The sequence below is a fragment of the Camelus bactrianus genome, chromosome 21, assembly GCF_048773025.1.
Source record: "Camelus bactrianus isolate YW-2024 breed Bactrian camel chromosome 21, ASM4877302v1, whole genome shotgun sequence".
NCBI classification, from domain to species: domain Eukaryota; kingdom Metazoa; phylum Chordata; class Mammalia; order Artiodactyla; family Camelidae; genus Camelus; species Camelus bactrianus.
The window spans coordinates 11,715,591-11,837,485 of NC_133559.1; the positions used below are offsets into that span (position 1 = coordinate 11,715,591).

General features: G+C 46.4%; 9 protein-coding genes across 33 annotated transcripts; 2 read left to right on the forward strand and 7 right to left on the reverse strand.

The window, feature by feature from the left end:
- Positions 1-15,387: 15,387 nt before the first annotated feature.
- Positions 15,388-33,664, reverse strand: F11R (F11 receptor). The gene is made up of 10 exons (XM_010955663.3): positions 33,460-33,664; positions 19,680-19,748; positions 19,406-19,513; positions 19,045-19,191; positions 18,644-18,846; positions 18,369-18,471; positions 18,141-18,248; positions 17,906-17,918; positions 17,565-17,613; positions 15,388-17,430 (listed from the first exon to the last, which is right to left on the reverse strand). Exons 1-10 carry the CDS (start codon positions 33,518-33,520, stop codon positions 17,395-17,397), a joined length of 897 nt encoding a protein of 298 aa, XP_010953965.1. The 5' UTR covers positions 33,521-33,664; the 3' UTR covers positions 15,388-17,394.
- A 10,625-nt stretch (positions 33,665-44,289) lies between these two features.
- Positions 44,290-45,942, reverse strand: TSTD1 (thiosulfate sulfurtransferase like domain containing 1). 4 transcript variants are annotated; one of them, XM_010955665.3, is made up of 4 exons: positions 45,598-45,753; positions 45,250-45,372; positions 44,578-44,740; positions 44,290-44,488 (listed from the first exon to the last, which is right to left on the reverse strand). In XM_010955665.3, exons 1-4 carry the CDS (start codon positions 45,671-45,673, stop codon positions 44,437-44,439), a joined length of 414 nt encoding a protein of 137 aa, XP_010953967.3. In that variant the 5' UTR covers positions 45,674-45,753; the 3' UTR covers positions 44,290-44,436. The 4 variants fall into 4 exon arrangements, with proteins under 4 accessions (XP_010953967.3, XP_010953966.2, XP_045373101.2 ...); XM_010955664.3 differs by having other exon boundaries at positions 44,567-44,740; XM_045517145.2 differs by lacking the exon at positions 45,250-45,372 and having other exon boundaries at positions 44,567-44,740; positions 45,598-45,942.
- Positions 45,943-46,003: 61 nt separating this feature from the next.
- USF1 (upstream transcription factor 1) lies at positions 46,004-51,752 on the reverse strand. Of its 5 annotated transcripts, XM_045517146.2 has the most exons (12): positions 51,602-51,718; positions 50,830-51,019; positions 49,631-49,723; positions 49,222-49,271; positions 48,949-49,064; positions 48,518-48,619; positions 48,126-48,321; positions 47,788-47,875; positions 47,593-47,651; positions 47,350-47,444; positions 46,975-47,103; positions 46,004-46,782 (listed from the first exon to the last, which is right to left on the reverse strand). In XM_045517146.2, the coding sequence occupies exons 3-12, from the start codon at positions 49,636-49,638 to the stop codon at positions 46,693-46,695; spliced, it is 933 nt and encodes a 310-aa protein (XP_045373102.2). In that variant the 5' UTR covers positions 49,639-49,723; positions 50,830-51,019; positions 51,602-51,718; the 3' UTR covers positions 46,004-46,692. The 5 variants fall into 5 exon arrangements, with proteins under 5 accessions (XP_045373102.2, XP_074205796.1, XP_074205792.1 ...); XM_074349695.1 differs by lacking the exon at positions 50,830-51,019 and having other exon boundaries at positions 48,309-48,321; positions 51,602-51,752; XM_074349691.1 differs by lacking the exon at positions 50,830-51,019 and having other exon boundaries at positions 51,602-51,752.
- A 947-nt stretch (positions 51,753-52,699) lies between these two features.
- On the reverse strand, positions 52,700-67,713 carry ARHGAP30 (Rho GTPase activating protein 30). Of its 6 annotated transcripts, none has more exons than XM_045517147.2 (12): positions 66,704-67,713; positions 62,071-62,173; positions 59,981-60,125; positions 59,024-59,106; positions 58,762-58,869; positions 58,053-58,180; positions 57,387-57,558; positions 57,204-57,307; positions 57,048-57,125; positions 56,405-56,779; positions 55,361-55,455; positions 52,700-55,097 (listed from the first exon to the last, which is right to left on the reverse strand). In XM_045517147.2, the coding sequence occupies exons 1-12, from the start codon at positions 66,798-66,800 to the stop codon at positions 53,472-53,474; spliced, it is 3,114 nt and encodes a 1,037-aa protein (XP_045373103.1). In that variant the 5' UTR covers positions 66,801-67,713; the 3' UTR covers positions 52,700-53,471. The 6 variants fall into 6 exon arrangements, with proteins under 6 accessions (XP_045373103.1, XP_010953970.1, XP_045373106.1 ...); XM_010955668.3 differs by having other exon boundaries at positions 55,190-55,455; XM_045517150.2 differs by lacking the exon at positions 56,405-56,779.
- Positions 67,714-67,856: 143 nt separating this feature from the next.
- NECTIN4 (nectin cell adhesion molecule 4) lies at positions 67,857-84,218 on the reverse strand. 4 transcript variants are annotated; one of them, XM_045517151.2, is made up of 9 exons: positions 83,816-84,218; positions 75,003-75,362; positions 73,384-73,674; positions 72,296-72,416; positions 71,245-71,393; positions 70,841-71,000; positions 70,359-70,434; positions 69,914-69,988; positions 67,857-69,623 (listed from the first exon to the last, which is right to left on the reverse strand). In XM_045517151.2, exons 1-9 carry the CDS (start codon positions 83,889-83,891, stop codon positions 69,399-69,401), a joined length of 1,533 nt encoding a protein of 510 aa, XP_045373107.1. In that variant the 5' UTR covers positions 83,892-84,218; the 3' UTR covers positions 67,857-69,398. The 4 variants fall into 4 exon arrangements, with proteins under 4 accessions (XP_045373107.1, XP_010953973.1, XP_045373108.1 ...); XM_010955671.3 differs by having other exon boundaries at positions 70,841-70,997; positions 83,816-84,215; XM_045517152.2 differs by lacking the exon at positions 69,914-69,988 and having other exon boundaries at positions 83,816-84,217.
- Positions 84,219-93,310: 9,092 nt separating this feature from the next.
- KLHDC9 (kelch domain containing 9) lies at positions 93,311-95,457 on the forward strand. Of its 2 annotated transcripts, XM_074349705.1 has the most exons (5): positions 93,311-93,600; positions 93,817-94,213; positions 94,464-94,623; positions 94,712-94,910; positions 95,179-95,457. In XM_074349705.1, the coding sequence occupies exons 1-5, from the start codon at positions 93,429-93,431 to the stop codon at positions 95,343-95,345; spliced, it is 1,095 nt and encodes a 364-aa protein (XP_074205806.1). In that variant the 5' UTR covers positions 93,311-93,428; the 3' UTR covers positions 95,346-95,457. The 2 variants fall into 2 exon arrangements, with proteins under 2 accessions (XP_074205806.1, XP_010953974.2); XM_010955672.2 differs by lacking the exon at positions 93,311-93,600 and having other exon boundaries at positions 93,609-94,213.
- A 201-nt stretch (positions 95,458-95,658) lies between these two features.
- Positions 95,659-107,047, reverse strand: PFDN2 (prefoldin subunit 2). The gene is made up of 4 exons (XM_010955673.3): positions 106,893-107,047; positions 96,792-96,880; positions 96,554-96,677; positions 95,659-95,962 (listed from the first exon to the last, which is right to left on the reverse strand). The coding sequence occupies exons 1-4, from the start codon at positions 106,965-106,967 to the stop codon at positions 95,786-95,788; spliced, it is 465 nt and encodes a 154-aa protein (XP_010953975.1). The 5' UTR covers positions 106,968-107,047; the 3' UTR covers positions 95,659-95,785.
- On the forward strand, positions 106,906-110,008 carry NIT1 (nitrilase 1). 6 transcript variants are annotated; one of them, XM_010955676.3, is made up of 7 exons: positions 106,906-107,119; positions 107,714-107,812; positions 108,073-108,327; positions 108,439-108,542; positions 108,766-108,899; positions 109,067-109,192; positions 109,465-110,008. In XM_010955676.3, coding segments are annotated over exons 1-7 (987 nt in total). In that variant the 5' UTR covers positions 106,906-107,117; the 3' UTR covers positions 109,732-110,008. The 6 variants fall into 6 exon arrangements, with proteins under 6 accessions (XP_010953978.1, XP_045373112.1, XP_010953979.1 ...); XM_045517156.2 differs by having other exon boundaries at positions 106,906-107,071; XM_010955677.3 differs by having other exon boundaries at positions 106,989-107,119; positions 107,732-107,812.
- DEDD (death effector domain containing) lies at positions 109,912-119,825 on the reverse strand. 4 transcript variants are annotated; one of them, XM_045517157.2, is made up of 6 exons: positions 119,476-119,497; positions 117,840-117,872; positions 112,796-113,187; positions 112,485-112,592; positions 112,027-112,173; positions 109,912-111,482 (listed from the first exon to the last, which is right to left on the reverse strand). In XM_045517157.2, the coding sequence occupies exons 3-6, from the start codon at positions 113,121-113,123 to the stop codon at positions 111,106-111,108; spliced, it is 960 nt and encodes a 319-aa protein (XP_045373113.1). In that variant the 5' UTR covers positions 113,124-113,187; positions 117,840-117,872; positions 119,476-119,497; the 3' UTR covers positions 109,912-111,105. The 4 variants fall into 4 exon arrangements, with proteins under 4 accessions (XP_045373113.1, XP_074205807.1, XP_045373114.1 ...); XM_074349706.1 differs by lacking the exons at positions 117,840-117,872; positions 119,476-119,497 and adding an exon at positions 119,636-119,825; XM_045517158.2 differs by lacking the exon at positions 117,840-117,872 and having other exon boundaries at positions 119,476-119,574.
- Positions 119,826-121,895: the final 2,070 nt, after the last annotated feature.

Sequence of the window (121,895 nt, forward strand, 5' to 3'; positions counted from 1 at the left end):
TCATTTTACAATGTTGTGTCAATCATTCTTATTATCTACCAATTTTTACCTGTATGCTATTTTTCACATAGATGCAATTATAATGGATGCTATTTTGCATTCTCAATAGGTATATTTGAAAAAAATCATAAAAATTTTTCATGTTTCTACATGTTTTTCATAATTATCATTTTTAATATCTGCATAATATTTCATTGGCCTTTGTGTTCTAACATAACAATTTGCTTATTGTTATGAATTTGGTTTCTTTCCAATTTTTCACTCTTACAAATCATGCTACAATGAACGTCTTTCACATATATGTGTATATATATATGACCTTTGTTTATGTGTAATTATTTCCTTAGGGCAGATTCCCATGAGAGGGATTATGAACTTCAGGGTGTGAACAATTTTATGACCATTGAAATATGCTGCTGTAATGCATCCAAAGAAGGTTGTAACCATTTATACCACCACCAACAGTCCATTAATGTACCAGCTTCCCAAAAGTTCCCTGCCTTGGTAAAAGAGTGTAGTTTTCTTTGCTTTTTTCATTTTTTCTATAAATTAATACATGTATTAATAAACAAGTCCTCAACTTAAATCCTGCTTATAATTTCCTGTTTTCTTTCTGTTGTGGCCCACCCCTGCTCCAAAAAAATGGGCGTTCTAGGAGCACCTAACGTGAGAGTGATTCTTAAAGTGGACCTACCACGTAGCCCTCAACTGCATGGGGCCAACCTCTTGGAAATGTGAACTGCAGAAGATTTTGATAGGATACAAAGCTTTATAGTTGCAGAGAAATGAACAAGCCTGTAGGAGTGGAAAAGTTTTCTTTTTCTTCCTTTCTAGGTTCTTTGGCTGGCCTAACAATTAAATTGATATAAGACAGATTAACAAGAGAAAAAAATCAAAAGTTTAATAACATTGATACATAGGAGAAACCAGGAAAACTAAATAATTCCCTGAAATGGTGCAAGCCATCACCTTAAAGACCATCTCTAGCTACAGAAGATGGTAGATGTTAGGGAGAGCCAGTTATGGGAGATTTTCAGACAAAGAACAGTAAACCAGGGTAAGCCTATTATGCAAACTTAAGTCCATGCCTTCTCCATTGGCAAGAGATTTCTAGAAATTTGGTTATCCTCCTCTTCTTGATACAGGGAGGGAGACACATTTACAAATGGAGATTTCCCTTATACATGTAAATTTCTTTTATAAAAGGGTAATTTCTACTTGGTTTTCAGAGCTTCTTCAGTGTCCCCAGTTTCTTAAAAATAATCAGCCTAAAATAATCCTTGTGTCAAAGAGACATTTTGGGGTGGCAAATTTTGCTCCCCTACAAGCTCCAGCAGGGCCTGACTCCAAAACACAGGCTTGCAGTGAGAAACAAAAGGCACCAGAGTCTGTGGGAAAAGTCAGATTGAGTTATGAGTAAAACTGTCAAGGATGAATGGAAACATGGAATAATGCCTACAGTGTATTTCCTGTAGAAGTTAAGATTGTGCTCAGTAGGCATCATCCTTAAATACTATCATTACTATCTAGTATTAGTATTAAATACTATTATTAATACTAATAATACTATCATTATTATCTAGTATTAGTATTAAATACTATTAATATTATCTAGTATTAGTTTGCTAGGGCTGCCATAACAAAACACCACAGACCGGGTGATTTAAACAACAGAAATACATTTCCTCACAGTTCTGGAGGCTAGAAGTCCAAGATCACAAGGTCTTGGTAGGTTTGATTTCTACTGAGGCCTCTTTCCTTGTCCCCCTTTTAGCTGTGTCCTCACTTTGATAATCCCTCGGTCTGTATTTGTCCTAATCTCCTCTTCTTATAAGGATACCAGTCACACTGGATTAGGGTCTACCCTAATGACTTCATTTAACCATAATCACCACTTTAAAGGTCTTATCTCCAAATACAACCATAGCCTAAGGGTCTCAGGGGTTAGAACTTCAATATATGAGTTGGATGTTGGGGGTGGGGGAAGAAAATTCACAATACAGTAGGATTAACAGTATTTGTTATAATTTACAGAAATGAAAGTTTGAAATTTGGTAAGGTTAAAGCCCCTAGAGGAATGGTATTTAAAAAATCACAATTCAAATAGGCACTGTAGGGGGAGAATTTTTTTTCCAGTCTTCCTTTCTATGTTCTTTTGACAGTTCTTAAACTGATAAAAGACAAGTTAGCAGGGAGAAAACAAACAAAATTACACACCTACAGGAGCCACATAAAGATATGAAGACTCAAAGGCAGCCAGGTTACCAAAGCTAAGAAAAGGGGTAGGGGTCTGGAAATACAAAGGTGTGAACAAAGGAGAACAAAAGAGTGTTGCTTTCGGCCTGGTTCTACAAGGGTTAAATCATAACCTGCTGTGGTTGCCCACCGACTGTGCACCCTGTGGGGAATTCAGGATAAAAAACAGGATGAGGCACTGTGTGCTCTGGTTAAACAGCCCCTTAGACAATTAGATATCAGGATGAATTTCAATAACTCCAGATTCCTTCCCATTCATAGAAAAGCACTGAAATCATTAGCTCGCAGTGTCTGTTCTTTGTGATTAGCAGTCATCTTTTACCAAAATATACGCTTGACTGCATTATTCCCCAGCCAAAAAAAATCATATATACATTGAATTTATATATAAATATAAAGGGAGAGCTCATAGCTACTGAGAGACTATCTCCAGGGCTATAATCTTCAGTAAGTCCCTTAAACTCACAACTCTCTCATTGTGCCTTTTTCTTAGCAGACAAAGGGGAAGAAAGCCACTCACAGAAAGGCAGAGATATTTGGAAAACAAAGGTTGTCCTGTTATGCAGATAAGTTTCTTATTAGGTAAAAAGGTAACAAATAGCTGGTAACAAATAGCTCTCGTCCTGGTTCAGGCCCCCCTTTCCAATGTAAATTTAGGCAGTTGAGGGGGAAGTAAAGCAGCTTTTCCTGAATCTTTGGGGTTTTACCTTTAGCTCGAAATACTCCTCATGCCAAAGTGGCATATTTTGGGGTGACAAATTCTGCTCCCCTTCAGTACAAAATAATTAGGAGAAAAAATCCTTCGTTACATTATCCTCCAAAGATCATTGAAAGGAGAGAAATCTTTAGTCTCAGTAACTCTTTCATAATTCCCTTCCCCCCATCCCACCCTCTCAACCCACAGAAAACTGCCTTTGCACTCAGGTTCCCAGGACTACTTCCTGGCACCTGACTCTTTGTAATGCAGATTTGGTAAACTTCCCTGTAAGGGCCCTACCCTTGCCTCTGGAACCCTTTCCAGTTCAGCTCTTTCACTAACTCTGCATCACAAAAGTTCAGAACCGGTCTGGCCAGGATTTACTCTCCACCGAGGTGGGAGGTAGGACTGAGGGCCAGGTCAGGTGTCAGAAACGCTGGAAGAAATGGGGCTGGGCCGCGAAGACTGTGTTCCCCTGCCAGGCTAGGAGGAGTGAATAATAGGCGCTGGCACTCACCCCACCCCCACCTCCATGATCTCTTCTGGGCCCTCCAAAGAGATGCTGAATATCCCAGTGCCTCTCAGCGGTCCCTTTCTACACCAAGCACACAATTCCTGCCCTCACTTGAATGCTCCCCGGTCAGAGTCCCTATTCAGCACAAAGCCGGGAATGCTCACCTTCTTAGGATCCACAGGCCCTGTTCATTAATTCCCTCCAAGATTATGGTCATCAGCATCACCCCCAGCTCCAAGAAAAATAAAGCAAGGAGACAGGCAGCCACTAGATGGCCCCTTTTGTCTCATCCACAGCAACACAGGACTGGGCTAGTCCCCAAAGTTTCAGTATTCATCCAACTGGTGCTGAAGCGACAGGCTTCACAGCCACAGCCCAAAATGTCCAGGGGTGGGAAAGAGGAAAGGGGTGGGGGCTGCCAAGGCTGCCAGAAATTGTTACCCCAAAAACAGCCTCTGTACCCCATAGCTGAATTGAGAGGCAGAGGCACAGTTTTGGGAAAATAGAAAAGAACAGCTTTATAGCTTTGCCAGGCAAAGGGACCCACAGCAGGCTGATGCCTTAAAGACTGTGAGCCTGCCTTGGGGTAAGGGTCCTGGGGTTTTATAGAAAAATGGGAACAGGAGGGTGATAGCAATCAGGGTGTGAGCAGGGGCTACATTCCTTTCGTCTTTGTAAGAACTCGCTGCTGTTATGGAGGAATTTAGGAGGGTCTGCCCGTTTTCTTGAGGTTCAGTCCATGACCTTCTTTCAAGACCTCTAGGGTAAATGGATAAGTTATTCTAAGAAAAGAGCGCACAGGGAGGGGAGCATGTTAGTCATAAGATCAGTTTAGTTGGAAGTACAGGCCTGAACAATTCAGTAGCCATCTTGTTAGTTTTCTACTCTTTCAGTTCCCCTGCGGCCCACTTGGCCCCGAGGAAGCAAATTAAGGGACATGATCTCCAGCCCGAGCACTCAGCTAGCCCCAGGAGAAGTGGAGTCTGGAGAACTCCCTTGACTACAGCTTCAGGGGCCTCACCTGTGGATACTTCATCTTTAAGGGCATCCAATCAGGCCTATGTCTTTCACAGGCCCCCAAAGACACAACCCCGCCCTGAGGTGGGGACAAGGATGGTCCCAAGCTGATATAGAAAAGACTTTGTATTGTCTATATCTCTCTAGGTTGTCAGATTCTGGCCTTCTGTATACTGAGGTATTTTAAGTTGGAGGTAATTGGTAGGCATGTAAGTTCTGTGACTTATGTAAGTTCTATGACTTCCTGCCCTCCCAAAAGATCAATTTATACCTATATATAACTATATGTCCAAATTAGTTTATAGATTCTTCCTCACTATTTTTTTTACAGCTGTGTAAAGAAAAAAAAATGTTGCCTGCCATTCCAGTCCTACAAGGATCAAGCCATTAGCCACTGCAGTCTCCCACTGAAAGTTCTCCCAGATATACAGGATGGAGAAAAACAGGAAATAGTCTGTTCTTTGGGTATACTGGCCCCCAGTTAAGATGCATATCTAAGGAAAAATTTCAAATGATTCCAGATTCTTGCATCTTCCCATAAATGAAAAGCACTAAAATCATTAGCTTAAGGGGTCTATTCTTTGTGATTAGCAGTAATATTTTGACGCTTGACTGCGTATTCTTCCTAGCTAAAAAAAAAAAAAAAAAGCTCATCTATATCCTAGCTTCTCCCTTACCTCTTCAGGGCAATTTCTCAGAGCTATCTGAGAGGCTGTCTCCTAGGCTATGGTCCTCAGTAAGGTCCCTGAATAAAACTTCACTCACAATTTTTATGTTCTGTGTTTTTTAGTTGACAGTTTCTAGTATTTCATTGTGTGAAAATACCAAAGTTTATTGAAACAATTTTTTTATTTTGGAGCATTTGAGGGTAATTTCTAATACATTGCAATTACAAATAATACTGCAATCAAATAATTTTGTATACATGTATTTTCATGTTGTTAGAGATATATCTCCCTAGACATGAGATTGAAACACAGTTGCCCTAAAACTGAATTCCCCTGCTGAGTTTATGATTGACCTCTCTATCCAAAACTTTATTCCCTTTTTTTCCACCTCTGTTTTCCTCAGGATTGAAGACTACCAAAAAAAGGTGGGGCAGGAGAGGGGGGAGGTAAAAATGAGCAGGAACCTCTAGGGACTTCCCAGATACAAAAGCCCCTCCATGTACCCCATTTCTTGCCTATAGAAAAAAGGTTTTAGTCTCCTAGGCCTTTCTTGAGTTCTAAAGAGCAGACTCAAGCAGCTACTAATTAGGGAAGTGAGGGAATGCAGAAACAAGGAAAAGTAGTCAAGCAAGAAAAGTAATGATAGCTTAAACAATATTTCAGCCATAAAATGGAGTCCTAGTTCCTCCTCAAGGGATATACATAAAAATCTGACGCATATCTTTGAGTTGTTCTGCAGAAACTGAGACCCTCGATTCCAAAGATGGTGACTACGTGCTGACCACAATCATGTAGACCCTGGACTGGCTGGAACCAGATGGTTGATGATTATGATTCCCAAAACACCACCCTCTTACCTCAACACGAACCAATAAGAAGAAAATCCATGAGCTACAAAACTCACCCCAAATGTTTCTTTTAGAAACCCTTCCTTGCAAGGCATCAGGGAGTTCAAGTCTTCTGAGCACAGGCTGCCCGTTATTCTTGCTTGGTGCCCTGTAGTAAATGCTGTACTTTCCTTCACCATAGCCTGGTGTCAGTAGATTGGTTTTGCTGCATGGCAGGTGAGTGGATCCAAGTTTGGTTTGGTAGCAGGATTGCCAGTTCAAATTTTAAATGTATACATAGTGTCGACTGAAATAAATGCACAGCCTAAATGTTAAGAGTTATGTTTTATTTGGTGGGAGGACTCTAGCCAGGATGACAGCCTCTCTGAGGAACTGCTCCAAAGAGGTAGCGGAGGAGCTAGGATATATAGGAGCTTTACAACAGAGACCAGGTAGTTGGAACAATAAGATTACTTGCTATCTAAAGAAAAACAGGCATCTCAAGTTAAAGAATTTAGTGCTTTTCTAGGTATGAGAGGAAGCAAACATTTGGGCTCATTGAATTCATTCCTTTGACAAGCATCTAGCTATCTCGGGCCATTATTTTGTCCTTTATTATTCTGAGTCCACTCAGAGTGCACCATTGTGAGTGGCTGCAGAGGCTGGGCTGCAGGCCTATCCTCAGTTGGGGGTGGCGGCAGCCGCTGAGGACTTGGTTTCAGCATTCTTTGTTTACTGATATGGTTGCAGTATTTTCGTTCACAATAGTATTGTTATCACATTGGTAAATTGCCCTTCATCAGTTATACTTTTTTGTATTCACACCAACAACATATGAGTGATTCCCCCACAGCCTTGCCAAGAGTATTATCAAGTGAAGGGGAGTAGAATATGCCACCCCAAAATATGCCTTTTTGGTACTGGGGAGGAAGAAATTTCCCTCTACTTTTGTAGGTTCTTCTGATTGGTCTAACAATTAAATTGACATGAACCAGATAAACAGGAGAAAATCAAACAAAATTTAATTAATGACATGTATACAAGGAAGAGACCCAGGAAAACTGAGCAACTCACCAAAATGGCCACAACCCTCATCTTAAATACCATCCTCAGCTAAAGACAAAAGAGGATGTTGAGGCTGGGGATAGATATGAAAAGTTGCTAAGAAAAGTCACAGCAAACAAGGGTGATTGGGATGCAGATTTAGGTCTTTATTTTCTCCATTGATTAGAGTTTCTAGTGATTTGGTCATCTTCCTCTTCCCCGTACAGAGAAGGAGGTAAACCCTTAAAAATGGAGATTTCCCTTACAAATGTAAATGTTTCTTACAAAAGGGCAACTCCTACTTGGTTTTCAGAGCCCTTTCCGGGTCTGCTGTTTCTCATGAAAAAACCAACTTAAAACAGTTAATATACAAATGAGACATATTTTAGGGTGGCAAATTCTGCTTCCCTACATTGACATAGGATTATCTTAAGCTGATTACTTTAAAAAAACAAACAAACAGCAGACACAGGAAAAGCTCTAAAAACAAAGAAGTTACTCTTTGTAAGAGAAATTTACATGTATAAGGGAAATCTCCATCTGCAAGGGTATCTCCCTCCCTGTACTAGGAAGAGAAGGATGATCAAATCTCTAGAACTTCTTACCAGTGGGAAAAGCCTGAACTTAAATCTGCTTAACAACCTTACCCTGGTTTACTGTGCTTTGCCTGAAATTGGAAGCTCTCTCTCATTCCCACCCTCCAAAATTTTATGTCTTTAGCTAAAGATGGTATTTAAGGTGAGACCTTCAGCCATTTGGGCCAGTTATTCAGTTTTCCTGGATATCTCCCATGTGTACTGGAGGTATACCTTCTATTAAACTTCCGGGGTTTTTTTTCTTGTTAATCTTTTTAACATTGGGGGCAGGTGGTGCGTGGGGTTTGGGGGTCTTCAACCAAGAACTTGGAAGAGTAGAAGTAAAATTATTTTTCCTTCCCTACACGAGCTTTTTAAATTTTGCCAATATAGTAGGAGTTAACTATTTTTAATTCTTCATACTTAAACTCCATCTCCAGGAAATCATGTTTGTAACATAGTATCATCTTCAGAAGCATCATCATGCCGGAGGGTCTAGCTCCACCTGGTGGTGGTATATCTAGTTGCAGGAAAAGTATCTTTTCTTTAGGACTATTGTACATTTGCCCTTTTCCTTACCTCTTAAATTTCCTGCTCCTTCTTCCCTAGTGAAAAAAAACCTGTATTTTAATCCTTTTCCTATTGACTATAGCACGTGCCATGCTCCTAACTTCCTGAGTTAAATGAGTACTAAAATAGTCCACACCCACACAGTTTACTGTTTACATTAACCTGATTTTACTATGTGAAGGTCTGCATATTAACAAGACCTTACTAACCCAGGAAACTCTTGCCCAGGAACTTGACATCCCAACTAACTGTCATTAGAGTAAAATGGCTCATCAACCAAGAGTAGCTAGGAAACCCTTTCCTAGCAAGTTTCCCAGCAATCCTAAATTATTTTGCCACAGAGTATGCCTAATCTCTATCGGCACCCCCTGCCTCTCCCCACATTGAAAGACTTCCCCCCTTAAACCAGACTCTAGAATTTTCATCAAAACTCTCTCTTTGCCCTCTCTTTTCTGAGGCTCTACTAAGACTTTATCAACGTCGTTCTCTCTTACTACAATAAGCAAGAAACTCAGTTTTGACTCACCAGCAGGTTATTTTAGTGGTATTTTTGGAGAGCCAATATTCAATTTAAGAGAACAGTTAACAAAGGCAAGTTTGTGTGCCCAACACACCATGAGACCAAACAAACTGAAACACTGGAGTTTGGAGCAGAGAAAGTCTTACTGTGGGTCTGAGCAAGGAGGATGGGGTGGCTCACGCACAAGAAAACCCCAAACTTTCCAAAGGGTTTCAGCGAAGCATATTTAAAAGCCAGGTAAGGGGGTGAGGGACATCACAGGGTACATGATCAGCTTGTGCACAGTTCTCTGATTGGCTGATGCTGAGGTGACAGGGCGGTCAACACTATCAACCCCTAGGTGCCAGAAGGTCTGAGGGCTACTTGCTCTTGATCATCAAGTAATTGACTTATTCCCTTTGGTGGTGGTTTTTAGCAACTGAAAAACTCAGGAAATATACATGAGATACTATTGTCAGAGAGGACCTATAACAGAGGTTATAGGGGAGGGGTCTGTCCCAGGAAGGCTCCCCAGGTTCCTGCTGGGTTATTCCCTTGTCACTAAGTTCCACACAGGAGAAAGGTAAGGAACTGGCCCTTGTCACAGCAGACATTGGGCTTCACCCTCTTACCAACCTCATTTCACAAGTACACCTGCTGTTTAGTCTTTTTGCCCACTGAGATTCTTTAAAATATTAAGCGGTACCTCAGTCCCTTTAGGCTGCTATAACAAATTTCTATAGACTGGGTAGCTTATGAACAACAAGAGATTTATTTTTTAGAGTTGTAGAGGCTGGAAGTCTGCGGTCAGGGTACCAGCATGGTTGAGCAAGGGCTTTTTTCCAGATCACAGACCTTTCCTTGGTGGAAGGGGCCAGGGAGCTCTGTGGAGCCTCTTTCGTAAGAGCACTAATCCCACCTTGAGGGCTCCACCCTCATGACCTAAGCATCTGCTAAAGGCCCCACCTCCTAATACTAACACCTGTGGTGGGTTAGGCCTTCAGCCTGTGAACTTGGGTGGAACACATTCAGATTATAGCAGAGGGCAACCCATAGACCCCCTGGAACTTAGACTCTGTTCTAAGTTCTAAGCACCTGCTTCCCCCACCAGCCAGCTTCTTTCTTCTCATCATATTTTCCTTTTATTTCTTCTTTTCTTGTTTTCCTCCTCTCTTTAAATGCACAAGACCTGAAAGTGACATCATATGGCCCTATCGCAGGATTAAAATTGTTTTCAGTGAATAGGGAAATTTCCCCTGCATCCATAAGAAATGCTTTCTTGAGACAAATCTCAGATGTTTCCAGAAAGGATTTCTTGCCCAGGATTCTGCAGGCACCATGGGGAGCCCCAGGCAAGAGCCCCAGGTTGCATCCTCCTGGCAACTCACATTGAATTTCATGAGCGTGGTACCCTGGGCCTCAGGCCAATTTGTGCTCTGGTCTGCAATGCCTTTCAGCATGGCTCTGTTATTTGTGACTATCCTAAAGCCTCTGGAGTTGTGTACAGAGTTACAGTATTGGGTCAGTTTAGGGGAGCTTTCCAATAGCTCATTTCTATATAGATAATTATGCTTCTGTACCCTTGGTAGAGGCAGAACAGGGAGTCTTTAGAACCCAGGCTTTGGAGCTGGTCCGTCTGGGTTGGCATTCTGGCTAGTCACTCCTATGTGACCTTGGGCAAGGCACTTAACTGCTTCCTGCCTCAATTCCTCGTTTGAAATGGGGATAATAACAGTAGTTTCCTTTTAGGTGTGAGGATTAAATGAGTTAGTGCTTTTAAAGTGTTTGGAACAATGCCTGGCACTAATGAGAACTCCAGGTTGACTATTTTTATATAAAGCACTGTGCAAATACAGCGTCCACTCCTGCCCTCCAACCAGATTACTGCTTCCTTGGAAACAATCCCAGATACATGGGTTCTTCCGTAGTTCCTAAATGTGTAACTCCGTGAAGGAAAATATAAGGCTGTTTTTTACCTAAATCTGCTTATCTCAAGCTCTAACATCTTTTTCACACCTTTTTTCTTTTTCTTTTTTTTAACCCAAAAATGACATTCTTTTTTGGTCTGAATATCTTTAAGGATTTCATCCTGTGTCTCGTGGATTACTCCCCTCCAAAAAAAAAAAAAAAAAGACACTGAAAGGTAGCAGGATATGCCACCCCAAAATATGCCACCTTGACTTGTTGATTATTTAGAGCTGAAGGCAGTGAGAAGTGAATACAAGAAAAGCTCTCTGTCATTCCCCTATTTGCTTAAAAGCAGAACATAAACTTGTCAAGGTGTCTCCCCGACCTACCCACCCACCTTCTCTACCAGGAAAGACAGAAATTAATCACCAGAGACAACCCTAGACCTTTAGCCAAGAGGTGGCCCCAGAGGAAATCTACATAACAAACCTAAGTAACCTTATCTTCCATTAGTTTTCCCCATATAACTTTCCTACATTTTGCCACCCTAGAAACTCAAAGTCATTTTTGCTTGTCTCATCACTCCTCTAAAAATGTATTATTCCTCTGTTATGATGCTATATATGCCAGGTTCTAGCCACTCCTGTGAGTTACTCATCGTAGCACTCCCCTGGGTCTGCATGACACATGTTAATAAAGTGTTTCTTCATCTCTTGTTGATCTGTCTTTCATCAGTCTAAGGTACAAGGCCCCACAGAAGCACCCAGGGGGGTAGTGGGGAAAAGATGTGGTTTTCTTTCCCTACAAGGTAGACTTCAGGTGTTCTGTGTGCAAACAGAATTAGAGGTCACAAGCCTCTTATGAGTATTGTCAAAACATTGGTGGAAAAGAGTGCAAGAGAGAGAGGCCTGGGGCCTTAAAGTGGTCCTTGCATCCCTTGGGCATCCTTGCCAGGCTCCTTCCAGGGCAGGATAAAGGCACCTCATTCTCAGCCTTCTCTGTACAGGTTGATGTCTTCCTGAGGAAGGTTTCAATGTGCTCTTTATTGGCCACCTCAACACGTGAAACCTTGAGCTGGACTCAGAGTTGAGAAGAGCGCTGAACCCAGGAGCCTAGACCCTGAGAAGGACTCGGCACACCAGAGACAAGCAAATGAGGCCAATGCATTCTCTTCTCCACCCTGTACCCTGCTCCACTGTCTCCACTGTCTCCACTGCCCACACATCAAGAACAAAATGCTTGTGGTGCCAGCGTTTAAAAATGCAGGGCCTGGGGTTGTCTGTCCCCCAACTCCCTTCTGCTTATTTCCGTTTATCTTGCACACCAAAAAACAAGCTGGTGACAGCCAACAGAGCAGCTCCACAGTTATCTTGACTTATCTCATTCAGATCTGGTTACATGATACTTACTCATTCACCATTTATTGATCAGCACAACATGTCAGACGCTGGGCACGTACATTGACAAGCTCCCCACCCTCAAGGAAGTTGGTGACATCAGTCAAGGAGCTATAAATATAATTTATTACTGAAATGACTGTCTCATTATTTCCACATAGTTTAAGAATCAACTAGAAACAGAAACTGGATTTAGGGGGGAGGGTATAGCTCAGTGGTAAAACACATGCTTAGCAGGCATGAGGTCTTGGATTCAATCCCCAGTGCCTCCGTTAAAAAATAAAAAATAAATCCATACATTTAAGAAATTTGTTTTAAACTTTAGAAACTAGATTTAAGTGTTGTTCTCAAATAGTAGGGGTGAGCCTCCCCACCAGTTACACCCTCCTCCCCCATGACTTCTCATTGACATTCTGGTTTTCCATTCACTCCTTTCTCTCCTGCAGGCTCCATGATTTAGCCCTTATTCTTGTCCAGCTGTTCCCACTGTCTTGAGGTTCTTTCTCTCCAGGGATGTTTACAGACCTGGACTAAAGGAATCTTTTTGAAGTCTGCATTCAAAGCCGAATGAGGTTAGCTGCTTTCTTTTAACTTCAGTTAAGAATAAAATACCAATTGCCCTATCAGTATATGAAAGGAGGACCTCAAATTTATGTGGAAGGGAAAGGAGACTATGGTGAATACATGGATAAAAATAATGTGAGGTGATAAGCAAGAACAATGATGATACATTTCTGAGTAACCAGACAAAAGAGAATGCATAGAGTGGATAATTCTTCTTTGGCCATTGTTTGGTTCAGTCTCATTTCCAAATCATGCATAGGCTTTCTAAGGACAAGAATTTAAATATTCTTTTGTATTAAATATATATGTATATATACCAGTTGCCAGCCCATCATCTGTTTTTGTGCAGCTTAAGATCCAAGAATGGATTTTACATTTTGAAACGATTGAAAAAGATCAAAAGTTACTTGTCTCATGACATGTGAAAATTATTAAACTTACATTTCACTGTCCATAAATAAAGTTTTCCTGGAACACAGCCATGCTCATTCATTCTATGGATGCATCCTTGCTACAATTGCAAAGTTGTGTGGAGATTGCATGGCCCGCAAAGTCTAAAAATAATTTATTCTCTGGAGGCAACTTTGAGCTTGCTGAGTCGACACCATGAGCCAAGCTCACCCACCCGACTTGAAAAAATTTATGCAAAATAAGTTATCATTGAAGTTAAAAGGGGGCAGACATGTCCAAGGAATATTGCAGAGATTTGGCCCCTTTGTGAATCTCAGGATAGATGAATGTGTGGAGACGGCAACTAGTGGGTAACAGAACAGTATCTGAGTGGAGGTAACATGAAGGAATAGCACCGTCATGTTAGGCGGCTTCCAACGTTTATAAACAACGGCTGCGTTTGCCAGAGGAATCAATCGCTTTTACACATCCCCTCTTCAAAGCATCTGGGTGTAATCTGGATTTACTCTGATATAAAAATTGGGTCATGTACATTTCTTACCAAACTTTCTTGTTAAAAATATCTTTGTCACAAAAATTACTCTCTGGCCATTTACAGGAAGTTTGCCAACTCCTGGCCTAGAATATCCAGTCTGAGTGACGGGGTGGGGAGGAGGGACGGACAGCTCACATAATGTGAGGTACTGAAACTGCTTTACAGATCTTGTCTCATTTACTTCTAAAAATTTCGTAGGGTAGGTATTATCACCACTTTTGAGACGACAAAACTGAGACCAAGAGAGAAAACTTTGCCAACATCACAGGAGAGGCTGAAGTCAAAGTCTGCCTGACTCCAAAACTAGTGTCCCTTCCACCATACACCATCCCCTCCTCAAATCCCTGAAGGGCACGTTCAATTGTAACCTGTCTTCTTTGGCTATCATCCACTGGGTCTAATTTTCTCCCTTGAGGTCATCCATACGGTAATCTTCAAATATCTAAAGACCATAATTTTGTCTTGCCTAAGTCTCTGATTCTCTGGGCTTGACATTGATTCTTTTAGAAGTTTCTATATGAAATAGTTTTAAGTCCCTTCACCACCGAAATCACTTTCTATGAACATATCCTAATTCATCTGTAATCATCTTAAAGTTTGACACCTAAAACAGAACTTGGTACAGGGGTATCATGCCATCAGCAAAGAGTCCCTCTCTAGTTCTATTCTACATCTTTTCAATTTTATACAAGAAGAGCTGGCTTTTTGGACCCAAAGGCAGAATCTTACTCCTGAATTTCACTTTGTTAGATGGAGTTCGTCATTCTTGCCTATTGAGACCTTTCTGAATTTTCATTTTGCTAACTGATGCAGTTGCTGTTCTAACTCCTTGCCATCCACAAATATATGCATCCTGTTTTTCATCTGGGTTACTGGTAAAAATGCAGTGAAGTTTATCCTTCATTCCAGAAGGTGGCACTCATAGGCCCTCCGCTTTATTAAGAGCTTCATATTTGATTGTCTCACTCTGGCCTGTAGATGCTGTTGGGATAGTCACTGTTCAGAGAAAACCCCAGGTGGACATCATTACTTTCAATGTCCTCTCTCCTAATTCCCACATAGTCACATCTACAGAAAAAGTTCACTTCTGTCTCTAGTCCCTCCTCCTCCCGCATGCTTTCTCATTCAGGGTCACTGTGGGGTCAAAGGCTAACCTTCTTTCCCCAGCTGTCTTGAATCCAGATCTACCACTTGCCTGGTGCTGGTTGTGTGAACATGGGCAAGTTCTACTTAGCATTTCTGTAACTTTGTCCCCCATCTGTAAATTGAGAATAGTAATACCCAGTAAATAAGTTAGTGGATGATAGTAATTATTCAACAAGTTACCCACCTCTCCCACCAAAAAACAAAAGTTCCATTTCATGCAAGATTTTTAGAACTAGTACCAAAGAAGGGACAATCTATTGGAGGAGCTACAAAATTAGTTGTTTTTTTTTTTCCTGTAGTGCCAGTTGTAGTTTTTCTTTGTTTATCTCCTTTATTAAGCTCTCTCCACACCCCACAGAACATACTGTCTTTTCACTCAGAAATGGACTAACCCCACTTCCCACTTCTCCCCACTCCTGGCCTTGACCTGTAGATCCTGTAAAGACATGGACAACAAACATATCCTTAATGCTCAATCATTTTATCCTTGATTGGGCTGGGTTCATGTCTAAAACACTAATCTCTGTGGAACTGCCCCCTTCCCCAAGCTCCAATCTCCCTTTAATGTAGGAAATGTCAATTTGAATCATTCCCATTTAAGTACAGGCCAATGGTAAGTTAAGTTGAAATGTAACTACCAGACTCTGTAGACAGATATCCTTACCCTGTTAATAAGACTACAAGGGAAGATTTCTGGATGTCCAAGTCACCCTGGGAATCCAAATTCTTTTAATATAGAACTTCTGAATTTAAACAAACTCAATGTGAAAAATAAACATTTATTACAAAAATTTGGTTTGACATTCTAAAATGAAAGCAGACAAGGTGTTTTCCAACTCAAAGGGGTTGTTGTAAGCTGGAGCCATAAATTCCAAGGCAGTAATAACTGACTCACACTCCTCACCAGTGACGAAGGGAGGGAGGAACCACTTGCTTCAGACTGAGGAGCCCCTGACTTATGACTCACCTCTGCTTCCCTGCAGCCTTTTCTCCACATCCCTCCCACCGTGTCTCCCCATCATGTTACAAAACTGAAACCTACTTCAAAAATCTCATTCTTACTGAACTGTTTCACAATCTCTATTTTTTATGGCCTAATTAGATTTCACTTCCATCTGGAAAGTTAATTTTTTACTGGTGCGTGACAGTTTGATTTAGTTTTTGTTTTTCCTTCTGGATCCTTGTTGAAAAGAAAACTCAGTTCTGTGAGGGGTTCCCAGCTCAGGGAACAGAACATGGCCAAGTGGTGCTCAGGATTCTCTGCAGAAATGATCATCCATAGAAGACCCCTATCTGTCCTCTTGTTAGTTAATAAATAGACTGGGGGGAGGGAGGCCTGGAGCAGAGGGGGAAACAGACTCAAGGGCAAAGAAGGGTCTGGGTGGGAAGAGGAAAGCAGTGCAAGGCAGGTCTACCCTGCTCATCCCTGCTGTCACTCACACCTACCCCACGAAACATAGTACTTCCTACTTTAAACTACTACTAAAGTGATTCTCGAAAAGATTTGAGAAATCCTGCCTCAGGCTCCAGAGCAACTTTCCCTGTAGCCTCCGGAAAGTCTATCAGTGCATCTGGGTGGAAGAGGCTGGAGGGGTGGGTGGATCAGACCAAGTAGAACCGAGAGCACAGCGCAGGCTTCCCCTGGGATGCCCTCCCCCAGCACAGGAAGGGCTCTAGAATGAAGGTCCAGTGTTCAGAACCTCCGCCTTAAGGCAGGAACCAGGAAGGGGTGGGACAGGGATCCGGGGACCAGCCCAGGTTGCTGGGAAGCAGGGCTTTGGAGATTTTCCTATTTGTACTAAGGAGCCCAGGAATCTCATTTCTCCCATCCCCACATAAAAACACAGTCTCATCAAAGAGCCACGAAGCCCTCCAGCACACACTCGATTTCAGCATAGAGCTAAGATCACACACACAAACACATACACACACACACACACACACAAAGCTCAGCAGAGCTGATTGTTACACAATTTCCAAAACCCTGCAGACACATCTTAAAAGGGTCAGCCCAGTTGTTCCAGTGTTTCAGCCAAGGGAAGGGTGATGGCTTGAGCTACCAGCTCCAGCTTTCTTTTCTTCATATCAGTGGTCTAAAAACTCTTCTGCTCAGCGTCCCCCAAAAGCCTACTGTACTTTCCACAACAAAGGCTCCCGTTTTCCCCACTGACACAGTTGGTGTCGGTCTGGGTCTGCTTGTGTTCAGGAAGAGGACAGTGCAGGAGGATCCCAGTGGCACTTCCCATGGGAAGGCGGGAGGCTGCAGAGGCGGAGAGGCTTGACGCTGCATTGCAACGACCATTTCAGCTGCCCCAGTCTCCAGTCTCCTCTCTAGAGCAGCAGGTACCGGTCCTCAGTACAGGAGGAAGGAGCCAAGGGACCAGACTCAAGATCCTTAGCTGAGGACCACTACGTGCAGTGGGTAGTGAGGGCCCTGCCATTCTTGCTGGCTACTTGGAAGGGGAGTCAGCAGGCATCACTCAGGACTCCTGCCTGCTCCCTCATAGGGGTGGGAAAAGAAAGCTTTAAACAAGTCCCAGGCCACTCAGTAGTGGTGAGAAAGGAAGGGAGGGAGGAAAGAAGAAGGGGTACATGGCTGACATTATTAAAAAAAAAAAAAAAACACATCCTAAGATAAAAGTAGGGGCCCCTGTAGGGGCTAGAAGACAAATAAGGCATCCTGTGAAACTACAGACATCAGGGGCCAGAGTCTGGTAGCACCTGAGTAAGGCAAGCACAGAGGACAGGAGATGAGCTGGACCTGGGTCACACCAAGAATGACGAGGTCTGTCTGAATTCTCCCTGGGGAAATAAAACATCCAGGTCAAGTCTCCATAGCCTTCTTTAGCTGATAACCCCCCAAACACATATACACAGGCTAGAAACCCCTCATTCCAGCCAGGAGGCCCTCCCCATCCCCAGGCAGGCATACTCACTTCACTGCGAGCAGTGGGCTGGCTGTAAATCACCTTCTTACTTGAGGTCCTGTAGACAAGCCAGAAGAAGACACTCAGTCCCCTGGTCCTCACCTTAACCTCTGCTTGCTAACTTCAGAGGCCAGGACTGAGAACTTCACAGAAGCACAGAGTTCTCGGTAGGGAGGTGTGGGGAAAGAACAAGCCCATGGCCACAGTGGACAGGGGTAGAGATCTGGGTATCTTCCCTACCAGGCTGGTTGCCTATGCCTCCAGCCCCTTCCCCTGGGCCCATCTCAGCTTCAAACCATATACATCCAGGTTTTCAACTTCAGAGAGCCCCAGGACAGCAGCTCACTCACCCTTTCTTTGCTCCTGAAAGAGAAGAAATGGGACCATGAGTGTCAGCAGGAAATAAGACAGCACGGCCAGGAAGATGGGGATCTAGCACTCAGCCCTGAGATAGGGGTGACTGGCACTCCCTGGGAGATAACCAGACACATACAGGCTCAGCATCAGGTCAGGACTCAGGTGGCCAAGAACCAGGCCCTGAAACGGGGACGTTACAAAGGAGAGCCTTTGGGAGTAAATACTTACTGTCAAAGTAGCCTCGGCTATAGGCGAACCAGATGCCAAAAATCAAGGCTCCAAGGAGAATAAGTGTTACAAGGACAGCTGCCACAATGCCCCCTACATTCAGCTCCGCTGTGGGACATAAATGAGAGGTCAGGCACCTGAATGCACACTACGGTACTGAAAACACCAAAGCAGACCCCGGCTCCCGCCCCGGGTCTGAGCTCAAGCCCCGACCACAGTCTCACTCACCAGCTTCCATGTGCACAGTGTCTGACTTCATGGGTGACCCATACCCATTCTGTGCCTCACAAGTGTAATCTCCAGCATCAAAGGCCGACACAGGATCGAAGATCTGGAGGGCAGAAAACATATTGGCTTCTTGCTTGAAGAAGCCAAGTACCTGTCTTTTATGTCTCCTGACCCTAATATCAAGTTCACCTTGTTGCTTGCTCTTCCTTCTCACCATCAGGGGTGCTATAACCATGTGCACACACACACACATTTTACCCTGACCCCATCCGTACCAGCTCCCCTGTCTTGTGATTCAGGCTATAGGAAGAGTTGCTGAAGGCACGGTTGCTCTTGGGCTCCGTAGGCATCTGTACCCCATCCTTGAACCAGAAGTATTCAGATGGTGGGGAACCGTCTTTCTCTGAGCAGGACAGCACTGCACGGTTGCCGATGGTAGCAGAGGAGGGGACGTTGATGGTAGGCTTGGATGGAGGCACTGGGAAGGGAGAGAAGGTACTGATCACAGGGGCAGGAGGGCTGCCTGAAGGCAAAGTAGCTAACTAGGATGACACCCCCCTTCCAACAGCTCTAGCCTCCCTCCCTTACTTCAGTGAGCTCCAAAGCTTAGCAGAGCCTGCTAAGGTTTAGGAAAGCAGTTGACTGCAAGCCCACACAGAAGACCTGTGGCACGTACCAAGCACAATGAGCTGGACGGTGACCTCGCCATAGGTGTTGCCGCCTTCATCAGAGACCATACAAGTATACATCCCGGTGTCTTTCCGGGTCACAGAACTGAAGGTGATGCCACTATCTGAGAAGGTAACTCGGTTCTCATAGGAAGCTGCCAGGAGAGAGGAAGCAGGGGCAGGAGCAGAGTGAGCTGGAGAGCCAAGAGAAGCTGGTGATGGTGGCACCCAAGGCACAAGGGCCCTCTTCCTTGGCAATGGGATGGCAATGGGAGGTCTTGAGCCCCAGGGTGAGTCCCTCCCATGGAATCCAGGTACACTCAACCCTTCTACAACCCAGGCAGTCAGGAAGGAGATGGAGCAACTCACCTGTGATCTTGTTGTTGTAGCAAACGAGGCTGGTGATGTCACCATGGGTAAACTTCCACTCCACTCGGGGAGAAGAAAAGCCCGAGTAGGAGCAGGACAACGTGGCAGCTGCAGACAGGATCAACGTGAGTGGGAGGAAGGAACAGCAGCAAACGGAGAAGATGAGAAATGGGCTCAAACCACAGTCTGGGCTGGAGGTTCCCCAGGGGTCTGCACCTGCTCACCTCCCTTCCCCCTCGACCTCTGCCACCCTCCACAGCCCCTCCCAACTCACGTTTATTCTCAGCAACTCTGACTTCTGGTTCAGAACTGTACACTGCACCCCTGCCCAACGCCAGGGAGCCTGAGAAGAAGAGAGGTGGGTCCATCAGGGGTGGATAGAGAGATGCTATGGAGAGGGAAGAGCAATCCCAGCTGCTGGGGCTTGGAGGGCTGGGACTCTCTGAGCTGAGATCCCAGCATAAAGGGATTCAAGAGATTCAAGCTCCTCTAGGGTCTCATACCCTCTCACCAATACATTAAGTATCTTCTTTACATGCTTTTCGCTACAATTGCAGGCCAATGTTTCTTTTATCAATGGAAATAAAATGTTTCTTTCAAATGCAACTTCTTTTTTTTCCCCCCTCTATGATTCCCAATAATCTAATTAGATTCCTACTAGTCCAAGAGCTGCTTGCCAAATGACATTTCATGGTTCAGAGAAAGCTTCTCAACCAATAATTGCGGTCACTTGTCAAACAATCCTGGCAGGAAGCCAGCAAAGCTGGAGGCAAGGGAGGGAAGGAAAGGGAGGAGCAATAATGGGATAATAATAATACTCAACAATTGTAGGGCATTTTGTGCTTTTTAAAGTGTTTTCACATACATTATATCATTTGATCCTTGAAACAAGCATGACAGGTCAGCAGGACAAATATTATCATCCCAGTTTTACAGGAGAAACTGCAGCAAAGAAACGTGTCTAAGATCACACAGCTGGTTCTGAGATGGAGTCAGGACCAGACGGGGGCTCAGATTATCTCATTAGAATTTCCTCCTGCTCAGTTGAGAAGGGAAAGAAAAGGTAGTGTGGGGAAGAGGCGGAGAGAAGAGGTGAGGAGAGACAAGGTTAATTAAATAACATGGGGGAGGGAGGCAACAGGGTTCACAGGAGGGGCCCACGCATTCCAAAATAAGCACCAGTGACAGGGTCTGGGATGGCGTGATACAGATACCAAGCCGCACTTACACAATTACTCTCATTCATGCTTTCAAAGCTCAGCCTCATGAAGGATATTTTATTTATAGCTTTAAGCAAATTCCTGTCTTCTTTAGATAAATGTAAGTACATCTGTTCAAAGTAAGTACATTTTTCCTTTATTAAATTACTCACATCACTGAATATGGTCTCTTGACCTTTGAGGCTCCCTCTTCTCATCTGAAACATGAAGGGTTTGAACTAGATGTTCTTTGAAGTCCTTTAAGTTCTTTTTTCTTTTTCTTTTCTTGTTTCTTTCTCTTTTCTTTTCTCTACGCCCCCCCCCTTTTTTTTTTGGCCTAAATATTTAGAGAGTACATTCATATACATTTATTTCAATTTGATACAACAACACTGAATTAGTCAGGATAAGTATTCTCTCTCCCGTTTTACAAATGAGAAAACTGAGTGCCTAAAATGTTGTGTTCAGTAAAAATAAATAAATGAAATGAAATGAAATAATAAACTAGTTTCTTCCTAAATAAATAAATAAGCAAACAAATGAACAAATAAAAGGTTAAGTGGCTGGTCCAAGTTTTCATAGCTAGGAAGTGTCAAAGCTGAGATTAGCATATGGGTTACTGCTATACCTCCCTTTTTCCCTTATTATGCCATACTTTTACACACAACGCAGTTGCTCAGAAAAGTGCTGGTTTAACAGAGTTAAAGTATATAATAAAATGTCACTCTCTTAAAAGGTTCATTGTATCTATAATTATTTCTAAATAATATTACCTTGTATCTGTATATTTGGCAGTACATTTCAATGTCAAATCTATAATCAAATGTAATAACAGGTACAGAAATTAAACCAAATAGCCTTTACTAAAATGAAAACTGAGGACGCCGAAGTCACTGACTCCGCTCTCATCAAGAACGCAGATAATGAAATGCTTTGATTTTTTTTTTTTTTTTTTGGCCAAGTCAGCTTTCTCTATCAGCTGTCTTTGAGGAGACCCAGAACACTGTCTTGCTCAGGGCTATGCCTCCCACCAGGCAGGGGCTGGGCAGTGGCATACAATGCCTGATCAATGAGAGGAGGGGGCACATGCCCCTGCTCTATGGCCAACTCCCCAGCTTGGGACAACACTGAAGGGCTATTCCTGCTTCAAGCTCCCTGAGGAGTAGGCTGAGGGTTTGTTGGGACTACAGTGCAACTCAGCTTCTCCCTCTGCCCAATCCTGCTTCCTTTCCGTAGGTGTGGATCCCAAGAGCACTCCCTAATGAATGTCTTGGTACAATAATTGACATCTCAGAGTCAGCATCCCAGGAACCCAACCTATGACAACACCCAAATAAAGAAGAGCTTCTAATTAAACTAAAAACTAGCCTTTGGAATAAAGGGCTACCCAAAAGAAAATAAATAAATCACAGCATATGAATTTGGTGATCATTTCTGCATCACTTCTGACTTTAGCTAAAGTTCTTTTTTGAATCCTCTCAGGTTATCCCATCTAAAACACGTTCAGGAATGATATCACATATATACACAAACATACTGAGCAACAAGCATGTTCCCCCTCTCATTAATTCTGACTGCTGTTACCTAATCCAGGCTCCTCTTGTTTAAAATACAGGGCCCTTCACCTCACTGCCTTCCCACCTTCCTCTGACCATGCAGGACTGCCCACGTGTGCCTGCGGCCTGACTGCAATACTCAAAATGTTCTGTGAATGCCTATCACACCACGAGTCAAGTCCAGCCTCACTACCATGTCCTTCCTTCCTGGGGACCACAGGACACAGCCGCCATCCTCAATTGTACTCCCCTTCACATTCCTGATCAAGCCTCTGGTACCAGACCGCCTGCATTCAAATCCCAGCTCCAGTTACTTAAGAGCTGTGTGACCCGGGCAAGCCACTTAGTCATGTTGAACCTCAGTTTGCCCCTTTGTAAAATGGGGATAATAACAGTTTCTACATTAAAGGGCTGTTGTTGAGAGTTAAACAAGCTAATACAAATAAAGTGCTTACAACAGTGTCTGACCAACAGGAAGCACAAATCTTATAATTATCATCATCTGCCCATCCGTCCTTCTGTCCATACTTCTTTTTCTGACCTCAGCGTTTTCTTCAGTTAAGACATATACATATAAATACTGCCTGAAAAATGCTTACATCCCAGCCCACCAAACCATCTCTCCTCTATCACTGTAACTGCCTTGGAAAAGCTAACTCTTTTCTAGAACTTTCATATATAGACCAGCAGAGCTGAGGGCTTTCCATCACTGTATCGCATCTATATCAGAACACTCAGTTTCCCACCCATTCTCCTCATCTATTTTAGATTTTCCCTTGCCTCATCATGGCCCCTGCTTTCACACTTAAACTTGGACCTACACTTGGCATGCTGTACACACGTACAAATTAGTAGTCAATCGAATACCAAACATAACAATGCCATCTCCCCAATCTCTCTCAAAGTTGGCCCCTCCTATTCATACCCAACTGCCATTTTTTACTGCTGTCATCACCTGAAGAATTGTATTTGGTCTCTCAACTGGTTTCTCTGTCTTGTGTAATCTTGATTCACTCAAATCATCTTCCATCCCACTACTGCAGAAAGAGCTAACATTTCTTGAGCACTTACTATATGCCAGGCACTGTTATAAGCACATTACATGGACTATCATTTAATCTTTACAACAATCTTAGGAGGTGGGTGATACTGTTATGATCACCTTTATTTTCTACATTGGGAAACTGAGGTCCAGAGCAGGTAATTGGTGCAGATTCAAAACAAGGCAGTCCAGTTCCAGAGGCTAGGCTACACTATACAATGATCTAAAACTTGCTTTGAGCTTTCAATGATTTCACATTGCCTATTAGATAAAATTCAAATTCTTCAGCAAGGCAAGAGTTTCATCACTATCTGACCTGGTGACAAGCTTATCATCTTCATCACCCTCTTTACTCTTGCAGTTTACCCTCAAGCAATACAAAACTACTTACAATCCCAGCAAGGACATGCTATCTCACAGTCTCTGCCTTTGCTCCTGCTGTTCCTCCTGTGTAGAACATCCTTTCCCCTCTTTCTCTGTCTGGCCATGAGCCATTCATCCATGTTACTTTCTGGGAAATGACCTACCCCAACCCCAGTCCTCACCATAACCAAGTTAAGTTCTCTTCCCCAGCAAAATACTGTCAAAGCTCTTCTCATATTATAATGACATCATCTCTGCACATGTATGTCTGCCCTCATCAGACAGTCAACCCCCAGGGAGCAGCGACCACGTGTTAATTTATCATTCTGAGCTCTCAGCACTTAGCATGATGCCTGGTACAAGTTGACATGGAACAAAATAGAGCTTTAACAAATTAGGTCACAGCAGACCATTCACTATAACATCTACGTGTTAAGGTTTATCTATAAAAGATAAGCCCATTTTTCAAACTGGCAGATGGGGCACATCCAAATGAAGGAAAAACAAACTTGATTCAATCTTTTAAAAATGTGGATGCTAGCAAAAGTTTGTTTTGTTTTTTAACTGTTTAGTTCTCAGGGGGGTGGGGGATGAGGAGCATTCTAACTTAGCTTCATATTTAAAAAGTAATTGTTTTTAAATTTCCTTCATAGTTATGAAACAGAATTAAAGTTCTCTGCACAGGAGTGATTTCCACCTGTCATTTTGCTAAAGGGAGTGACTTCTATACCCAGACTTCAGTGTGTCTGTAGGTGTCTGCACGCATGATAGTAGAGGCTTGTTTCCTACATGCAGGGGAAGTGTGCAGAGACAAAAGTGGAAGAAGTGCCAGGAGGTTTTCTACCACAAGGTCTAAAATAGCAGCAGAAAGTGGGGGAAAGATGTGAATCCACTTAAAACACCCCCATTTGTTTCATGACCACAAGAGACAACCCAAGACTCCAAGTAGGCCCAAGTCATCTGAGGAGACACCTGGCTAAATCACTGCTCTTTCTGCAGAGGTGACCTTCAAATGGTTTATGGTTGTTACAGACTGAACTGTGTTCCCTCAAAATTCATATGTTAAAGCCCTAACTGCCAGCACTTCAGAATGTGACTGCGTTTGGAGACAGGCCCCTTTAAAGTCAAAATGGACATGCCCTAATCCGATCCGACTGGTGTCATTCTACAAGGAGACACCAAAGCTGCTCGTGCATAGAGGGCATGACCACGTGAAGAGGCAGCAAGTGGGCAGGCCTCATAAGCCAAGGAGAGGATTCAGAGGAAACCATCCCTATCGGCACAGTGATCTTGGACTTCTGGACCCTAGAAATGTGAAAAAATAAATGAGTGCAGTTTAAGCCACCCAATCTTTGGTATTTTGTTATGAAAGTCCATGCAGACCAATACAAAGGCTTAACTTGGGCATCAGCAGTGGGCATTCTGGTTGAATCTCCAGTCACTACAGCCTTGATTCCAGTAAGCATGATGACATTTCTGCACAATGAAAGAATCAACATTCTGTACAGCAAAGAAAACCACCAACCAAATGAAAAAGCAAACTCAGAATGGGAGAAAATATTTTCAACTCATTCATCCGATAAGGGGTTACTATCCAAAATATATAAAGAACTCATACAACTCAATAGCAAAGACAAACAAAAACCAAACAAAGAAACCTAAACAATCTGTTTTTAAAATTGGCAGAGGTTCTGCATAGATATTTTTCCAAAGAAGACATACAAATGGCCAACAGATACATGAAAAGATGTTCAACATCACTAATTATCAAAACCACAATGAGATGTCACCTCACACCTGTTAGAATGGCTATTATCAAAAAGGCAAGAAATAACAAATGTTGATGAGGATGTGGAGAAAAGGGAACCCTCATGCAAACATCATGTTGGTGGGAATGTAAACTGGTAAAACCACCATGGAAAACAATATGAATTTTCCTCAAAAAATTAAAAATAGCGGGGAGGGTATAGTTCAAGGGGTAGAGTGCATGCTTATTAGCACCCATGATGTCTTGGGTTCAATCCCCAGCACCTCCTTTAAGAATAAATAAATAAATAAACTTAATTACCTCCCCCCACCAAAGGAAAAAAATTAAAAATAGAACTATCATATGATCCAGCAATGCCACTTATGTATATTTATCCAAGGAAAATGAAAACACTAACTCAAAAAGGTAAGTGTACCTCCATGTTCATTGTAGTATTTACAGTAGCCAAGAAATGGAAACATCCTGAGTGTCCATCAATGAATGAACGGATAAAGAAGGTGTGGTATATACAAACAATGGAATGTTATTCAGCCATAAAAATGAAATCTTACCATTTGTGACAATATGGATGCTAAGTGAACTGAGTCAGATAGAGAAATTCAAATACCATATGATCTCACTTATATGTGGGATCAAAACAAAAACAAGAACAAACAAACAAAACTAAGGATATAGATATAGAAAACAGATTGGTGGTTGCCAGAGGTGAGGAGTGGAGGAGTGGGCAAAAGGGGTGAAGATAGTCAAAGGTACAAACTTCCAGTTATAAAATAAATAAGACGTGGAGATGTAATGTATAGCATCGCAACTGTAGTTAATACTGTATTGCATATTTAAAAGTTGCTTAGAGAGTAAATCTTAAAAGTTCTAGTCACAAGAAAAAAAATTCTGTAACTATGTATGGTAATGAATACAGACTTACTGTGGTGATCGTTCGTCAATAAATATCAATGATTATGTTGTATACCTAAAACTAAAATAATGTTGTATGCCAATTAGACCTCAACAAAAGTAAATAAATAATTTTTTGAAATCAGCAGAACTCTTGAAGATCTTTGCAAATTTTGTCCTATACTTTTAAATAAGTTTATCTAAATTCTAGACATATGTTACTGAGCATGACCAAATGAATAAAATAATAGCATGAATAAAATAATAGTAGCTAACATTTCTTGAATATTATGTACCAGGTACTCTTCTGAGTCCTTTATAGGTTTAATTCATTTAATCCTTGCAATAATGCTATGAGATAAATATTATTATTGCTCTCATATTACATGTGAGTTAATTGGGACACAGAAATTAAGTAATTTGCTCAAGGTCACAGAGCTGGGCTCCTAACCCAAGTAATCTGGCTCCAGGATATGATACATCACACAACTATGTTTAAAAAAAAAAAAAAAAAGTTGCCGTCCCAAAGGTCAAGATAGATCAATTAGTACTGGCATAGAAATGTATCCAAAGTTTAAAAACAATAGGTAGAATATGATCCTATTCTTACAAATAATAAAAATAATCTGAGTATACACATAAAGGAATTTCTAAGAATAGACTCCAAACACTTGAAAGTACATATTATCTGAGAGATGAGAATACAGGCAGCTTTTCTTTCCTATGTTCTACATTTGTGTAATAGCCCAGTATGTATTAAATGTTTTAATTTAAAGGAAAAAAGAGTGGGAAAGAGTGAATTAAGGAGGAAAAAAAAATCAGACAGATCACAAGAAGGAAAGAAAAATAAAACAAAGGCAGAAAGGACAAGCAAAAACAAAGGCAAAAAGAAAGGAAGGATGATAAAGAATAACAGGAAATATCCAAATAGTGGCACAACAGGAAGCGCAGAATGATTAAATAAAAGTTCAAAGGTGAAATGAAGTAACAGTTGAGTAAGAAATAGGAGGTTATTACACTATCAAGATCCTGGACAGTGTATGTGAATCCGATAAACTTCAAGGATAGAAAGAGGGCAGGAAGAAACAAGAGCACATGCATTGTCTCATTAAATTCTCCCAAAAACACTGTGAGACAAGTACTATTGTTATCAACCCATTATATAGATGAGAACACTGAGGCTTAGCAGTTGCCCAAAATCACACAGCTACAAACAAGATGGGAATCCTAACCCAAGCCTGCCTAATTCTAAGTCTCCAAAACTACTGTGCTACTACACAGCATCTCCATCTGACAAGCAAAGAAATCCCATTCAACCTTCAAGATCCTGTTCCAATGTCTCTTGATCCATCATGCCTTTCCCCAGCCAATATTAATCTCTCCCCAACTTCTAGGAATATAGCCTAAGAAAATAATCAAAGGCAAGCTTTAAGATATGTGTATAAGGATAATTTAATGTTATTTCATACAGCAAAGGTAAAAAAAAAAACAAACCTAAATGCTCAACAAAAGGTGAGCAGTTAAGTAAATTACAGTACAGCCATACAGTAGAATACTAGAGGATGGATTTTTTTTAAAGAATACTTTGCTTAAAATATATATATATATATATATATATATATATATATATGTATATACACATGCGCGCACATACACACACACAGAGAGTCAAGGTTTACCACAACGTGCTACCATACGACAGCACGTAGAATATTTACCCTCTCTGTCATGCAGGTAGTCAACTACCTCACCTAAAACTAATATTCAGTCATTAACTAATAACCTAAATGAGAAGGGACCCATAACACAGTTTTGTTTTTCCCACTGGGATTCCTACCTAATCTGACAAATCAGCCACAGCTCAAAGCAGTATTAGTACACAAGTTTGGTTTAAACATCAATATCTATGGATTTCCATTGAGCTGGTGTGACGTGAGCCCTAATCAATTTCTGCCCACAGAGTCAAGGTTTAAGGAAAGGTCAGTGTTACCAAACAGCCATTTGATTTTTCCTGATATATTTTGCACAGGTCATTTACACCACACATTTATTCAAAGAGGAAAGACTAGAATAAAAAAACCAGCAATCAGTGTTTAGATAACAGGATGACATGTGATTTTATTTTCTCTATATTCCTGTTATTCAACTTTTCCACATTAAGCATGTTATCATTTCTTCATAAAAAACCTATCATTTTAAAAAGTAACTCTTTCCTTCTGCATTCCCCAAACATTTGTACTGTGATGACAGTCCCTGGCACACTCTGCCCTGTATTCTACTTAGTCAATACATGTCCATGTCCGTAGTTACTGGGGAACAGAGAAACCAAATTACGTTTGTATCGTCCCCTGCTCCTAGCACTGTGCTTTGCCCCCTTGAAGCAATGCTGTGATGAGAAGGTCGTCACAGAGGGTGGAGGTGTCCAGACACCTGACAGAACCCACCATCTACCATCCCTGGTACATGTAGGTCAAACCCACAACAGAAAAGATAGTTCCTTCTACTGCTTTAAGAAACCTTTGTTTTCCCTATGCATCCTGTTAATTATTAGAATTCTCCTTAAGTTGCTTTCATGCTATGAGTTTATTTTAATTCGAAGAAGAAGGAGGAGGAGAAGAAGAAGAAGAAAAAGAAGAGGAGGAGGAGAAGGAGGAGAAGGAGAAAGAGAAAAGAGGAAAGCTAGCCAGCCAGCCAGCCTCTCAGGTTCTCTCTAAGGATTCATTCAAACTTGCCCTCTAGGCAGATGAGCCTCATAGGACTCTCCAGCTGTCAGGGAGCTGGAGCCTCAGAAGAGGGAAATGAGCCAAAGCCTCGGAAAGCCCCCAGCTACAGCATGCTCATAGTTTACCTAACTTCCTGGGCTGATTGTTACAATACCTCTGGCTCCCCTCAGAGTTTCTGGATAGTAGATGTTATTCATTTTTTTTTTTTTAATCCCTAATCTCTAGCACAGTGCTCAGAATATAGTAAACACCAATGTTTATTGGATTAACAAATGCATTTGACATTGCAATACAATTAAAACCTGCACCCAGGGCTTCCACCCCCGGTTTGCACTTTCCTTCACAGCATTCACCCTGTAAAGACTGAACTCACTCCTAGAGGTTGGGGTGGGACAGACAAGGAATGCGTGGGCAAGAGGAAGGCTTTGTGAGCCCAACAGCAGGCTGGGCTGGGACTAAACAGCCAGCCTTGGCTGCACTTCCAGCGACGTCGCTCAGCTGGCACAGCCCTCCGATGATGGCAGAAAGTGGTTATGGCAGGGTAGGACAGGAGAGTTTTCACTCCACTGCTCCCTCCTGCCCTCTCTCAGCAGAATTTCCAGTTCTACCTGCTCAGCGCTCCTCCCCCACCCATGTCCCTATCACAAAGGAAGGTTGTGCCTGCCTGCCCAGGGCTCCCTCCAGGGGCCTGGCATCAAACTTCCTGCCAACCAGCTGCTTCCTCCAGTCCTACCCCCACACTGTAAAACAAATGACACCAGGCAGACTTTAGACAGAAACACTGCTTATCAGGGAGTCCCAGGCAGATGAACTCTGAGTTTTCAATGCCTGGAAAACTCCGGTATGCATCCATTCACATTGCTTCTCACAAGCCCCGAACAACAGTAAAACCTCTTCCCCAATTACAACTGACAAGTGGCCATCCAGGTATTTCCTGACCCTCTAAAGAGGAAGCAGATCTGAATTCAGAGATCCCCAGGGTCTCTCCTCAATGCTAACAGATGTGAAAAACAAGCTCCATTATTTCCTAATCTATCACATAAAATGTGCGTAGCTTTTAAATCTATCTTTGAGTGGAACTGTCAGCCATCTCTGTATCCACAGAACAGGGGCCCCTTGACCCAGGTGACCTGGGGAGAAGAGCAGGGGAGGGGGTGGAATATCCTGATGGCCAAGGCCACAACACCAATATGACAAGATCTCCAGTGTATTCTAAGTGAAATAAACAAGATGCAGTAGAACGTATATAGTGTGCCCTTTTTTTGTGCAAGAAAGGGGAAAAGAAAGAGATATATATTTATATACACTGATATCTGTGTAACAAAACACTGGAAAGATACATAGGAAAATAGGGGAGGTACAGAGTAAACAGGAAGAGGGTAGGAGTGATATTTCCACTCCTTTAATATAATTTTGATTCTCAAACCACATTAATGTATTAACATACTCTAAATAAAAAAACTTTTTTTTAATTACAGCAGCTCTACTCCAAACCAAAACTAGGCTGGAGACCCCAGGCAAGCACAGATCGCAAAGAAACCAAAGAGAAATATGAAGAGAAAGTGTTCTGGAGCCAGGTAGGAAAGGTCAAGACACTGGAATTCCACTCACTCTCTTCCTGGTTCCAACTTGTTGCGTCACTAGTTTGTCACTAGTTTCTAGGTTCTGGTTTCGAGGGAACAATTCTTTCCCGGGAGTAAATTCAACCCCCCAGTAGAGGGAGGGGAAAGGAGGAGTGACTCACCAATCAATGGTTTGAGGTAAGTCTAAGCCTGAACAGCAAAGCTAGAAAGGCTTGAGTCAGAAATATCAGTAACAAACACCAGGACTCACCCACTGAACCAGACACAGGGCAGCAGTTCCTCCCTCCCAGAATGTCTCCCAGAATGTCCCAGAATGTCAGGACACAACAACTCATGTAAAGAGGGTGTATGCAAAAACCAGGGTTCTAGCCTAGGCTTCCTCTTCCTTCCCTGTGGTTACACCAAATCATCCTATCCACACTCTACTGTTAAACAGAAATGCCTCTTCCCACCTGGGAGATGGCTGGAAACTTTTCTAAGCACAGGTTCTCGAAGTGGGGGAGGGAGAGGATAGTACTCTCGGTCACCAGTTTTGCTTTTCCCAAGCCCAGTTTTCCCAGCATTTAGTCTCCAATTCCTGTCCCTGCAGGCTCAGGCCCTCCTCTCCACTAGGTTCCCCAGACTGGGTTTGGGTCTTTACTTAATCCTTTGTTCTTCCTCCCTGAAGGCAGAGCTTACAATGAGGAGCAACCCAGAAGGGAGGAGGAAGAACACGTGGGCATCCTATATGTACTTCCAACATCCCAGAGGCAGACTAGATGCCCAAGAGCCCCAACTTTTTCACTCTTGCCATTTGGAATCTAGCAGTGTCTCTCCCTGCTTCCTTTGACCTGCTCCACTAGGGACAGCATTCTTTCATCCTCACAAAATCCAAAGGGGATAATAGCTGCCCAATAATAATCCCTTCATGTATATGTAATATAGCTATTATCCTGGTGGATCCTCAGGACAAGTATTATTGCTCCTGTTTTACAGATGAAAAGACTGAGTTACTAGCCTAAAATCACAAATAAGGCAGAAAACCAAGCTAGAACCCAGGTGGGTTCTATTTCCATTCTCATTGTACTAATCACATTGTTCCCCTCAGGTCTAGCCCTATTTAAATGTGAAACGGTCAGTTCCTCCATCTCTTGGACATGTTACTTCCCAGGATTTACTGTCCCGTCCAGCTATTGCGGCTTCATCTCAAGCTTCCACTAAACCATTGTTTCTCAAGTCCCTGAACAGACTAGCAGACATTCCCAAGCTCAGAAGGGTGGTATCACAACACATTCAACACCAGTATTTGATTATTGTGGGATTATTATAGAAAATGAGGGGTAGAGAAAAGGAAGAAAGAGGAAGGGGGAAAGGATGCAGCTCTAGGAAGCTTATACAGGCAGAAGTAAATGGGGGAGGAAAAGAATGGTACTTGAAGAAAAAAGGGAAATAGAGGAGTAGAATGAAAGGGAGAAGTGAGAGAAGAAAAAAAATCTAGTTGGAAAGAAAAATTGAAAAAGGTAGATAAGATAGGGACACTGTAGCAGTATCCCAAACTGATGTTTGATATGCTGGTTCCTGTGACACAGGGTGACTGAGATGCTGGACCCAGGAGTGGAAAATGAGAATTGAGTCAGGAGACTTTGGTTCCATTCCCAGGTCCTTTTGTCAGTCTGGCAAAGTCATTTCCCCTCTTTGTACCTGTTTCCTTATCTGTACAATAGAGAGAGGATTAGACTTGTCACTCGTCCAGTCCACCCCAAGGCTTAATGTTTTTGTTATTAGGGACAAAGGGGTAGTCAATCCATCTATCTAATGGCACCCCTTCAAATTAAGTGAAGTGAATTACCTTATAACTACCAATATTGATTGTAATCGTTCATTTCTTTTACACTTCCTAAAACCTGGACCTTGAGGGAAAAACAGAGATTCTTGCAGATCACATACTGATACAATCATCCACAGAAGCACACATGCAGACACTCAAGAATCAGAGATAAGCGTACAGGTGCAAACATAGGTAGACTAAGGCACAAACCATACATTCAGCCAGGCACAAACATATCTATAGACAGAGGCATGTCCCAGCGAGTGAGCCTCACTGTTCCACAGGAAAGGGAGTTTACAAAGGAAACAAAAACTCTCAAACATGGCCAGGGGAAGCGGAGAGTTCTGGCTCTGAGAACGATCCAGCCAACCAGAAGACAGGTCCTCCTCCTGGGAATAGCCACTCAGTTAACAAAGTTTATTAAGCTCTCTTGAAGTAGTTATTCTAGAAAGGAACTTTGAATGCTGTGCTCTGAGAAATTTCAGATGTCAATTTTCTTTTCTTTTTTTTTTTTTTTTTTCAGATTTTGCACCCAGACACTTTTTCCAGAGTAACCACAGCAACCCAAAGATCCGAGGAAAGCTAAAGAGACTTCCACCCCACCTCCATTAGATTTTCTGAGGACACTTCAGAGAAACAGAAACAGAGTATCCAGGGGCCGAGGGAGTAAGGGGATGAGAGGCTCACGACTTCTCCCGGGTTGTTCGCGGATGTTGGATGCCTGTCGGAGGGGCAGGATGGCCCTTCCCAGATGCGTGATCCGGGCTGTGTGGGTGTTTGTGGGCAGGCCCACTGGCCCTCATCAGTAAATGAGGATGGAGGAATGGGGAACCCACCCCTCCCCGTTATTTATGGTTAATATGTGGAAGGGGCAGCTCCCAACTGGTGGGTGTTAAAAGGAGGGGTCACTATTCGCCGATGTGGGGGAGGGGAGCCAGCCACACACCAGGGGAAGGGGGAGGGGAAAGAAGAGGGACGAGCCAGCGGTGGCAAAGAGGACTAGGAGGGTGAGGCGGGCTAGTTTCTGAACCCCTCCCCTCTGCCCGGCAAGAGGTGTGGGGAGCGCCTCCCTCTAACCTCTGACTAGACCCACGGGTTTCTCCCGAAACTCCGGGAACTTACACAAGATCACCGACGTGAAGAGAAGCAACTGTTTCCAGCCAGCTTTCGTCATTGTCCCCATCACGAGCAAGATCCCAACAAGACGGCGGCCGCCGGAGCCCTGAGAACAGACACAGCTTCTCCCACAGCAGCGCAGGGACTAAACTCCAGCCGCCAGGTTGAGCCCCCGCCCCGCCCTTCCTTCCACGCCCGATTGGTCAGCACCCGCCTCTGCACATTCCGATTGGTGGAGGGAGCCGCCGCTCCACTGAGCGATTCACCGTCGCCAGGTAAAACTCCGCCCACTACTCCCTACTGGGGCAGATTGGCTCCTTTCCAAGCTCGAGCCGCCTCTGATTGGCCCCGGAGACGGTCGTGTAAGGAGACCCATGCCTCACCTTCTGCAGGTGAGGGCACCCTGATTGGGCGGCGTTCCTGAAGTAGGGACTTTCCGACTGGCTGGATTCTGAGTTGGAGCTGGAAGATTAGAGGACCATCTTAAAGGAGGAGGTAGGGAAAGGGATTGTACAGTGGGACCTGCGAGAGATAGGCCTGGTTTTATTTGGTTGGTTGTTCGAATGTAAATTGCTGGGTGCTGCAGAAACCCTGGTCCCGTCCTTCGGTAACTGAAAACCACATATATTAATATGAGAGGGTGGGGGAGAAGACCAGGAGAGAAGTGAAATGATATCTTGACATTACCCCCAAAACATGTTCCTCTGTCGACTCCATTCGCAGCACTCAGGGGCTTTGAGAGTTGGGCTATAGAAAGAGGAGGAAAGGAAAAAGAAAGGGAAAACGCAGGGGAAGGGAACACTCAGTTCAATAGTAGGAAAAGCAGGATTACATTACCAAACACACCCAATTATACAAACTGACCTACAGATACTCTATAAACACTGTGAGTGACTGTGGATATGTCCTTTACACATGTTTGATCAGTCAGCAGAGCCCCCTGCATTTCAGAGTTATTTATCTTCTCACTGTGACTAATAGTTGAGTCACACTAAGCCCTCTTTGTACTATGTTGATACTCAAGCTTTCTCTTAATATTGATATTGTTAAGTCATTTTTAATTGAAATTCATGTTCAACATAGTTACTATTACTAGTTTCTATTTATAATGATTTAATTTTAACTGATCTTAGTATATCCAGGTTGCCTGTGGGAAAAATTCCTGAACCTTATCTCATTGCAAGTAAAATATCCAGACTTGTATCCAAAACAGTGATATTCTTTGACCTTTCGCTTCTTTCACTTTTGTTCTCATTCCTTTGGGCCAAAGGCCTAGTTTTGGCTCCACCCAACTTAAAGTAATGTTTATCAAGCACCTATTGGGTGCTGTGAGGGAAGACAAAATAAATATAATCCACAATCCCTGACTTCAAATGGTTTACAATCTACTTCCAAGACTAATGCAGGAAACAGAACAGTACGTAACCAAAAGAGAAACTTCGTATTACTAAATTGAAACAAATACTTGGGTGCCTGCCATGTCTAACCTCTGTTCTTTACTCTCAAGGAAATTTAAACCCTTGGAGATAAAGACATACATGTGAAGTTAAGTATGAGAGTAAAAAGGAACAGAGAGAAGAGCTTGGAGAAGGGACCAATCACTCTGGGCTGTGATTGTTAGAGAAAATTTTAAGATGGGGGAACTTGAGGAGGGGTTTAAAGGAACTCTTAGGCTGATTAGTCTTTAGGTAGAAGGGTCATCTTAGAGGTTATTTAGGGCATCCTCTCACCCTTCACAGAAAGGCCCACACAACTACCAAGAGTTTATACATCCTCTGGTTAAACTCTTCTAAAAATTCTCAAGGCAGATCATTCTGCTTTTTTAACAATTTGTAATTGTTAAAATATCCTTTCAACAAAATTGGAATCTGCTTCCTGGTAACTTTCAAGCAACGCTCTCTGGAGTTATACAAAATGTCTCATTGTTCTTTACCCATGACAGACCTTCCTTCAAGTATTTTAAGATACTTATTATGAGCCTCTTTTCTTTCTCTAAGCTAAACATCTTTATAACCTTCAAGTAGTCTTCATATAGGCATTGGAGAAACTATCTCTCCATGGGATGGACAGATCTCAGTTCGAACTCAGTTCCCAACTAGTTATCTGTCCTTGGCCAGCTCACATCTCTCTGAAAGTTTCTCCATCTGGGAGGCAGTTATGATGATGGTAATATGACTTATCTTATAGCAAAATAAAAATTAAATAATATAACTGATGTAATATGCACAGCACAGGGCCTGGTACATTTTCAGTACTGAAATGATAGCTATTTTCATCACTCTTATTTACAGTCTAAGAATGCATTTGCAATCCACACACTTATGGTCAATTAATCTATGACAAAGGAGACAAGAATATACAATGGAGAAAAAAAAAATCTCTTCAATAAGTAGTGCTGGGAAAACTGGACAGCTACATGTAAAAGAATGTGATTGGCACATTTCTTCATACCATATTGAAAAATAAATTCAAAATGGATTTAAGACCCAAATGTAAGACCTGAAGCCATAAAGCTCCTAGAAGATAATGTAGGCAAAACACTCTTTGACAGAAAGTCATAGCTATATATTTATTCATCTGTCCCCTAAGGCAAAAGAAATAAAAGCAAAAATAAACAAATGGGACCTAACTAAACTTAAAAGATTTTGCACAGCAAAGGAAACCATCTACAAAATGAAAAGACAGCCTACTAAATAGGAGAAAATATTTGCAAATGATATGATCAGTAGGAGGTTAATATCCAAAATATACAAAGAGCTCATACAACTCAATATCAAAAAAATAAACAACCCACTTTTAAAAATGGCCTAAATAGATATTTTTCCACAAAAGGCATACAAAGGGCTAACAAGAATATGAAAAGATGCTCAACATTGCTACTAGAGAAATGCAAATCAAAACCACAATGAGATATCACCTTACACCTTACACCTGCCAGAATGGCTATCATCAAAAAGTCTACAAAAAACAAATGTTGGTGAGAATGTGGAGAAAAGAGAACCCTCCTACACTGCTGGTGGGAATATAATTTGGTGCAGTCAGGATGGAAAACAGTATAAAGGTTCCTTAAAAAACAAAAAATAGAACTACCATTTAATCAAGCATTTCCACTCTTGGGCATATATCGAAAGAAAGTGAAAACACTAATTTGAAAACATACATGCACCTAAATGCTCATAGCATCATTATTTACAATAGGCACAATATGGAAGCAACCTAAATGTCCACCAACAGATGAATGGATAAAGAAGATGTGTATACACACACACACACACACACACACACACACACATATACATGCACTGAAATACTATTCAGCCACAAAAAGAACAAAATTCTGCCATTTGCAACAACATGGATGGATGCAAATAGTACAATGCTTAGTGAAATAAATCAGATAGACAAAGACAAACACTGTATTTTATCACTTTTGGAATCTGAAAAATAAAACAAATAAATGTATATAGCAAAACAAACAGATTCACAATACAGGGAACAAACTAGTGTATACAGTGGGGAGAGGGGCAAAATAGGAGTATGGGATTAAGAGATGAAAACTGCTATGTATAAAATAGGCAAGCAGCAAGGATACATTGTACAGCACAGGGAAATAGAGCCATTATTTTGTAATACATTTAAATGGAGTATAATTTTTAAGAATATTGAATCACTATGCTGTACAGCTGAAACTGGTATAATATTGTAAATCAACTATACTTCAATTAAAAAAGAATACATTTGCAAATGTACCAAGGTGGGAAGGGACAAATTAGGAGAATAGGATTAACAGATACAAATTATTATATATAAAATATATAAGCAATAAGGAGTTACTGTACATCACAGGGAATTATTTTCAGTAACTTGTAATAACCTATAATGGAATATAATCAAAAAAAATAACTTAGTCACTGAAATGAATACAATATTGTAAATCTGAAATGAAAACAATATTGTAAATCAACTGAAATGAACCCAGTATTGTAAATCAACTATACTTCAATAAAAAAAATAGTAAAAATAAATTTGGAATGATTAATGTACCTTAAAAATAATGCATTTGCAAATATTTATTAATATTATAGGATTAATAATTAATAACATTAATATTATTGTAACTATTAAGTTACTTATAGTCAATTTGCAGCAAACTGAAACCCATAAGTCTTTATTTTCACTTGGACTACTATTAAATCAGGTCTCTTACATACTATATTTATGCAATTGTTATTAACCAAAGTACATTTTGCATTTATCCCTACACAATTTCTTTTTTGTTTGTTTTTTTGGGGTTTTTTTGTTTTTTGATTTAAGTAAAGTCAATTACAATGTGTCAGTTTCTGGTGTACAGCACAATGTCCCAGTCATGCATATACATACATACATTTGTATCTTTTTTTGTTGTTTTGAAAATGAATTAATATATAGAAAAGCATATTAATATACAGAAAAGTATACATGAAATAATGCTAATGATTATTAGTAAATGAAAAAAGTAAATATAAACAGCATGCATCCTAGTTATTTCTCTATAGCATTTATGTTTATATTTACAAAGAATCAAAGTAATTTTGGAGCATGCAAATAATTTGATAGTCATCAGTTTCCTTGTCCCATAAAGTTGATTAAAGAAATAATAAAATTTTAAATGTCGTTGTCATTGACATTTGTTTTCTGTAGTCTTTTTTTTTTAAGCTGACTTTGTACATTTCAGGCCAGTGAGGTTGTCTGTAAGGTAGAAAATCTTGAAAGGGAATATTAAATATAAATCTTGATTCTGTCATATAGTGTATTAGCAGTAGCATCTGAATCTGTGTTATATGGAAGTTTCATAAACCTGCTGTCTATGACCCAATCCAATAAGTTAATTAAAATGTTGAACAAGGGCAGAGTTGCAAACAGAATCCTTAAGTGACCTCTTTTCAAGCTGGCATGGTGCACTAATAGCTCTCTGGGTATAGATATTTCCAGAGGTTCCTGTTGAGAAATGCTGTGCTTCTCTCATGTATTGGTTGTATGGATACCTTACATTTTATAATCAATCTTGTTAGTCATTTGGCTTTAGTCTCTAGGAAGACCAAACCCAAATTTGCAATCCAAATTTTTGGAGTTCAAAAACTGACATGCATTTCTCATTCCATCTGACCTTATCCTGACTTCATCTGACTATGCTATTCAATTTTTCCCTTAGCCCTGACTTTTTAAAAAATTCTTTTATCCTTTTTGGAATGTAGGGTTTTCTGCACATAAAAACATACTGTAATGGGTGCTGTGATGTGCTACCCAGACTCCCCTTCAGAAATGAAGAACTATTTCCTCAGCTGTTGGCCTCTTTGGGAACTGCCTTCACCAAAAAAGAGGCACCTAGGTCAGAGGCATGCCCCCTTCCTATTATCACGCATTCTAATAACTAATCCGTGTATATTGTTCATGGTTCGATGGAGTAGTGGAGTAGACAATAAAACCTGTATGGAGTAGGCTGAGGAGAGATGTAAACTGAGGAAATATAGACTGTTACTATAGTCAGTTCAGGAGAGATTTTGCTGAGAAGGGCAGTAAAAAGGAGCAGCAGCTGGAAGGCTGTTGGATGAAGGCAGAGTAGGTATTTTGTTTACATGGAGATGAGTGCTTGCTAATGGCAATGATCCCATAGAAAGGAAAAAATTAACGGTGATGAAAAAGAGGGGATAGTTGTAGTACCAAGGTTTTTGTTTGTTTTGTTCTGATTCCCTCTCTCTCACTTTTTTTTTTTTTTTTCGGTTGGGGGGAAATAATTGGTTGTTTTTTTCTTTTTTTTTTTTTAATGAAAGTATTGGGAATTGAACCCAGGACCTTGTGCATGCTAAGCACACACTCTACCACTGAGCTATACTCTCCCCTCTCACAGTACTATGCCATTGAGTAAATGGGATCCAGAGCTCAAACTGAAGGTCAAAGGGGAGCAGGGACAACCATCTATCATAACAGGAGGGAAGCCTATGGTACATTTGTTGGTTGGAAGATGATGAAAATTCAGTCTGGTTTCTTCTGTCTCTGGAGTATGATGTAAAGTCATTAACTAAAAGTACAGAGGAAAAAGGGAAGTTTAGGAGATTGAAGAGTGGGGAGAAGTGGAGACAGAAACTGAACATACTTGGGAAGTGTATTAGGACTGGTGAGCAGTATTAAGTGCCCACTAGATACTTTGGACTTAAATTCAAAAAGAGACCAGTCAAGATGGTATGAATTTACTCCAGCTGTTTTTGACAGCAGGGAGAGTAACGGGTTAATTGTGTTTGACCACAGTTAGGATTTTTCCTAAGCACCTGAATGGAGGAAGCAACAAGGATGCTAAAGAGGTGTTCAGGGAGTGGCTTTTTACTAATTGTCTGTGTCCTTCCAGAGTTTCTTTTTGCTAACATGAGCAATTATAAATATGTATTTATATTATCTTACCTGTTTTTTTATGCAAAGGATAGCATATTACATTTCTTTTTCACCCAACAATGTGTCTTAGAGATCCTTTGCAAGGACACTGAGTTTCCTCATTCTTTTTTTTACAGCTATATAATGTTCTGTTGTATGCTTACACTGTTGTTTATTTAGCCAGTTTTAACTTAGACACCTGGACTGCTTCCAGCATTTTGCTAGTATAAATAAGGTAATAGAAAAACACATACACACATATATAATTTCACATGGATGCAAGTTTATTTGTACAATAAATCTCCAGAAATGTGAATGCTGGGTCAAAGAGTATATGCAGTTATTTTGATTGATACTGACGAATTGACCTCCACAGAGGTTGTACCAATTATGTTTACACAATCTATTAGCATATCTATTTTTCCATAGTCTTGCCAAAAGTGTTTTATAAAACACTTGAATTTTTGCTAATCTATAAATGTAAATTGAAACATCAATTTAGTTTTAATTTGCATATCTCTTATTATGAGTGAGCTGAGCACTCTTGTAGGTTTAAGAGTATTCTGTGAACTGTCTCTTCATTTGTTTTGCTCATTTCTTAATTGGGATAGTTGTCTTTTTCTTATCCATTTATATATTCCAGTAATTAGCCCTTTGCATATACTATGAGTTGAATTTTTCCCCCAGTTTTGACTTTGACTTGACTTTTGAATGTTTGTTTGTTTTTGTTTGTTTGCTTTTGCCATGTAGAAGCTTTCTGTTTTCTGACCACAGTGGTGGTTGAGTGAGTGTGTGAAAAGTCAACAAGCCACACACTTATGATGTGTGACTATTCTATTAAATATATTATCTTTTAAAAATTTCCCACTGCCAGTCATAAGTTCCCTTCCATCAAGTTTCAATGATATCTATGCTATTTTATATATCATCTTGCATTTACTCATATATACATCTTTAAATCCATCCATTTTATTTAGTGGGCCCTTTACATATGTTAACTCAGTAAACTCTCACAACCATCCAAAGAGATGTCTTTTAACCCTCATTTTACAGATAAGGAAAGTGAGAATTAGAACAGTTCAAAAGTAACTTGCACAAGGACCTACTGGTCAGCTCAAGAAACTATATTCAATATCTTGTAATAACCTATAATGGAAAAGAATCTGAAAAAGAATATATATAATATATACAAAACTAAATCACTTTACTGTACACCTGAAACTAACACAACACTGTAAATCAACTCTACGTCAATAAAAAGAAAATGAAAGAAATAAAATTTTTTCTCTTCACAAAATAACATGTTACCATTTGTGAGTATTATTCCCAACTTCTCCCCTTGCATTTTCCCCTCTGGGAATTACTAAATACCTCAATAAAACTTTAACATCTATTGAGTACCTCCTATATGTCCAGTTCTGGTTTAATTGTTGATCATACAAAAATGAACACTCCTACCTCTTAAAGAACTCAGTCCAAAGGGGAAGAACCACGAAAGCTGTAATACAGCGTGATTAAGTGCTACATAGAGGTGTGTGCCTTACCCAGTGTTCTCCCGCTTCTTGTGTCCTTCATGGATTAGTTATATAATTTTATCTGGTTATTTTTCTCCCTTTTCCTTCAGTTTCAAAGCCCTCTGGATAAAGACAGCGAGCACCCTGCCAAAGACATTCTTCTAATTCTTATGAAATTCAGAGTGGTACAAAAGTGGCTGGAAGCTTCCCAAACAGGGAAGATGGTGAGTAAAGGCCAGGGTCAGGAAGGAGTAGGGTCTACTTAGGCCACTGAAAAACCAGCCTGATGGGAGCTGGCACTGAAAGATAAGTTTGAAAAGGCAGGGTGATGCAGATCCAGACTACGGACTGCTTGAAAGGCCTGGCCAAGAAGTGTGCTTGAGCCACTAGGCAACAAGGACCTATTGTAAATTATCAACTCTGACTGATAAGATAAAAATGTGTGTTATTTTAAGATTGCTCAGGCAGCACTGTTTCAGAAAGACTGAAATTAGAAGATTCAGAAAGTGGAGAGGCTAGCGAGGCTCCACAAACACCTACTGAGAACTCCTGTCCGAGGCACTGGAAGCAAGGAAATGAAAGCCAGTTCCTGCCTTTGAGGAGTTCATAATCAATTGAGAGAGAGAAACCACAAACATGTAGCGTAGTAGTTATGATGACACAGTCAACACAAACCTAGGGTAGATAAAGCATAGTGAGAGGGGGGAGTCTGATACAGCCTGGGAAGGCAGAAAGCAAGGCAGGGACGTAGAACTGGTAAATTCTGGCTCAGCCTCACCTGCTGAAACAGTTGGCTATGACGAAAGGGAAAGAGAACTTTAAAGGGCAAGGTAATGAGTTGGAACAGCCTATCAAGATTATGAACCATATAGTTAATGAGGGAAAGAGGAATGTTCTGTGAACAATGATCAAGCCACAGGGCATGGTCATGTCATGGGCTGGTTCAGTTTACTTCCTGGATCTTTTCTAACCCTCATCAGCTAAACTGAAGAAAACAAACAGTATAGGTTGGCAAGCCAAGAAGGAAGCTAGAAAACTAGTTTAGGTAATAGAAGATAGAAAATGGCTGCCTAGAAAGAGATTAAGGATGGAGTTGACCAGAAAGGATCCCCAGAGAAATTTGGCGGATTTCAGTGCTCTATATCTTGCTTAGGATGGTTGTTACAAGTGGGCCTAGAATCCTCAAAACTCAATGAACTGAACATTTCAGAATTGTACATTTTATTGTAGGTAAATTATGCCTCAAAAAAAAAAAAAAAAAAGACAAGAAATGCTATAATCGAATTAAAAGACTTGAGGAGGGAAAAGAAGAAGAGCAGAACAGTTAAAACTCAAAGAGGGAAATTAGACCCCAGGAACAATTTCCCAACCAATCTGAGAACCAAACGAATTTTGGTATAGGGAAAGAGTGACACCTATTATTTGCCAAATCCTAAACTAGACTCTTTCACATATTTCAACTTTATCTCCAGACCCAAAATTGTCCAGCTAAGCACAGACAGTAATGTGATTAGTCCAGGGAGAGTGAAATAGCTCTGTGAAAGAAGGGGGAGAGCCCAGATGAAAGGAGGATTGTGTAGAGTGTGCGATGCAGACTGTGAGATAAAAGATGTAGGAGAGCTGGATATAGACCAGAAGGCAGAATGGAAGAGGAAAAGGTGAGAGAAGGGCAAGGAATGCAGGAAATGTTTGAAGGACTTTCTTCAGAAACTTGAAAAATCAGAAAATTGGGTTCATCTCTGACTCAACCTTCTCTCTCACAAATAAAGAAATAAAATTTTTTGAAGTCAAACTTAAGACATTAAAACTCTGCCATTAAAATATTTAAAAGGTCTGGAAGGATATGCATCAAACTATGCACCATGCTAGAGGGAAGTTACACACCTACCATGTAGTGTTAAACTTTGTTGTGATAAGCATGTACTTTAAAATTTTTTTTTAACCAGTTAAATTTTGTTAAATCCAGCATGGGATCAGAGAAGTGCTGATAAAAACTGAGACCTGTTTTGGTGTCACGAGAGGAGCTCCTCACACCTGTAAGCTGTGTTTGACTCGTGTCCAGGGATTAAGAGTGGCATCCACTCCTTCACTAGACAGCCTGGGACAGCCCTTTCATTTCCTTAACCCAGTGACAAAGTCTTTGGGAAGTGAGTTTGGGGCTGGGGGCCTGAAGCTCTAGAGCAAGGGTAGGCACACATTTTCTATAAAGGACTAGATAGTAAGAATTTGGGGTATATTTTTTAGGTAAATTTTCATGAAATTGTATAGTCTCTGTTGCAACTATTCTGCCATTTTTGCACAAAAACAGCCACAGACAATATGTAAACAAATGGTCATGACAGCAAGACCAAATGGGGCCATAATTTGCTGACCTCTGGTCTAAAGCAGTAGTTCTGGCTCCTGACTGCATTATTAGAATCACTTGAGGGGTTCATAAAATCACTAATGCCCAGATTCCACCCTCAAGATTCCAAGCCTGGGATGAGGCCCAAAGTTTTCGGGGTTTTTTTTTTTTTTTTTTTCCTTTTATTTATTTATTTTTAAACTACCAGATGATTCTGATGTGCATCCTGGACTGAAAACAATTGTTCCAGAAAGAGAGTTATAGGGGAAGGGTTTAGCTCAGTGGTAGAGCACACGCTTAGCACGCACGAGGTCCTAGGTTCAAATCCCAGTCCCTCCACTAAAAAAAAAAAGATATTCAAATAGTGACTATATATCTATATCTATATCTATATCTATATCTATATCTATATCTGTCCCTAGGAGAATTATAGTCTCAGCAAACTGCTGTTTTGTTTTGTTGGTGTGGGGAGAGTTGGAGAGGAGAGAATGCTGGAAGGACCTAAGGCTGAACTGACATCCAGATTAAGATTAGAACTGTTTCCAGTCCAACTGACCAATTAAGCGCTTCCAGTACTTTGATTAAATGCTCTTTATTTGATGCTTTTGAGTGCACAGCACTATAAGGAGTTGCCAGACTCAGTAAGTCAGCCCCTTCATCACTCTTAGTTAAGGTGGCCATGGGCAGAGGGGAGAGAGCATTCAGTAGGCCACCTTCAACCTAACCTTCTTTCTGGAACCATTCTCTATAGGCCCCTGCGTAGTTCCGAGCCCTGTGGAGAAAAAGAGGGGTGAGGGAAGGGCAGGCCCAGAAGGCAGTCCCTGGTCACACCCCAGCTAGCAATCCACACCTTCTCCATACCCTTTGTATCCAAGGCCCCGGGCCAAATGCGTGGCCTGCAATCCCCGCTTGCCCATCTGACAGAAGAAAATAAGATTCTCATCTTCCAGCTTTGGCTTCTCCGCAGAGTACAAAGCCTTGAAAGCTGCTGGCTCCATCTGCAGGGCACTTTCCAACTCTGACACTGGGAGGAGGAGTCGAGAGGATAGAATGGAAAGCCGGCAGTTTGGCAATCTCAGGTTCAGAGGTTGAGCCTGGAAGGTCCGGTCCTGTGGTCGAACAAATCTCCAGAGGGCCCCAAAACAACACATGGTGACCTCCCCCCTCCAAACCTCAAGGACAAGATACAGTCTACTTTCACAGGAAGTCAGCCAAACCCTTGAAGGGGAGCCACTTCCCTAGCTGCGAGGAGGGGGCAGACTCAGGCATCCAGTCTTGGGGCAGTCAAGCATAGAGAAGGCGGCTTGCTCCTTCCTCATCGCCTCTTATTCCCTCAAACTGGAAGGCCCAGTTTCGCTGCCAGGATCCGCCTCCAATCAACCCTTCTTAAGGGAAGTTTAGGAAGGGCTAACGGAATACAGGACCCCCGTAACCAGTGCCTTCCTCACACCATCCTAAGGGCAGTTCCATTGACTAAGACCCTCCAGTATTGTTTCTACTCCACCACCGGGGCGTCCCCTCTCAATCCCATACCCGGGATGTTGAGCGCCCCAGGGATCGTCCCAGCTGCCGCCTCCTCCCGAGATCTCACGTCGATGAGCCGGGCCCGTCCCGCGGCTAGGAGCGAACGGAGTTCAGGGAGCGAGACTGTGGGCTCTGAGGAAGGGGGCACGAGAGCCTTGAACGGAGCGGGACTGCAAGACCCGGCGGCCGCGGCGCCCCCTCACCTGGCAGCGCCCCAACCCCGCAGGAGTTGGGGGAGGACCCCTCCGCCACGCCCTTTCGCGTTTCCCTCCGTGTACACCTCTACTCGGGGGACACCACGCGCTCCGAGGGCCATACGTAGGACAAGATGAGGCCCCAGGTCTCCCCTGCAGGTACCTCCAGCCATGGTGCGGGCAGCAAATGCGAGTTTCAGTAAAGTGGCCCAGGCCCGCCCCCTCGGTGCCAGCAGCATCTCCCCCGGCCTCGCGAAACCGGAGCCCGATCCGATCCTGAGCCGAGACCGGAACCGGAAGCGAAGGCTCCGCCTCCCGCCCCGCCCCCGCCCCGCCCCCGCGGCGCCTATTCGCGGTGCCCCTAACATAAGCCCGCTGAGGAAATGCTCGCGATTGCTGGGCGTGGGCGGCCAACGACTCACTGGTCTGTCCCAGGTAGCAAGGCTCAGAGTATTGAGTAGAGGAGCAGCACCCCACCCTAATCTTGGCCCAACCCTTACTGGTCAAAGTGCAATGTGCACCCTCCCTCCCGCCCTAGCGCCTACAAGAGGAGGAAAAACAAGAGACGATTGTGGCTCTGATCATTTTATCTTAATTAAAAAAAAAATTAAAGAAAGAAAAGGAAGAAAAAAAAAACCGTCCCCACAAGGGGGAAGGCCACAAGGGGGAAGGCCCCAAGTGGGCCCCTGCCTGTTGTTCTCCCTGGCTCCAGACTTCTGCATAGGCCTTAGCTGATTTCTGGAGAATCTCCTCTTCCTGGGGCAGCAGCCACTGCTAAGCATCTATTCCCCACTTCTTGCTAAATCCTGTTCCTCAGAGTCCTCAGGTGCACATCTGAGCTCCAGGGAAAGGAAGAACCAGTGGAAGCGCCAGAGTCCTGGGGCAAGCCAGACCATTGCTTGTCAGCAGACCCTCTGCTGGCACCCTAAGCAAGCACAGGGCAAGCCCCCTAGTTTAGTGTGTCCAGTGTCCAGCATGGAGACAGCACATGCATTGTGCAAGAGGAGCACAAGGGCCCAGGGGCTGCATGGTGGGGTTGGGCAAGGCTGTCAGTGCACGTCCACGTGTATGTTTCACACCACGTGTGTGTTTCACTGTATCACAGGGCCTCAGTTCAAAGACGCCTTCTGAACTCCCCCCAGTCCCATGCCAGAAGTGGGCAGTGAAGGAAAGGGGGACAGGGTTAGCCTGTTGCTCCTGGGCTATCTGCAGTTCTCAGAAAGGGGTTGTAGGGCCCAAAGCCCCTGAACGCCCAGAGTTAGTTGCTGTCATTCTTGATGACGACCTCTACTCCATGGTGCCGCAACTGAGCTCGCAGCAGCAGATTCTTGTTTTTAAGATCTTCCACCTGACGTGGGAAAGAGACAGTAAGGGGAACAGGTAGAAAAGTTGGCACAGCTAAGTACCTGAACTTATTCTGAAACCCACTGATGAGGGGTAAAAGATGAAGCCTTCTCTATGGAAAACAAAGTAGGGAGTCCCAAACTGGGTTAGTGGCTATGAAGGTCAAGGACAGCTACACTGAGGATAGGGATCTGACCTGTTGTCGAAGCACATCATTGTCCAACTGCAGTTGGTCAAGCCCCTGCAGTTCTTCAGACAACCGGTGGTTGCTCTGCCGAAGCTCCTGGATATAATCACAAGCTTTGGATAGAATTCCACCTTTACTCTGTTAGAAAAAGCCAACAAAATGAGGACTAGGATATAAGATACCTGGCTTGCTTTCCAAAAACACGTTCACACTTTGGACCTCATTTTCCCCTAGGGATGGTTCGAATAACCTCTCCCAGGGATTCAAGAACCTTAGAGATAACAAAAGACTACTGCCATGTGTGCCCACTCTCTACCATTTCTGGAAACGATACCAGGAGACAGAATTCAGGCATCCTGCCCACTACCAGGGTCTTTCCATGACCTGGCCAGACTTGGTGCTCTCCATGGAGCAGTCTGGGATGATCTTGGACAGCTGTACAATCCAGTTGTTAATCTTGTCTCGGCGGCGGCGCTCCACTGTGAGGCAAAGTAGAGGACAAGGTGACTTAGGGAGAATCCACTAGAGGCCCCAGAGTAAAATTACCGAACATCTCCCCTAACATCACCGATGTCCCTAGTCCTACCAGACTGCTCCAAGCTTCCTTCACATGCAGATCATACCTACCTTCATTATGCTGAGCCCTGCGTTTCTCATCCCGAGTTGTCCGGGGAGCTTCTGATTTCCTAACAACAGAGCCCAGGGTGGTCAGAGTGAGGGAAGGTCAAAAAATGAGACTGGAGTTTGAGGTAAAGAATTACACTAGATTTGGGAAGAATCAAGACCACTCCTAGTAATTAAAAAGAAACAAGGGTTACTCACGGGGAATAAGGGTGGGTCCTGGGGGCAATAGAGCGCTGGCTTCCTCCCTGCAACACTTCTTGTGGTGACATCATCACAAAGAACTGACCTGCAAAGATGCAGGGCAGCTTCTCTCAGGATGTGGGATGAGGAACCTCACCAAGCTCTAAGACCAAGGTCCTGGGACCCTCCTCTAAAAAGGACATACTTCCTCCTGCTGGAAGGGCAGCCCCAGACTCACTGCCTGTCCAGGTCTTCAGTGATCATTAACGGATCATAAGTAAAGGCCCACTGCCCACCAGCCATGTCCCACAGCCTATCCTAGTCCCTCCAGCCAGCATCCTCACACAATATCTCACCAGTGCCAGGAGGGGTCGCCTGCCCCAGTAGTGCCTCTGAGCCCTGGGTAGTAACAACAGCTGCTGTACTCCCCGATGTGGTACCCCCTGCCCCATCTCCCACTGCAGTGCTGGGGAAGTAAGTATAGTGCGTCTCAGCAGCTGTCCCCTCTGTGTCAACTGCATCATCACTCGTGAACGCACCCTGGATCACGGCCTGGGAAGGGGAGCAAGAGAACAGAGTCTAGTGACAGTCAGATACTTCCCAGTGAACTACTCTGCAGCTTCTATCCCTTGGGAGGATGAAGAAACATCCAGAAAGGGAGAGCCTCACCAGCCCTAGCCACACCCTCATCCTGTTGGTTCCCTACAACCCAGAGCTCTAGTCCCCTCCCTAGCCCATAGCCCTGTACCTGGGTCATGGATTGAGTGGCAGGGTAGCCACTGATGGCACCAGTCCCCTCAGTCTGGCCATCCAGCTGCCCCTCGGACACCTGGATCACCCTGTACATCACCTAGAGGCAGGGAGGAAAGAGGAAGGAAAGGAAGAGAAAATAAGAGAGTAAGTACAAGAGATACCAGGGCGCCTCATAAAGCTTCTCTTGGATAAGGGTCCCAAACAAGAATCCTTCAGAGACATAGATTCAGCCATTCTCCCTCCTTTCCCCATAGAGAGGTTTCAGCATAGTCCCTACCCCACACATAACCAAACCTTCTACTCCAACCCCCACCCTCCAAATAGTCCACATCATCCGCCAAACCAGGTCTCCCCATGACAGGTTCAGTTACCTCCCACAATCCCAACCCCAGGTAACACCTGCAGCCACCTGGCCCCCTCCCTTACCTGGCCCCCATTCTCAGTTCGGAAGACGTACTTGACGTTGGGGTCAGGGAAGGTGGCAGCTGACTGGATGCTGGCAATAGCCACACTGGTTGGGTCTTCCCCAGTTGCCACTGCACCTGAATTAAAAAGAAAAGTCTGTTACTGCCTTTCTCCCTCTGTTCCACCTGCATGTTATTTAAAAAAAGAAGGGTACGCAGGAGATGGACCCACAGGGGAGAGGAAGAGGCCACAATGGGCTCTTGGTCTCAGCTCAGTTCTGTTTCTCCCACTCACCTTCCTGAATCTGTACCGTCCCCTCTTCCGTTTCAGCTGTTTTCTGCTGTCTGTGAAGGAACGAAAGGAAGAAGAAGGGAAGAAGTGAATGAAAATGTCTCCCAAACTCACTGGCATTCCCAACAGAAGGCTAGGTTAGGTTAGGTTAGAGTAACAGGAGCTAGTATTTACTTAGCGCTGAGCTAAACACTTACCAAGTACTCTCTTATTTAATTATAAGAACAGCTCTAATGAGGTAGGTAGCACTACTTGCATTTTACAAACAGGAAACCAAATCACACAGCTAGTAGGTGATGGAGCTGGGACCTAAATCTAGGTCTGCCTGACTCCAGAGCCAGTGCTCTTAGCCATTCTGCATTCTCCCAGGCCTCCCATCTCCCATCCCAGACCCGATCTCTTCTTCACTCACCCCTTCATCTCTCTGTGAGGGGGTGCATCCGAGGAAATGGTCCTTCTTTGGAAGTCTTTGTATCTCCTGCCTCACAGGCCTGAGTGCTATGTCCTGGTAGAAATCAGGGAGTCTGCAGTGAGTCTAGGAAACTGAAAGCGCTCTGTTTCTAGAAGCTAGGCTCCATGAAGACACAACCAGGAACATAACCCAGTCATCTTTAGGGGACTATCAGCTTTTTCCATTCTGATGCTGAGGACTGGGCTCCAATGACTGAAAAAGCAACTCTACCAACAGTGTTCTTCACCCCTCCAGTTATCATTCCAACTCCTGGTTGGAGGGGATAACTATACTGAAACACCGAGAAGCAACATATTTCTGGATGGATGATTATTAAAGCTATTATGATCTGCCATGACATAGGGAACGGCCATGTTTAGACCACAGCTGTCAAAAAACACAGGGCCATGGATGCTAACGCTTTTTCCAGCTTCTCAGCCACACATTGCACACCAAGAAATTCCTGTTCTCAAATCTAGGAAAGGGAAACCTGAAACCCACTGGAAAACCTCCGGAACCACAAAGACCAGACTTGGCCCTTAGGCCCCATTCTACTGACAGGGCTCCTGTTTTGGGGAGTCCAGATTTATGTCATTCGTTAAAGACCCTAAAATCCAAGTGTATCATCTTCAAGCCTCTTGTATTTTATTGACCAAGCCTTCCTGTAGAATAACAGTTGCTAAAATGTTGCCATGACAACTCCAAACCAACTGAGCCTCAGCAAGAAGGGAAAAAACTCCAGGTTCAGGGTTCAGAAGAAGAGACAATGGGAGATGAATCCATCTATGAGGTGCCTGCCTTAAGACCTTGACACCCTGCGGGGGTTGGGGGGGGCGGGGGCAGGATAAACAAAGGGCTGAGCAGACAGATGCCTACAGAAATAAACAGCTACACAGTACAAAGCAATAAAATAATCCAGATAGGAAAGAGGTAAAATTTTTGTAAATTCTCTACCCATAAGATCCCCCAAACCTTTCCTATCCAAGTAAGGTCTTCAGTGGAGGAGCCTTGGAAAGTCCGTATCCTAAGTGTTAACCAATTAAAAAAAAAAAAAAAAAAAAAAAAAAGGAACTGAAAATGAAACTGTCTGGAGGAAGAAGCGCTGCAAGAAGATCCCAGTCCCTAAGGGGAAGTAGGACCAGTGTTTCGAGACCACCTACCTCTCCATCCTCAAACCTGCAGAGGAAGTGCCCCTCCGAGACTTGCTGCGCTGACAGCAACAAGGAAGCAACACAGCGCAAGAGGCGTCTCTATGACCCACAGCTGTCAGCCAGGGGCAGCCTCTGAGGACACCCAGCAACGATGTCAGGCTACTTATTCAAATCTTAGTTGGACATCCGGAAGCATTTCCTGAGCATCAGGAATAGGAGACACGGAAAGCAGGATAGGAATGTTGTGGCGTGCATGCTCAGGGAACGAGGGCCCTGCAAGAGCCCCGGCAAAGTCCGGACACAAAGGGAAAAATAACCAGGTCCCACAAGAAGTCAGGCGCCTAGAGCTTGCCTGAGAATGCGACGTCTCTCTGCAGGCCCTCCAACCAGTAGGCGCTTAGAAGGTGAGCGCCGGCCAGGCGCGAGCCCTGGAGCCCGCACCGTGACCCAGCCAGATCCGCTGGGCTCAGCCCGCGCCGCCGGTACTCCGCAAAGGCAGGAAAGGATGCCGGGGGTTCAGCGGACCCCGCGGTTCCCGACCCCGCGGCCCGCGGCTGGCAGCGCAGGAGGGCGGGGACGTGCGCACCCGGGGGCGGGGAGTGAGTTCGGGCCACAAAAGGGGGTAGGAGATAAAGAACCAAGCACGGCCCCCTCCCTCAAAACAAAGGCTTCCGCCCCAGGAGTTCCTTAACCTAAAAAACGGAAACAAAATCGAGGCTACCCTGCCTCTCAGGCCCACCTAGTCTCCAGTCTCCAGATTCCCGCCCGGTCCCGCACTCACCGGCCAAGGGCGCCGCAGCCGCAGATTTCCCCCGACTGTGCTCTCCCTCTCCAGACTTGGGTAGCTCCATGGACAGCTGCTCATGCGCACTCCCCACCCGCGGCCATGGTGCTGCGGGGCGGAATTGTCTCACTCGACCCGCCCAGCCTACTCAGCCTCTGAGCCGCCCCACTTCCGTCTGCTCCATCTTGATGAGGGCTGAGGGATTCGCGTGTGATGGGGATGTCGCTAGAGGCGAGAAAAAGTAACGTCTGGGGACCCCGGGAGAATGACGCTGAAGACCTAGTCGCTTTAGGCAAGAACGGGAGAAAGACGACTAACTTGTTGCTGCCAACTTTCTGCGGACACGGCTTTTTAAGTTCCAGGCAAAGGGAGTGAGAGAGGCCAGTTTAGAGCAAGCAAGGGACGTCGTGTGGAGGCTCCATCTTTAAGAGGGGCTTTTTTTGGAAGCCATCTTGGATCAGGACTCCTTTTTAAAGTTTACTACTGGAGATTAAGATGTATCTGGGCATACATAGAGCTGGATATACTTGTATTAATGTCAGCGGTCACCCGAATACCCCGAAGGCTTCCAGTTTTTGTGAGGCTCAGAGTTTCTGTGAGAGGTCTGATTCCCATTCTTTTCAGCCCTGACCTACCCTTAATGGGTCTGTAGTAATGTGATGTAGTGAGACTAGTTTAGACTCTGGAGCTAGACAAACTTGGGTTTAAGACCTACCTCTGCCACATCTTAGCTGTAAGAACCTTGGCAAACATCTTGACTTAATTAGGCTTAGTTTCCTCATCTGTAAAATGAAGATACCAGTACCAACCTTATTGAATTGTTAAGTGAACTAAATAAAATCAAGAGCATAGATTCTGTGCGCACATAAAATACCTAGCCTTTCCTGGCAGATAATGAGCATTATGTAAATATGTTTCTCTTCCTCATTTCCTGACCACTATGAACCCAGCTCTAGTTTCAAGTCACAGGTCTCCATGACAACAACTGGGGAAGAGCACCCAAACAATTAAAGCAAAAGAAAGACAACCTTTGGCTAAACATGAAAGTATGATACCTATCACCCAAGACTTTAACAAGAATAATGAGACTCCACATTATTTATGTGTAAAAATACAATTTTTATTCTGAGACATCACCCCCTGGGACCTGTGGCCCCAGCCTGTCCAGAGAAGCAGTCCCAGGGCTTGAATATTGCCAGTCCCCTTCCCTGAAATAGGAAGTTATTCCAAAGGAGAAAGGAGAGGCCAAAGAGATCTATACAAGACCTTTTTCTTTAAGATACAGGGAAGCAGAGGGTGGGGTAGCTGGGAAGGGAGCCAGCCCCTCTAACAAGTACTGAGGCCTTGAAAGAGCTTGTTGGACATGTTCCTCCTAATCAAGTTAAGAGGATCAAGAGGTGTCCAAGGGCTCAAGAGTAGAGCAAGGATGGGTAACTCTACAAGTGTTTGTGTGTAATAGGCTCTGAACTGGCCCTGTCCCCCTACCTCTACCCTGGACTTCCATGATGAAGAGTTCATTGCCTCAGAGGAGGGCAGGAACTTGGCTGGAGTTCCTCTTCATTCTTCATTTTGAGAAAACTTATTTTCCACCTATTCTTTGTTCCATTTGTCCAATGACCCCATTCTGTGGGAACAGGATCTTGGAGACTTTCTTTGGAATCTCCTAAGGATTAAGTGCTTTGTGTCTGAGACAAGCTCAGGTAAACCAACAGAGACAGTGCCTCCCACAGTCAAAAAGAGAAGCTGGAGGGCCAAAACCTATAGAGTTGGGCGCTATAGCTGCTCAGGCTGCAGAAGAGACAGCTAGTCCAAGACCCCAGAGATTCAAGACAACTAGTGTCCCTTTTGCCAAGTGCTCAGATCCTAATCACAGTCCCTCACCTTTACCAGGGTTAGCCTGTGTTTCAAATGCATATGAACGGCGCTGGGGAGGCACAAGGGGGTCAGGGGGCTGGGGTTCTCTGGGGGGTAGACTAAGCCGACTCCGGGGTCCAGACCCTTCTGTGCTTTCATCTGGTAGCTCCAGGCAGCTGAGAGGCCGAGGACAATGGGCGGGGATCATGCTATAGGGGGAGGTTTGGGGGATGAGGCTGTAGTCTCCTCCCCCAGTGCAGGTCTGGGTCCGCCGAACTCCCTGAACTTGAGTCCTCTGGCGGTCCCGGGCCAGGGCCACAGCAGCATCAAAAGAAAGACTACCCCCATTCCTCCAAGCAGAGCGGGAGGCTCGGGACCCTGTTCCCCAGGCCCTTTCCCCAGGAGTCCCATCAAGCCGACCAGGCTTCGGGCATGGGTTTGCTGGTGCCACATGGATCTTGCCACACATTGCACTGGGCATCTTGGCAAACTGTGGTTTGGGGGGCACCACAGGCACAGAGCGTACCTGTTGGACCTGAACCAAGGTGGAAGCCAGTCGCATGCCCACACCAGCAGCTGAGCCAAGGGGACTGGGCTGCCCCTCAGGCTCCATCTCCTCTGGCCGGGGTGGCTGTGGGGCTGCCTGTTCTGTCGCAGAGGACTGGGCATTCCCCTCTTTGGCACTGTCAACCTCCAGGGACTCTACATGTGACCCTTCAGGGAGGGAATCCTCTTCTAAATTGTCACCTCCAGCCCTCTGGTCTCCCTCAGCTTCTCCATCTCCACTTTCCCGTTCCTTGCTGACCTCCCCTGCTCCTCCTTCAGCTGCTGCTTCTGGGATTCTGCTATCTTCACCATCTCCTCGGTCTTCTCTTTCTTCTTGGTCTTCAATCCCCCTCTGTCCTTTTACCTCATCTTCTCTGCCTCCTTCAGCCTCTTGTTTGTGTACAACTTCCCAGCCCTCCTCAGCAGTTTGATTTTCCTGGGCCCCATGCTCTGGGTCCCTTCCAGCTTCTACCTGGGTTTCATCTCCTTCTTCAGCCTCTTCCTCTCTCTCAGTCTTTCTTTCCTTTTCCTTGTCTTTACCCTGCATTCCTCTTGTTTCCTCCACACCTGTAGCTTCCTCCAAACTCTCGTCCTCCTGTTGAACTTTGGACTCCTCTCCCTTGGCCTCTGTCTCCTCTGTCTCTTCCCCGCTTCCTTCTCTCAAACCAACAACCACCTTTTGGCTTCCCTCAGCCTCCCCTCCTTCCTCACTGGCCTCTCCACCCTCCACTTTGCTCTCTGGACTCCCCTCAGCCTCCTCTCTGAGATCGCATCTGCTTCCAGGCTCAGCCTCCTTGTCCTCCCCAACTTCCCAGAATGCCTGCTCTCCCTCAGACTGTCCTGGAGCCTCCTGTCTTCTGCATTCTGCTGCCTTTTCCTCTAGGTTGCCTGGACCCTCCCAGGGTGGGGGTTTGGGCCCCAGCAGGGGACTTAGGTCATCGTAGGCACTCAGGAAGACCTCCTCCCCACTTTCCTCATCTGCTTCAGGCGTGGGGCCAGGGGAGTCCTGAGAACAGCAGCTGGGAGCCAGGACAAACTGCGCCTCATCCAGAGACAGGTCATCCAGGGGTGGCTCCACAGAGAACTCCTCCACCTGTAAGCACAGCATTGTGGCTCAGGACCAGGTGGCCCTGTCCACCCTCCAGAGTCTTTACCACCCCCAAACCCAGCACAGTGCCTCCTTACCTGAGGCCCAACTCCCAGGAGCTCCTCCAGGTAGCCCATCCCAGGGTCGTCCTCCCCAGGGGAGAAAGCTGCTCCTGCTGGTCCTGCCTTGGCCACCTCCCCATCCTCCACCCCCACCCACTCAGGCTCTGAGCCGCTTGAGTCCTCTAGGAAGGAGAAGGAATCCTGCACCTCCTGGGACAGGCAGTCCTCCAGGGCAGGGGCCATGTCCACTGGGCCTGAGTCAGCCAGGGGACCTGGGGCTGGACTTTCCTCCGGCTTCTCATCTGTTGGGAGAGAGATAGTCCCAGGATACAAAGGTCAGGACCAGCCCTGACCTTTGCAATGTGTCTTCCTAGCATTGCTAGTATAGGCCCAGTATTGCCAGCATAGATACTCCATGTAGCTGATTGTCTCAGACCAATATCCCTAACTACTGGCCTATAGTCACCTTTATTGAGCTCCTCCCAGGTGCCAAGCACTGTGCTATACATTTTATAATGCATTATTTTCTTTCCTCCACAAAACAACCCTAAAATATAGGTTATTTATCCTCATTTTACACATGAGGAAGCTGAGACTTAGATTTGTCCGAGGTCACACAAATAAGTGGCACAGCCAAAATTTGAATCCAAGTCTACTTAACTCTATAGCTGTACCCACTGTCTTATGCTGCCTCAACACTCCTCATCAGTGGCGCTTCAGGAACTGGAGTCAGAGCAGAGATCAGATTCCAGCTCTGCCATCTCCTACCAGGTTGCTTAACCTAAGTCTCAGGTTGCACTACTGTAACATAAGGATAACAAAAAACCTATGATAAGATTATGAGAAAATGAAATGAGCTAATGCCTGCAAAGTCCTTAACAAAGCACACAGTAAGCTCTCTACAAATGTTAGCTATTAGTATTAATGTTAGTGTGACTATTACTACTATCTATTATATATTCCCACCTTGTACTTAGTAATCCCTGCTGTGTATATATCTGACACAGGTCCTCATTCTTGGATATATCAGTGATCTGAAGGCTGCCAGAGATCCTCTCTCCATGAATTTCACACAACCTGATAATATTATTGGATTCCCTCAAGCTAAAATCCCGGGAGGCAGCTGAAGGTAACCACCCAAAGCCCAAGGGCTGAGGCTTGTGCCCTTCCCAGGGCAGATCCTCAGCATCAGAGCCTCAGCCTAGAGCTCTAGTCCCCTCTCCCAGTCCTGGGAAATCCCTGGGTCCTCACCTGGGGGGCCAGGGCCAGAGGCAGGGCTTGGCCGGGGCTGTAGGGCAGGATACTCAAGGCTGCGGGTGAAGCCAGCCAAGGAGATGTGAGAGATGTTTGGGGGTATTTTGAGAATACATCTGATGTGTGATGGGAGGTTGACAGCATACGGCTCTGAGATGTGGACGCCAGCACGACGCTGTGCATGGCTGCTGCCCCCAGCACGGACTGCTGACCGCCCAGCTCGTGGTGTGCCTGGCTCAGAGCTGGTGCCACCCCGTGCCTCTGCCTCAAGCTCCTGTTCACCCTCTACTCCTTCCACAGAATCATTCTCCAAGTTCTCCGGCAGCAGTGGGCTTGGCCGAGGGCTGCTGGGTCCCACCAGCCCCTCTGGTTCTGTGGAGGAGAGAGAGGTAGGAATAGCCTAAGCTGCAAGAGGCCTGGACACCTCGGAAAGGCTCTAGAGAGTGTTTTCTGTTTTCTCTAGCTTGGAAGGCACCAGGCCCAGCTTCCCTTAGCCACTACTGCAAATCCATCACAGTCAGCAGGTCAAAGGTCACTCCATCAAAAGATACTTAGGAACCCCCCTTCCTCCCTGCAGATACAGTCACCGGCCATCACTACCCCAGTGCACACACACACAGAGGTACACACCTATACTCACCATCACTGACCTCGGCCACAGCACTCAGTGAGTCCATGCTCTTGGCTGGCCGCAGAGTCCCCTTATCAGATTTGTCCTCTGCAAGACAGGGATGTGTGTAGAGCCAGGGCCTGGCACACCCTCAGCAGAGCTCCCCCTACATCTCCCCAGACTTACCCCTATCCTCAGTCCCCCGTGGGAGTTTACGCTTGGTCTCATGGCCAGAGCGACCCAGATTGAAGATAGATCTCCACTTCCTGACCTTCAGAGACCCTTTCCTCCTGGACAGAATGGAGAAATCTTTGGGGTTGGAGCCTGATGATCATTGCAAGGGAGGAGGACCCAGGAAGGAGGCCTTACTTGTGCTCTGCAATCTCTATGATAGTGTGATAGGGCCGAATCTGTGGGGGTCCATCGCCAGCCTGTAGGATGCTAGGCAGGTGGTAGGGCAGAGACCTGGGCATAAGGTCCTCGGGGCTGCCCAACACCCGGGTTCCAGGAAGTGATCGACATCCACTCTCCACTTCACCACCTAGAAAAAGAAGAGGAGTTGGACAGCCAGGAACAGAGATGGGGGAGGGATCTGGGTACCCACCTTCTCACTGCACCCTCCCACTCACCAACTACCAGGCTAGGGATATACTCAGAGGCCTCTGGAGACAGATCGTCTGTGTCTAGCTCCTCAAGAAGAAGTCCTCGGGGACAAAGAGGTCCAGGAGATCCCAGGACTTTGGCCCAAAAGGCTGAGAGTGGGAATGATCAGTCACTAGCCTTGAGAACCAGGATAGTGATTAAGATGTCAGGCTATGGCCTGGACTGAGAGCAACAGAGGCCTGCTCGAGTCCTGACTGCAGCATTATCTCTCCAAGGTTGTCTCCATGTGATCATGAGAAACATCTTTATGAGACTCAGTTCAATCATGTGTAAAGCAGAAAGACTGAACTAGCTGATCTTGGAGGCCCTCTATAACTCTGACATGACTCCCCAGACAAAGAGTGTGATATGGTGGATGGGAAGGACACTGACCAGAGAGAGCAGCACCCCCAAAGAGCTGGTCCACGTGTGTGAGGATGAACTCGACGACGATGGACTGCACGCGCACCTCCATGAAGGCGGCTGTCCCATTGAAGCCTGAGGCCTCTATGTCCTTAGACCTATGGAGATGTGGAGTTATTCCCCTCCCAGCCCCATTTCTCCCTAAGAATACCATAAACCCTTTCCCCTGCATGCCATTAACCTCATCCCCACCTCTTAATCTACAGTCATGATTTAAGTCTCAAATACCACTTCCTCCAAGAACCCTTCTTGGACACCCTCTTCAGGATTAATCTCTACCTCCTCTGCACACCAGGGAGCCTTGTGTATAATGAATTGCAGGACTTCTTATAGCCTGGCCTGTACCAAAAGGAGTGATATGGAGGCACTTCTCCAACAGAATGCAAGACACTTGCTCAACAAACATTTGACAAGGACCTGCCCTGCTCCAGTCCCTGAGCTCAGTGATATGGTGTAAGAAAACACAAAGGCCTTGCCCTTAGGGACTTCAGTCAAGTTCAGAGACGGGGCTCACATGGGTGAGCTCCAGCCCACTCAATGTAATCATGAGCCTTCCCATTCTCACTGGGTTCCATGAGACCCCTCTCCAGTGCACCCACATAGCCACACCCCACCCTCAGCAGCCTCCCAGGGGTGAGGCTCTGCCAGGATCCCCACACCCTGCTCACACACCACCCACCTCAGCAGGTTAGGGGCCCACACGATGGCCAGGTTGCGGGCGTGCATGTTGGTTTGGGCACTGAATGAGGCCATGTGCACCAAGTGCCGCATGAGAAACTCCAGCGTCCTGCAGAAAGGGGGCATCGTGGGGCAGAGCTCACACAGGGAACCCTCAGGGCAGGGGTAGGTTTGAGGCTGGGGAGCAGGAAGAGCAGTGACAAGTCAAAGCCTGGGCTGAGTGGAGGGAGTCAGGACCCTGGGTGGGGAGGAGCTCCACACACCTGTAGTTTGGGACAGGGAGTTCTCGAAGCACCTCTAGGATCTTGACCAAGCGCTCAGGTTCCAATTGCACTGCCACAGCCTCCTGATTGGGAGGAAGGGTTCAAGAAGCAGCGGTCAATGACCAGCACTGCCCCTGCTTACTCCCCAGTGCTCTGAGCCAAACTCTCAGAAACAATCTGTGCGGGTCCCAGTGCCATCTCCCACTCTGGATGCACACTGACACAGCAGACAGAATTTGGGGCCCACAAGACCTGCAGCTGAATCTTGGCTATGCCACTTAATAGCTTTGTGACGTTAGGCAACTCATTGCCTTAGCATCCTCATCAGTAGTGCTCTGGTACTGGAATACATCAGTGGTTCATCCTGTGAGTGCCCCAGAGGCCATGGAATTATTCCAAGATATCCAGGAAGGCCTCTGCCCACCCGGCCTGGCCTGTGGGGGCTGAATGGTGTCTGCTCCTGTTCAGGATCTCTAAATGACGTTGTGCTCAATAAAATGCAACATAATTTAAAAGTGTTCCTCAATTCAAGATGGCATTTTTGGCCATGAGTTTTCTTATTCAAAAGATGTTCAACACACAATCATAGTTCATGGAGGGCCATGCTTAAGAAAATTTTTGACTTTCTAAAAGAGTTCTCATTCTCTTAAATGTAGGGAAGTTCTGGTCTAGGTGATTTCCAAGGGCTTTCCAGCTTCTATTCTCTGTCTGGCCGCTACTCTCCCCAAGTCTCACCCCCGCCATGTGTGGTCTGCAGGGACAATGAAGAGAAGAGGGACAGGGGAGGGCAGAGGTAGCAGGGCTAGGAGGTCTGTAGGGGAGAAATCTTTTCACGTCCACGTGGTCTCTGTCATTCAGGATTCGTAGTACTCTATCTGGCACTGGACACACCTGGAATGTCAAAACCAGAGCAACCACCCTCAGCCTTCTCTTCCACCCCTCTGCTTCTCAACTCACAGCAAATTTGTCATAGAGCCGGTAAGTGAGCAGGGGGTCAGGCAGTTCTCTGAAATAGGCCTTGCACAAGGAGGAGACGCAGTGAATGTCCTGAAGGTAAACATCTCGCCGCAGGTCTGGCTTCCGCTCAGCCTCAAACTCCTGCCTGGGGAGGTGCAGAGTGGTCAGGAGTGGTGGGGTATCTGGGAGAATGTAGGGATGGGGGCACTATAGGGTTGAGGGTCAGCTTGTATGAAACTTAGAAGGAAGAGGTTGGGGCATATATATACACGAGGCACCAATTATAAGACATTGTATCTGTCAACATGCAGAGTGGATGAGAAATGGGTAAGTGGGTAGGTAAGTGGATCTATGCATGAACAGGGGTATATGTCAAGGCAGTAGCTGTAGGCATGAGTAAAAATGTAGGGCTGTGTAGGAGTCAGGGAGTCAGGGGATGAGCCTAAATGTGTGTTTCTGGATATGTGTAAAAACCAATAAGTGTAGGTCTTAGAAGCAAACGTTAAGTGTAAATCTTCATCACCTCAGATTAGGCAACAGTTTCTTGGGTATGACACCAAAAGCATAAGCAACCAAACTAAAAATAGATAAATTTAATATCAAACCTACAAACTATTGTGTATCAAAGGACACTATCAAGAAAATGAAGACAAACCACAGAATGGGAGACCATATTTACAAATCACAGATTTGATAAGTGTCTAATACCCAGAATATATAAAGAATTCTTACCACTCAAAGGAAACAAACAGGCTAATTTTAAAATGAGCAAAGATTTGGGGAAGGGAGTAGGTATAGCTCAGTAATAGAGCACGTGCTTAGCACTCATGAGGTCCTGGGTTCAATCCCTAGTACCTCCATTTTAATGGTAAAATAAAATGAGCAAAGGTTTTGAATAGATATTTCTCTAAAGAAGATGTTCGACATCGTTAGCTATCAAGGAAATGCAAATACGGATGCAATATCACTTCACACCCATTAGGGTGGCTATAATCAAAAAGACACAATGTAACAAGTGTTAGCAGGGATGTGGAGAAATTGGAACCCTCATACACTGCTGGTGGGAATATAAAATGATGCAACTGCTATGAAAAAGAGTTTGGCAGTTTTTTAAAAAGTTCATCATAGAGTTACCATATGACCCAGTAATTCCACTCCTAGGTATATACTCAAGAGAATTGAAACCATTTGTCCATACAAATATTTGTACATGAATGTTTATAGCAGCATTATTAATAACAGCCAGAAGATAGAAACAACCCAAATAGCCATCAACTGGTGAATGGAGAAACAAAATGTGGTAATAAGGACACACAATGGAATATTATTCAGCCATAAAAATAAATGAATACCAGTACTCACAACATGAGTGAACCTTGAAAACATGCTAAGTGAATAAAGCCAGGCATAGAAGATTATAATTATATGATTCCATTTATTTGAAATGTCCAGAATAGACAAATCCATGGAGACAGAAAGTAGACTAGTAGCTGCCAGGGGCTGGGGAAGAGAAATGTGGAGTGACTGGTAATGGGTACAGGGTTTCTTTGGGGGTTGATGAAATGTTCTGAAATTAGATAGTGGTGGTAGTTGCGCAACCTTGCAAATATACTAAAAACGACTAAATGGTACATTTGGGGGGTAATATTTATTTCCTTTATTTATGTATTATCATTATTATTTTTTATTTAATGGAGGTACTGAGGATTGAACCCATGACCTCGTGCACGCTAAGCAAGCACTCTACCACTGAACTATACCCTCTTCCCCCTTAAATGGTACATTTTTAAATGATAAATTTTATGGCAAGTGAATTATATCTGATTTTTTTTCAAAGCTGGGTGGGTGCCTATGGGAGTGGAGATGTGTGTTTGTGTGTGTGTGTGTGTATTTGTGTGTGTGCACGCACACACACATGCATGCATGCATGCTAGCCTGTGGGGAGTGCAGAGCATGGTCTCAACATTTCCTAAGGAGACAAGACCTCCTCCCTTGGACAGTATCTAGCATGTATGTTTCCTTCTCCTCACATCGTCTCCCCCTCTGGCTCCCTGGGGGCAACCAAGTCCTCCCCTCACTGCCTGACTCACCGGAGCTTCTGGATGTTGGAAGAGACCCCTGAGAGGCGGTAGATCCCATCCACCACTCCATACTCCTCCACAAACTCGGCACAGCTCCTTAGCACCTGGGGCACTGGGGATACAGATCGGGCAGAGAAAGAGAAATCAGAAGGTCTGGGAGATCAGAGACTCTAGGGCGTCTGAGAAGTGGACGCACCAGGGATGAGGGTTTGGGGAGATTGAAGACAAAGCTCATGGAACAAAAACTTGTCAGAAAGAGTCTTACAGGACATCAGCTCCCATCTGCCAACCTGGTACATTCTCTCTGCCCTTTGGGTCTAGAGTCTCAGCATAAATCCCCACAGTGTGGGGGAGCTCACTGCCTCTCCAGACTGCCCTTTCCCATTAGAAAGTTCTGCCTGTGTTGGCCTGAAGTTTGTCTCTCTGGAATTACTAGTTGCTACTACAGAAATTTTTAAAGGGGCAGCAATCTGCTTGGAAGAGGACTCAGGGTAAAGGACTGGTCTTAAAGGTGTGTTTATGTAACACTGTACATAAGGTAAAGGAATATTCACTGTTCCGACCAACCATAATGGAACAGAGCTGATGGGCATTACAGTTAAGCACCTCCCCCACTGGTAAGTGAGTGCACAGATGTTAGATCTATCATAGGAAGGTACTCAGAATTGTGACAGACCTTCAAACAGGTCAGTTCAGGAGAGAAGTGCCTTTGTGCCAAGCACTGCGCATGAGACAAAAAAACTGAGGATCAAAGATAATGAGTGTTCAGTACCACTCAGCTAGAAACAGGATTCAAATCAAAGATGCAAAAAGCAGTATTATCTCTCCCTACCTCAGACCCCTCTCCAGTTACTAGACTGTAAGCTCCTTAAGGACAAGACCTAAGTGTGACCCATCTTGCTTTTCCTCATATTATCTGTTATGGTGTCTCAGTCATGGGAAATCCTCAGAAACCATGTATTGAATCTCATCTCCACAAGGTCACATAGTTATCTTTCTAAAGCACTTCCATGCCTTAAATCCTTTGCTACATATGCACTCTGCTCCACCCCTATCTTCAATGCTTACCTTACGGATACAGAATAAAATAGGAACTCCTCAACATGGTATACTGTATAAGACCTTCACAAACCAGGTCCAGCTGCCATTCCAGCCTTAGCTCCAGCCAGTTCCCTGATAAACCTTATGAGCAACCCATGGTACCATCACTCATGTTATTCCCTTGCCTAGGAATGCGCTCCTCTCTGTCTCTGCCTGGTGAGCTCAAACATACCTCAAACATCATCTCCAATTCTGAACTCTTTTCTTGTCTCTGTATTATAGTTCCCACAGTCCTTTGTTTATATCTGTACTATCATACTCATTGCACTTTGTTATGATTAGTATATTTTGTATCTATACCTTCTGACAAATAGTAACATACTCCCCAGCATTTAGCACAGTGTTGAAACAGAGCAGGTGCTCAACAGATGTTTATTAAGTTACTCAGTGAATTAGTCAATGAACTGGAGATTTAATAGAGAATATTGCCTAAGACAAAACATTGAGTCCAATTACCTGAGACTCACCAAAGAAATCCCTGTCTTGTGTTACTGTCAGAAAAAGCTGTGTTTCTCCTAAGCCACCTATTTTTTTTCTTATGGGCTTTATGAATTTTATACCTGATTGTTTACCTCTCTAACTACCAGGGAGCTCAGAGCCCATATCTGAGAACCAACAGAACCACCTGAGATGCATTTCTGGGTACTGATCTTACCCTTCTTGTTTTCCCTTCAACTTAATTCCTTCAGTCATTTATTCTTTTTGTAGTTTAGGGTTTTGGAGGTCATCCATCCTAAGCTCTTTGTGGAATTAAATAAGAAGAAATACAGACTGAAAGAAATCAATAAACCCATCAACCACTATTTTAAACTCTCCTTATATGACCTGGTATCCACACCCTTTGCCCTCCTGCACCCCAGAGCCAGGGCTTGGGTGAGACAAGGAAGGAAGGTATGGAGGGTACAAAATTTAAGGAAACACTCACTCTTAGGGTTGTGTAAGAGCCACTGTGCACATGCACGATCTTGAGACTGAATGCCTCCTTAAGAAGGAGGCACCTAGGGCACTTGCCCCGCCCTTAGAGTGAAAGAATCCTTAAATTTTGTACTCAAGTCACCTCCCTTGCCTCACCTTGGTCCTGGCCCTGCAGTCCACCATCCATCCCTTCAGGATCTACGCCCATTTGCCAGGGTCTCCCTGATCTCAGGTTCCCAGCACTGAATGCAGAGATGGGACAGTCCCTCCTGGTTCAAGCTGATGCTCTACTCTTGGGAGACTAATGCTACCCCAACTCTTTTGGCCATCACATTACTCTTGTTGACTCATAAATAGTTTGCTGTCACCTAAACCCCAGGTTCTTTTCACTTGAACTCCAACCAAGCCAGATCTTCCTCATCCCATCCTTCTCTGTTGATTTTGAACCTCCACAGAAGGCTCTTAAAGAAGGCATTCAAGAGCCTAAGGAGTCAGAGCCATAGATGAAATGAGTCAAGGAGATGGGGGAAGAGATGACAGAGTAAGAGAGATGGCAGAGTCAAGGATATAGAAAGAAGAGAAATGAGGTCCAGAGATAAAAGTTAGAGACAGAGTTGGGGTGGTAGAGTCAAAGGAATAGAGACATCAAGGAAATGGGGGTGAGTCAGGGAGGAGGACCTGAAGCTTGGGGGAGCCTGGAGAATCAGAAACCTAGACGAGGTATCAAACAGATAAAGATTAGGAAAAGGAAGAACTCAATACATATAAGGGCTTGGGAAGGAAGAGATCCACCAAGGGCAAAGAGCTGGGGGAGGGTGCTGATATCAAGCAAGGATGCGGAAAACCGGCATAATCAGGGAGGATAAATTAACCAGAAACACAGCTCTCTGCTAGCCTGGGTTTTCATTTTCACTGGGTCTTGGCTTAAAGAGAGGCGCCGTCACTGGCCTCTCTCTGTCTTTCCACTATCCACCTGTCTGTGCCAGGAAGAGCTGGGGGAGGGGAAGAAGGCTGCCACTGCTGCTCTGGTACCCAAGATACTGGCCCACCCTTGGGCTCAGCGAGGTGCTGGTGAAGGGCAGGAGGTATCTCTCTCTCTCTCTGAGATTCACCAGGATCAGGACACAACAACCAGATGTCTATTCCTTGCAGAGAACATGCTCCTCACCTGGGGATGCAGACAGAGGCCAGGAAGAGTTACAGGAGTGGGATCTGGGCTGGCTGTGAGTTCTGTGTTTCCACAAGAGGTTGGCCGGGGCAGGGTGAGGGGGGTGCACAGGAAAGGACAGTGCCAGGATGACGAAGCTAAACTGAGGGTTTGCAGAGAACTGGAAGAACATCAGCCCAAATTAAATCATGTGGCCCTTGGCCAAGAGTCATCATTCTCAAGAAGAATCCCTTGTAAAGGAGTCAGCTTTGCACTGGCAGCTGGGCTCTGCTCCATGAGAAGAGAAAGGCACAGAAAAGCCACTTCAGCTATTTAATACTATTTCTTGGGACCCTGGGCTTTCCCTTAACCGAGCCCAGTGGGGATGGGGGCCTCTGGGGGAGGAGAAAAAGGGAAGGAGGTGTCTGGGGACACATGGGCGGGGCTAAGAGCAGGAAATGAGTTGGGAACCACTATCACCCTTCCTCCACTGCAGGCACCACAGCCCAGAGCAGAGGACAAAGAGGAAATGACAGATTGGGGTGGGGTGGGGGTTGGGGGAAAGAATCGTGCATTTCTTTGGGAGGAGCTCAAAGTACCAAAAACAAGCTGGGCTGGGCAGCCGGGATACCTGTGTTCAATTCCAAATAAAATCAATAAATGTTTTTGTGTGTCTACTCCACACTACGCACAGTCAGGAGCCCGACCTTGTCCCTGGTCCTGCTGGTGTCCAAGACCCCTCCAAGGTAACTCAGCGAGGATGCTAGGCAAGCTACACACACACCCACCCTCTGCTGCCCCCTCTACCCATCTTCACACCAGATCTCAGGCCATCTCTCTTACTCCGCTGGTGTTCCCCATTTTAGCAGCTTCTCTTCTCGCCCACCATTTTGAACCTGTTTCTCCTTTGCTCAGGAAGAACAGGAGACTCACAGAGACTGTGGGAGGGAGCTAACCCCACCCTCCATCCTCACCTGTGGCCCAACAAGGCTGCAGAGGGACCAGAGCCTATGTCTCCCCTAGTGCCATCCTCAGACTCTCCAAGAGCCGTTCTCCGGTCTCCTTTCATTCAAACACAAGGAGCATCCACTGCCCCTTCAGCCACTCATCTCCTGACTCTGCCCCTTCAGCCCTACTCCCTGTCCCCAGTTGTCATCTTCTCACTACTGTTTCTTATACCTCTCCTGGGTTTCCAATCTCTCCATCTTCTCCCCTCAGGGCTCTCTCAGTGCTCCCATTTTCATCCCCAGACTCTTTATCCCCAGGTAGTCACACAAGAGAGCTCCCCTGCCCTCTTCACGGAGCCACATTTCCTGCCTGCTTGCTCATCAGCCTCCTGGGTGGTGACCCCAAGCCACTGCCCCTTCTCTGCCCATGAACTCCCAGAAGCTGCTTCTGTACCCTCAGACTCGATCAGGTTGAAGAAGGTCCATGTACCTCCCCATCCACCCAACAGCAGCTCCAGATTGGCCTCCTTACCCTCCTGGCCTGAGTGCTGCAGGTGTTCCTGCAAGTCACACCCAAACACCCGTTCCTTCGAGCTGCCCTTCTTCTTTCCTTTCTGCCGAGACTTCATGGCCGGAGCCCCAGGGCTCTGGCCCAGCCACCTCTGGCCCCCACGACCTTTGCCCTACCAGTCCCCCATGGGATCCCAAGCCAGCCTCTGGGCTTGGCCCGGCCCCAGGGGGCAGGGCTCGGAACTGGGGGTGGAGGGTGGCCTGGGCAACGGGCAGCAGCTCCTGCCGCTGGGGCCCCGGCCGCACGGAAGTTGCTGTGGAAGAGGAAGCTCCCGGGACCCCGGCAAGAAACTGTGTCTCGTGGCCTGGACTGGCACTCGCCCTTCTCGCCCCACTCAGCCCTGGGGGGGGGGGGGCAGGAAGCTGTGCAGCTCCTTAAACCCGCTTCCTGTTAGAGCATCTTTGCAACCACAAGGCTTGGGTGGGGGAGGTAGCTGACATTCACACCCTCACCCATCACTGGGACTTCACTCATTGGTCAAGAGGAGGTGATGTCAGAGCCCTAGGGTAGGGTGTTAGTGCCTGGGGCGTGAACAGGTGACTGACACCCTTGGAGATCAGAATTCTGGGGTCTGGGTGGAGATCCAAGATTTGCCTAGGAGCAAGGAGGCACAGGGCTGTGCAAGGCACGCCGAGGAGGGAGAATGCCCAGGTTCTGGCCCTGACAGGCCTATATACTCAGTAAGTCACATTACTTCGAAGAGTCTCAGTTTCCACACATATAGAAAAGTGAAGGGACTAGACTTAGTGATCTTTAAATCCTTCCAGTTCTAACATCCTGGGGAACTCATTTGAATTTCGGGTTCTTTGTCTGTAAAAAAGTGTACCCTGCTGTCTACTTTCTGGGCCTGTTGTAGTGAGACTCCAGTACAATACAGGATATAAAATATTCCCCACTAAGGCACTGGAAGGGGGCTTAGCTCCACTATCCTACCTGGGGCCTCTCAGAGATGGCCTAAGAGCTTGTGGAGGCCATTTCTTCCCCCCCCCCCCCCCCCAGCTCCAGGCATCCTAACTCCTCCCCTACCTGGAACCACAGGGAGAAGGGTGCAGAGACAGGGACGGCAGAGGTTCAGGACTTACACAGTTTACAGGGCAAGACAGGAACCAGAAAGAACAGGTTTTCTCTGTTTATTTAAAAACAGAATCATTTTATGTACAAATATGCACATATTTACAGAACATGTACACACTAGAATTCCGTATCTTCAGGTTCCACATCCAAAGTCCTGGGCTGGCTGGGGAGCAGGGGATGAGAGTCTCTCTTTTGGTCCAGAAATCTAGCAGATTTCAGGCCAAGCAGGGTTTGGGCACTAAATCTAGGTATTCTGGTTGAATATATTTGGGTGGGCCGGGCAAAAATAGACCTTATCTAACCCCAGCCCCCACTCAAAAAAACTACTGGAAGAGCCCCAAGTTAGTGACCCTAAACCCCTGGGGGAAAGGAGACATTCTCACCCCCAGCAGCTCCTTCACCTCACCTGAACTCCCACCCTCCCTTGGTCTATAACCACTATTCTCTCTCCCCTACACCACAACTGAACCAGGAGCCCTTGTCTCCAAGTCCCAGCAACTCCCCCCACCAAGGGACCACAAACAACTGTGGATACAACTAGGAAAGCATGAGGCCAGGGAAAGAGCTGAGGAGACACTAGGGCCTGTCCTCCGGTAGCCAGTAACTGCTGGGTGCACACCCTTTCTTCAAACTCCATCAGCTCTCAGGCTCCCTCCCAAAAGGCTGCTGGATTAAGGTGCCATAGAGGGAGCACCCTTCAGAACCACAGGAATTAGCCCCTGGGGGGAGGGCCTGAGCAAGGTCTAGCTCTGCTGAATTCCTGTGTAGGCTGATGTCACTTCCAGCAATCCCTGTGATAATAAACATCCAGATCAATCAAATGCTTTTTTAAAAAGTCTTTTCTCTTATAAATGGGTCTGGAGCAGTATTCCTTAAAGCAGCTCCCCTGTGCAGGTTTATTTACAAAAAATATGTACATGCAGCAGGTCCAGAGGCCACCAGAGGGCAGAGGGCTTCTTCTGTAACAGTTTGAGCCTCTAGCCGACCCCTAGGCCCTGTGCTTCACACTTGCCCTGATGGCTCCCAAGTGGTGGGAGCCCGGCTCCCCCACTCAGACGGCCAGATTCCAGCTCCAGCTATGCCCGCACACCTGGATCTGGCCCACAGTCTCCAAATCCCGCCTCCAACCTCTGCATCATTAATACTGCTCTGGGGTCTGAGGAAAACACCTGCATTTTACAGGCAAAGGTCACACAGCCACACAACACACACACCAGTCCCCCATGGCGTTCCCCATGCAGCCACCAAATCCTGTGGCACACACACCATGGTTCACTTGGACTCTGACATGACAGCACAGTGCACACCATGGGCACAGCCACCCCTCCATGCACATGCAGTCAGTGAACACTCACACCAGCACAAAGACATACACGGTGACCTGCACACACTGTGGGAGGGACTCAGCAAGGAGAGCCCTACCATCCTTGAACAAAGGGTTGGAGGAAAAGGTAGAGCAGTCAGTGGGGTGGGGAGCATCTTCCTCAAGAAATAGGGGTTTAGAGAGGCTCCCCCAGGGGTGAGCTGAAATCTTCCATGTCAGCAGAGGAAGCCAGGCTTAGGGGAGGGAGGCAGGCCTGGGTCAGACCAGGTGCCCCCGCCCATTGATGTAGATGCCATTGCCCGTAGGCTTGGCCCGCAGGGTCCCATTCTCCTGAACAAAATGGTTCATGGCCTGTTTGATGCCTTCATCCTGATCTTCCTCCTCCTCTGCCCGCCCAGAGCCTGGAGACAGCAGTTCAGTCTGTGTTTCAATCTCCCTCACTGTGGTCAGCGTGGAGTAACTGCGGCCCTCTGGCTCTTCACTCTGGAGACCAAGAGCAGAGCGCAAGTCAGGCAGCAGGGCAGGGCAGCCAGACATGAGAGGGCCAACTAGGGCATGGTGGGGTCAGTGATCAGGGGCTGGGAGTGAAGGTTAGGCCTGGGGAAGGGGAGACTAGAGAACAAAGGTGAAGCTGGGGTGTGGGGCGGGGCTGGGCAGTGCGAGCCTGAGTGCGAGGGACTGGCAAGGGGGCTGCTGACGCACTACATCTGGGACCAGGAGAGGGGCCTGAGGAAAGTGGTGGGGAAACCGGTGGGGCCGGCCGGGGGCCTCACCATCACAGAGCAGCTACTGTTGTCCTTGAGACTATCAGGGTGGCCCTCGGCTCTCAGCCCTACACTCTCCTCCGGCTGCAGGGCCCGGACATGGAGGAGGAGTCAGAACAGGGCTCAGCCTCCTTTCCGCAGCCTCTTTCCCCCAGCCCCTTGTATCCATTCTCTCCTTGATATAAACATCCTCATTCCCCCACCCCGACCTTAATCCCACCCTGAAACCAGTGCTAAGGGTGGCTGCCCAGAGCAACCCCTAGGCCAGAACTGATGGGGACTTTCTGAAGGAGCCCGGCAGACCCAAAGGCAGCTCTGCACACCCCACCCCACCCCACCCCAGCTCCACCCACTAGCCATAGCTAAGAGTCAGTGGCCAGACCCCAAGGAGGCCTTGCTCCTGGTCTGCGGGGAGGCCCCGGGCCCCATGAATGCATCCAACCTTGGCACACACCTGGTTCCTGGGGTCCGAGTGATGGGAATGCAGCCTCCGGATGGAGTTCTCCCTGGTCAGGGTCAGCTCCTCCTCACTGTGAAGACACCCCTTTGTCAGGAGCTGAGGCTAGCGGTAGCCTCCCAAGGTGAACCTACCCTGGCAGAGCCTATGTGAGACAGGACTGGAGGGTGTGGGTGCTGAGCTGTCCTGCAAACGTTAGTGAGTGGCTGCAGGTGGCAGTGTGGCCACAGTGTGTGTGTGTGCATGGTGCATATGGATCTGAGCCTCACTCAGGCAGTGTGGTTCTCCTCATCCAGCTGTGGCCTAGGCCCCAAGACCCTTTTCACCTCCCCCAGAGACGTGGCCTACCTCTGGTCCACAAGATCCCTAGATGTCAGGCCTCTCAGTCTCCTCTCACTCCTTGGTCCTGGCCCACCTCCTGCCTGTCTCCTCTTTGTTCCCAGCTTAGCTCTCCCAACCCAGGAGCGGCCAGTACTTACTATTTCTGGGTCATCTGCTGGGCCTTGCGCCGATGGTATCGGGACATGAGCACCACCACCACCACCAGAAGGCAGAACAAGAGTGCGGCGATCACACCCACCACCACCACGGAGGCCGACACCAGGTCCACCTGCTTCCCTGGGGTATCCTGAGGGTCTGCTGGAGACAGGCCACTGTCTGAGGCAGATGCTCAGATCCCTGACCAGCCCCCAGACCCCACAGACCCCGAAACACTGTCCTCACAAAACACATCCAAAACCACCCTCCTGGTATGACCTTCTGCAAAATACATGCAGTCCTGTCCCCTCCAGATAAACACTCTCCCAGTCACTCTCTCCATCTTGCTTCCTGTTGCCCCCACCAGGCCCTTAGCCCAGGTCCCAGTCTCTGCCCCAGTGCTTACCAAGAACATCCACAACCACCTGAGAATCCCTCGAGGAGAGCTCATTGCTGACGTGGCAGACGTAGGTGCCACTGTGCTCAGTGGTCAGCGGGGGAAAGCCCAGAGTGTCTCCTTCTACTCGGACCCCACTGGGCAGAGGCCCATCCAGCCTGGAGGACAGGGAAGTTGATGGGTGCCGGCTGGGGCGGGCTGAGGCTGCCACCACCCAACGTGCCCAGGCAGCTCTCTACCTCCCTCCCCCATGACGTCACCCAGAGCCACCGGCTGTTCCCACGGTGCCCCTCCCTCCCCTAGGCAGGTCTAGGCAGAGGTTCTTTCTCCCTGCCGCCCAGTCTGACCCGGGCACCCCCCCACACACTGGGGGAAGATCCACACAGGTGCCATCCCACATGCTCCCATGGGCATCACATCATCCAGCACTGGGTACCAGGCCTGCATGGTATAAAGTCCACACGACAGGACAGGCCATTCCTCTCTATGCTCAGATGTACTTGGGAAATCTGACTATATGTCCCAACACTCATGATGTTGTATGGTAGAGTACATGAACAGAGCCCCAGGCATAAGGCCACATGCATGGCCCATCAGCTCACATGTTAGACCATGACCCATCCCTGATTGTCTGGACATCTCAGACCCTGGAAAAGAGCCAAGGAACTGGCAGAGATGGGTGGGTGCTACTGAGGCGCTGACAGCGTGGCAGTGGTTACAGGAGTGTTGGTTTAACAACAGTCATAGTAAGCTGTATCTTTTTGTCTTATCCACTTTAGGCAGTTATATAAATATAGAAAGTATTAACATTTAAATACTGTATAATATTTCATAATTTTAAGGTTAGGGAAAAAAGCCAAGGACTTACTAGCTTATTCCCTACCAATTACCATGTATCATACACTCCTTATGAAAGCCAATAATAATGTTTGGTGACCATGCAAATTCTTGTGTTGCTTTGAACACATTTATTTGGGGTTCAGAATATAATGTCCCAGCCCATAATGAGTACATGCTGGTCCTGAGAGGGAAGGACCTTGGTCCCAAGCCAGGCCCTTACCGTGTCCAGTTGTAGGAGGGAGGGGGCTGCCCTTCACTCAAGCACTTGAGCATAGCTCCTTCTCTGCCAACCTGCCACAGCTTTCGGTCTTCAAGGCCCCTTACAGAGGCCTCAGCAAGGACTGGAATGGAGGTGGGAGGAGAAAGAATGGAAAGGATCCCTTTGATCTTGCTTATCCTATGTCCTTGAAGGGCACCCGCCCCAGGCCCCACCCTGCTTGGAAGAGCCTCCCCTGGCCCTTCTCTGTCCTACTCATCTGCAGCCAAACCTAGCCCAGCCCCACCTTGCTGATGGCTCCCTCCCCTCTCTAAGCTCAGAGGGTCCACATTTGTTTACCTGTGCAATAAGTCTGTAAGTTCGTCTGCAAAGCAATGTCACACATTTTCTGAATCCCCTGTGATCTCTAGCATAGTGCTAGTCATAGGACAGGTGCTCAGCAAACGCTCCCTGATTCTTCAAAGGCTTAAGCATCCTACTAGTTCATTCATTTCTTTAATAAACATTGTTGAAGACCTACTTTGTGTCAAATGTTGGGTTAGTATGAGTAAAAACAGGCCTATCCCCCAAGAAGCCCAGTCTACCAAGTATCTAGTATCTACTGAGCACCTTCTATGCACCAAGCACTGTGCGAGATGTTTTGCCTTTATGGTTTCTAATTCCCATCAGAACCCTGTAAAGTTGATATAATTATACTCCTTCTGCTGATGAAAAAAATGAATCCTAACAAGACTGAATAACAATAGCTGGCCACCAGCAGAACTAAGGCTCACCCCAAGTCTCCCTTCAAATCCTACACTATTTTACAAAATGCTTTCTATTCCATGTTTATATCTGATTCTCCCAACCCTCTGGGCAGAGCAGTCTCCTTTGTAAGCAAGAGGACACTGAAGGCCAGAGAGGTTTAAGTGACTTGCCAAAGTCATCTGGGATGGGCTCCTGGTCTTCTACCTTTGGACTAGTGCTCTTGGCCACACAAGGTGGCCTCTGGGACCCAGGCTGGCCAGACTGGTGTGGCTCAGGGTCTCTCAGTATCTCACCAAACCTCCTGGGACCCATGGGGGCACTCTACTCAAGATCCAAGTACTCACAGGCCACTTGAAGGATGTGGGTGATCCTTTGGTCCTGGAGCAGGCCAGGGTGGGACACCACACAAGTAAGTGGTTGCCCATTCATGCTGCGGCTGGGCACCAGATGGAACTCTGAAGTGACAGCAGCTGAGCGGGAGTGTGTGAAGGAGCGGCTGGATGAAGTGCCCTTGACCTCTGTGTCCCAGGTCACACTGGGGGCCGGGCTGCCCTCTGCTGTGCAGGAGGCTGCCAGTGTCAGGCCCTGGCCCTCTTCTAGCGCTGGACCAGGATTCAATGAGGGCAGGGGGGGCACTGCAGGTAGGGGGAAGAGGAGTTCATGATCTTTACAACCCTGTCAGGAGGTGCCACACTACCCCAGCTCAGTCTTGCACAGGTGGAAAGTTTCAGGCCCCTTTTTCATCTTATTTCATCCAACAAAGACACCAGATGAGTGGTAGAATTTCAGCTGACTTTGTACCCTTCTCCATTGTTTGAATTTTTTACAATATACATGATCATTTTTTAATAAAAATAATGAATTTAAAAACTAACCAGATAACAACTATATAATACTAATAATAACCACCATTTATTAAGTACTTACTATGGGCCAAGTATTGTGCTAAACCTTTAAAAATTTTATCTCATTTAATCCCGTCAAGAAACACAAACCAGGTATTATTATCCCTATCTTACAGCTGAAGAAACTGAAGCACAGGGGAGGTTAAATGATTTGTTCCACATCATTAGCTATTAAGTGGTAAAGCCAAGATTCACACTCAGGGATTGCTATCAAGCTGGTATTATAAACTTCTGTGTGAATAAAGGGAAACTATAAAGGCCTTTATTTTTATCTTCATGACATTAACAGCCCAAGCACAGGAGGGAAAAGATTTAACTTGACCGTAAATCTAGGGCACCCATTGACCACGAGTGCCCACAGGGCAAAGTGGTGGTTTAAAAGACAATCGTGGTCTGCAGCTGCATTCACTGAAGGTCCACATCAAGGAAGGTCTTAGCCTCACTGGTCATGCACAGCCACACTGTCAGAGCTGGGCCTGTGTCCATGTCTAGGCACCGCATTTTAAAACCATGGAGCCCAGGATGGCAAGGGAGGCTCTGAGTGAGCGTCTTTGGTTAGAATTGTTGCAGAAACTAGTAAATTTAGCTTAGAGAAGAGATTTAAGTGGGGCATGACAAGGGTCCTCAGGTCTTCGAAAAGCTGTTGTGTAGAAGAGAGATTAAGCCTGTGCCATCTTGCTGGAGAGGGTGAAAGTAACCCAGAGGGAGATTTCAGGTCAGCAGAAGGAAGAACTGCTGTATAGATTCTTCCCCAAGGCTGACCAAGCTGGATCAAGCTTTTGAGGTCACCTGGAGAGAATTTCTGGATTAGGTGGGTGGGTGGGCGGGCTGGTGGGCTGGATGAGGCTACCTTTCCCCCATAGGACCCCCACCTCTCCTTCCTGTTCTGCCTCTGCCCCATCCGTCTCTGAAGTCCCCATCTCTCCATTCCCCTGCCTCTGGTTTCTTCCTTCCAGGGGCCTGAGGATCTGGTGCCTCTGTATACACAGCACTCGTCACGTTGGCACCCCACCCCCACCCCCGACTCCACCATCACGCCCACAGCCAGCAGCACTTACCCAGCACGCGGAGCCGAAGCCGTGCCTGGAAGCTGCCGGCAGGGAAGGTACTGACACGACACTCGTATTCGCCCTCGTCGGCCTGCACAGCGTTGCGCAGGAGCACCGCACCGTCCAGAGGGTTCCGTGGGGGCGGCAGCTCTTCCACGCGGCCCTCGTAGGCCGAGCTCACGTGCAGCCCGTACTTGGAGTTCAGCAGCGCCAGCTCCCGGGTGCCCTCGCCCGCATCCACACGAGCCCATGACACCTGCTCCACCTGCTCGCCGGGGTCCCCTCGGTAGAAGCAGGGCAGCTTTGCGTCCTGACCCAGCACCACCGTCACCAGGTCCGAGGTCTCCAGCTCACCTGCCAGGCACTGGCCTGTAGGGGGCAGACAGAAGCAGCCAGGATTGGGGGCGCTGCCAGAGCCAGGGGAACACTTATTTATTCATAATGATAATGACAGCAAAGGCAGCCCAGAACTCCTGGAGCATTTTATGCTTGCAAAGCGCGTTCAGACCATTACCTCATTAGATCCACAAAATGTTCCCAAGAGGTAGGCGTTATTATCACCATTTAACAGATGAGGAAACTGAGACCCAGAGAGAGGAAGTGACTTGCCTAAGGCCATACAGATGGTGCCTGGAAGAGTCACACCCTCTCCCAGCCCAGGACTGTATCCTGAGCTACTGAAGGTGGGAGGCTATAACAGGAGGAGAGGCCCAGCCTCTGCCCTCAGGGAGTTTAGGGAAATGGATTTTATTCAGGGGTTGGGAACAATTGGTGTCTGGGATAGGGCATGTAGGGGAGGAAGGGTCCATCCCGGTAGGCCCTTCAGAGCATTCTTTTCATGGCTTGAAGATGAGAGACCTGGATTCCCAGAAAGAAGAAGGTGTTCTATGTGGGAGGAATGGCACGAATGGAGGCTCAGAAGCAGGAACAAGCAAGTCACTGAAAACAGAAAGGCCCCAGGTCAGAGGCCCAGAGAGATGAGGTCAGGACAGACACACAGCAATGGGGTCAGAACCATGAGCCAGAATCAGAGGACAGGAGTTAGGGACCAGCAACAAAGAGTGAGTGTTTTGTACCTTGACGAGGAACGGTATGAAGCACTCAGGGTATCTATCGTGGAGCTTTATCTGCTAAAAAGGATGCATTTCCTGCACTTACAGAATCTGAGATCTGGAGACAGATATGGAAATATGTGTGATGGCTTCTGATTTAGTGCTTAGTGGCATGTTGCAGGTTAGTTGTAGAATGGGACAGTCACAGTGGTCCTGAGTCATGTGGGAGGGCCTCAAGCATGAGTTGGGTAGAACCAGGAAGGGGTGAGACCGGAAAAGGGGTCCCAGATGGGGGACCAAGGTGGGCAAACCCCAAGGAGGCAGAGAGGCTGGCTGGTTCAGGAAGCAGAGAAGAGGGGACACTACTAAGGCAGAGTGGAACATTTGGTTGGAGTAAAATCACCCAGGACCTTCCACGCCAGGCAAAGGAATTCAGATTTGCCTATGAGGAAGGAGGGAGTCACAAAAGCATGAAGCCAGTGGGCATGTGCCCTCTAACTAGAAAGCAGGGAGACTGGGAACAGGAGACTCACTAAGACGCTGCAGCTACAGCCCTGAGCAGTGCTGCCGGGGTGGAGAGGAGGGGACAGTTCCTGGGGGAAACCCGGCAGGATTTGGTCACTGACCAGAAAGAGAGAGGAAAGACCTGAAGACAACTCCTAGGTTTCTAGGATGAGTACCTTATGAGGAAGGCAGAGCCAAGGAAGCTGGTGGCTAGGAAGAAAGAAATTTGGAGTTGTGGAACAAAGCATGTGAAACACAGGGCTGGGGGCTGAGGGCTGGGTGTGAAGGCTCTCTGGGATGGCAAGGGCTCCTGCCTTGGAATGTTTATACAGCAATTCCCCAAAGTTCAAAGCTCCTGCCTCTGGCCAGCACTTCACACACCCTGCTGTCCCTCACCTCGCTCATGTTATGCTCCTGCCTGGAACGCCCTCATCCCTGTGTCTGGTAGCTCCTACTCATCACTGTCTGGATAACTCCTACTCATCCTTGAAGACTCTGCTTAGACATCACTTCCTCCTGGAGTCTCCCTCCCCCCACCCCCACCTCAGGCAGGGTTAGGTGCCCTTCCTCTGGTCTCCTCCAGCACTCTGCTTTGACCCATCATAATACTTTATACCATGGGTTGTTTTGCTATTTTCTTGTCTTCCACCAGACTGAGAGCCTCAAGAGTAGAAACTGGGTCTCACATCGCATATGGAAACATGGTTTCTGGCCTAGTGCTCAGTGGTCTGCATTCCTGGCACATAATTTGTGCTCAGCTAATGTTTACTGACTGACTGAATGAATGAATGAGTGGGTAAATGAATAAATGAGAGAGACAGGCGGAAGAAGGAAGGGGTAGAACAAGGAGGAGTGAGCAGCCTTTGGTTGGGCTGGACAGGTAGGGGGTTGACTTGTCAACCTTAGGGTGGAGACAGGATAGGCTGCCTAGCCTGGTTCTCTGCCAAAGGGAGCACTTCCAGACTGGACATGGGAAGAAGGGAGGGGATGGAGGGGGATAGGCATGGAGGGAGAAAGTGAAGCCCCACTAGAGTGGACCAGGGGGTTCCAGTGAGGTAGAGCATGGAGCTGAGGAAGGGGATCCCATGGCCCTGCTAGCAGGGGAGGAGGAAGGGAGGATGCTGTTGGCAGCTGGGAGTGCCTGAATGGGATGGGACAGACCTGCAGGGCCAGATACCAGGGCCCTGACCAGCCTAAGCTGATGTTGGTCCCACCCAGCCCAGCCTGGGAGTCCAGCTAACTACCCGCACCCCTCCCAGGCACCTCCTCCTGGCACTGGAGGGAGCAGGGCTGCCAAGGAAGGGTTGGAGGTGGGTTTGAAATAAGGGCTTCTGAGCACATCCTTTGCTTCAAAAACTAGTGTCCATGCAGGCCAGGGAGTCCAAGCCTGCTCTACTGGGACACTCAAACGCTTCCAAAGACTCTTTCCGGGACAATGTCAGGTGACATATTTTCTATCCCCATCCCTACACCTGCCAACCAGGGATTACTGTCCCTTCCCCATCACTAATCATCCACATTTCCCCCCAAAAAAACACCATCTTAGGGTACAACATATATCAGGTCCCTAATATATGTCTGAGTCCAATTCTCCACATCCCTACCTGTGAGTCCAGGATCCCCATTATCCCAAGGGATAAACCCAAGCTTTGCTTTGCAGGATGAGGAACCCAGTAAAACAGGAAAGTCCCTTTGGATCTCACCCACAGCCCCCCATTGTCCTGAATCCACTATTCGTGGGAGCATGTTAGCCTGAGCAACACCTTCCTTCACACACACACACACACACACACACACACATACACACACACACACACACACACACACAGTTACAAGAGAAGGAAAGGAGAACTTGGGTTCTAGAATCCCTGTCCTGGGTTAAATGGACCCAGAAGCCCAGACACCCAGGGTAGGGCAGGCCAGGACTGTCTCCTCCTTTTCTCCCCCACCCAGTGCCCGCCCGGCGTCAGCATGATGATGTCACCAGAGCAAAGGAGACACACCGCCTGCCGGGTGAGGTCACCCTGCGGGCATGTAGTGGCCAGGCCAGGCCAAGCCCATGGACCCTTCTGCTGCAAATTGTTTGCTGAGGCTGGTGGACTCTGCTGGCTGGGCCTCCTCCCTCTGCTTCTCCCCACCCCTCCTTCCCGGAGCACCAGGACGCTGGTCAGGAGCCTTGGTGATTCAGCTGCTGCTGCACAGCAGGCCTAGCCTCAGCCGCCACCAGCCACCACCTTGCGCAAGGGAGAGAACAGGCCCAACTGGCCAGACGGGATCCCTGCCCTCGGCCTCCCCCACCCCTGGCCAGGCCCCCACGGGCCTCTTTGGGGCCCTGCCCTCTATGTACCCCGCCTGCTCCCAGACAGGCCCTCCATTCCTGGCTTGGGCTGGCTGCCTGCTCCCCACCCTGTGCCTGGGTCCCAACCTTCCTATATTTGTGAAGCCTGGACTCTGATCTCAGGAGGGGAAACTGAGGCTGGCAGCTGCAGATAACACCATCTCTGGGGAAGGAGGCTTTTCTTTCTGAGGGCGCTTTCTCCATCAGCATCCCCTGCTCAGATATAGAGGGGTACACGTTGGGATCCTAGAGATGGGCCTGGGGGAGGAGGAAGGGAGTAAGTGTGAGCCTCTTGTGCCTGAATGTACATCTTTGAGTGAGGGCTTGGGGGTCTCAGTGCTGGCTCACATGCATGAGAGGCTGTCTAGGCAGGAATTTGGGTGTGTTTTGCACATACATATATTCGTGTCTCATCTTCAAGAGAATGTGTGTGCTCGTCTGCATCCAGAGAGAGCTATGCAATGGCGTGTGTGTGAATGTGCTCCCATAGTAAATATTTTGATGTTGGTTTCTCTTGGCTTCCGCATGGCTGTCTGTCTCAGCTGCCTTGGTCAGCGGTGTGTGGCTCTGCGATTTGCTCCTGTACCTGTCTGGAGTGTCGCCCAGGCATCCTTCCCCACCTCACCCCAGACTTGAGGGCAGATTCAGCTCAGGTGGAGGTACCCAGAGATGAGGTCACTGTCCCTCCAGGTAATGGGAAATTGCTATCAAGGACTCCCCAACAGAACAAAACAAAGCTCTCTCTACCCTTGCTCCTCAGGTTCCTCCTAGAAGGACCCCCCGCCCTTCTCACCCCACAGCCAAGCCCCCAGGCCCCCCAGCACCTCTGGCCCCCCAAGAAGGCCTCTCCCTGGGAATCTCTGTCAGGCCTCCAGCTGCTTCCACCACCAGAAAAACCAGCTCTAGCTCCAGGCCTGGGGTGAGGGTTGTCTGGTGGAGGTTTGGTGGGAAGTAGAGGAGGGGGGTGGATCCTGCCTGGGGCTGGGGGAGGGGTCCCAGCTCTCTAGGGTCTCATTCTCCTCTGTTAACTCTTGCCTCCCCTCACCCTACGGCAGCAGCCTCCACCAGAGAAAGCTGGACTATGTGGGTGAGTTTGGGGAAAGAAAAGACCTGGAAAGGGACCCCTGAAGCCCACTACTCAGGACAGGTGACATAAACAACTCAGCACTTTTTTTTCCATCCTTCCCCCCATGACCTTGGCCTTGGAGTGCCAAAGAACTTTGAAAACCAGCAGATTCTCCTTCTGCCTTCATCCACCTCACTCACTTACCCCCCATTGTCCTAAGCCCCCCAGCTTAGCAAGAGCTTCCCAACCTGGGCAAAGCGCCCACCACAGATTAGTGTCTGGGGAGGGGGGCCACATCAATCACAAAGGGAGGTGAGAACAATGGAGGAGGACAGGCCTTGAGGCAGCCCCGGCTCTGGCCCAGACACAGCTCCCAGCACAGATAAGTCCCCTAAACCCCCCGGAGCCAGAGTCTGAGCCTGGCTGAGTCACCACAACAGCCACACTGTGGGTGGGAGACCCAGAATTCAGCTTCTCCCAAACTCCTGAGATCCTAACCCCACCTCCCCAATCCTGCCAGCCAACAATCCCCCCACCAGCCCTGCCCCACCCCACCCCAAATCACAGCCTCAATCCAGCTCTCAGGACACACCAGTTTTAAAGGCAAGGTGGGAGGGGGATGGCCTGAAATCTATGGGGAAAACTTCTGAGGGTAGAAGTCCCCTGTCCCAGTGAAAGAGTGATCCCAACCACCTCCTGCATGGCCCTCCTCAGGGAGGGCTGGTGGCTGGCCTTGGGTTCTGAACTTGACCTTTGTATTTTAGATTTGGTCCCCAGATTCAGCCCCTAGGCTCCTCTCCTCCCTTTCCTCCTGAATCAGCTCCTCACCCCACCCCCATCCCTTCTCTCTGCCTTGACTTTGGTCAGCACAGGGCAAGTTTGGGAGGCCAGAAAGCCCAGGCATTCTCTCCTCACTAGGCTTGCTCCCCACAGTGGCTAGCCCCCCCTTCATTTTGCCTGGAGGACCCCAGGATCCCAAGGCTGCAGTCTAGAGCTGGGGTTGTAGACTCCACTATGAGCCCCTCACTGCCATCTCTGTGGCTGGGGTCCCCTGAGCCCAGCTCCCTGAAACACTGGGGTGGGACCAAGGTCACTAGGGCTGCAGGGTTTCCCTGGGATTCTCCTAGTTCTCCCCACCTTGGGCGGGGAAGCCAGCTTCTCTTTCTGGCTTCCCTGGGTTTGGGTAAGTCCTACAGGAAAGGGCCTGCCCCCCTCTGTAAACAGGAGTAGAAAAACAGGGATGGAGCCCCTCCCTTTCTAGGAAACTAACTTCAGACAGAAGGCTGGTCCTAACCCTCAGAGGACAGACCTCAGAATTCAGAGAATCCTGTGCCCTCTGGTCCTGCAGGACCTAGTTGGGCCCAAGTAAATGTCAAGGAACTAGGATCTTATTGGAGGGGTAACTGTAGATTTGGGCCCTCAGCCCCAGGGCAGGAGATGGGGAGGGAGAAGGGAGGGGACCTCACCCGGAAACTCATCCCATTAAAGAGAGACAAAGAGCTGTGGTGTGGAGGTGCCTCCCCAGCCTGGGCTCCTCTCTCTGTTAGGGGTGGGGCAGAGCCCTGGGGCTCAGAGCTCTAATGGCCCAGGACTTGGTGGGGGCACTAATTTGCAGTGCAGGGGCAGGAGGCAGTATCCAGGGTAAAGCTACCCTTGGTCCCACTGAGAGATGGGGTCAGGACCTTTCCTCTTCTGTCACCACAGCGAGACTGACGGCCTCTTCCAGCACCCAGCACCCAGCACCCAGCACCCACCTTCAGTCAGGGGCCAGACATTCACACAGCCACAGGATTTCAGAGCTAGAAGGCTGGTAATGATCATCTGTTCTTACCTCTTGGTCTACTGAAGTCTGCTTTCTTAGTTGCCCAAGGTCACATAGCAAATTAATTGCAGAAACAGGGCCAGAATCCAAGACTCCTGACTTCCCAGTCCAAGGCTTTTTCAGAGACAAGAAACACTTCAGCTTCCTGGAGGCATTGAGGAGATGCCTACACACAGAGGAGCCAGGATGGGGGTGGCAGTAAGGTGGGCCCATCTGATCCTTGGGCTGGGAACCTGGGGTCTGAGTACCAGTCCTCAGAGCACCCTCCAGCTCTGTGAAGGTGGTAGCAGCAGCAGGGTGTGTCTCCTTGGGCATTAACCTCCTGGGGCAATCCTGGAGCCAGGCTGATTCCCTAGCCACAGCACCTGTCCATCAGGCACTGGGCAAGGTTGGGGTGACGCCTTAACTAGAAGGGGTCCCCTCTCCCCTTCCCTGGGCTTCTCTTAGAAAGAACAGCTTTGTGTCATGGAGAAAGAAGACAGGGATCATGTCTCGTTCACCACTGCATCTCCAGCGTCTAGTGCCCTGGCTATACCCAGCCTGCACTCAGAGGTACTATTCTTTAATGAACTAGAAGACCAGGACACCAACCCCCGTTATGATTCTAATGCTGAGAAATCTAGAGATCTCACTTGCCTATCTGTTTCTTTTAGTTTTCCCATCTGTAAAATGAGGGAAATTGGAGCGGTGATCTCTTTGATCCCTTCCAAGTCCTGAGACATCATGGCTCCATTCTTTTGGTGTGGGTAGATCATACAGGAAAGTGACTGCCGAGTTCCCTGGCCCCAGCAACCAGGCCCCGCCCTCTTGGCCTAAACAAGTGAAAAGTGTTGTCTGGAAGATGGGAATTAAGATGTAGGGGGAATGGGGGATGGCAGGGGTTGGAGTTCAATATCCTGCGATTGGAGGCTGGGCCAAAGACCCTTCCATTATGAGATCAGAGTAAAAGCACCCCCCCACCTATCCACACATCTTGAGTCTCACTCTCTCCCTGACAGCTTCAGCTGGGGATGGAGGTTGAGGAAATCACTGCTGGGCCCTGCTGGACAACTGAGGCTTCATCGCTCCTGCTCCTGGGACTGGGAATCAAACTGCCCAAAGTAGATAAGGCCCTGTCTTTCCAAGGAGAAAGATTTCTCGGTTACCCATTACCCTGGGAAGAGCCTATGGAATCCCACCGTGGTCTCATTGTGCACACACACTTTACACACACACTTACGCACACACGTATTCTTTCTCCCACTCTGAAGATTATAAATTCCTGTAATTTGTAGCTGCTAAACATACATTAGAAAGGAGTAATACAAGGCAGCTAGTTGAGAAAATGGGGAGATAAACAAAAGGGAACCACACCCTATCTAGAAGGTGCCCTGCCCCAACCCCCTACTCATCTAAGTAACCACCTTGTTCCCACCCTGGCACCTCACAGTGCACCCAGGGAAAGAGGGGACCAGAATGAGAAAAGCTTCCAGCTCCCCTGTAGTCCCCCAACAGGTGCCCCAGTCCTGGTATCCTAGGACCTGGAGAGAGGAGAAGGTGACAGAAAGACCCTGTCACCTCTCTGGGCATCACCCTGATGACTGTGGAAACCAGCTCAGCCCTGAGTCAGCCCCAGCCCCAGTCAGCAATTCTGGAGCCCAGAGGGGTAGGCGAGGGAACCTCCAGGACACCCTGAGGTGAAAGGGTCCCCACCAGTTTTACCTCCCTGCCCACCTGCACTGATTCACCATACCTCTTCCCCCAGAGGCAGCTCCGGCCCAGGCAAGGCCTGGGCTAAGGTGGTCGGAGACCCCAGACATACTGACCTGGCCTGGGGCTGGAAGGGGACAGGGGACTTGAGGCAGAAGAGCTACAGTGGCTCTTCTGGGGGCTCTTCTGGGGGCACTACTGGCAGCTGGAGGTGGGAGAGAGAAATTGGTTCCTCAGTCCAGAGTCACAGGAAAGAGAATGTGTATGTGTTCGTGCGTGCGTGTGTATGTGCTTGTGTGTGTGTGTCTGTCAGCCTGGGCTTCAAAGCAAGGATCCTGAAGCAAGTCCTACCTGTAAATGATGCCAGGAGCAGCAGCAGCAGCCAGGCCTCAGGCCCCGACATCTCGGCTCCCAGGGACAGAGGCATTGGTCGAAAGGCAGAGCCGCCCAGTGTTTCTGAAGTTCCACCGAGTTCTCCCTGGGAGCCGGCTCTAGAGCTGGGTAGGGCACCAGCCCAAAAGGCAGGAAGTCACGGAGTCCTCAGGCACTGCCGCACCTGCCTATCCCACTGGGGTCTCCGGTAGGGGACCCGGCCCCGTCCGCCCACCCAGCTGAAGCTATCCCCAAGAAGCCGTGATCGGGAGCTCAGAGCTCCCCCAGAGCGGCTTCCCACGCTGTGGCCAACAACGACGGCAGAAACTTGGGAACCTGCTCAGCAGGTCAGAACAGGTGCGTCTCTGGGGGCCGGGCCTGGCACTAGGACTCGGCAGCCACCGCCCCCACGGCTTGGGCTGGCTAATGGGCGCCAGGGAGGGAGGGAAGGAGGGAGAGACCCAGGGGGTGGGATCCCATCGTCAGCTTCAGGCTTTACCTGGCCGTGTGTGGAAGGGGCTGTGACAGGGAGAGGCAAGGGGGAGTGGGGGAGGGGTAGGAGAAGGCCCAGGGTGGCTCAAAGAGGGAGGCACCAGGCCAGGAGGAACAGGGGCAAGGCCCTTGTGGGTGGAAAGGAACCCAAGCATCCCACACCCCAGCCAGCCTTGCTGCCTTCCCGGGGCCTTGCCAAGTTCCCCGATCTCCTGGAGGGGTTCAGCTTTGGAGCCACAGAGTCAGAGAAGACCAGAACTGAGGATAGTACTGGCCCAAACACCTCATCCATCAGATGAGAAAACAGAGGCCCAGAGTGGGGAAGGGGCTTGCTGGAGGACACACAACTTTGATAGTGTCATGGTTTGCTCAGAGAGCTCTATACCTGAGGCACAGGGTTAGTTCAAAGACCCCTGAGAAGGAGTTTGAGTGACCCCCTCCCCAACATGCCTCCTTCTTATAGGAGAAGCAGAGGGATTGACTGAGGAATTAGCCACACAGATTCCTGGCCTCCCTAGCAGGGCCCTCCCTCAGTGTCAACACCTTCTTATTACTGGCCAGGAGTCTCAAAAGTGCACCAGCGCTACTTGAATGGAAAGGGGTTCCTTTCCGTCACCTCCTTGGTCATTTTATCCATTTATCCATGGCCATTGGACAAAGCCACATGTCTGGACTTTGCAAGGAAAATCTTGATTTCTATAGGTGTTTTCATACTCTCAAAACCTCCTGTTTTCATCTTGGATGCATGTACTGTAACCACCAAGTTACACAAAATCTTACTGGCCTATCTGGGATAGCCAGAGGAGAGGGCAGACTCTGGACTCCCTAAAAACTGAAGGAAGGGAAGGGGCAAGGTCACTGACAGACCGGGACTAAAAAAAATATATGGGAAGACACGAGAGAAAAAAAATATATATGGGTTAAAATCTTGCAACAAGATCCTTTGTCTGGAGAGGGGCAGGAAGGAGGAGTCAAGAACAGTAAGGAGGGGAGGGTCATTTCATGTAGAATATTTTCTACACACACTCCTCCTCCCAACTCTACCTGTCAAAATCTTACTCATCTTTCAAAGCTGACCTCAAATGCCACATCTTCCATGAAGCCTTCTCAGCTCCTCCCCCCTAAAATTAATCTTTCTCCCTTCTGTTCTTCCTCGGCCTCTGCTAGTCCCTTTATTATAGCTTGTGTCCTCATAATTTGTGCACATCTTATCTCCTTAACTAAATTGTATGCTTCAATTCAAGAAACATCGATTGAAGCCTGCTGTGTGCCAAGGATTCTGTAAATGTGTTAAAAGGAGGGGCAGGCTGAGAGCTGTGCTCTGTGAACTCCCTGAAAGTCAGGCTTGTTTTTTAATCTTGTCTCCACCATCTGTGCTAGGACAGTCCACAGCACTTAATGAGAACTGAATACATTTCGTCCAAGGCCTAAAGTTATGAACGGAAAAGGTGGTCAGGTGGGATCAGTGAAGCAGAGATCCTGACTCTCCTGAAACTGGTTAGTGACCTGGACTTTAATCCTGCCTCTGGACCTGGACCCCAGTTCTGGCTTCAGATCCTAGATCTCAGCAGTGTACATGGCAGTGACCCCTTCTTCAAGGGCTAGTTCCCATGGGTCATGGGTAGCCTAGGGGCCAGGCTGAATGCCAAAGCTCTGGTTTCTCTCCACCTCCACCTTGGTGAACCCCTTCCCCTCTTCAGGACCCACATCCCCACCTGTGCTGGGGGAGCAGCCCCACCCCGATGCTTCTTTGAGATCCACTGTGGCAGGGGTGGGGTAGAGCCGGGGGGAAAGGGAGGAGGAGCATCCTGTGTTATAATTATAATTATCACACCTTGGATCCTATCGCATGATTTCAGAGGAGCTCCTTTCCTTCCCACGGATTTACCCCTCCTGATCCAGGAAACCACAGGAGAAACTGAGGCACAGTGGTGGGAAAGCAGTTAGCTCATGTGGTGGATACCCAGCCTCTATTTCCCCTTCAGCCTTTCCACTCACAATACACCACCACACCTCCACAGTGCCACCAGTCAGGAAGTCTGTGAGCCTCTGGTTGGGACCCTCAATCATTCACTTCTAATTCCAGCCATAAGGAACACCAGAGGGAGGCTGGGATTTCCAGAGATGTTAAGGCCAGGACGTATCTGATATTTTTTCAGGGGTATGTTCAGGTCTTAGTAAACACCAAAGGTGGCCTTCAAGGAAGGGTTAGGGGCATCACTGTGCCTGAAAGGGAACACTTGGGCCTGGCAGTCACTCCAGACCTCTGCCTGAAGTAGAGATCTTTTACCTCTCATCTAACAAGTTTCTGTCTCCAAGCCCCCTGCCCTCTTGTGCCCTCAACCCTGTATATCCGACAAGGGCCATGCTCTTAGGGAACACACACTCATTCTTAGGCCCTTCCTTTCCTCTTCTGAGATGATGCCCATGGAAGAAGGCAAATTCCAATGCTGGGGCTGAAAGAAAACATTGGTTAGGAAAGACTTTCCAGACCAGCACCTGGTCTCCTGGGTTCTGTTCTTTCTTTCTCATTGAACCCCCATTCCCCTCATGCCTCACTACCTACCTCCTCCCACCCACATTCTGGGACCTAAGAATGGGAACAATTCAAGTAAAGGTGGCATCTTTAGCAGGTATATTGTCTGAGTGGCATCACTGCGTGCACGCCTGCATGCCTGAGTTCATTTGACAGATATTTAGTGAGCACCACTTTGTGCCAGGCTCCAGGGAGAGGACAAAGACATAACACGTGGTCCCTGCCCTCAAGGAGCCCTCAGTTAGGAGAGACAGACACGTAAACAGCTGTAACAGTGTATATCCCTCCATTATGTGTTCCCTCCGTGTCTCTGTGTCCATACTTGGGGCCGTCTCTGTGTGCATAACTGCTGATGTTCATTACCTGCGTGTGTCCAAGCATCCGCTTGTAACCTGTGTCTGTCCCCATGGCAGGCTGCACACCTAAGCTAAACCGGTTGGAGTGGGTTGTGCTGAAATTTTTGTTTGTGTCAATGGGGCTTGGAGGTGAGTCAGGGAGGGACAAGGATGGGTGGGGTGGTGTGGGGGAGAAGAGTAGTGAGAGTGAGGGTCAGATTGAGTGAGCAGGGAAAGGAGGGAGTGGGTCAAGCTTGGAAGGGTTGGGGGCAGGTATCAGAAAGATGGGTTGGGGGAAGGAGAGATCTTCTTAGTGAGTAATATCCTGTTTGTCTGTGGTGAGAGCCCAGGTCAAAGAGTCAAAAGCTGGCAGGGAGACCCTTGGGCTTTGGGAGAGTCGAGAGTGGATAATAAATCAGAGTGGAACTAGTTGGAAGCCTGGGTGTGGACAAAATGTCTGCAATCCATTTCTAAATGGCTTTGTTTCTCTGTGTGATATTAAGCTATTCCTGATCTGCTCACTGCCTTGGTTTCTGTAGTTTGCACAGAGAGGTGTTGTGGGCTGACTGACATTATAGTGGAAGATTACTGATAGGGGACTGGACTCCCTCCCCCAGGACCAAGGTTATTTTAGATAGAAGCTTCAAAGTCTCTCCTCCTGCTCCTCCCTAGGATGCTCCTCATCCACGGAAGGGTGGGGAGGGACCCTCACACAGAAAACAGGGGCTCTAGCAGTTTTTCCTCCAGTGGAAAACACCTTTGCTCCCCTCCAACTGGAGCTTCACTGTGCCCAGTATGAGGATGGTGGTGTCTTGCTTTCCAAGATTCCACCTAGACATTACCATGTGCTGTGTGCCGTGCCGTTCCTATCTGCCTATCCTGCAGACCCATGGATCCCCAGTATCCAGCCCCATCCCTTAATGACAGCCACACTTCCTCGGGGCCTAACAATATCCCTTGGAGCTCAGGGGACTGGATTTGCTTGTCCTTAAAGAGCCCTAAAGCTGAAGTGAGGAAGTAGCTGAACATAAGGCATATTTGGGCCTTGTTTCTCAGTAGGCCATTGAGTGCAGAGCCCCCCTCCTTGCTCTCACCCCATGAACTCCCCAAGCTTCTGTAAATACATAATCACAAGATCAGGGACCAGGGCGTGGGTTAAAAGAGAGACACGTTTATTCTTTGACCCCATGTCTCTGGGTGGAATAGCACTTTTAGAAGGCTAGAAGTAGGTCCTGGCTAATGCAGGACAAGAGTAGAAGCCCTTGTGGAAGTCATAGTCTTCCACGTAGTAACAACAGCAGTAGGTGGGGCAGTGGTAAGGGGGAGGTAAGAGCAACAATTAGGCGGGGTCCTAGGACACAGAGTGTATTCTAGGAAGAACCCAAACTATGCTCCCCTGCATTCTCCCCATCCCTGTCCCCACCCCCGTCCTCAGAAAGAGCCAGGCTCCTCCCAGAGAGCCCACCTGTCAGGGAACATGTAGGCAGCCCCCAGGGGCCAGCTCAGGCTGCAGGACCTGCACCACCAGGGCATCTTCAGGTAACACCAGGCCTCTGTAGCCTCTCACTCATGTCCCCAAGTATCCACCTTAGAGGCTGAAAGTGTGGTTCCTCTCTGAGCCAAAGACTGACACTTCCTGGCCATCAGCCTGGGCTCCTGCCACCACCCAACTTAGCTTCCCCGGGGAAAAGCCTCCTGAGGCCCTTCAGTCAAGCATCACCTTCGGACCAGGCACTGGGGCTGGCAGGACAGCTACAGAAAAGAACATGCGGGAAGAATAAGAAAGACACCATGAGACCCAGGGGGGAAACAGTGGGGAAGACTGTGAGGGGAGAGGGCAAGTGTTGAAAGGACCCTGAGGGAAGACGTTGAAGGAGAGGGGCAGAAGCAGAGAGGACACAAGCGGGAGGTGGGAATCAGGGGGACTAGTAGGATCAGGGGGTTCTTGTAACTGGAAGGTAGATTTTCCTTTTGCAATTTGTTAGCATAGTCCTCCTCCTGTATGATCCAGGAATATTCACCTCTCCATCACGTCAACACTAATCCCCTTCTTCCTCTCCACACCAGCACCGAAGTTACCTCAGACCTGCAGCTCCACCTGTTTCCATCATCAGTGCTCAGCACTCAGCAGGCAGGTGTAGCTGCCCTGGTCAGAGGCCAGAATATGGGGCAGCTGCAGAGCCCCAGTGCTCCAGGCTGTCTCTCTGCGTGGCCCTGGAAAGCAAGGGCCAGGTCTTCAGGTTCCAAGACACCCCCAAGGCCCCACTGCAGCAGGACTAGTTCTTGGCTTCACTCCCACTGCACTCAGAGACTTGGACCCTGTGCTGCATCAGTTTTCAGTTCCAGAGATAGCAGGGTTGGGAGCCTGTGAGCTGAGGATGGAGGAGGGAAGTCCCAGTCTATTGGAGAAGCAGGGGTGGAAACCGTGTAGAGCCCCTGACTCCCTTTTGAGCATCTTCCACATCATCTGCCACATCTCATGCTTTCCTTGCAGAAACCTCTAGTAACTGTCCTCCAGCCCCACCTTGAAGCCTTCCTGAATGTCAATTTTTCCTTCAGTTCTAGGAGTGGTATAAAAGAAGGGCTAGGGATCAAGAAATAGAGAAAGAGGCCCTTACCTGTGATAACTAGCAAGAGTAGGAAGCACTGGCTCATGAGCTAGAAGGAAAGGGTAGAGGAACAGAGACTGGAGACAAATCTTTCCTTGCCAGCTGGCTTCTCTCCCTGGGCCTAGGCCTCCATGCTCTAAGGTCCTCTGTGGGGAAATCTGACTCCCTGAAAAGACTCTGTATGTTGAAGCTCACTCACATCCTCATCAGTAATCAATACCCTAGGACTGTGCCCAGGGACACCAAACTGGTTCTACAATTCTAGAATACAGCCAAAGGAGAGAAGCCTGGCCACTCCTGGAAGGTTCCAAAGCTCCTTGCAGGAAAGTCAGAGAGCTGGCTCTGTTTCAGGAGAGAGAGGATAGGGAGGACAGAAAGGCAGAGACCCAGAGAGAAAACATAAAGTAGAAATGGTGAGAGATCCCAAGGCACAATGAGACAGGATGAAACCTAGAGATAGAAAGATACAGAGAGACAGGGAGAAACACACACATACACAGACGGGTTATTGAAGAAGGGCAATTCAAAGAGACAAGAAGCTGAGACAAGCTCTGAAACAGACAGAAAGACCTAAAGCGAAATTTCTGGATGCCCATTGCCCAATTCTGGGATCACTTAGCTACTGCCCACTCAGCTACTTTCCACTTCCACCCTCAGTTTCCACCACTCAACAACGACCCATTTGATACTTTCCTACTTAATATCACTATGTCCCTCAAAAACTCAAGTTCCTTCCCATCCTCATCTCGCCTCCGATCATTCTCTAACTCCCCTGATTCTCACTCCCCTCCACCCCCAAGTCGGCTTACAGTTCTACCTTTCTCTCAAACTCCTTTCAGCTCACGTCTCAAACACATCTCAAGATCTGGTCTCTTGGAGTCTCTTTTCCTGGTCATTCCTCTGTCCTTCTGTTTGTCCATGTCCTTATTCCGGCTGAGCTGAGAGCAAAGAGCCAGAATTGGTGCCAAGAAAGCATGGGGCCAGGAAATCAAGTGGCCAGAATGAAATGTGGGAAAAATGTAGAAAGGTCAGTGGACAATAGAGGAAGAGCCAGAGAGAGGGCCTGAAGGATGGGAGAGCCTGGGAGATGTAGGCAGAGGGAACTAAGAGAGTCTTGAGAGTGTGACTAAGACCCCTAGGGTCCAATTTTTCACTTTCTAGGTGTATTGAACAATGCTGAGAACCAGGGATGGTTCCAGGGTCAGAAAATGGAGTTAAGGGAAGGAGAAGATAGACCAAGAGTTTTGTGGAGGTTTGAGACAAGAGGGTACAGGTTTGGGGCTGGACTAAGACTGGAAAGCTGAGCTGTATGGATCCTTGCTTGCCAGAAACAGCCATTTGAGGAGACCAAACTCATGGATCACATCAGGATTCTAAGACTTTCAGGATGATCTGCTCCCATCCCCACTCCTGGACAGAGATTGTCCCTGTACATTGTTAGCAGGTGAAAGCAGGTCCAGAGGAGGAGCCCTGGTTGCCCTTCTCCCTGTCTCTAACAATTCTCTCTCAGGTGTGCCTTTCACTTTATTTTAATGCCCTTTCAGTTTTTGTTTTTCTGTTTTGTTTTGTTTTTTTAATCATTGACAAGGTCATTATAGACCATTTTAGATGCTGCCCTGGGGAGTCAAGTATGGATTAGACAAATGCAAATAGGCTTGTTTTCTTTCTCTCTCTCTCTTTTCTTCTTCTTCCCCCTCCTCCATTTCTTTTCTGCCTTCTTCAAAATATGAGCTTGAGTCAGACTAAACTGGGGAGGTAGGAGTCCTTCCCCAGGAGCAGAAATGGATAGACACCTCTAGCTACTAGTTGGAAGTGGAGGAGGTGCAGAACTGGTAAGGGGGAGGATACACTCAAGGAATATGTGAGGCTCAGGCTCCATGTTCAAGTGAGATGCCAAATGCTGAGGACTCAGAGTCAAAGTGGAAGCTGAGAGTAGAAGGAAAACAAAGCTGGGAGAGAGGAGCTGGAAAGGCCCCTGTGGTGGGGAGTTCCCTGTTCTATCCAGAAGAGGCAGAAAATGAGTCTGGCAGAGCAGCCAAAGACTTAAGCAAAAGTAATAGCCTAAAATGGGCATATAAGCCAATAAGGTTTAAGCAAAATGACACCACCCCCCAGGCAGCTCCTCGCCTAAATCGTAGGAGTGTGACAGATCCAAATCCAGCTGTTGGGAGGTTAGCCAGTCAGAGCCTTAGGGAAAAGACTAGCTTTCAGATTTCAACCAAGGACATTTGAAGTTAGTGATTTTTTTTAAGACATTTTTTTTTTACCATGATCTGGAAAACTGAGGATCCTCTTTGTCAGACTCAGAGGAAGCTATAGTTGGGTGGATAGAGACTTTCTAAGCTACTATTGGGTCTCAGCTTTAAGGTTATAGGTGGGAAACAGGTCCTGGTACCTTCTTGCCCATACCCTCCCCATGCTGTTTTCTCTAAGGACTGAGAGTTACCATCAGGAGTAGGAAAAGCCCTGTTATGCTGTCAGATCCCTGAATTACATGCCCGTCCCCAGTGCAGCCCCAGCCACTCTCTATGCCCTAAATTTCTTGGGCATGATGGGGATCAAGTTGATGTGTAGAAATCAAAGGCAAAAGTAAGCAGTCATCACTCTTATTTACAGCCCAGCCTTGGGGGACACAAGCCCTGTTTCTGTCCCACCCCAGCTGTGCTGGGAGTAGAAATTTGTCTACATTTTCACCTGTAGCTAAATGTACACTCCAAGTGTACATTTTCACTTGGAGCTGGGCTTCTTTATTCTTCATTGGGTCTTGGAGGGATAGAGTTAAGAAGAAGCTCATGGACTTGGCTTGAATAAAAGGAAGATACCAGGGAGGGGCAGGAGTCTGTTCTTCTCACTCCTCCCCTACCTCACTCCCATCCAGCTTCTAAGGCTGGGCAGCTTCTGCCCTGGATCTTATCAGGAGAAACTCCCTGACCTTAATTCTGAGTTCCAGATGCCACAGTACCTCAGTTTCCTTGTGCTGTGTAAGCCTATGAGACAGGATGAAATAAGGAATTACTCTTCCTAGAACTCAATAGTGAAAAGTTCTCCAAGGCTCAAGTATGCCTAAGGTATTTTCCTTTCTTCACCCCCACCCCAATCTCTCTCTCTTTCTCTCTCTCCCCTCCCCTTACAATGTTCCCTGACAGACTAGATTCTACTACCCTCTAGTGGCCAGAGAGGAAAGGACTGTCCCACTCAGTCAATTAGGACCTTCAAGCCTTTACTACGGGATAGTCGGTCTGGAAGACACCTAAGGGAGAAGCCAAAGGTACACTTTATAAATGAGAAAGAGAAGACCTGGAGAAAAATAATCACTCTGAGAGACAAGATATAGTTGGCACCAGAACCCAAGTCTCCTGACTCCCAGGTCAGTGCTTAGTCCACTTTCACTGCCTTCCCTCTGACTTTTGCCTCCTCTAGCTCATCTCTGGAGAGGTCAGTACGTATTAGAAACGCCAAAGCCAAAAGCACTTGGTTCCCTCCTCATCCCCCCAAATGTCATAATCCCAAGTGAATTTGTAGTTTAGATAACAGGGATCTTTCTCACGAATTGGGTATCCTCCGACTTTCGGAATTTAATCTTTCAAGATTTTTCTTTAACTCGAAAAGCTCCTGTCGCCATGGTGACAACACTGTGTGGTTCCTGGTGGCTACCCAAGTCTCCTATCTCCACGGTAACCAGTGCTTTGCGACCTTCAGTTTGCAGCGGTGGTGCGGCAGCCGCGGCAGTGGTTGCTGGGCAACGGCGGAGCGAAGCCGGTGGCCTGTGGTGGGGACCCGGAACGGCTTCCGGTAGGGGAATAGAGGCTGTTCCGGGAAAGCCTGGGCCGCGATGTAGGGGGGTTCCGGACTCCTGGCGCCGCAGCCCGCCCCTCCCTGTACCCATGGCCGGGGCGGTGGGTGGGGCGGGAGGCTCGGGCTGGACCTGGCGGCCGGTGGCGCGGGACCCGCTGCTGGCCCGGGCCTTCCATTCATGCACCGAACTGCGGGGACGGTTCTATCTGGTAGGGGGTCTTCTAGCCGGAGGAGCGAGAGAGCCGAGCAATGATACGGTGGTCTTTGACCCGGCTGGAGGCCAGGCCGTGCGGGTAGGAACCCAGGACGGCCCCAGGCGCAGCCATCACGACGCAGCGCCAGTGGGCGGGCGTTGGCTCTGCGTGGTGGGCGGCTGGGACGGGTCGCGTCGCCTGGCCACAGTGGCCGCCCTGGACACGGAGCTAGGTGTGTGGGAGGCGTGGAGAGCCGCCCAAGGCAACTGCCCCCCTGCTGGCCTCAGTAGTCATACCTGTACCCGCCTCTCCGATCGAGAGCTGCGGGTGGCAGGCAGGGAGGGCGGGACCCGCACTCAGCGTCGTTATGGAAGCATCTACACGTTAAGGCTGGACCCTGGCGCCCGCACTTATTGGTACGACACCGTTGCCCAAAACCCTTTGTCTACGTAGATTCGCACACAATTTATCCAAATCTTCCTTCCCCAGAACTCTTTAATGTCTAAGATAGCTAAACTCTACCAATATTACCCTCCCTTCTCAACCGAACTGCTGCACTGAATCCTGCCTCCTTTCTACAAGGTGGGTGGGAATCGGGGAATGGCAGTACAGCACTTAGATTTTTCAGAAAACCCAACTCAGGGCTGCATTTCTGCATATCCACAGCTATAAGGAAGAAGGCTGCCATACAGTCTCACGCTCAGGTCACTGTGCTGCCCTGCTTCAAAGTCCTGGGCTCCACCAAGGTCACCAGCTATTGCTCTTTGGGGGATGCAACTCAGCTGAACCAGAAGTAGCTGGGCGTTGGAGTCATGGGAGGATTAAGGTATTATCTACTCACATGCTAAGGGTGGAAGGGAGCTAAAACTGTGATGCCCAAATGCCTCCAGACAGTCCCTTCTTTATCCCTCAAGGAGGAACCACTTGTTGCCCCCCGTTTGACGGAACAGCTTGCAAGGCTGGTGAGCAGTGGCCAGGGGTCTCGGCAGGGGCCTCGAGGACTACGGCATCACTCATGTTCTGTGGTTGGGCCTTTTGCTGTGCTGTTTGGTGGAGAAACTCTGACCAGAGCCAGAGACACCATCTGCAATGACCTCTACATCTATGATACCCGTGAGAGCCAGTTTAATGGTTCAGAAGGGTAAAAGGTGGGAAGATAGGAGAACCTGAGGACTACAGAAAGAAAGAGGATGGAGGAATGGGTTAGGGAGGAGGAAGAATTAGTCAACAAGTTGAAGGAATAAACAGAATATTAAATATTTTAAAGGCCCATAAATCAAGTGAGGAGAAAAATAACGGGCAAGAATTTGGTCCTGTTAAGAGCCCCATGGGGACCAAAATGCTACTGCCTCAATAACCACCCTCCGCCCTTACCCAACAGGCAAGTCTCCTTCTCTGTGGTTCCACTTTCCCTGTGCAGACCATGGGCTAAAACGCACGGGCCATCGGACCTGCCTTTGGAATGATCAGCTTTACCTGGTTGGGGGTTTCGGTGAGGATGGCAGGACAGCTAGTTCACAGGTTTGCATCCTGGACTTCTTTATCTAAAGAACAGTGCCAAGATATATTGCCAAGCCTCTGTTTTGTTGCAAACTCATAAAGCATTGTCACCAGATCTGCCTCATTTTGAAAGCTCATTAAATTTCATCCCGAGAGTCAACGTTTGTCTCTGAATCTTCTTGGGAGGAGGGCAGTGAATAGGGTATGTATCTTTATTTGCAAGGGAAACGGTAAAATATGGGACCTAGTCTGATATTGTGAGCCATTAACCTGATGGAAGCAAAACCACAAATTATATGCTTGTCCGTGCCCCATGCAAATTCTGCCTCTAGTACTGGGAGAAAGCTTCATACTAGAGATAAACATTCTGACCAAAACATTTAATTAACAAAAAAAATATTACAACAGCAGACAAAATAATAATAATAACAATAAAGAGAAATTAGAAGTGGGAATCAGGGTAGAAAAAAATGCAAAGGCCTTGCTCCCTAGGAGACCAACACTCCAGCTGAGCTGGCCTTAGCCCCAGCCCCTTCTGAGTTTTCCTTGGCTGTTGGCTTCTCGTCTTCCCCCATGAGACGAATGTTGTGCTTTTCCCGAAATTCATTTAGTTCTTTTCCCTTTGCCTGAAGCTGCTGTGTCAGTGTCTCAATGATCTTCTGTATCTAGAGGGCAAACAACAGGGATTACATAAGGATTTCAGGACTCCTTTCTCCCATCTGTTATGGACTATGACTTGGGGAAATGAAGGAGAGATGATACCTCTAACCTCACCTTTAACCAACTATTAATATTAGAGCCCAGACACTAAAAGTACTCCTTTCTTTAAAACAATGATTTATAAACCTTAGTGTGCAGAAGAAGCACCTGGGCTGCTTATTTTTAATATGCCACTTTATGGGTCCCATCCCCAAAGGTTCTGAATCAGCAGATTCAGAAAGCTGTATTTTAAATTAGTCATCCAGGTGATTTGGATGCAAGGATCCATGGACTACAGTGTGAGAAACACCATTCTATCCACCTCCCCTCTTCCAACCCAGCCAGGTCACAGAGCCTATGGAAAGAGGCACACAGCAACTCTTTTGCCTAAGGAGTTAGACTTAGCATAGCCTAAAGAGCAAAGGCTACTAGGCTATTTATGCTGTCTTCGACGTGAGTTCCTACCCAGACTTTCCTCCCCCATACTCCCTAAATCCCTGGCCTCCTCTTCCTTACCCCTTGTTGCCCAGAGCTTCTACTCAGGGATTCTTGCTTACCTGCTCCCTGTTGTTCTCCAAGGCAGGCAGCACCTCTTTGACGGTCCGCTCCACCAGCACCCCTCCAACCATGCGGTAGCACTTGCGGGTTTCATCTACCTCCTTCAGGGTATCGATCACTAGGCTGAGGAAGGAGGACAAGGCAAGATCTGAGAATTCCATCCCACTCTGCAGCAACCCTCTCTTACAAAATGGCCCATCCAACTCTCCAACTGTTTGCTTCTCCCGGCTTCCTCACCTGTGCTCATTCAACTCCATCTCCAGTTCAGCTGCTTTCGATGCCAGGCCCCGCTGTTCCTGCCGCAGGCGGTTAAAGCCAGCAATTACCTAAGAAGGTGAGAAAGAGATAAAATTGAGAGAGTGAACAGTGAAAATGGCAGAGGGTCAACATACAACATAGGATGCCAGGCTTTACAAAGATGCAGTAGTAGACACCTACCTTGGAAAAGAAGTAGAACACAGTTTGCCGTTTCTAACTTAAGTCTGTCTGGAATTCCATTCACCCAACACTGAATGCCTACTAGGTGTGAGACATTTGCTGGGCCATCTCGCAGCTTACAGTTTGGTGAGGAAAAGGCGTTTATAATATAGGAATGGGGGTAGAGAGCCACTGTAGCACCTACAGGGGAACTTAGACTTGCAGCTAAAGAGGGCTATCAGGAAAGGCTTTGTAATGAGCGATTCTTGTTTGGATCTGCCTAGCATCCCTCCCATTGGGGAACTGCCCCTCCTTAATTCAGTGGGGTTCTTGTGGGGCTACTAATCACAGAACGCTTGCTCCTTGACCACAGGGACATTGACCTATTCTATGCTAGACTCTCTGCAGGTTGAATTTTGAGTAGAGACAAACAGGTACAGAAGGCAGCTGGAGCTAAGATACCTTATAGAGATGATCCCCTATCCCTGAAATCCCCAAAGATGCCCAAGTTCTTGAACTTTGTGTGGCTTAGCTGTTTAACCTTTCTTTTCATTGTGTTCAGTTCTACCTACCACCATCTTTCTAAAACACTCCTTTAAAAAAAGTTGCCCAAAGTCCATTTTTGTAGCCTCTAAACATACAGGATTCCTGAGAGAAAACACCTTAACTGAAGCCTGAGGGATGACAAATTGGGCGGGGTGGGGGGCAGGGGAGGATGCTAAAAAGGCACAAGAAATAACATATGTGAAGGCCTAGAAAAGTGATTACTACCAGCATCTTGTTCTCCAGAAACTGAGCAGAGAATTAAAACTGTGAAAACCAGAATTTAACTCTGGAAATCAAACTGGATACTAATACACCACCACCATCACTTCCAGTATATGGCTCTGATGACTGTATTTGGAAAGAAGTAGCAGATGAAAGAGAAAGACCAGGTTTCAAGTTTTGCGCCTGCCACATATTGGATTTATGGCCTTTGACAGACCTCTCACCCTATTCAGTCAACCCTTGCTGCATCACTACATGTTAGAATCACCAGGGGAATGTTTTTAAAACACAAATAGTGGAGCCTAAAAACAATTTCACAATCACTGGGAGTGAGGCCCAAGCCTCTGTATTTCAAAAAGATCTCCCACAAAATTCTGATGTGCAGCCAGAACTGAGAACCACTTGGTTAATCTCTCTGAGCCTTAGTTTTCTCACCTGTGAAATGCAGACAATACCTACTTCACAGAGCTGTTGTATCACATGAGTGAATTAGTGTGAAATAGCTTTGTAAGCAGTGAAGTACATTAATTACTATAACGGCCTTCTCTCCAAATCCAGAAGTGCCCCCTTGTACCCTCCAAATCAGCTGAGAGCAGTGGGCCTATTCATTCAAACAGCTGCCAAATCTCTCACTCCTATTTACATCATCTCTAGTCTCATTACCATTGATGACTAACCACCTCATCTTTATTAGGATCCCTTATCTCTAGCTCTCTCTGCAAGGTTCATATGCAGCTGATAATCCAAATGGCTGTCCTGTACCACCCCTAGTCCCTTCTACTGCCCAATGAATGAAGGAATAAATTTAACTAGGAACCTGTCATTCTAGCAACTTGCTTCCTTCTCCCATCCACCATCCTCTCATCTCAGTCTATTTCATCCACTCATTTTGGCAAATGCCTTGGAAATCTCACTCACTACAAGCTACTTTCCTTCACCTTAATTGCCTATATCAAAACTACTCCATTTATAATTAGCATTTTCACCACTGTCAATGTAACACATCAAAATACTTTCATTTAAAAATATTCTACAATTAAACTAGATTCTAGATGTTCTCCTAGCATCCAAATGACCCACTCTTCTGGATGGATGTTGTATTTAACATACATCAATGAAATCAGCTAAAATGTCTAAAATTTCTGAGGCCTGAACTTATTTCCTTAGTAACTAATAGAAATCTACTTTTCAACCACCAATTTAACACAACTAAAGGTAAAAATATATTTTTTAATTCCAACTTTTCTTCAAACTCTCTTGCTAATTAACAACCCCTATTTCCTCTTGGTCCAGTTTATAGAGTTTTAATCAAATACCAAACTAAAGTAAATCTATTTAAGTATATGAGCTATCCCTAGTTATTATAAAAGTTTCAGCCACTGATGCACTTGAAGGAAATGAAATCTCTTAGCAGCTAAATGAAAACTGTTAGTTAAATGCAAAATAAGCTGATATTAACCTGCCATCTCTGGGGTCTGCCAGGTAATGAAGACAGAGAGGCTGTGCTCTATTCCCACATTCTTCCTCCTAAAATACAACTTTTCTAATGATCTTCTCTCCTATGGCTCGACCTAATTTTCCTTCCCTTTCCTTTATCCCCTGTTCTCCTAAAGCTGCCTGTCATGAGCAGGGATGGCCAGGTCACTGCTGACTCTCTCAACCCTGTTAAATCATTTTACACATAAACATCAAAAAAAATCCAGTTAAAATACCAACTACTAGGCGGAGTTACAGCTCAGAGGTAGAGTGCGTGCCTAGCATGCATGAGGTCCTGGGTTCAATCCCAGTACTACCATTAAAAAATTAATAAATAAAATAAACCTAATTACCTCCCCCTAAAAAAAATACCAACTACTTATCCTATTCTAAAGTAACTTCAAGCCCTGAAACTATACAGAGCTCTTTACATTCTCATAACTGGCATGTACAAATAATTTTACAAGGGATGTGGTCTTTTTTTGCTGCTGTTGTTCCCAGTTTTATTAAGATACAATGGAAGGGGGAGGGAATAGCTCAGTGGTAGCATGCGTGCCTAGCATGCATGAGGTCCTGGGTTCAGTCCCCAATACCTCCATTAAAAAAAAAATTTAATAAATAAATTAACCTAATTACCCCCTCAAGATATAATTGACATATAGCATTGTGTAAGTTTAAGGTATAAAACATTATGATTTTATAAGTGAGATGATTACCACAATAAGGTTAATTAATACATCCATCACCTCAGTTACTTTTTGTGATGAGAATTTTTAAAATCTCTTCTCTTAGCAACTTTCAAGTGTCCAATATAGTATTGTTAACTATAGTCACCATGCTGTACATTACATCCCCAGAACTTAATCATCTTATAACTCCAAGTTTGTACTCTTTGACCACCTTCACTCATGCCCCCACTTCCCCCTCCAAGCAACCATCTATCTACTCTGTTTCTGTGAGTTCATGTTGTGTTTTGTTTTTGTTTTTTGATTCCACATATAAGTAAGATCATACAGTATTTGTCTTTCTCTTATTTTCACTTTACATAATGCTCTCAGAGTTCACCAATTTTGTCACAAATGGGAGGATTTCCTTCTTTCTTATGGGTGAATAATATTCTTCTGTGTGTGCGTGTGTGTATGTGTGTCTTGTGTGTGAAAGGGAGAGAGGGGGAGGGAGAGATTTTCTTTATTCATCCACAGGATGTGGTTTCTTTTTTTTTTAAGGGCTATAATAGCATTTTCACCCTATTGATATATTTTTAAGAACAGTCTATTCTTCTGTTATTGGGACATTTAGGTTGTTCCCAATTTTTCTGTAATAAATAGCATTGACTTTAAATATCTGGACAAAGAGTACAAAAATTTTACAGCCATTTTTATTGAATCAGATTCCCAAAAGTGAGATGAATGAGTCAAAAGGGATTAACATTACTATAGCTTCTAATTCCTGCTGCTGTAAAGCTCTCCAAGATGACCAGATGACTTTACAGTGCTATCAGAAATATCATGATTGCACCTGTTGCCTCAGAGTCCTAATGGTAGCTTATATTATTTTTGTTAATTTAACAATTTTTAGAGAAGGAAGAGATCTTAGTTCCAGAAACCTGGGAATCATCCTTGACTCACTCTCCACACCCAGTTACTCTCTAAATCATACCCATCTGCTAAATACCTCAAATCATCCACTTCCGTCTCATTATCCTCTCTCACCTGCACTAAAGCCTCCTGAGTTCCACACTTGCCTCCAGATCTGCCCCCTTCAATCCGTTCTCCACATTCAGCACAAATAACCTAAAATTTAAAACTAACCATATTATTCCTACACATAAAGCTTCAATGATTCCCACTGCTCAGGGTAAAAGATCCAAACTTCTGAACACAGCAGAAAAAAATCCTATGAAGACCTGGTTCCTGCTGACCTCTCCCAATCAGCCTTTCCCCACCTCTTACACTCAGGTCTCTTGCCCTGTGGAACCACTTGCAGTTCCTCTAATCAGCTGCCTTTGACAGGGCAGAATCCACATGCTACCTAGTACACTTACCCAGACCTCTCTCATTCCCTTTGCCCTGCCTGATTCTAATTCTTTCTTCAGGTTTCAACTTAGATTCTTCAAGGAAGCAGTTCTAGCTATTCTCTACCCCCATGTTAATTCCTTCTATGTGCTCATATATAAATGCATATCAATGCCTTACATTTTTTAATAGAAAACCTTTTCTATTTTTACATATTGTGTTCCTTACTTTCCACCAGGCAGCCTGCCTTCTAATCTTTATCACTATATTCTTTGAAAATTTCAAATATGCAGATGTAACCTCTTTTAAAATACCTATTTCTTTCATAGTCCTATAATAACCTGCCTTCCTTCAATTTGCATAGTAAAGGAACACTATTAGGTGCCAGGTACTGTGCTAGACTTTTTATTTCATTTAATTCTAATCCATGCAAACAACAATAATAAAAAACATAAGACATGTACTCTCATCTTATAGATCAGGAGACCAAGGCTGGTGGAATGTGGAGGGTGGATAAAATAACACAGTAAACTGCAGAACTGCGACTTCTACCCAGGTTTGTCTAACTCTAAGAATCCGTTTTTTATGGATATATTATTCCTAGCTTCCTGGCTTATCACATAATAATCTCTTATGAAAGTCAAACTATTTCCATTTGATTTATTTTTGTGTTTTTTGTTTGTTTGTTTTTTTAATCAATACCATATAACTCTGGTAACTTTGGGGAAAGTATACAATCATTACATTTATCCCCCAAATGTCATCTGGTCTTCTTATCTACATGATATGTACTCTTACTGGGTTCAACAGAAGAATAGAAGAGATATAGAATTACGTGTAGATGCATTTGGAAAAGCATTTTCTGGGCTATCGCTGCACTAAATATCTTCTTTTCAGTTCAGTGCCGCTGTTTCTGACAAACAGTGCCACTTTTTCTGACAAGTTTTTTAAAACTTGATCTTACTACTCCATCAAATGATGGTTCTCATCCCTTCTCTTCATCAAATTTTTTCAGGACTAGTCTATACTCACTGTCTCACCTCTCATTCACTCCCAGTCGACTTTAAATCGCCTTCTGATTGTCTTCTGTCTATACTAGTTATTAAACTATTGTTACTTATTAAACTATCTTCTCAGACAGAGATCATGAACGGTCTCCTAACTACCTGCATAATCCAGTGACCTTTTCTCAATCTACAATCTGCTTCTTGAAACTCTTCCTTCAACTAGCAATGTGGCATGGTGGAAAAAGCCCAGACTTCTGACTTTCTGACCTGGGTTCAAATCCTAGTTTTGCCATTTACTTGCTATATGACCAAGTTACTTCTCTTTTTTTTCACTTATAAAATGGAGCTAATATACCATAGGGTAGGGTTTCTCAACATTAGCACTACTGATATTTTGGGCCAGGTTATTCTTTGTTGTGGGAGCTGTCCTGTGCACTCTATGTTTAGCAACATCCCTGGCTTCTACCCTCTAAAAGCCAGTAGTAGTTCCTTCTATTTGTGACAGCCAAAAATGTCTCTAAGCATTGCCAAATATCTCCTAGGGGCAAAATCAAACAGGGAAGAGAACCAACACAAGGTAACAATGAGAACTAAACCAAGATATATGTCAAGTGACCGATATAATGTAGGTACTCCATTCTCCTTTAGTTTCCAGGACCCTTCAGTTCTCTGGTTCTCCTACCTCTGTCAACCGCCTTTCTCTTTTCTAAAGATTCCTCTCACCCCTACAATGGAGACCGAATCTAAGATTCTGTTCATAGGACTTCTCCCTTTATTACCTGAACTATTTCCGTTGGTATTCTTAGCTACTTCCATAGTTTCAACAACTGCCTTTATTGTAATTGCCTACAAACTCAGGCTTTCTCAGAAATTCCAGATCCACACTTCCAAGTTAGAGGAAGAAGCTCTGGAGTCAGAAACGGCTACAAAGTCTCACCATGAGCAAGTTACTCCTTCTTTTGTAGTTGTTGTTGAACTATAGTTGATTTACAATATTGTGTTTGTTTCAGGTGTACAGCAAAGTGATTTGGTTTTACATATATATGTATGTATATATGCATAGTTTTTTTCTCTTTTCCATTATAGTTTATTACAAGTTACTTCTTTTTTGAATCTAAGTTTTTCACCAATAAAGGAGAGATAATATCTGTCTCAGGATGTTGTGAGGATTCATTAATTACATTAAGGACTTAGAACAATATCCAGCATACAACAGATTGTCAGTAAATAGAAGCTGCTATTATTACAAAACATCTCCACCTAAATGTCCTATGGAGACCTTAAACTCAGGCCATTCAAAGCTAAACTGATCATCTTTTGCCCCGTTTTAAACTGCTCCTCTTCTTGTCTCCCCTATTTCTGCTAATAACACCACTCTAACCTTCAGACAGGAAACCCTGGTTTCGTCTTTGAACACACCCTTATCCCATTAAAAGCCAAATTTATTGCCTCTACCTTAGCAACTTTTCTTAGGCTCACCAACATCACCCTAGTTGAGACCTTCATTACCTCTTCTCTGAACTACTGCGAATCTTCTACATTATCTCCTTTTTGGACTCTCCAAATCCATCATATACACTGCTGCTAATTTAATTCTGCTAACACTTGGATGACGTAGAAAGATATTCATGATATATTACTAGGCTTAAAAAGCAGATTACAAAACAGCACATACTGTATAATGCTCATTTTGTAAAATATGTAAATGTGTACAATACACATGCCCTCCCTTTCTATTTACACACACATATACAAAAACATAAAGGGGGGAAACTCTTGAAGAATATACTACAAAATGATAAGAATAGTTATTTATGGATAGTAGGATCGTGGGTAATTTCCTTTTTTAAAAATTTTTTTTTGGGTGGGGAGATAACTGGGTTTGTTTGTTTATTTTTAACAGAGGTACTGGGGATTGAACCCAGGACCTTGTGCATGCTAAGCATGCACTCTACCACTGAGCTACTCCCACCCCCCGGTTACTTATTTCTTATTTTGTACTTTTTCTTTTATTTTCTAAAATGAACATATTGTTTTATGTAATGAGGGAAAAATCAATAGTATAACATATATTCTGTGACTCTGTTACTACTTACATTAAAAAGTCCCAAATTCTTTGCCATGCAAAGATTCAGCTTGCTTTAAAGACCACATCTTTCTAACTTGCTACTACTCATGATTTGGCTAAACAAACCAGTAACTGCACCTCATGTCAATCTATGGTTTCCCGAGTTCTCCTCTTCTTATCTTATTTTGTATATTCCATTTTCATTGCCACTTGTTCACATCTATCCAATCCTTCAAGCTCAGCCGAAATATCTCTAATATGGTCATGGTATAAGTAGAAAAAAATAGGTCTGTCTTATTCTCAAGTCCCTCAATTAAAAGCCCTGCTCTTCTAGTTACTAACTTTGGATAAGTTAACTTAAGTGTCTAAAACTTGAATATCCTTATCTGTAAAGGGAGGACAATACAGCTACTTCAAATCATAGTAATTAACAGAAGATAAAACAAGTTAAAGTGCTTGGTACAATGTGTTATTGCTTCCAGCTTGTCTATATGGGATATATGTGGCTCAAATTTGCAGCAATGATAAATATAATATTGTTTACCCAGTGGTCTGTCTGGAATACAAACAAAAGCCAGAGAACGTTAAGCAAGGAACAGCCTCAGAACTCAATTATCACAATTCTTCAGTCTCTTTTAAGGGCTTCTCTTTCTCTATCACCCCTTAAATACTGATTTCACTCTTGTTCTGCTTCTTTTTTCACTTTCTGTACAAACCCTAGATGATTTCATCCCCAACCACAGCTTGGTCTATCATCCATAAACTCGTAATTCTCTAATCTGTATCTCCAACTCAGATTTCTTTTTGTAACTCAAGATTTATAAATAAAACTTCCTACTAAATGTCTCTACCTGGATGTCCCACAAGATGCCCAAACCCAAACTTATTTTCTCCCCAAATTTATCCATCTTCCTACATTCCCTATGGCACCATCAAAGACAGAAACCTGAGGGACACCCCAAATTCCTTTTATCCCTTTTTCCTCACATTCAAGTTTTGCAGTCCATCCCAAACCTTAAGTTCACCTGTATCCCAAACATGTTGGGCAGTCTCATGCTACAGTGTTTTTAAACACATTATTCCTTCTATCTAGAAAATTCTCCATTTCCTTCTTTGTTTGACTAACTTCCCTCATCCTTTATAATCGAGATGAAGGATTCTCTTCTAGAAAACAAAATAATTAGCATTTATTAAGCACATAGTATATTCCAATCACTGTGCAAAACACTTTGCATGCGTTGTCTAGCTTAATAATTGAAATACAGTGAAGTAGGAATCATTATGTCTTCCCAGGAGACCAAAAGAAGTAATTCACGGGAGGTCATGTATAGATAGTAAATGGCAGAAATGTGATTCAAACACAGATCTATCTGACCCCAGTGCACTCCTTCACTTAGCCACCCCACTGTACCACACTTCCCTTTCCCACTTGGCCCCCCAATCTCATAACCTCCTGCTTAGGAGGGGTCCTTCCTCTAGCCGACATTGAGAAAGCCAGCGAGGAACACTGTGAAGCTTATTGCTTGGTTTGTCTTTTCTGAAATGAGTCTGTCCATTAACTTGAAAACAAGGTCTATTTCATGTATCTGTTTCACTGTACCCAGCAGAGTATCTGACACATAGTAGACCCTCAAAAATATTAGGTTCCTTCTCCCTTGCCTTTTCCCCCAAAATCAGAAACTATCTCTTCTTACCTCCCCAAAATTCCAAATAACTTTATACCTCTCTTAGGTCTACTCCTGCCTCATATTAACATTTTGTATGTCTTGTTTTCCTCACCAGACTAAGAGCTCTTTCATTGCAGGTGTCAGTTTTAAAAATCTTTATGCAGATACCTTTGCCTGTAGTAACTGTTCAACGAAAAACTGATAAATGAACCTGTAATTAAAAGAGCTGTTGTTTTAACTACGTTCCCCTTCCTATTACGTAGATTTCTTCCCACCCTTAGTAAACATTAGCCCCTCTATTAGCAAACCACGGTTCCCAAGCCACAAAGGGCTTTCTGATTAATTTATCAAACGTTACCGATGGGAGAAAAGCAAGCTCGGATTAGAAAAGGGTTTCTGCTCTCTTAAGAAATTCAACCTAATAATGACTCCCGAATCAAAACAGTATGGAACACTAGACTGTTCGAGTATGGGAGTCACGTGGCTCTGCAGACTGACGACGACTGTCAGCGAGGTTTCGGGGTCACGTAACAGACTACACAACCAGCCCGTTGACTAATCCCCTGAGGTTCGTTACGAGCTGCCTTGCCCAGCCATATCCTGTTTGAGGGTGCGGAGAAGTGGGGAAAGTGACCACGCATCTTCTCTTAGACCTGTGCATCCTCCCAGATTCTGCTTCTCAGAGTTTTCCTCTCCCCTAGGCTCACCAAACGCCCCAACGGAGGCGTGGCTTTCACCTACCAATCCGCCTACTCTCTCCCCGGGGGCTCGGCTATCTTCTCTTGGACCCTCCCCTCTCTGGGTGGCCACGCTAATGTGGGACTGAAGTAAAGGCCTGAGCCAGTCGCAGGCTCCCGGCTCTTCTCGAATCGACTCCAGACCCAGCCGGGTTGCTCTCCTTCGCCTTCCCGGCTCCTCACCTGCTCTGCCGACACCGCCCCCTTCGCCGCGCCGCTCCCGCTGCTCTTGCCGGCGCGACCGCTGCTCTCCGCCATCTTCACCGCCTGCTGGGCTTCCGGCCTGCGCAGTTCCGCCCCCGCCTCGCGTCACGTCCGGTCTCCGAGTTACCGCCCACTGGCTCCGGCGCCTCAGTCTCCAGGTCGCTCTTCGGTTCAGATCCTGCGATTGGTTTTGGCCGTATCTTCATGTAGGACCTACTACTTATCCTGCCCGCCGCGGTGAATTCCACCTGCGGTGCTTTAACTTGGTGCAACAGAGGCTCTGCCCGAGAGAGGCGGGGAAGGACGGGTTAACTGGAGAGAGGGGCGCGGGTTGGGATCCGAGTGCTAATTGTCCCCTGCCCGCCGTGAGGTGGTGAGGAGCGAGGGAGGGTGGACTTCCCCTCAGAGATTCTTGTGGAAGGGGGGAAATATGCTTTGAGTCAATAAAATTGTGCAAGTGCACAGTCGAGAAGAGCGGCTAGGAAAACCAAGGGAGTATCTTGGAGATGACTTTTGAACTGACGAAAAGTTTGGCTGAAGAAAAGGGCTTCAATTTGATGTGAGATCTCTGGAAGTCGGGATATTCAGGTGCCGAGCAGAGCCCTTTTCTCCATCTCCCCACTTTATGATCTCTTCTGGTAGCCCATACTTACTTACGGTAGAGAGTGTTTTGAAGACTTGGGGGTTTTTACAGGCAGGGCCCTGATTGAGCCTCACAGCATGCAGAGAGAAGTCAGAGGATCTTAGAAATTTATTGCTTGAGGGAGGGGCTGGTGTCCTGATTTCCTCACCTTCTTCAGGCTGGGCTTTATCATCAGGCCTCCTCACCAGCTCCTGTCCTTTCTCTTGTGTCCTGGACTGCGGATACCTCGACTCTCAGTACTTTGTGCTCAGCCAAGGTAACATGTTTTGTTGGGTCCTCAGTGCCTGGCACATAGTAGATGCTCAATAAATGTTAAATGAATGGGTGGTGGGAAACACTAGGGTGCCAACCATCTACAGAACATTTGATAAGTGGGTCATTGTGCCATGGGTCATTGTGCCCTGTAAGAGAAAAATCAAAAGGAAGTCCAGCCTTCCTGCCTCCTCATTTAAGCCCTTATCATTAAACTTGGATTTCCCCATACTAGGAAATCAGTCCTGCCTATGCTATTCACAGACCCAGAGACATGGCTATCTCCTCTTCCTCCTGGGAACTGCCCCTGGTGGCTGTGTGCCAGGTAACGTCGACACCAGACAAGCAGCAGAACTTTAAAACATGTGCTGAGCTGGTTCGGGAGGCTGCCAGACTGGGCGCTTGCCTGGCTTTCCTGCCTGAGGCATTTGACTTCATTGCACGGGACCCTGAAGAGACGCTACGCCTGTCTGAGCCACTGAGTGGGAACCTTTTGGGAGAATATACCCAGCTTGCCAGGTATCAGGGAAAGGGGGAGGGAGAGGTAGTTTCTTTTGGGGTAATGTCCCAGGATTGCCAGATATGAGGGTAGAGCCTTGAGAAGAGTCGTCAGTGTCCCCTCCCCCTCAGGGAATGTGGACTCTGGCTGTCCTTGGGTGGTTTCCATGAGCGTGGCCAAGACTGGAAGCAGACTCAGAAAATCTACAATTGTCATGTGATTCTGAACAACAAGGGTGAGACCTCAAAATTCTTTAGCCTGCCTCTTCTCAGACTCTTCTACCTAAACTAAGATTCTCCAGAACACTGTTGTCTAAACTCTGTTTCCTTGTCCAAGGGTTTTAGGGGCCTTTGTACTTCTTTACGTACCTCATAAGCTGCCTCCTCCTTGGGAGGAGAGGAACTAAGCTGGGCTTCCAGATCACCAGCCCTGAGTACTCTTTCTCCCTCTTACTCTAGGGTCAGTAGTGGCCACTTATAGGAAGACACATCTGTGTGATGTAGAGATTCCAGGACAGGGACCTATGCGTGAAAGCAACTCTACCATACCTGGGCCCAGTCTTGAGTCTCCTGTCAGCACACCAGCAGGCAAGGTGGGAGATGCAAGAGGATGAGGGTGGGAGAGGAACATGAGGGAGGGGAATAGGAATACTTGAAAGTGGTAGTGGAGGATAGAAAGCCCTAAGTGGGGTAGCTGAGATTTGACTAGATGCTGTGACAGATAGGGCAGGCGGACTAAATAGGCTGTTTTTCATTCCAGATTGGTCTGGCTATCTGCTATGACATGCGGTTCCCTGAACTCTCTCTGGCATTGGTTCAGGCTGGAGCAGAAATACTTACCTACCCTTCAGCTTTTGGATCTGTTACAGGCCCAGCCCACTGGGAGGTAAGAGGACACCTCTTCAGAACATAAGCGCCTTCTCTGAACCTTATTCTCTCCCCTTGGCTCTACCATTTGAAAGATTTTCTTCCCGTTCCCACCTACTGGGAAAATTCATTTCCACAGATCATTGTCTCTCAGAATAGTTAAGATAGTAAATCATTCGTAGGCAATTATGAGAATGGTCACAATGGGTAGACAGGCCTGTAATGTCCATTGCCTATCACTTCCCGACTAGTTGTTCATGGACTTAAGTGAATGCCTCTGTTTGTCCCCAGGTGTTGCTGCGGGCCCGTGCCATTGAAACCCAGTGCTATGTAGTGGCGGCAGCACAGTGTGGACGCCATCATGAGAAGAGAGCAAGTTATGGCCACAGCATGGTGGTAGATCCCTGGGGAACTGTGGTGGCCCGCTGTTCTGAAGGACCAGGCCTCTGCCTTGCCCGAATTGACCTCGGTTACTTGCGACAGTTGCGCCAAAACCTGCCTGTGTTCCAGCACCGCAGGCCTGACCTCTACAGCAGTCTGGGTCACCCATTGTCTTAAGACTTTTGACTTCTGTCAGTTGAGACCCCCATTGTGAGCTGGTGTTGCTGTGACTTGTAGGCAGGACCCAGGCGCAGCTCCCCTCACTTGGAGAACCTTCTCTCTCTTGACGGAACACAGGCTCAGCTTCTTGGGAAAGAAAAAACTTTCGCCTGAGCTCAGATTTCAGTTTCAGAAAGGTGGAATTTTATAGTCACTGTTTATTTCATGAAAACTGAAGTAATGCTGAGGGCTGAGCAGCACTGGCATTGAAAAAAAATATAATAATCATAAAGTCTGTGTCTGGACATCACTTTGGGGAGCTGAAAAGGAAGGTGGTATTGTATCAGCTGGACTAGGCTCCAGTTCTGTGCCTCCTGGCTCATTCAACATGCCTCCCTACCCAAATAAAAGTGCGACACTCAGTGCATGTCCCAGCCCCAGTGCATGCTCCCAAGCTTGGGAGTGGGAGTGAGGATAGAGGGTGGGGGAGGAAAAACAAGAAAGGAACTGATACTGAATTACTTCACTTTCACCTATGATGCCCTTTGCCCAAGCCAGAAGAAAGCAAAGGGGCAAAGGGCTGCAGGGTACATTATTTATTTTCACTTGAACATGGAAATAAAGTGTCACACTCCCTTCCCCTTTTCAGGGGGAGTGTATTTGAATCAGCAACCTCTTCTCCACCCACCCTGTGTATGTGTGCAAACACACAAACACCACAGTTGGGAAGGTGACTGGGCTGACCTAGTCCTCTTACCTATTACTCATTTGAAGAGGTATGACAAAGGGGCAAAAGGATGGAGCCACACCAGACAGGTTTGAAGCTATGGAATGGAGGGAATGAGGCAGAGGAGCAGCACCAGAGGCCAGGATAGAGTGGAAAGGGCCACAGCTTCTTTGTTTTTTAAAAATTCTATAATTTTGGAGAGGGTGGTGATTAATTTCCAAAATACACTTCAAAGTCCCACCTTCCACACAGCTCCCTACTCACAGCCCTTTGGTTTTTCAGACAAAATTTAAGAGCCCTCATAAAGCCAGAAGTACTGAAAACCCCTCAATGCACCCCAAAGCAGTGTTCACTTCAATCCCTTACAAAGACTATGTTCTATAGACTTTGCTTCTCCCTATACATTTGTCTTACGGCTCAGTGGCAAGGTGAGACACACATCAGGGGGTTAAGTGGAAAAGGGACACAAAGGGGAAGCCCAGGCACATGGGTGCAGGGAGGGGTGGGGAACACCACTTCCATTTTTCCTTTGTCTTTCCTTTAAAAAAAAAAAAAAAAGGCAGGGGTGTGATTGGTTGGAAGGGTAGAGAACAAACCCCAGAACAGTATGTAAGCTCCAGAGGTGGGTGGGAACAGTCCCCAGAGAAGTGAGAAGGGGGAAAAGGTCAGGGCAATGCTTGCAGCATCAAGTTCCTCAGGAGTTTCTGTCGGCCCAGCTCATAGTCCTCCTCGTCCACATTGACCAGCAGCTTGATAGCTTCATGGCCCACAGCCTGCTTGAGGGAGTCTGTGATGAAGACACCTTTAAGTGCCTCTAGTAATGACCCATTGATGTAGTCGCGCCAGAATGCGTCGAGGTAGGTGAGCTCAGAGAACTTGATGTCACAGATGATGGAGCCCAGGTCCCGGGACTTGAGGATGGTGTTGGCCTGGTTAAAGCGCTCAAACTGGCGCTCAAGTGGGTCCTGCTTGTTAGAGAAGACATTGCCCTGCAGAGCAGTCTCATGCTGGCAGTATTCAGCCCGAACCCGCAGTCTGATGTCTGTGGGGAAAAGAATATATGCAGAAGAGGTTGCAGTGAGGGCTGAGTTCACATGCAAGGTTGAAAAGAGCAGCAGAGTAGCAAAGTTGGGAATATCACAGGACAGCTTCTCTCTCTCTTCCCAGAACCAGTTCCTTTCTATGTACCTCTGAAATCCTTGCCTGAACTCAAGAAGTTCCCTTAAATGAGCCATGCCCGGCTCAGATTATTTCCATCACTTACAGGTAGCACCTTGATTCTAGGAGATATCTTCCTAATTAACACACAGAAGTTCACTTTAATACTCTATCATGACTTGGTTCATCCTACAATAAGGATGGCGTAACGGCATCTCTTTCATCTGGTATTAACTAGAAAGAACTGGAATGTACTCTGCCACAAAGTAGAGGAATTCTCCACCCAGAGACTAAGCCATTCAACCTCACTTTGCAATAACAATCAAAGTGAGCCTTGCACTGAATAGCATAAACTGCCCAGCAACCCAGCAGTTCTTTGTATTTCCCCTCAAGTCTACTCCACACCTAGAACCCTTGAACTTTCTCACCGCATGTCTGCTTTTCCTTGGGATCTGGTGTCACTGACTTCCGGCGTTTTCGCTGGCTCCCAAGTGTGGCTCTCCCTCGAGCTGGCCGCTTGCTACACATCTGAGGGCCCGAAGTGGGGCAGCACACCACAGGATAGTGGGGAGGCACTGACCAGAGGGTAAAAAGGGAGAAGACATAGCAGGGTAAAAGCAGAAATTCAAATACTTCCTTGGAATGAGGAAGGAATCATTTAGACTTAGCACTAGGAGCAGTATCAATAATGTGACCTGAAAGGTGGACAAAATGTGGGAACAATTACAGGACCTGATGAAGCATTAACACCTCATCTGATTTTTATGCTGCCAGATATGGGGGGGGGGACAAAGTCCTTTCTTTAAGCTGGCAAAGCTGGGAAAATGACAGGTCCAGTGTCCTCTTTCTTGATTACAGACATTAGGGGGAGTTAATATCTTCTCACCTGTTTTAGGGGGGTGGGGGGGCCTCGGTTCTGAATCACTGAGGGCTCTGGGTGTCACATAGCGAATTGATGTTTCCTCCAGATACTTGTCTACAAGATCAGGGCACACTGTAGAGAGAGAAGGACTCATTTAGGAGAAGATACACCCTTCCCTTCTCCTAGTCCAACCCTCCAATGGGCCTCACAACTTGTTCTCCTCGGTACTTCCCGGGGTCAATGCCTCCTCCCGCTTGGACTCCTACGCTGCTCACTCATGGCTTCCCACAACTCTTCCCTGACTCCAGTGTCCCCAGCCCCTGCTGCACCCTCACCAGCCCGTCTCCTCTTGAGGGTGACGTAGGGCAGCAGGTCATGGCGAGTGATGATGCGCAGCAGCTGCAGCACCTGGCGGAAGTTACTCTCATCACAGCGGCCCTGGCGCTCCAGCGCCAATAAGAAGTCACGTCCATTTCGGATGAGGCCACGCTCGTGGTCATCAATGACATCAACGAACAGGAAGGAAAGAACGCGCACATCTCTGTGTGTCAGGTGGGTGCCCACGATGTCAAACATGCGGTGCAGGCTGTACAGCCCGTGCTCCTGCTCACCATGCTCTTCTGGCCACACCTGGCTTGCCCGCCGCCGCTTTAGGCCCGCCATGCTGGGGGCTCAGGTGCGCAATGCTTTCCAGAATTCCCACTCAGCAGCTGCAATCCCCACTATACTGTAAGGGCAAGGAAAGAACCTGTGAGCCACTCAATGGCAGGAGCTAGTCTTATGCGTTCCTATATTCCCAGAGCCTAACACAATGCCTGGCACAATGTAGTGTTTAATAAGTGTTTCTTAAATTTTACAAAGTATTTATTAAAAAATAAAACCTACGACTCTCCACACCCAGCGGATGCTGCCCTATGTCCAGACCCAACTGGAGAAATATAGTCACTTCCTCTAAGAGAGACTGTTATATGCAATTTTAGTGCTACATATTCAGCAGAAATGGCTATTAGATATTACCCCAATTTTTCCCCCAGCCTCCAAAATACTGCTTTTGGTCCCTTGTACTCTCCCTACCAGCCTCCCACCCCAATCAATTCATTCCTTAAATGAAAGGTAGCCAAAAGTGAAGGGAAGTAGAGAATTCACTCTTAATTCTAACATAGAAGCTGCAGCAGATGAACTTAGGGACAGCAGGGCCAGAACTAGAACAACGTTACTAAGCCCCTGCATTGAGCATTCTTGCAATTCTCCTATGCCACTTGTACTCCCCTGATGTTCACACATCATCTGGATATACCACCTTCTAACCCTTCCTCATCGTTGTCATTTACCAGTCCTGTCAATGACCAATCACATCCCTACATTTATTATATATTTTGCCATTTGATACACAAATTTCTCCATTATCCTGAGTAATGTAAGTGACCAAGCCAAAAACCAATCCTCAAGTCCAACAACTTTCACTTCCACTTTAGCCACTCATACTTACTGCCTGGCCAGGCAGAACCACCTGATACTGCTCCATCTTCTGACCACAACCTCCAATCACCCAATCAATTATAAATTCCTGCTGATGCTACTTCTAAACATTTCTTAAATCTGCCTCACCTTTCCACCGCTACTACCACAGCCCTGGTTCAGGTCCCAATTATCTCTCACCTGGATTACTACAACAGCATCCTTAAGGACTTTCTTTACCACCAACCTTAACCTGGCTAAATCTATCCCCTACATCCAGCTGCATTAACTATTTAAAATGTACAACTGACCACATCACTTTTCTGCTTAAGAGCTATCTACAGTTCCCCCCTACCTATAAAAACACTCCAAACTCCTTATACAACACACCAAGATGCCTACCTTGTCAACCTCATAACTTGCTTTTTTCCTCTAACATTGTCAGTCTGTTTATAATTCGCATATATCATGCAATTCATTTCTCTACAGCTTTCTTCAGGTTCCCTTGGCCTGAATGCCCCTCTCCCTTCTTTTCCATCACCACCCTTTTTCAGATGGCTAACTCCTACTCAACCTTTAAGATTCAGCTCAGATGCCATCTTCAAATTCATTCTCTACACCCCATGCTGAGATAAGTAGTCCTCTTCTGTGCTCCTATAGAACACTGTGTGCATTTCCTTTAAACCATTTATCAAAGTGTACTAAAATTGTTTGTGTATTTACTATCCTATTAGATCTTAAGTGACTCATGTAGAAGGACTAAGTCATATTCCTCTTTATATCTCTAGTGCCCAGCAATGGATGGAGGCTGGCACATAGTAGGAGCAACCTGTTGTTGAACTGAACTGAATCTCCAAGAGATCACCACAAGCAGTATCAATTAAGGAAAAAACTTAAGTCCAAGAGTGAGAGGACCCCATTAAAAATTCACTCAATTCGACACACAACTATGCCCATACTAAAAGCCATCGAACTGTATACTCTAAATAGGTGAATTATGTGGTTTATGAACTATATCTCAATAAAGCTATTTTAAGAGGGAAAAAAAAATACACATAACTCAGGCACCCAGCATATATTCTAACTAGCTATAGCCTCCCCAACACTGCAGAGCTACCCATTCCACAGCACCCTACTCAACAATGAGACAGGTTGTTCTGTCCATTTTATACTCCAAGAAACTGAGGCTAGGTTAAGAAAGAGAAGAAAATGATGAACTACTTCAGAAAAGTCAAGCTGTTGGGGACTCAAAACACTGAAGAGCAAGTAGGACCTGGTCCTCTCTTTTTTAGTAATCCTAAATGGAAGCACAGAAATACTCAAACCCCAGAGAAAAGGGGAGGTACACCCTGGAATCACCTAGCCCTACACCATGGGTTCGGACATGTGGACAGGAAATACAGCCCATATCTAACTATGAGAGCCCAGATGCCCCACCCAAAGCATAGGAAACAACTGGGAAAATACCTATTCAACTATTAGCTGGTTTTCCTTGTCTCTTCCTCTCGTTTCACCTGCTGCAGTCACAGGGTACAAATGGAGGGGACTGAAAAAAAATAACTTCTTGCTCATAGCAGGCAATATGAGAAGACTCAGCCTCCTTGGAGCCCCTACAACTTCTTCTTGTTCCCTATCCCACCTGTTCCCCTTGGTCAGCTGTTGATTATGAGGATACCAGAAAAAAACAGATAGGCAGGTTTCACATTCAACCAATCAGAAAAGCAGGTTGCTCCAGAGCTCCCTAATTCAGTGTCCTGACTACAAACTCTGGGAAATTAAGAAATATTGTCCCCACGTACCTGGTTACTGGAAAATGAATACAGCAAAGCACTGTGGCCCTAATTATGTATCAATGGATGCAATTCTACAGCAGGCCTCAACCCTTAGGGCTAACTCCCTAGATTTAAGGGGAAAACAGCCACCTTTAAGTCCTAGGTCCTCGGCTAGATCAAAGTGCCAGGATTGTCACAACTTGTAGGTCAGTGGTTCTCAACCAGGGGCGATTTTGTCCCCCAGGGGACATTCAACAATGTCTGGAGTCATTTTAGATTGTCGTAACTGGGGGATGGGGGTGGTAAGGAGGGTGCTACTAGTGTGAGTAAAAGTGATGGAGGCTGCTAAACACCCTATAATGCACAGGACAGCCTCCCACAACAAAGCCGCATCTGGCCCAAAGTGTCAATAATGCTAAGGATGAGAAACCCTATTCTAGATGGAGCATGATGAAGGGTCTAAAGAAGAGACAGAATGTCACTATCCACCCTAGACCTGGATAAGGAACCCATCTGGTCCCCCCAACCCAAACCCATCAAACAATATTTCAGAAGGAAAGAAAAGCCAGTCAAAGACTCATTTAACTTAACTAAGGAGTTCCATTCCACTCCAACCTTGGCTTCTCTATCACCTGCTGTTGCTATTCAGGTGAACAGCAGGTAATAGGGCTACACTCCCTTCTGCCCCCTCCCAGGAGGTCTAATTTGACCTAGTTCAATCTGGATTTCTGTGAAGATTAGAGAAAAGCCATCCCCTGCAAGACAGACAGAAAGGATCCTGCACTTAACCCTTGCAGTCATCTTTAAAGTCCCAAAACTAGATCAGTAGCAGACTCTTCTTGTTAGGTTCCTGGTCAGACTTACACTGCTTATGGAATGAAGCAAAACGTAGAAGAGGTAGAAGTTCCCCAAGGCCATGTCCTTGGGAGAAATGTCAGGAGGCTGGCATGCAGGCTAATAGGCAGCCCTCCCCACTTAATTATCGTTTAGGATGGTGAGTTCACTCACTCAATAATTCAGATGGGGGTTCCAAGAATCTAACTTCGGCACTAAAAGAATGTGACCAATTTCCTCTTAAACCAAACTTTCTGTGGCAGTGAATCGAGGGAACTCAGTTTAAAGTATACTAGATGTAAGGTATCAGAGCAGTGAGGAGAATGTACCCCCTCTAAACAGAAGATCAGAAAGAACTTCTGAATCTTGGTGCCTGAAATACCGTCAGATACCAGGAGACAAACACTTCAGTAAACCAAAGTCCTGATCCTGCTGGCTGATTTGGGTCCATTTGAGAGCCTAACATATGGATCCCCCAAAGAGGTTCCCCAAACTAATTCTTTATTCAAATGAATTGCTGCATATCCTGGAGTTGAGGGTTTTGTTGTTGTTGTTGTTTGTTTTCTTTAGGGAGGTCCAAGCCAGCCAAGGGCCAAAAGACAATCTATATGTATCTACAGGACATCCTCTTGATTGATTTTATTGATTGTTCATCTATTAAGTTTCTACTTTCAAGCAGAGTCTAGCCCCATCCCAACCAGGAATGAGATGTGTATTTTTTGAGGTATTTGACTCTCTCAGAAGCCCTCAGAGAGGGAAAGTCATATGGAAAACTAAAGAGTGATGTCTTGAAACCTGAAACGTAAAGGGCATGGAAAACCTTAAAGATGGCTAAGACTAACACAGAGAGCTTCCTTGTTAGTAGCACCAAGAAAATGTAACCAAATATCTGTAAGTCAGAATTACATAGTATGTTTTCAAAATGAAGATTCCAGAACAACTGGAAGAAAGAGTAAGCTAAAGGAAAAGCCTTCCCATGGCAGGTGCCTCAGCAACCCTCCAAGGGCAACATTTAGTAGACTAGAGTACAATGTTCCATATGTTTAAAAATGTTTCTCTCAGAGCTGACCAAGAACACTAGATAATAACAAAACAAAGCTGGAGGCTTGCCCAAGGCACCTAATTTCTGCTTTCCTTTCCCTCCTACCAATCTCCAGTTACCCAAAGGGACAGTGACTACAACAGATCTTATGTACTTGGGTGGGTAAAAACCTATTTTCCCTGACATCTAATGTGGGCTCAACCCACATTACATTTCTACTGCCATTTCCATTCCCTTCTATTGTTAGAAAATAATAAAAAGCTCCAGACTTACCTCTGCAAGAAACTTAACTTCCCAGGTCTCTTCCTAGCACAAGGTTCAAAGCCAGCAGCAAAACAAAAACAAACGGGGGGCGGGGGTGGGGTAAATTTTCAAGCTTTATTTTGAAACCTCAGAGACCCAAAGAGTCAGTCAATCTCAGTTGCAAAAATACATAGACAAGCCTAAAGCCATTTCAATTGAAATAATCCACTCTAAGCTAAATGAGAGAACTCAGTTCTAACAAAGTCCCCAGGCTTCCCTAACTCTCTACTACAGAAAAACAATACCAACTCCAGGAACTTCTAGCCTCAGTGGCTCAGGGCAAGAAACATTCCAAATTCAACAACTTCTGGGAAAACCAATTATCCTCTGACATCTCACCTGATTCCTCAATTCCTTATGAGACCACCTATTTTGTTACAGCATTAACGTTGACTTTCATCTTTGAAAAGAATTAGGAAGAACGTGGTCAAAGCCAAAGAAGGCACTTTCTTTCCATCACTTCACTTATAAGATCACAACTATCCTCCAAATTCTATCTTCACTCTTTCCCTTACCTGGCACACAACAAAATATCCACTGGGGCAGTATCCACTCAAACATACACATTTCACCAAGAACATTTTTCATATATGGATACCGACCCCTCCCTCCTAGCACTTAAACAGCGAAAGAAAGGTCTGGAAACTAAACCACTCATTTAATTAGCATGGCTGCCTAGATGCAATCCTGTGTTTTCTGTTTCCCGTCTCAGACTTCCAGAGCCACCACTTTAGCAGACAGGACTCCATCACAGCATGGCTGTTTCCCCATTCTGGCATTGCTAATTACTTAAAACTAGGAAAGCCCTTCACTCCTTCCACACTCCAGCATACCAGCCTCCCCACTTTCCCTTCCTTTGGTAACCAGGGAAAACAAGGGAGCAGCAAGCTAGGGAGCTTTTGGAAAGCAAATCCAGTTGAACCCTCATCCAACCCCAATTCTCCAAACCCACATGACCATTCCCTTCTGCCCTTCCCACTCGAGTAAAAGCTAAAGGCCTGGCAATTAGAATTGGTTGCAACTGATGCTGCTCAACTCTGCTCTCTCTCCCTTTCCACAGGGGAAAGGGAAACTCCCGAACCTCTATCACCCGTGCAGCTCCACCGTCCTATCTCCCATCCCGTCCCCCTTCCTCCCAAACTTTCCTCCCAGACTCTCACTTTCTCCATTACCTCGTCACACCGACACGCTCTCCATTCCCCAAACCTCCGTTCTCTCCTTTTCCACCCAAAGTCTCCCCTAGGCCCTTCCCCCTCCACCTTCAATTTAACACTTAAAGAACCTCCCTCCAAACGTCTCAAGTCCCATCCTCACCTTTTCCCACCTCTCCGCAACACCCCTCACAAGAGTCCAGTCCCCCTTCCAACCACAAGCCACCAGCCCCCTTCCCCTTCACACCCTCAGCCTCTCCCTCCCGCTCCTACCCCCTCAGCCCGGCGGGATCGTAGCCCCACTCCCCACCTCGGCCTCTCTAATACCCCTAGCCCGGCCCAGCCTCGGCCCTTGTTTACGCCCCTCCCCTGCCCTACTCCTCCGCCTCGACCCTGCCCTCTCCCACAGTTGCCACCTCCCCCGCACGCCCCCCTCGGCCGCTCCCCTCCCCCACCTCGCAGCGTCCCGTCACCTCCCTCTCCTGAGGTTCTCAGGCTGGACGTCGCCACCGCCTCCCCCTCCACTTTCCTTCCCCAAGCCCTTTGCGGCCCCGCCCGGCCCCGCCCCGTCCCGCTCTACTCCCCCTCCCCACCCCGGCCGCCCCGCCGCCTCACTCTCGGCTCAGGCTCGGCGCCGCCATGTTGGATCCATCCGCGCCGCTCTCCCGGGCCTGTCTCACGGGGCCGCATCCGGGCTCCAGCCGCCGCCGCCGCCGCCGCGGGCGTGGGGGAGGGGAGAGGCGGGCGGGGGTGGCTGCATCCTGAACAGCGCCTCCCGGAACCTGGCCGGTTAGCGGCGGCTTCGAGACCATAGTGAGGCATGAGCCGGAGTAGCCATGCTAGGTGAGGGCAGCCTGGCAGCGGCATTAAACGGGGAGGGGATAGCTTCACTTTGGTAGCAGAGAATAGGGATTGGCAGCCATCTTGCTTTCGGGCAAGCTGGCAACGCAAGTTGTTCTTCAGGGCGGCTTCAGGGCCGTGTAAAGGCATGAGAGAGGGTGGCATTCTTGAGTGTGGAAACATTGGTGGGTCTGGAGCTGGTTGGTGTCGACTTCAAGACCAGCTGAAAGACTGCGACTGGTACCCATGACGCATAAGGGCGGAACATTACGGGGTCAGGGTTGCCCTGCGAACTTGGGGAAAGGTTCATGCTCTGGATTTGACCTTTGCTCTGAGCTTCCTGGTAACCCGGACGTTCTGTAAACCTGAGTACGGAACAGAAAGCGCTGCTCAGATACCCTCTCAGATTTCACTCTTTGAACATTTACCTTTTGAACACGCGCTTCCTGAAGTGTCGCCTGGGCTGAATCCTGGACTGTTGGGAATTGGGGGTGGGGGGCCAGGTACCATCTGGAATTGCCAGCAGTGTGGTATCATTAAAAGAGAGGTAATAGATGAGGCCTGGGAGGTTGGAAGGGGCCGGTTAACGCGAGGCGTTGTGAATTAATTGATTTTATCCTAAGGGCGATGAATACGTCTTGAAGAGTCTTAGCGGAGGTGTGAACCGATATATTTGCATTTTAGAAAGATCACTAGTTGCAATGGGGAGAATGGATTGGAGGGGACGAAATTAGAGTCAAGAACAATTCGGAAGCTCTTACCAGGTAAGATACGACTGTGCTCTGTCCTATGAAGGGGGAATGCAAATGGGGAAAAAATTGATCGGAAGTGGGTATGAAGCAGAGAGAGGAATCCAGGGTATTTCCTAGTGTTCTGACTTGGGGCAAATGGGGAATAATAATACCATTTTCTTTGTGCTTTGGGAGGTGGGGGAAGAATGAGTTTTAGGCGCCTGTGGGATATCCATTAGACAATGGAACATTAGATAATGTTGGGTGGGAGTCCCAAAGGAGGGTTTGGAGTGTGTGCACGCCTGAGTGTGTGAATATAGAAGGTTGTTAAAGCCGTGGAAGTGAGTAAGAGCCTTGAGAGAGAAATATCTGCATTTAAAGAATGAGATGAGGGAAGGGAACAGAAAAGAGGACACTGAGAAGGGGTAAATAGGAAGGAAATAAGAAACCAGGAGAGAAGTGTCAAGGAAACTGATCAAAGTGTTAACATACAGTTCAGGTAAGATGTGGCTAAAATGTATCCATTGGATTTTGCAACAAGTAAGTCCTTTCGTAGTTTTGGAGAAAGCTGTTTCAGAGATATGGTGGGGTAGAAACAAAATTGAGGTAAACTGAGTGACTGGTAGGCACAATGTATAAAAACAGATTTTTTCATGCTGTTGACTGCAAAAAGATGCTAGCCATACGAGATATATATATAATATATAATGAGATATATATATATATATCATGAGGGAGATAGATATATATATCATAAGGGAGAAGTCCAAAGAAAGGAAAGTTTTAGATACCTATGGGACAGCCAGATGGAGGTGCGCTAGTGGTAATTGAATACACAGATCTGAAACATAGGAGAAAATATATTAAATGGAAAAAAAGCAAGTGCAGAAGAATATGTATGGCATATTCATACAAGTGTTAAAAACAAACAAACATGAAGATTAGGCCTGGGAGGGATGAAACTTACACTTTTTATTTTAGATCCATCTTTACTGTTTTAATTTGTTTAGTATTGCTTTTATAGAAAACTACTTTTTAAAAACTCCAGTGTTGTACAGGCCAGAAATTCTGAATTATGAACATTTCAGTGGTAGCTGAAGCCATAAATTTGGATAAACTCCCCAGCGAACAACAGAGGGCTAAGACAAGTGCCCTGGTGAATTTTAACATTTAAGGCACAAGTAGAAGAAGAAAATCTTCAAAAAGGAACAGCCAGTGAGGAAGGAAAAACACTGGATGGTGATTGTCACAGAAACAGAGGGAAGAGAGTCTTCCAAGAGGATGAAAGTTGTTAAAAGTGTCAG

What these genes read in the sequence shown, in the direction of transcription:
- ARHGAP30 (XM_010955668.3), bottom strand. Translation starts at nt 66,800, where the DNA reads ATGAAGTCTCGGCAGAAAGGAAAGAAGAAGGGCAGCTCGAAGGAACGG. An exon ending in GGCTCTATGACAAATTTGCT is followed by an intron (nt 59,107 to 59,980) that starts GTGAGTTGAGAA and finishes CCTCCCAATCAG; the next exon opens with GAGGCTGTGGCAGTGCAATT. An exon ending in TGGGGGTGCTGCTCTCTCTG is followed by an intron (nt 57,559 to 58,052) that starts GTCAGTGTCCTT and finishes TTCTTTTTCTAG; the next exon opens with GTGGTGAAGTGGAGAGTGGA.
- KLHDC9 (XM_074349705.1), top strand. Translation starts at nt 93,429, where the DNA reads ATGGTGACAACACTGTGTGGTTCCTGGTGGCTACCCAAGTCTCCTATC. An exon ending in GGGACCCGGAACGGCTTCCG is followed by an intron (nt 93,601 to 93,816) that starts GTAGGGGAATAG and finishes TCTATCTGGTAG; the next exon opens with GGGGTCTTCTAGCCGGAGGA. An exon ending in CCTCTACATCTATGATACCC is followed by an intron (nt 94,911 to 95,178) that starts GTGAGAGCCAGT and finishes CTTACCCAACAG; the next exon opens with GCAAGTCTCCTTCTCTGTGG.
- TSTD1 (XM_045517145.2), bottom strand. Translation starts at nt 45,802, where the DNA reads ATGTTAGGGGCACCGCGAATAGGCGCCGCGGGGGCGGGGCGGGGGCGG. An exon ending in TGCCCGCACCATGGCTGGAG is followed by an intron (nt 44,741 to 45,597) that starts GTACCTGCAGGG and finishes TCCTCCTCCCAG; the next exon opens with TGTCAGAGTTGGAAAGTGCC. An exon ending in ATACAAAGGGTATGGAGAAG is followed by an intron (nt 44,489 to 44,566) that starts GTGTGGATTGCT and finishes TTTTCTCCACAG; the next exon opens with GGCTCGGAACTACGCAGGGG.
- DEDD (XM_074349706.1), bottom strand. Translation starts at nt 113,123, where the DNA reads ATGGCGGGCCTAAAGCGGCGGCGGGCAAGCCAGGTGTGGCCAGAAGAG. An exon ending in CCTCAAGAGGAGACGGGCTG is followed by an intron (nt 112,593 to 112,795) that starts GTGAGGGTGCAG and finishes CTCTCTCTACAG; the next exon opens with TGTGCCCTGATCTTGTAGAC. An exon ending in CAAGGAAAAGCAGACATGCG is followed by an intron (nt 111,483 to 112,026) that starts GTGAGAAAGTTC and finishes TTTTCCCCACAG; the next exon opens with ACATCAGACTGCGGGTTCGG.
- PFDN2 (XM_010955673.3), bottom strand. Translation starts at nt 106,967, where the DNA reads ATGGCGGAGAGCAGCGGTCGCGCCGGCAAGAGCAGCGGGAGCGGCGCG. An exon ending in ATGGAGTTGAATGAGCACAG is followed by an intron (nt 96,678 to 96,791) that starts GTGAGGAAGCCG and finishes CTCCTTCCTCAG; the next exon opens with CCTAGTGATCGATACCCTGA. An exon ending in TGGAGAACAACAGGGAGCAG is followed by an intron (nt 95,963 to 96,553) that starts GTAAGCAAGAAT and finishes TTTGCCCTCTAG; the next exon opens with ATACAGAAGATCATTGAGAC.
- NIT1 (XM_010955676.3), top strand. An exon ending in GAATATACCCAGCTTGCCAG is followed by an intron (nt 108,328 to 108,438) that starts GTATCAGGGAAA and finishes CCTCCCCCTCAG; the next exon opens with GGAATGTGGACTCTGGCTGT. An exon ending in TCAGCACACCAGCAGGCAAG is followed by an intron (nt 108,900 to 109,066) that starts GTGGGAGATGCA and finishes TTTTCATTCCAG; the next exon opens with ATTGGTCTGGCTATCTGCTA.
- NECTIN4 (XM_045517151.2), bottom strand. Translation starts at nt 83,891, where the DNA reads ATGCCTCTGTCCCTGGGAGCCGAGATGTCGGGGCCTGAGGCCTGGCTG. An exon ending in GCTTCGGCTCCGCGTGCTGG is followed by an intron (nt 73,675 to 75,002) that starts GTAAGTGCTGCT and finishes CCCTACCTGCAG; the next exon opens with TGCCCCCCCTGCCCTCATTG. An exon ending in CCCTCCTACAACTGGACACG is followed by an intron (nt 71,394 to 72,295) that starts GTAAGGGCCTGG and finishes CCTGTCCTCCAG; the next exon opens with GCTGGATGGGCCTCTGCCCA.
- F11R (XM_010955663.3), bottom strand. Translation starts at nt 33,520, where the DNA reads ATGGGGACAATGACGAAAGCTGGCTGGAAACAGTTGCTTCTCTTCACG. An exon ending in ATCACAAGACAGGGGAGCTG is followed by an intron (nt 18,472 to 18,643) that starts GTACGGATGGGG and finishes TCTGCCCTCCAG; the next exon opens with ATCTTCGATCCTGTGTCGGC. An exon ending in CACTGTGCACATGGAAGCTG is followed by an intron (nt 18,249 to 18,368) that starts GTGAGTGAGACT and finishes TATGTCCCACAG; the next exon opens with CGGAGCTGAATGTAGGGGGC.
- USF1 (XM_074349691.1), bottom strand. An exon ending in GACGGTACAGATTCAGGAAG is followed by an intron (nt 49,065 to 49,221) that starts GTGAGTGGGAGA and finishes TTTTTAATTCAG; the next exon opens with GTGCAGTGGCAACTGGGGAA. An exon ending in AGGACCCACCCTTATTCCCC is followed by an intron (nt 47,652 to 47,787) that starts GTGAGTAACCCT and finishes CTCTGTTGTTAG; the next exon opens with GAAATCAGAAGCTCCCCGGA.